The sequence below is a fragment of the Pinus tabuliformis genome, chromosome 1_2 (genome assembly GCF_031772625.1).
Source record: "Pinus tabuliformis cultivar Carrire ecotype Pingquan chromosome 1_2, CPIR1, whole genome shotgun sequence".
NCBI classification, from domain to species: domain Eukaryota; kingdom Viridiplantae; phylum Streptophyta; class Pinopsida; order Pinales; family Pinaceae; genus Pinus; species Pinus tabuliformis.
The window spans coordinates 555,112,503-555,256,681 of record NC_142298.1 but is presented as its reverse complement, the minus strand read 5'-3'; the positions used below and the strand labels follow the sequence as shown (position 1 = coordinate 555,256,681).

At 39.8% G+C, this 144,179-nt stretch overlaps 1 protein-coding gene across 3 annotated transcripts; it reads right to left on the bottom strand.

Annotated features, from left to right (window-relative positions):
- Positions 1-114,948: 114,948 nt before the first annotated feature.
- On the bottom strand, positions 114,949-119,083 carry LOC149206798 (ATP binding/leucine-tRNA ligases/aminoacyl-tRNA ligase). 3 transcript variants are annotated; one of them, XM_089395580.1, is made up of 2 exons: positions 118,696-119,083; positions 114,949-118,489 (listed from the first exon to the last, which is right to left on the bottom strand). In XM_089395580.1, exons 1-2 carry the CDS (start codon positions 118,875-118,877, stop codon positions 115,162-115,164), a joined length of 3,510 nt encoding a protein of 1,169 aa, XP_089251706.1. In that variant the 5' UTR covers positions 118,878-119,083; the 3' UTR covers positions 114,949-115,161. The 3 variants fall into 3 exon arrangements, with proteins under 3 accessions (XP_089251706.1, XP_089251707.1, XP_089251708.1); XM_089395581.1 differs by having other exon boundaries at positions 114,949-118,486; positions 118,696-119,082; XM_089395582.1 differs by lacking the exon at positions 118,696-119,083 and adding an exon at positions 118,653-118,681.
- Positions 119,084-144,179: the final 25,096 nt, after the last annotated feature.

The window sequence follows — 144,179 nt, the reverse complement described above, 5'->3', positions numbered from 1 at the left end:
GCATCATATCCGACCAAATTCATTCCCAATCTGGCAGTTTCTCTCTTCCATTTACCGAGTCTTGGTAGCTATGCTAGCTCTTAAGAAGACCAAGGAGTGCAAGACTCACCATGTCATCATCAACGGTCATGGTCCCTACACTTCGAAGCTCATCCCTGCAGGTGGTGAGCTTGTTCAGATATGTAGAGATCATGTCGCCCTTTTCACACTTGATTTTCTGAAGCTTGTCTTTCAGCGCCAACTTCCTCTGATCATTGTTGTTTTGATATAGATGTTTTAATGTTTTGCACATCGAAAACAGTGTCTCCTTCCCATGGAGACTCGAGATTATGTGGTCTCGAACTCCCTCCAGGAGGATTCTCCTTGCTCTAGCCACACATTTCTTCCATTCCGCCAATTAAGTAGCATCAATCGGCTTGGAGACTTCTTGATCAATGAAGTCCTTTAGACCGTTATCCTCTAATACTACTTCTGTGTGATCCTTCTAGGCTATATAATTTGAGCTGCCATCAAGGGCATACTCGAGTCTTAAACCGTTGAACGCCATTGGTGAAATTGAGACGTCATAAGAACTTGATTTCTATATTTAGGAACCACAAACTTCGAACTTCTCCCTTATTGTATACCATTCACAACTCTGATCACCTTTTCTCTGATACCATGTAGAAATTCCCATTGTAGATCAACAGATTATGCAATAGACTAAAGCAAAATACAAGATCTACTTCTACAACCAACTTTACGGAAGCTTAATCGAATATGAGCAAGATCAATTAGAACACATATAACTGAGAATGAGAAATCAATCACACATAATGCAGAAGAGATAACCTGGGGAAAGCCTCAACCTAAAACCCCAATCTTTGTATTATCATACAAGTGGAAAATATGTTCAGATTACAAAAAGAATCATCTCTCAAGCTATCCTGTTCTCTCTACAATCAAACAATATTGCTCATAGATAGTCAAAGGCTCTCACAACCTTCTCCTCTGCCCTCCAAGCCTCCTATTTCCTTGCGCAGTTTTTCCTGGGGTCCAGTGCTTCCACTTGTGTGAATTCCCACCTCACACTACTCACTTGGCTCAGAAATAACTGCACCAACCTGAAGGAGTTAATTCCTTTTGCATGGATGAGCTTCCTATATGGGAAAATTCCTCCAACTGATAGTACATTTTCCAATCCTCTGATCTCAACTGGGTCTCTGTATGAACTAAAATGCATGAGTTATTTATGAGAGAATATTTAGTTCTCTGGAGAGCAGCAATTACATGCATGCAAGCATTAACTAACTGAACTCACAATTAATTCCACAAATTGTTGGAACTAATCTAACTGGACATAACTCAGCTAACTAAGTTAACTAATTACAACTCATCCTTATCTCTTTAATTGATGGATAAATTCCTCAATTAATGGAGAAACTATTGCATCTCCCCACATGGACTTCATGTTTGATTTTCTACAACTAATTAACTCATGGTGAATTAATTAATTATTTTACAAATAGCTGCTAAGATCAAATTCGAATTTTACTTCACTATTTTAGTTCAGGGACTAACTAAAATAGAAATCTATCCCGAACTTCTATTTTTAGCAATGTTATTTATAGCACTTCCATTTTCATTCCTTGTTGCTATGTCCAACACTAGTTCCGAACTGTTATTTATAGCAGTGCTATTTTTAACACTTCTATTTTTAGCATTTCTTGTTGCCATTTTCAACACTCCCTCTCAACAAGAAAGGCATTCAACTCGAACCCGATCCTGAACCTTTGGAATGTTCTGCATGCAACACTTTTCCCAAGTGTTATTGCTCCAGCAACTCTAGAAACAAAAAAAAACTCCCATCTGACCTCTCTGTTGGTTAGAAACATCCTCTAATGTTGAAGCTTCCTCTATCACTGACAAGTGCTCCCTCTCTGACCTTTGAGCTACTGCAACATTCCATGTATCTCTCACAGTTGCACACCTCTCTGTTCCATCCTGCACTCATGCAACACTCTTGTGCCTCTCGCATTGTTGTAGCCTGCTAGCTCAGCATTGTCTTGGGATTCTTGCACTATAGCTCTCTTTGCCGCTCCATCCGCATCCGTCTCTACCCAATCATCCAGTCCTGCTACTCCTCATCGGGGCTCTCATAGCAAGGTCTAATCAAAGAGGTTGGGTACCTCAATGATCCTACCCCTATTCCAACCTTCTTGGGACTGTCACCCCACATCGCCCCACCACCTACCTGGAGGTATGGATGCATGTGATCCCTCTGCCCACTTGGCTCGAAATTTCCCCCTACTGGAGGTCTCTTCATGAGTGGATGCCTCCACTCAGTCTCCTCTTGGCTTCTCTAGTTGTGGTTGTTCCACAACCTCTTGAAGTTGCTTCACCAATTGTGGCTCCTCCACAATTTTTTGAGACTTCTTCTGGCGCTGCATGTTGAGAGGTAATTTACTCTCAATCTCAACCACCTAGTCTCCATCAGTTGCCTTGCTCCTCAAGGCTTTTCATGCATCTTGAACCTCAAGAGCATACAGGTTCTTGACTCGTTAACCAATCTGCTTCACCTGTCTAGTGGTGATGTGTTGAAGGAAAACATTTCCCTTACTCAAGACTACATCATAGCCTTTGTCTTCCAGCATTGTGATCGACACTAAATTTTTCCTCAGTCCTGGTACATACTTGACATCAGTCAAGGTAACACAAACTCCATGCTCCCTCTGAAAAACAATTGTGCCAACACCTGAGACACTATACTTTTCATCATTACCCATCGGTATGAGTATCTGGAGATCATTCTCCTCCAAGGTACTGAACAAAATCTTGTCACCGGTCATGTGGAAAGAAGCTCCACTGTCAAGAAACCAACCACATCCCACCATGGATGAAACCATGCATGCGAAGAGGGTGAAATCCAACTCGAATTGTGAGGCCAATGCCTCACCTTCAGATCCTTCCTTGGATCCCATCTTGGATTTCTTAAGTGGACAATTTGTAGCAAAATGGCCCACCTCATGACAATGAAAGCATCGCCCTATCGATTTGTCAAACTTCTTCCCACCATGGGAAGAACTCAATTTGGGATGAGAATCCTTCCCCTTTATTTGCCTTACTCGCTAAGGCACAATTTTCTTCATCCTCCTTGGATGAAGAAGATCCATCTCTGGTGCTTCTTTGTATCTCCTCCTGCATCAGATCTGACCAATGTCGTTCCCAATCTGGCAGTTTCTCTCTTCCGTTTACCATGTCTTGGTAGCTATGCCAGCTCTTAGGAAGACCGAGGAGTGCAAGACTCACCATGTCATCATCAACGGTCTTGATCCCTACACTTCCAAGCTCATCCCTGCAGGTGGTGAGCTTGTTCAGATATGTAGAGATCGTGTCGCCCTTTTCACACTTGATTTTCCGAAGATTGTCTTTTAGCGCCAGCTTCCTTTGATCGCTGCTATTCGGATATAGATCTTTCAATTTTTTCCACATCGAAAACGGTGTCTCCTTCCCATGGACACTTGAGACTATATGGTCTTAAACTCCCTCCAGGAGGATTCTCCTTGCTCTAGCCACACATTTCTTCCATTCCACCAATTGAGTAGCATCAATTTGCTTGGGGACTTCTTGATCAATGAAGTCCTTTAGATCGTTATCCTCTAATACTGCTTCCATGCGATCCTTCCAGGCTATATAATTTGAGCTGCCATCAAGGGCATACTCGAGTCTTAAACCGTTGAACACCATTGGTGAAATTGAGATGTGATAAGAACTCGATTTCTATATTCAGGAACCACAAACTTTGAACTTATTCCTTCTTGTATACTGTTCACAGCTCTAATCACCTTTGCTCTGATACCATGTAGAAATTCTCATTGTAGATCAATAGGTTATGCAATAGACTAAAGCAAAATACAAGATCTACTTCTACAACAAACTTTGCGGAAGCTTAATCGAATATGAGCAAGATCAATTAGAAACATATAACTGAGAATGAGAAATCAATCACACATAACACAGAAGAAATAACCCAGGGAAAGCCTCAGCCTAAAACCCTAATCTATGTATTATCATTCAAGTAGAAAATATGTTCAGATTACAAAAAGAATCAACTCTCAAGCTAACCTGCCCTCTCTGCAATCAAAAAATACTACTCATAGATAGTCAAAGGCTCTCACAACCTTCTCCTCTGCCCTCCAAGCCTACTATTTCCTTGTGTAGTTTTTCCTGGGGTCCAGTGCTTCCACTTGTGTGAATTCCCACCTCACACTGCTCACTTGGTTCAGAAATAACTACACAAACCTGAAGGATTTAGTTCCTTCTGCATGGATGAGTTTCCTATATAGGAAAATTCCTCCAACTGATAGTACAATGTGCCATCCTCTGATCTCAACTGGGTCTCTTTCTGAACTAACATGCATGACTTATTTATGAGAGAATATTCAGTTATCTGGAGAGTAGCAGTTACATGCATGAAAGCATTAACAAACTGAACTCACAATTAATTCCACAAACTGTTGGAACTAATCTAACTTGACTTAACTCAGTTAACTGAGCTAACTAAGTACAACTCAATATTACAACTCATCCTTATCTCTTTAACTAATGGATAAATTCCTCAATTAATGGAGAAACTGTTGCATGTCCCCACATAGACTTCATGTTTGATTTTCTACAACTAATTAACTCATGGTGAATTAATTAATTATTTTACAAACAGCTGCTAAGATCAAATTCGAATTTTACTTCACTATTTTAGTTCAGGGACTAACTAAAATAGGAATCTATCCCGAACTGCTATTTTTATCAATGCTATTTATAGCACTTCCATTTTTCATTCCTTGCTGCTATGTCCAACACTGGTACCCAAACTGCTATTTATAGCAGTGCTATTTTTAGCACTTCTATTTTTAGCATTTCTTGTTGCCATTTTCAACAAGTTATGGTACCAACGAGATCAAAATATTACAGATCTAAGGGTCATGTAGTCAATGGAAATGATGCTAGTTCATCCAGTAAACGTTCTAGTTCAATTCCTCCTCCTCCTTCTAAACCATTACAGATTGAGAAATTGAACCCTAACATGATGATTCGACCACCGCCCAAAGGTGTTCTTCGAAAATCAGCTTTCAACCCGCATGCTAGAGTTTCTCAAAACTATAACATTCTTGAAGATCTCGAGATGTCTCCTTCAGCGATGTCATCTCTTGAAGTGCTACAAATATGTCTAGAACAAAAAAAGTTATTATTTTTAGCTATTGGAGAAATTGATCCTCAAGATTCTAATCTTATTATCTTTGATCTTGAAATTCATATACCTAGAATCTCGCATCAACTCGCATTTCAGATACCAGGTTTTGTCAAAACCAAATGAGTGTTTCACATAGTTAATGACAAAGGAGCTTCTATGTGTATCATGTCTATTGGCCATTGGAAAGATTTAGGTTCTCCAACTATCAATCAGTCATCTACCACTTTGAAAGCCTTTGATGGAAGAGGTTTTTATCCTTATGGAATTCTAAATGATTTACCCATAGAGTTAGAGGGTAAGACGGTCGCAATCAAAGTTGAATTTATTGATGCCCAGCTCGATTAGAACCTTTTACTTGGTCGAAGTTGGACCTATGCTATGTCTGAAGTGGTATCATCTATTTTTTGCATGATACATTTTCCCCATCAAGCGAGAATAGTAAAATTAGACCAGTTGTTTACTACACTTTTGACCCTAACTCTACTAGTAGTGTACCTTTCATCGAAAAAACAATTACTCCTTATGAGGATAGTGGTGTTGGTTTGCTTAAGGATTCATCATTGATATGAACTTTTGCACTCCCTCCACCGAATTTTCCTTTTAATTTTTCCCAAGTTAACATGATCACATCAAGCACTATGGAATATTCTAATACGTGGATAGTGCCTTTAGAATCTGAATTGACCTCGTATGGCAATGAGATGCCTTTGAGCTCGCTTGAATTGGCATACCAGGAAGTTCAATCGATTTCTGATCCACCATCTTTTGAAATTAATCGAGTGAATGTGATCAATAATGATTATTCTTGATTACCTTGGTTTGCACCAGTTTCACTTCCTGATCCTTTAGACAATACATTTCCAACTTATGAAAGTATTATGGAGGTTGTTGTCACTCACTGCTTTACAAGTTATCAGTTGCCCAGAATGCTTAAGAGCAGTGAAGTTGAAGCCATTTCCCAAGGCACGTGAGCCATTAGAGCTTAATCATATCATCTTCATTGCATAGTGATCAGAAAGAGCTTTCCAACAGTATATGGAAATCTGAAAACGAACTTCTAGATTATAAGATATGGCCTGTTGAAGTTACCCATGGAAATTTAGAAGACAAGGAGAAAAGACTTAAAGAAAATCACAAATCGGTGGTCTGGGAGCTAATCTCATCACAAATTAGCTATTGGCGGGGTCCCGGGCACAGGCTTATGTTTTATCAACAGTTCACGGTGTTGAACGTCAATATCGCAATCCCGTAATATCGACACATCAGCTAATCGGCGAGACAGAGAGGCCACCACTCCTAAACTTCATGATATCATGAATTTTTGCGATATAAGGTGAAATCGTCGAGGAGGACCTAAAAAGTTTAATAAAGGAAATGCATGCAAAGACAGGGATGAGGGGGCCTTTCTCTCAACTCCATGTTCCGGTATGGTTTGTTGGAGGTCTGGGGGCCCTAGGTGCAGTAAATCCCGCATATCAGCCATGCCAAAGTCCCGCATCCCGCAATATCGCAGTCCCGCGAGACTGGTAGATCGACGATCGACGTGGTGGCGAGGCTCTAACTTAAAAATCCTATGATTCTGCGATAGTGTGATGCAGTGTTAAACCATCGGGGAGGGGCTAATCCTATTTAACAAAGGAATTCACGGAAAAACCAAGGTCGGGCAAGCCATTTTCTCTCTCCCCCAGAGGGCCACGTGACGGAATATGATTGGTCCTTATAGTTGACATGACAGCTGATGTCATCAATGATGTGGTAGTACACGTGACACATATCATACAAATTCGGCGTTTTCAGGGATTTATGGGGGAATTTTCGAGTGACACATGGCAGTGATGATGTAACCCCTGCAAATTGGCAATCGGCAGTTGCACGGGTTAAAGCGCTCCTACACCAAAGTATCCCTGGATGCGATATTTTATACATTGGATTTAAAGGCCGGTCAAGTCCGCCCCTTTTCAAAATCCACACATTCATTTAACACTCTCTCCCGCAGTGCAATTGTGATACCCCAGGGTGGGCCCAATCCTGCAGAACAGTGATCGGCGATCGCACAAAGTAAAGTTCATTCCCCCGCCAATGTTCCTGCCCAGCCTGCAATTGCGATATGTTTAGAGAACCCCCCGGATGTGATATATTATATGGGATGCCTTAAAAATGCCTCGCATCTAGGAATCAGCCAACTCAGTAAAGGGAAGTGTCAAAGGTAAAAGTTAAGAAATCATCGGGAGTGCGGGATGTTGTGTATTAAAAGGAAAAAGGCCCCCAGACACAAGTCTAAAGGCCTTAGCACCTAAGGGCTAAGCACTTGGTCTAAGCTCCTTATCATATGAAGAGAATAACGGAAAGGGACTATACCAAAGGGGGCCTAAGGGGAAATCAGAACGCACTTATTTCATGATATTTCAGTAATAAAGGCCTGCACCCAAAGGAATTCTTGTTACGTCGTAAACATAGATTCCCCAGGTGTATCAGAGCGTCGAAAGGAATGTGCAGAGATTTAAATGGAGTATGGTGCAGCATTAAACCAGTATGGGAAGGCTCAGCAAGACTTAATGGCTCTACATGGAGCCCCACTCCTCTACACAATAGAGGACTACTTGGACACACTCCATTCCTACTCAGCAACAGGAATACACAATGACCCACTCACTATTCCACAGAACCATTCGTTCACACAATAAAGGCAGAAGCGACAGGGAACTGGCTCCACAGCAGAGGAACGCACGACGACTGAGCTTTATCCTGATTAGGAGCCTTCACAGGAATAGCAAAGGACTTCTCCCTCCATCCTTATCCTATTTCTTATTATTGTCTGTAGTTTCTTTATTTCCAAGAAAGGGAGCAAATCCCCATTGTAATCATTTTTTGGGTAGCAGTGCCTTACACAGGCCGAGACAACTAGTCTAACAGGACAGCTGGAGCTTTTTGAGATTGTAATACAAGCTTCCCCTCCTCCTCTTATAAACAGGGGGAAGCAAAACTTTAACAAGGGGTTGGCAGGTTCCATAATTTCTCACTCGTAGGGTCTAAACTCTGAGATGCCAATTTGGTTCTATTTTCTTATTCATGGGGGACTTGACTAATGTTGCACTAAATGTTACGGACTGGTTATTTGGACCCTCTAGGTATTAATGAAACTCTCTTGGTGATTCCAAACATGATCAATGTGCAGCATGTTTCCTCTTGGTAAATATCATTTCATTTGTGTTTTCCCTTCTCTGAAATAGTATAATGAAGCTGTTGGTTTCGCTCTGATTTATGGATTTATCTTGGCTGCTAAATAGAGAATAGTACTTGTGCATATTGCAGACTTACTTGTGTTATTCACTAGCATTACAATACATGTATACATTACATATTTACTTATGTATTTTATTAGCCTGCAATACCTGTGGTAGCTCAGATTTACTTTAGCTGTTGGCAGAGAATGATACCCATGTTATAGTTGGCCTGAAACCTTAATTAGCACCCAATTGTTTCTATCAATCCAACTCTTTCCTATTCCATATTTCTGTTGGAAAATTGTTGCTAATGATTTTTTTTATTACAACCCTATGCATCTATTTCCCTCCTTCCTCTCTTCCTCTCCACCATTACTACAACTTGAGTATTGAGTTGTCTCATTGTTGTGTGTCGGCCACCAGAAGAAGCCATTACTCTTTGAGATTGCCCCAATATACCCCCACATTTGGATCCATGTATTGGCTTGAGTCTACCTTAATTAAGGCCTACTGATCCAAGCCCCTTTTATTATCTTTTTATTACGTGACAATTGGAGTGCTACAAAACCCCTCTCACAGATAATCTTCCATGCACTCCTCTATTTAAGATTTCCTAGGCACTAGTCTACGATAAACCCAGAGGCTATCTCTAGGAGGCTTTATATCTCCCATGCAGCACTTATGCTACTAGTGTAATTTGAAGCGACTACATCTTTCTGGCGTCGTTTTTGGGGAAAGGATTAGAATTTTTTCCCTGGGTACGAAAAAGTTTTACAATTCCTCTGTTAGGTGAGCAAGGGAAGTTTGGGTTGAAGATCTATCACCTTGGCGACTCCACTATTTCCTTTTACGGTGAACATATTGGCAAATCCACTGTTTCATTTTATGGTAAACATCTTGGCGACTCCATTGTTTCATTTTATGGTAAACAACTTGGCGACTCCACTGTCCATTTCTCTATTTAATCATCTAAGATTTCAAGTAGCCTTACACTCACTCTGATGCTACAGTAGCTGAAAACCTTATATACCTTTGAACTTGAGATCACTCATATAGGATGTTTTCGAGATGGCCATTCCTACATTTCTGGCCAGCAAATTTTCCCCACTGATTTTTTCTTCTATCGTTGGTTATCCCAATCATGTCCCTTCATTACATGAATGGAATACCTACTTTCCCAGATTCAATGGGAACACAGATAGAAGGCCTGACCAGCACCTCAAATAATTTCATGAATGCATGAAACAATAGGACATTTTTCTTGAAGATGTACAAATTAAGTTGTTCATGTATTCCTTAGACGAGGATGCTAGAGTCTGGTATAGAAAAATACCTCGTGGCAGCATACCATCCCTTAAAATTTTTCATATAGCATTCAACCACTACTACAAAGGACTATATCCACCGAATGTTTTATTTGAATATTTTTGCGCACATTTCAATGATGAAGACACTCCCAAGGTCGAAGACCCTGCTAGTGATGTTTGTGGAGCTCTACTCCAAGAAAGCATCTACTCGTGTCAAGAGGCATCACCCGATGAGCAAGAAAGAGAGGGAAGAAACATCATTGATCTACCAAAAAACCTTTAGAGATTTGATTCGACCGAACCAGATGTTTCTCCTTCCTATGATGAATACAACTCTGATGAAGATTCAAGTGATGCAGAGCCGCAACGCTTCCATTTATGGGAAGCTATGCAATAATATTAGGCCCATGAGGAAGTCAGTAAAGAGGTTTCAGTCCACGACGCACATCTTTCACCTAGAGAGAAGATCAAGACCCTCCCCCGATTTATGATTCATATTACTCGGGGGAGGATGAGATGGTCGTAGAGGTCAAGAAGGAGATGTTTACTAGCAAGTGGCGAGAAAGCTCCCAACAACAAGTTTTTCAAGAAGAGCCCAAAGCTGAAAGACCACACATAGTCTGCACATGCCTGCTGCAGAAAGATTCCTGCCAAGAATTCTCAACAGATTCTCCAATATATGACTCTTACAGTTCATACAATGAAGAATCTATTGCAGATTTCCAAGAGAGCTGCCCCATTAAAGAATGGGTAGTAAAAGGTCAGCAACAAGTTTTCATGAAGGAGCTAAAGTGGAGGAGTTGGACAATGATTGTGGCTACCCTGGCCAAGAGGATATTAGCCAGCAGGTTGCTCATGAGGTAGAGGCAGCTACAAACTTTCCCTGTCCATTCCATGACCATGTGGCTGAGTACATGAGCCTATTCTTAAGCCAGCAACAGAGGTTGTATCAGTAGCATGTATCAAGTTCTTTATTTGAAGACTTTTCATGGTGCATGCTTGTTTTAATTTTTATTTTTCAACAGCATGAAGGCACTAGGTCTAGCACCAAAATGCTGACCTGGTTCCACTGGAGGGTTGAACTCACTTAGGTGATTGAGCCTTGTGCATATGTAGCAATGTATATAAATAAGCTCACTTACTGAGCATTTAAATTTCTAGTTGTTAGACTCTTTATTTTTGCATTTCAATTTGAAGAGGAAGTGACTCCCTGCAAACAAAGGTTCATGGAGATTTTATGTGAGTTCATATATTTCTGACTCCATGCCCAATGGTGAAGGATACTTTTATGTAGGTTCTCAGCACCTTACCAACAAGGCATTGTCCCCAGTAGGAGCCAATGTTGTCACTCACTTCTTTACAAATTATCAGTTGCCCAGAATGCATTAGAGCACTGAAATTGAATCCATTTCCCAAGTCACAGGAGCTATCAGAGCTTAATTAGATCATCTCCATTGCATATTTCTTAGAAAGAGATTTCCAACTGTATATGGAAATCCAAAAATGGACTTCTGGATTATAAGATATGGCCTATTGAAGTTACCCATGGAAAGTCAAAAGACAAGGAGAAAATACTTGAAGAAAATCGCAAATTGGTGGTGTGGGAACTAATCTCATCACAAATCAGCTATCGGCGGGTCCCGAGCACAGGCTTACGGCAATGGTTCATGGTGTTGAATGCTGATATCGTAGTCTTGCAATATCGGCACATCAGTTAATCATCAAGACAGAGAGGTCACCACTCCTAAACTTTGTGATATCACGACTTTTTTCAATATAAGGTGAAATCATCAGGGAGGGCCGAAAAAGTTTAACGAAGGAAATTCATTCAAATACAGGGACAAGCAGGCCCTTTCTATCTCCTCCATGTGGTGATATGGTTTATCGGAGGTCAGGGGGCCCCAGGCGCAATAAATCCTGCATATCAGCCATGCCAAAGTCCCACATCCTGCAATACCGCAATCCCGCGAGACCGGCAGATCGGCAATCGGAGTGGCGGTGGGATTCTAACTTAAAAAGCCTATGATTCTGCGATAGTGTGATGCACTATTAAGCTATCAGGGAGGGTTTAATCCTATTTAACAAAGGAATTCACGAAAAAACCAAGGTCGAGCAAACCATTTTCTCTCTCCCCCAGAGGACCACGTGGCAGAAAATGATTGGTCCTTATAGTTGGCATGGAAGTACAAGTGACATGTGGCAGTACAGGTGACATGTGGCACACAGATTCAGCGTTTTCAGGGATTTATGGGGGCATTTTTGGATGACACATGTCACCAATCACAAGGTGACACATGGCAGTGACGACGTCACCCCCACAGATCGACGATCAGTGGTCGCACAAGTTAAAGCGCTCCTACACCAAAGTATCCCCAGATGTGATATTTTATACATTTGTATTTAAAGGCCCATCGAGTCCGCCCCTTTTCAAAAGCCACACGCTCATTCAACACTCTCTCCCACAGGGCGATTGAGATACCCTCGGGTGGGCCCAATCCCGCAGATTGGCGATCGAACGAAGTAAATTTCATTCCCCTGCCGATGTTCTTGCCTGGCCTGCGATTGCGATATGTGAAGAGAACCCCCCAGATGCGATATATTATATAGGATGCCTTATAAACACCTCGCTTTCGAGATATCGGCCAGCTCAGTAAAGGGAAGTGTCAAAGGTAAAAGCTAAGAAATCATCGGGAGTGTGGGATGTTGTGTATTAAAAGGAAAAAGGCCCTCAAACACAAGTCTAAAGGCCTTAGCGCCTAAGGGCTAAGAACTCGATCACAGCTCCTGATCATATGAAGAGAACAATAGAAAGGGGTTATACCAAAGGGGGCCTAAGGGGAAATCAGAATGCGCTGGTTTCATGATATTTCAGTAATAAAGGTCAGCACCCGAAGGACTACTTGTTACATCGTAAACACATCCCAGGTGTATCAGAGCACCGAAAGGATTGTGCGGAGCTTTAAATGGAGTGTGGTGCATAATTAAACCAGTATGGGGAGGCTCAGCAAGAATTAATGGCTCGGCATGGAGCCCCACTCCTCTACACAGAAAAGGACCCCCTGGACACACTCCATTCCTACTCAGGGATAGGCATTCACAGTGACCCACTCCCTATTCCACAGAACTAGTCGTTCACACAGTAAAGGAAGAAGCAACAGGGAACGGCTCCGCAGCAAAGGAACGCATGATGACTGAGCTTTAGCCTGATAAGAAGCCTTCACAAGAACAGCAAAGGACCTCTCCCTCCATCCTCCTGTTGTTTCATATTATTGTCTATAGTTTGTTTATTTCCAAGAAAGGGAGAAAATCCCCATTGTAATCATTTTTGCATAGCAGCGCCTTACATAGGCCGAGACAGCTAGTTTAGCAGGACAGCGGGAGCTCTGGCTAATAGATTTTTTTGCAATTGTAATCCAAGCTTCCCCCCCTCCTCTTATAAAGAGGGGGAAGCAACACTTTAACAAGGGGTTGGCAGGTTCCAGAATTTCTCAACCACAGGGTCTGAATTTTGAGATGCCAGTTTTGTTCTATTTGCTAGGGGACTTGACTAATGTTGCGCTAAATGTTACAGACTGGTTATTTGGACCCTCTAAGTATTAATGAAACTCTCTTGGTGATTCCAAACATGATCAATGTGCAACATGTTTCCTCTTGGAAAATATCATTTCACTTGTGTTTTCCCTTCTCTGAAATAGTATAATGAAGTTGTTGGTTTCGCTCTGATTTATGGATTTATATTGGCTACTAAATAGAGAGCAGTACCTATGCATATTGCATAATTACTTGCGTTATTCGCTAGCATTACAATGCCTGTAGAAACTACATATTTACTTATGTATTTGATTAGCCTACAGTACCTATGGTAGCTCAGATTTACTTTAGTTGTTGGTAGAGAATGATACCCATGTTATAGTTGGCCTGAAACCTTAATTAGCACCCAGTTCTTTCTATCATTCCACCTCCTTCCTATTCCATATTTCTGTTGGAACATTGTTGCTGAGGATTCTATTTATTACAACCCTATGCATATATTCCCTCCTTCCTCTCTTCCTCTCTACCATTACTACAACTTCAGTATTGAGTTGTCTCATTTTTGTGTGTCGGCCACTAGAAGAAGCCATTACTCTTTGAGATTGCCCCGATATAACCCCGCATTTGGATCCATGTATTGGCTTGATTCTACCTTAATGAAGGCCTATTGAACCAAGCCCCTTTTATTATCTTTTTATTACATGACAATTGGAGTGCTGCAAAACCCCCCCCACAGATAATCTTCCATGCACTCCTCTATTTAAGATGTCCTAGGCACTGATCTACAATCAACCCAGAGGTTGTCTCTAGGAGGCTTTATATCTCCCCTGCGGCACTTGTGCTGTTGGTGTGATTTGAAGCGACAACAGAGATCAATACTTTGGATGAAACGCTATGGAACGATTATCATCATCATTCATATTTTCTCCCTAACCTTGATAAAATCAAGAATCATTTTTCAACTATATTTTCGATTGAGATTGTAGATAGTCCAGAATGGCCGATGTCAATTCTTCAAGTTGAATCTGAAAAGAATTTGGGAACATATCTACAATTATTTCTATTGATATCTCAATCAAACTAGGAATTATTGCGAACATTCACATAGGTGCTTCATGCTCATTTGAAGAAATTCGGAATTACAAAGCCTTATTTCAAGAATTCTATGACATTTTTGCCTGGTCCTATGAGGAAATTCCAGGAATTGACCCGAGCATTGTTTTTGATGAGATTAAGACTTACTCGGATGCAAAACCTATCAGATAAATATTACATCCATTGCATCCATGTGTTAGAGTCGGTTTGGTCAGTCCTCCATCAGAGATCAAAACTCTTTATGCATTTCATTTTTAGGAGTCTTGCTCCATTCACCCAGCTACATTCCGCTAGGAGCATGCCATAATCTGACAGAAAAGGTCATGCTAGTCATTTCCCCTCATCTCTGGCTCCTGCTGGCTTAGGTCTTTTGCCAATGATCACTAAAGTCCATGACAGTCAAGGTCTGGTCCTTTAATGGACAAAAGTCATTTTCGATAATTAGGTCTAGGGATTAATCAATTTGGTCTTCAACCATGTCCAATAAATCCATGCAGGCCAGAGTCAGGCCTTTACAAAGTTATGATTCAGATATTTCATCGTCATGTTGACAGATTACGACTGTTCTTCAAAACTTCGTTTTGAAGAAAAGTCAAACAGTGTGTCATTTGTGATAATTTTCAAAAAAGTCTTCAGTTGATTTCTTCAAGTGCAGTCATGGTTTCCATGGCCAAATGCCCTGTCATGCAATCCCTGCAAAAAGTGCCAAAAAATTTCATCATTTAGCTAAAAATTCAAAGGGAAAAGTAAAATACAGTGTTGCATTAAATCAGTGAAAAGTGTCAAAGTGAAACATTATTAAAGTGGGTTTTGAAGAAGCAAAAATTAAACCCATGACTCCAAGGTCTTTATATACAATTTTCCACAAGCAACCAAATCATTGTGCACACCAAGGTCATAGAGAAACATAGCAAAGTGATTGAGAGTGCAAAGCACGTGTTTGGAGTGATTTTAGAGTCGGTTTTAGGAGCGTGGCGCACACACAGAGGGGTGCGGCGCACATAGGGAGTGCGGCGCACAGACCGCGACCCCATAGTGTAAAATTATAACGGGCGCGACGCATATACCGAGCGTGGTGCACACCCACAAAGGCCCGAAACCGTGCCAAAGTGCCTCAAGTTGCCTGTGAAATCCCTCAAATCAACAGGTAGGCTCTATATCATGTCTTGCTCATCAAATTTTGTGAATGTTATGGTGGTTCATGGCTATGTTTAATTGCAACAAAACTCATAAAACCAACCACAAGAAAACACCAAAAGCCATTGTTGCTAGGGTTGAATAATTTTGGTGTTGATGCCAAGGTTCTGTTATCACCCCTCATGTTCCCTTTCTTACCATTTTTCCCTATCCCCCCTATCCCATTTTTTCCTATTCTCCCTACCCTAAAATATTACCAAACCCCTATTCCTTATCCCTCCACTCTTTGTTCAATATAAACCCCAAAACCCTACCCTATCAAATCCCCAAACCCTCATATATATCCCTAAACAAAACCTCTCCCCACAACCCCTATTCCCATCATATTATTCCCCTCCTAATACTCCCTTTTTTCTCATTGTTCCCCTTGGTGGCAGATATCACAACAACACCTAGTTTCACACCATCATCAAAGGGCAGCGCAAGTACAGTACACACAGCAGTCATGGCATCTGAGCATTCATCAGAATATGAGATGGAGACACAAAGTGATTCATCCTCGGAAGAACAGGCTCCCAGGAGACATCACAAGAGTGGCAAACATGTTAGGGATGATCCAACCACCCTCACAGAATTGCAGGCATGCCCTCTTGCTATGTCATGTTTCCAGCATCTATCATGTTTTGAATTTTGTCAAAGGGTGGCTAATGTTCGAGTTCATCATGAGTTGGCCCGTCTTCTTGTGCTTCACCTACATGGAGATCACTCTATCTTGGTCGGGGTCACCTTCACACTGACACCCGAAACTGTCTCATTAGCAACCGGTGTACCGAATGTTGGAGAACCATGGCACAAGAAACAAAAAGTTGATCGGCAACATTATGAGCCTTACATTAAGGCCAGTTTCTTGAGGTGGCTCACAAGAGTCTTTCCATTCCGATATTTGAAAGATGAATATGCTCCACTCATGAAGTTGATCATGAAGTACTTCAGCTGTGAGGGGAGGTTCTCTCGTCTATATGCCTATCACATTAGGTTGCTCATGCACTCTACCAGGGTACGGATGATGAACATCCCATTTTTCATTTGCAAGAACATAGAGAGGATGAACACCTTCATGCAGCACAAGACCCCTCGGCAGCAACTTAATAGTGTTTATCACTTTGCTCTTATTAAGATTTTGGTGGTTCATCAGCTTGGATTGCAGGGCATTACTTGGGATGATTTCATCTCCCGTGACCTCTTCAACACTTCATAGGTATTATCAGAGGTTAAGCATGAGGGTGAACCTTCTCGTCGGTATGAGCGCCATGAGACTGCTAGTCTGCCAGTTTTCATCACATATCAGAAAGGCACCAGACGTTTGTTTGCAGCGGCAAAGCGAGTGTTATCTCCACCCGGGGTGGAAGGGGCCTTGCTTCCTCCATCAGCATCACAGGAATAGGACAAAGGCAAGGAGACAATGCAGGATGAGGGGCCTTCAAGTGAGCCATCAGGTGAACGAGAGACAGAATTCATTCTCCTTCATGATGATGAGACAGATACAGAACCGACAAGTGCACAGCTCAAAGAGATCATCAAGGAGCAGCAAGTAGAGATTCAAGCCTTGTCCCTTGATTTGGAAAGAGCCAAATGGAACATGAAATATCTGGAGCAAAGGAACAAACAGCTTGAGGATCAGCAAGCGATCATGGAGCTACAAAGCATTCGTGAGCATCACCAAGCTGCACAAAGGAGAAGAGTTGAGCTCACATCATTGGAGCAAGAGATTAATGAGGATCGGGAGGCCAATCTCGAGAGAGTTAACATGCACTTGGAGAGGCTACTGGACAAGGCTGACAAGGACCATGAATTGCTGAGACACATGGCTTTCCACTACATGGCGCGAAACAAAGTATGCAAGGCCCGAATCAGGAATTTGAAGGCGAAATTGAGGAAGGCAATCAAGAAGCAAAAGAGGCAAAGGTAGCTCGATCAACTTCAAATATTGGCCAAAGCCTCTTTGGCCCAGCATAGCACCTCATAGAGGATCTCTAGCCCAAATTTCAAGAAATTTGGGGCAATTTTGGTCACATGGCAAAATTTTGGTCACAACACAGGTTTTTTCTCCCTGTGCACCGCGCCACTGGCGCGGCGCTTAGGATTGGGAGATCCAAATCACAAATGGTTTGCATTTTTGGATTTAGCATGAAAAATCATGACTTCTGGTGCTTGGACAAGAAGTTTGGGCAAGTTTTGAGTCCCCAGGAGGTCAAAAACACTCAAAAAATGGCCTCTCTGCCCCTATTTGGACACACAGGAAGTAGTCTTGGGAAAATGAAGTTTTGGAGGGGAAAATGAGCACCAAATTTAGAAATTCCACTTGTATTGGAAAGTAGACAGGCCAGGCTTTCGAAAAAGCACACTTGGGCACAATTTGGACTCCTGTAGGTACCTCAAAATCGCTTCCAAAGTGGCGCGGCGCATATGGCTTTTGGCGCAGCGGATATAGAGAAAAAGGCCAAAATCGCGCCCGCTTCGCGAAATTTCGATTCGCGACTTTCTCCAAGTGGAGCCGCTCATTTACACTATATTTTTCTCGTCAACTAAGGCAATGTTTAAAAAGTATTTTCACTAAAGGGGGGCTCCTATCCAAGTGGCAAAGGAACGCGAGCAGTCACCCAAGCCATTTGTCATTTTTGTAACACTGCACCTGTAACTAATGGTTGGCTTTCCACTTCCACTTTGTAATGATTCTAAAATCTCCCCAACTCTTGGTCGTTCTATTTCCTCATGGCATAGTCTATTTATTGTATGCAAACCATTTGCAAAGGGTTGGTTGGCTTGTAATTTCCGGGAGACTGTGAGAGAGAAACTCAGTTCTTCATTGTATATTTTGACAGAGGATTAATGAAAGGCAGCGGCTCTGTTTCATGAGATTCATGTGGTTGTGAGTGTATCAAATGTGTCTCTTATGTTTCATATGTATTTCGTATTGTTTCACAGTTCATTTCATATTCATTTCCAGTGAAATTTTCTAAGTTAGATAAGGTAGAATTCATTTTTATTGCTCTGCCTGTGGGAAAATTTCATGTTCAGTGTTCTTCTTCTGTTGAAAAGGATTCATGTACTTATGCCCTTTTCACCCTCCTAAGCAATTCCTCCATTCCGCATTATTTCAAACTAAATTTCTAGACTTTCCGCCTGTCTTGCCTCACGAAGTAATCTGTGCCTTTGTATTAAATTCTCTGCTCATTGCTGTCTGTTGGTCCCATACCATCCCAGAAGCTCAGTCATTCATAAAAAATTGCTTCTTGTATCCATATTTACTTACTAGCCTAAGATCAATATTTCACTGTTAGTCATCTCAGACCATTCCGTTTACTTATTCGTTGAGCGTGACTAAGAGAGAGCCCTCTCCTGTTCTAGTAGGGCTAGCTACCAGACAAAGCGTGGTTTGTGGTTAGCCTGAATTTTGCCTTCCTTCAGCCTAAGGTAGATTTAGGTGCTAACACCATGAAAGGCTACTTCTATTAAAGTTGAGGTTGAAAAACTACTTAAAGAAGGTTTTATCTACCTGGTTCCCTTGACTGATTTGGTTTCCAATATTATGCATGTTAACAAAAAGCAAGGGACCATCAGAGTATGCGTAGATTATAGGGATATTAATAAGTCTTGTCTCAAGGACAACTATTATACCCCTTATATCGATCAAATCATTGATGATTGTGCCTGTAATGAAATATTTTCATTCATGGATGAATTTTCCGGTTACAACCAAATAAACACACTCCCAGTTGATCAACATAAAAGTGTGTTCATTTGTCCATGGGGGACTTTTTCTTATCAAAAACTCCCATTCGGATTAAAGAATATCGTCGCAACCTTCCAACGGGCTATCTCTTACACATTTCACGATATCAAGCATATTGTACAACCTTATTTGAATTATTTACCTGCTCATTAACTAAAACGGGAAGATCATCCAACGCACTTGAGAGTTATCTTTAATAGGTGTCGACACTGCAATATACGCTTGAACCCTCACAAATGTGTTTTTTTTGTGCAATCCAGTCGATTACGGGGATTTTTCATATCAAAGGAAGGCATTCGTGTTGATCCAATCAAGTTAGAGTCTATTCTGAATTTGCCTCCTCCTTCTAACCTCCACCAACTCCAAAGTTTGAAAAGGAAAGATAATGTTTTATGTCGATTCATCCAGAACTACACTGAGATAACTGAAGGTTTTACTTGATTGTTGAAAAAGAGAATCTCATTTACTTGGGATGAAATTTCTCAAGAAGATTTTGATGCACTTAAACAAGCGTTAACCCATACACCGTTGTTGCAACCTCCTGATTATCATCCAGACTACTTTTTTTATTTAGTTGCATCTGATGTCACCAATGGCATGGTTTTAGTTCAGGAAGATGAGTTGAACGATGAGCATTTCATATATTATCTGAGAAGAAATATTATGAAAACTGAAGTAAAATATGCACATGTGGATAAACTGGCCTTGGTAGCCATTCAAGTTGTCTGAAGATTTTGTCACTACATTCTTTTACGCAAAATAATAATGATTTATGATTGCAACCCTATGGTTTACATTCTTACGAGACAATTTCTAGGGGGCATGTAATCTAAATGGATAGTTATCCTACAAAAATTTGATTTGGAATTCATAAAATCTAAATCTAAGAAATCATTGGTGTTTGTCAAATTGTTATGTGACTTTCCCTATACTGAAACGAAAATTGTGGCAAAGGATTCTCTTCCAAAAATTGCCAAATTTATGATCGCAAAATGTGTGCACCCCCATGTCCTCTTCACCCAATCGTTGATGTCAGTCCTTTTTCCAAATGGGGCATCGATTTCCTTACATGTAACCCTCACTCAGCCAAGGGGAATGGGTACATTATCCTTGTGGTGGATTATTTTACGAAATGGTTCAAGGTGATGCTTGCATATAAGGATGATGACGAAACAACAGATATTTTCATATGCAATCATGTGATTGCTAGGTTCGGAGTTCCACAAGCCATCGTCACGGACCATGGTAACCATTTTCGAAACTTTACAATGACTGAACTTACTACGAAGCTATGCTTGCGTCATGGCAGTTCTACTCCATATTACCCGCAGGAAAATGGACAAGCAGAAGTCGTTAACACTGTTTTGACCAACATGATTAAACGAATTGTCAGAATTCATAAACGAATTTGGCATCTAATGTTTTTTCCATCCTTGTGGGCATATCATACCTCAGCAAAAACTTCGACTGGTTTTACTCCCTTCCAGTTGGTTTATTGTCTCGAAGTAGTTTTACGTATTAAATGTGAAATATTGTCTTTGAAACTGGAAATTGAATTATTACCAGCTACTTTTGCAAAGGAGGAAATTTTTGTGTACTTAGCGCGACTAGATGAGACTCGCCATGATGTTGCATTAGCTAGTGAGGCTCATAAGAAACGAGATACAGCACAATTTGATCAAAAGCATGATAAATTTGGTCTATGATCAAGAGCATGATAAATTATGTGTTGGTAAATTCGAACCCATGTGGCATGGCCCTTATATTTTAAAACATGTACTAGCAAAAAGGGCTTATGAGCTAGTTTATTATGACGACATTTCTTTAGGAAAGCCCAGAAATGGTCTTTACCTGAAGAAATATTATGCTTAAATCACTCAGTGAAGAATTTGTATATTGTTGTATCATATTTTATGTGTGGCAAGTTTTTAGCATCTTTTTACGATTTTCTGTTACTTCTCCTGCTTATCTTGTGTTACACTTGATTTGAAGATATCAACGTTCCCTCAAACTTACATTGCCTTTGCTGATGGTGCTAGTCATAATAATCAGAATTTTTCTTCTGTAGCCTGGGTCATTTATTCACCCACAGATGAGTTAGTTTCTATTCATGGGATATGCCTTGGTCGAACAACGAATAACATCGCAAAGTATAGTGCAGTGATTGAACTATTATCTGACACCATTTCATTTGGTATTTGTCGATTGATCGTTAGGTTAGATTCTCAACTCATAGTATTACATTTAAACAGTGTCTATTCAATAAGAAGTAATGCAATATTAATAATTTTTTTGTGGGTTCGTCTCTTGGAGAGAGAATTTGATTACATTGAATATTAATGCATTCCAATACGTTTAAACACATTAACTGATGCATTGGCTAATTATGTGTTAAATTGGCATTTGTAAAACATTTGTAAGAAATCAAAAGCAATATTCATCCATATATTGTACAAGATAGACTGAAATAGAATTAGTAGTTTTCATTAGTCAAATGTTTGTAAAAAGTGTGGTTTTTACAAAAATGTCATCCAAAGACATGAGGCCCCATGGCCTTTATTATTTGAACATGTCGATACATCATCAAAAAACAAAATCTAGCCCTAAGACTAGTAGCTACGCATGATGATCATGGTAGCAGACAATAGCGTGAGCTACTCATCGTAGCAAGCGACTAATTGGTCTAGGAACCCCCACGGTGTGCCTCTGATAGCGGAGAGGAAATTCATCAATCCCGACATATGGGATGTCTAGAGTCAACCTCTCTAGGTTGTGCTCCAACTCAGTCAATGCCTCTGTTGCGTCGAGGTTTTGTACTATAGGAGCTACTGGCTTCTCACCGCACTTATCAAATATGCATAGTCCTGTTGATCTCACTAGGCCCACATCTGCATGATCATTTCAGACAATTAGTTTTGGATGCCAAAAATAAATAAATAAATCAAAAATTCAAAAACAACCAAAATGTGAAGTTTTTACCTAGGTCACCCCACTGCATTCCAGCTAGTAGTGGTGTATCTGGATCACCTGTGTAAGCTATGCTTGCATATGGAAATTCTTCAATCATGATGATTTTACATTCCAGACATCCAAATAAATCAGGAGCATACCAAATCGTTGGGCCTTCTCTAACTTTGTGGCGTACCATCAGTGTGACTCACTTCAGCATGCAAGGACCTTGTGGTCCTCCTCCATCTATGGCTACCTGTGGGGCGAGAAGGGGGGTCCTCTCTAGGGAGAATGAGATTAAAAAAAAGGCACCATACCCAAAATTCTTGAGTTTTTTGGTTTTCACTCTATTTAGTTTCCCTTTCAGGTTGGAAACTACCCCTTCACACCAGTTGAATATTGTCGTCTGCAAGTACTCTACGGAAATTTGCATCTGAGCCTTGGTGAGCAAGTGAAGTGTTGCACTCCCACATAATCGTGCAACAGTGAACCCAATATCTCTCAAAGGGAGCCTCTCAATGGTTTTGATATCAATTCTCTCGTCTTTGAGTTCAGTTCCTCGAAAGCAATGTTTCATTAGATAGGTGCCAGTTGTTTTACCACCTCCTCTATGTCCATACAAATAAATTACCACTACACGACGTGGAATCCCATACAAGAAATAGATGTCATCGGCATCAATATTGATTCTATGGTCTCCGGTGATAAAACATTCTTCCTGTACATTCCACTTTCTCACCATCCACTCCAACAAATCTAGTTGGGCCTTCATGCCTGGAATTGTGAAAACATTATACAGGTCATAGCTTCTCAGATTTGTATTGTTTCTAGATGGTTCAAAGAAACTATATCTTGTTCTTCATGTTCACGCACTCTCCACTCCATTTTTGTAGCTCAAAAGCCTACAACTAAACATGGAGGATCATTAGAAAACATTGTGGTAATTTTTTGCAAAAAAAATGGCCATTTTTTATTCAATTTTCAAAGCTCTCAGCACTGTGCACGACTTCTTCTGAGGACTAATACATATTTCTGCATTTCTAGCCCTAGAAACTGCCCAATTAGCATTTTCCATGTTAAAAATTCAGTCAGTGCGTGTAGGCCCAACAAAGATGAATTGCACACACCGAGGGAAATTTTCAATTTGATAATCCCCCCAAAAAAACAAAAATACATGATCAAATGCAAAATAAAAGCAATGAAAACAAAGATAACAGAGAGATGGTTTACTTGAAGAAGATGGCTTGTGATTTGGTCCAACGGTTTTCCCAAAATCTGCCTGTGAAGTTCTTGGTGAAAAATGTACTCTATCACTCTTAAATGGTAAAAAGTTCTTACTTTTTTGGATTTTTATAAGTTTTTAGGCCCATTAAAATATGATTTGTTGCCTATTAGCCTTTGAAATCCAAATTTTTAATGTTTTTACTATATTTTTTAGCAGTGGCGATAGTTTTTGAGTTTAAATGTGTAGAACATAGCTTATTTACGAAAATAAATCATTTTGCGGTGAGTACATTTTTATCAATTTTTCAAACTTGTTAAAAACCTACAAAAATATGAAACCAGGAGTTCTCTTTAAGCCATTTTCAGACTCCCTAAACATGAAAATATCGTCAAGTACTTGACTATTCGAACTCGTAAAAGTAAATGAACAGTCGTCTATTCAATATAAGTTTACCCCTTTTATGGACTGAACTAGACTATTTATGAAAAAGGTATACATTGACTAATCATGGTCAATAGAGTTCTCTCCTGCATTATTTTACCCTTTTTCGGGCTTGAGAGACTAAATTTACAAAAAAGGACACTATGGAGTTTACTTATGTTTTTCTCCTGACTCTCTAAAACTGAAAAACATCGAGCTTTAATTTCTCTGGGCTCGTTAAAATTTTACATTGAAACAATTAAACTTAGTTTTCTTTTTGTGACTTGTCAAACTCTTTAAACATGAAAACGACATCGAGTTACCCCTTCATTATACTCGTAAAAAGTAAACAATGCAAGACTCGTCAATCATGACGAGACCAAACCACTCCTTCCTAGGGTTCGTTAGAAATACTTCGAAGGACGCATCCAAAGGATGAGCTTACGGGAAAAGCATATGTTGTCCTCCTCAAGCTTGCCAAAAGTAAAGAGGTACTTTCCAGTAATGGTGGAGGGAATTGAGAAAGAATGTTTGTTTATATTGTAAAAGGAAATATGTCGCTCTTGAACATGACACTCTGTCACTTTTGTATGTCTGGGTTGGCAAATCCATTTGTCTATTAATTGACCATACCTCATTAAAATTCTTTAGTTAGTTTGGGTATTATTTTTAAGTCAAATGCTGCCAAGTCATGATTTCATGTCGTTGATATGCTCAAGAGAAGTCCAACCTCAGTTGAAATTACCTTTCAATTCATAGCCTTCAATCGCATTGAGCATCAGGATTAAGTGAGTCTTGGATTACTCCAAACTGTTTTTCTTCAAAACTTGACATGAGTTTCATGTTGTAGGCCCTCCAACGACGGGTCGCTTCCTTTCAACTTCATCTCACTATATAGGAATTTGATCTAGAAACCTTCAGTACCTTGGAGCCTTCATGCCTTAATGGAAGGTTTCTCGCCTTCGATGACAAGTTCTCATCATTAACCTTCAATTGAATTATTCTACGAGTGTTCGACTTCAGCACATCTATTCGCACTTCATAGATTGTATTGTTAGTACGTGGAGAACCATTGTCATTATTGGCAGTTTATCTCACGTTGCTTAACGATTCACATCATTGACCGGTAATCAAGTGGTTTCTACCATGTTCGACTACGAGACATTCACTCGCATGGCTATATTCGTACTGTTGATTGAGAGATAGAGATCAAGACCCTGGACCTAGTTTCATCCATCTGGGTTGCATGGAGTTATTAAATATTCATGATTGTAAACACAGATCCATTGATGGTTGTGTCCATACTATGTCATTTATTGACACGGATCGCTAGATGTATTTCTGTACTAGTTATTTCAGACATTTATGCTCTGAGTATGGGAATTCCTACCTCAACGATCATTTTATATTGCATTGTAACATTTGATTTATTGTTTCATGTCTCTACCTACGGTCTCTAACCCAAACCTTGGCATGATAAGTGCTTCAATCATCAAACATCTCTTCTGACTTTGCACTTTAGGGGGAAATCTATTACACGTCATTTTGCCCCATTAGGAAAATAACTGTCGGGTTGGATCTTTTGTTATCCATCAAATTGTTTCAAGGCATCTCCCTGCAAGTCTAGAACCCAAACCATCCCAAAGAGAATGAAATTCTTGGATCTCAGGGCTCAAAAACCTATTTTTGGCTTCCTGTGCAGTTTCCTAGTCCATTTTTCTGCATACGCAGAAGAGACCATTAGAAGCTACACAAAAGTGCGCTCGGTCTTACACTATGGCCTGCGCACAAGATTTAACGCAAGTAAAAAATAAAAAGTAAAGTCTAGAAGGTTTGTTAGTTTAATCTTTCCTAATTAATATCTTCGAATGGATGTCTACTCAAACTTGATCCCTCCCATAATGGAGCTACTTCCCTCTCTCTATAGATCCCCTATCCCACCATTTTTGGATCTCATCCCTTAGGAAGAGAATCCCAAACCTCCTCCTCTTGGTATATAAATCAAACACAGGCTAGACAATTGGGGAGGACCATTGAAGGTAGGCTTATGTTGCAGAAATAATGCTAGGAGGATTTTCATCTAAGGAAAGGGTTGGAGATTGTGAGAAGTGATCCGGATTTAAACAGGAATGCAAAAAATTACAGATATAACCATACATATAGAGATGCAGCAGAAATAATACTTCATTTCATTACTGTAAAATACTGAAATATGCTTACAAACAGAAATGGAAATAAACTAGCTAGGGCAATGGTAGCTTATCTCTGAGAAGAGATGTGATGGCTACATGCCTCTGAACTATCTTAAAAGAGGCTCCAAGGCCTATTTATTGTTGAGAAACAATGGAAAACCCTAAACATCCAAAAATCTAACCCTAGGAGATCAAATGCCAAACTATGGGCCCTGTTTTGGGTAAATTGGTACATCAAATTCTCGGAGTTGTAACTTTGGCATACGATCTTCGTTTGACGTGCACAATAGCTCGTTAGAAAGATATATCTGAGGAATACAACTTTGGGAAGAGAAACATAGGTCCATGGACCCATGTTCCTCTCAGAATTCCCAAAAAACGCCATTTAGGGCCTCTAAATGGTTCCGGAAGTTCAAGACCCGAAAAACTGTTAAAAATAGTAAATTGTTCTACAATGAAGGAAACTGAAAAACTGAAAGAGACAGTTGTGGGGGTCCAAGTGGGATAGGTGGGTGGCCACCAACATCCACCTGAATCATTCCTCACCCCTTAGGAAGCAATGCTCCCCATTGCATTCAGTTCCTCCTTGAGACGAGGAAGCTTCTACTAAGTTGGGTCCCTGGTGAGTTGTTCTGCAACCTCTGATGTGTCCAGTAATAGTGGGAAGCATGGTCGAGGGCGGTCCACATTGAACACTCGGTGCAAGCAAAGGAATGGGGGAATGTTGTGCTCCAAAGCATTATTTCCCACAGCCTTGGTAATGGTGTAAGGACCATGTCGAAGTGGTATGAGCTTCCGATGGGCTATTGTAAGGCGTTCTTTCTACAGATGCAACCAGACTTTTTCGCCCACTTGAAACTTGTGTGGTACCCCTGTGGGTGAGGAGAAGTTCTTCTCATGTTCTGTCATGACTATATCCCTTTGCTACTGCTGCTACGTGGATGAACCCTTCACGGGGATCATGGATGTGGCGACGATATTCCCCTTACTTTGGGAACGGACCAAACATAAAATAAATTTCCTAGTCTGTGAGATGATCTTACTGCATTTCTTAGCAGAGATCAAAGAGGTGGCGGTAGGTGGGGCTACCTCCAGTATCTTGTATAATGAATTATCCAAAGAAATAATAACAGTGTGAGGCCTTGACTCATACACAGCATGTCGCCTCCACAAGTATAGCTGGCCTAATAATACATCACAAACATCTAGAGGTGCAACATCACACAGTACCTTGTCTATGAAGGGTTTGATACTGTAGGGAAGGTGGCACTACTGGCGAACTCGGAGATCTCGTCCTTGTTGAATCCACCCGATACCGTACGACTGCAAGTGTGGTGTATTCGGCAGGCCCAACCGCTTCATGACCTCTGCTGAAATGAGGTTCTTTTGCCTCCCACTGTCAACAATGAATTGCAGCAGCGAACACTTCACCCACATTTGTGAGTGGAAAAGTCATTACCCCTCCTCTAGATCTTCGGGATCATTCTTCTGGACTTTCATTGTGGCAACAGTGGCACTGGGCTCCGCATCAACGAATTGCTTCCCTTTGCCATTCACCTCATCGGGTTCTAACTCAAGGTAGGAACATGCATCTGATTTTGAAGCCTTCAACTTGGCCACTAACGACTGCTTGGTCCAACACTCACTTGTGTTATGAGTGGGGCTCTCGTGGAACTCACACCACTTTCCTGTGTCCTTCTTCGACTTCGTAGTGTTGTTTTTTTCTTGCGGTTTCGATGGGTTCTCTTGGGTCACCCCGCCTTGGCTTTGTCCTTTTTTCTTCCGATTCGCAAATCCAAAGTCTCGCTTCTTTTGTTTAAACTTTTGCTCGATTTTGACAGCGTATCAGTATGTCATGGCGAGCAAGGAGATGTTCAAGAACTCCATCACGTCCTGGATGTATTTGTGTAGGAAGTCGTAGTATTTGGGTACCAAATGCAGCTCAGATTCCTTGATACCCAACTGTGTGCGAAGGGTATGAAAAATGTTTGTGAACTCTGGCACATCTTGGTCCCTTCCCTGCTGCAGCGTGGTCCACTTTATGTACTTTTCCTCATAGCTTTTGATAGGGTGGTACTGCTTCTTGATGGCATCCTGGAATGAATTCCAAGTGGGTGTGGCTAAAAATAGTGAGCTTGTACTTTCATCCTTCTGCTCGCAATAGGTTTCCCACCAATCCTTGACGTGGGGGGCTGCTTTGAGAAGAGCGAAAATAATCTTTTCCCTAATAGAAAAATCATGAACAGAAAAATTCCATTCTGGTAGATTTAACCATTCATCTACGGCATCTGCATCTATTTGACCCTCCAATATGGTGATTTCAAAATTAACTTGTACCTTAAAGGGTGTGGTGTTTCCAGAGTAGCTGTTGGAAGCCGATGCATTGCCTCTGGGTAGGCGCTAAAGGATCTGGGCAAAGTTGTCCATCATCGCGTTCCTTTGTCGCTCGAGGGCTTCTTCGAACAAGATTTTGATAGGATCTCCTGCCCCATCATCTTTCTTTTCATCCGCCATGGGAGGCCATCGGGATTTGTGAGGCTGGTCTTGCAAAGGTTCAACTAGTTCAATCCCTAACTCCTTATATCTCGACCTCGTCAGGGACATGCAAAGAAAAATAGACAAAGAGCAGACCGCTTTGATACCACTGATCCGGATTTAAATAGGAACACAACAAAATACAGATATAACCATACATATAGAGATGCAGCAAAAATAATACTTCATTTCATTATTGTAAAATACTAAAATATGCCTACACACAGAAATGGGAATAAACTAGCTACGGCGATGGTAGCTTATCTCTGAGAAGAGATGTGGCGGCTACATGCCTTTGAACTATCTTACAATGAGGCTCAAAGGCCTATTTATTTTTTAGAAACAATGGAAAACGCTAAACATCCAAAAACATAACCCTTGGAGATGAAACGCCAAACTGTGGGCCCCGTTTTGGGTAAATTGGTACATCAACTTCCCGGGGTCGTAACTTTGGCATACAAACTCCGTTTGACGTGCACAATAACTCGTTAGAAAGATCTATCGGAGGACTACAACATTGGGAAGTGAAACATCAATTCTTGTGCCAATGTTGCTCCCATATTTCCAAAAAAATGTCGTTTAGGGCCTCAAAACAGCGCAGTAAGTTCAGGACCCGAAAAACTGCTAAAAATAGTAAATTGTGCTACAATTAAGGAAACTGAAAAACTGAAAGAGATAGTTGTGGGGATCCAAGTGGGATAGGTGGGTGGCCACAAAAATCCATGTGTATCATTCCTCCCCCCATGTGAATGGTCCCCATTGCGTTGAGTTCCTCCCTGAGATGAGGAAGTTTCTGCTGAGCTCGGTCCCTGGTGAGTTGTTCTACAACCTCTGATCTGTCCAGTAATGGTGGGAAGCATGGTCGAGGGCATTCCACATTGAAAACTTGGTTCAAACGAAAGAATGGGGGAATGTTTTTCTCCAAAGCATTGTTTCCCACAGCCTTGGTAATGGTGCAAGGACCATGTCGCAGTGGTCTGAGCTTCTGATGGGCTCTTGTAAGGCATTCTTTTTTCAGATGCAACCAGACTTTTTTGCCCACTTAAAACTTGTGTGGTACCCCTGTGGGTGAGGAGAAGCTATTCTCATGTTCTGTCATGACCGTTTCCCTTTGTTTATGCTGTTGCGTGGAGCAACCCTTCATGGGGGTCATGGATGTGGCGACAATCTTCCCCTTACTTTGGGAGTGGACCAGACAGAAAATAAATTTCCTAGTCTGTGAGATGATCTTATTGCATTTCTTAGCAGATATCAAAGAGGTGGCAGTAGGTGGGGCTACCTCTGGTATCCTGTATAATGAATTATCCAAAGAAATAATAACAGTGCGAGGCATTGACTCAAACACAGCATGTCACCTCCACAAGTATGTCTGGCCTAATAATACATCACAAACATCTGGAGGTGCAACATCACACAATACCTCATCTAGGAAGGGTTTGATGTTGTAGGGAAGGCGGCACTGTCGGCGAAATCGGAGATCTCGTCCTTGGTGAAGCCACCCGATACTGTACGGATGCGGGTGTGGTGTAGTCGGTAGGCCCAACCGCTTCATGACCTCTGCTGAAATGAGGTTCTTTTGGCTCCCACTGTCAACAATGAATTGCAGTGGCAAACCCTTCACCCACATTTGTGAGTGCAAAGTCACTTCCCCTCCTCTAGATCTTCGGGCTCATTCTTCTTGACCTTGGTAGTGGCAACAATGGCACTGGGCACCGCATCAATGGTTTGCTTCCCTTTTCCATTCCCCTTGTCAGGTTCTGACTAAGGGTCGGAACATGCATCTGATTCTGAAGCCTTCAACTCGGCCACCAGCAACTACTTGGTCCAACACTCACTTGTGTTATGAGTGGGGCTCTTGTGGAAATCACACCACTTTCCTTTTTCCTTCAACTTTTAAGTGTTGTTATTTTCTTGCGGCTTCGACGGGTTGTCTTGTGTCACCCTACCTTGGCTTTGTCCTTTGTTCTTTGGATTCCCAGATCCAAAGTCTCGCTTATTTTGTTTAAACTTCTGATCGATTTTGACAGTGTATTGGTATGTCGTGCCAAGCGAGGAGATTTTCAGGAACTCCATCGCATCTTGGATGTATTTGTGTAGGCAACCACAGTATTTGACTAACAAATGCAACTCAGAGTCCTTGCTACCCAAATGTGTGCGAAAGGTATGAAAATTGTTTGTGAACTCCGGCACATCTTGGTCCCTTCCCTGTCGCAGCATGGTCCACTTTATGTAGTTGTCCTCATAGATTTTTACAGGGTAGCGCTGCTCCTTGATGGCATCCTGAAATGAATTCCAAGTGGGTGTGGCTGAAAATAATGAGCCCGTAATTTCATCCTTTTGCTCGCAGTAAGTTTCCAACTAGTCCTTGATGTGGGGGGATGCTTTGAGAAGAGCGAAAATAATCTTTTCCCAATTAGAAAAATCATGAATAGAAAAATACCCTTCTAGTAGATTTAACCATTTATCTACAGCATCTGCATCTATTTGACACTCGAAGACGGGGATTTCAAATTTAATTTGTACATTAAAGGGTGTAGTGTTTCCAGAGTAGCTGTTGGAAGCCGATGCGTCGCCTTTGGGTTGTCGCTGAAGGATCTGGACAAAGTTGTCCATCATCACATTCCTTTGTCGCTCAAGGGCTTCTTTGAGCAAGATTTTGATAGGATCTCATGCCCCCTCGTCTTTCTTTTCATCTGCCATGGGAGGTCGTCGAGATTTGCAAGGCTGGTCTTGAAAAGGTTCGACCAGTTCAAGCCCTAACTCCTTATATCCCGACCTCGTTGGGGACATGCAAAGAAAAACAAAGAAAGAGCAAACCACTCTGATACCTCTAATTTGGATTTAAATAGGAATGCAACAAATTACAAATATAACCATACATATAGAGATGCAGTAGAAATAATACTTCATTTCATTACTGTAAAATACTGAAATATGCCTACAAACAGAAATGGAAATAAACTAGCTAGGGCGATGGTAGTTTATCTCTGAGAAGCAATGTGGCGGCTACATGCCTTTGAACTGTATTACAATGAGGCTTGAAGGCCTATTTATTGTTTAGAAACAATGGAAAACCCTAAAAATCCAAAAACCTAACCCTATGAAATGAAACGCCAAACTGTGGGCCCCGTTTTGGGTAAATTGGTACATCAACTTCCTGGGGTCGTAACTTTGGCATACGAACTCCTTTTGACGTGCACAATAACTCGTTAGAAAGATCTATCTGAGGACTACAACTTTGGAAAGAGCAACTATGGTCAATCGATCTGTGTTAATCACAGATTTACCAAAAAATGTCATTTAGTGCCTCTTGTATAATGAATTATCCAAAGAAATAATAACAACGTGATCCCTTGACTCATACACAGAATGTCGCCTCCACAAGTATGGTTGGCCTAATAATACATCACAAACATCTAGAGTTGAAACATCACACAATACCTTGTCTTTGAAGGGTTTGATGTTGTCGGGAAGGTGGCACTGTTGGCGGACTTGGAGATCTTGTCCTTGGTGAAGCCACCCGATACTGTATGGTTGCGGGTGTGGTGTAGTCAGTAGGCCCAACCGCTTCATGAGCTCTGCTGAAATGAGGTTCTTTTGGCTCCCACTATCAACAATGAATTGCAGCAGGGAACCCTTCACCCATATTTGTGAGTGGAAAAGTCGCTCCCCCTCCTCTGGATCTTCGGGCTCATTCTTCTAGACCTTGGTGGTGACAACAGTGGCACTGGGCTCCACATCAATAATTTTCTTCCCTTTTCCATTCCCTTGTCGGGTTCTGGCTCAGGTTCGGAACATGCATCTAATTCTGAAGCCTTCAACTCGGCCACCAGCGACTGCTTGGTCTGACACTCACTTGTGTTATGAGTGGGGCTCTTATGGAAATCACACCACTTTCTTGTGTCCTTCTTCGACTTCATGGTGTTGTTCTTTTCTTGCAGCTTCGACGGGTTGTCTTGGGTCACCCCACCTTGGCTTTGTCTTTTGTTCTTCGGATTCAGAGATCCAAAGTCTCACTTCTTTAGTTTAAAGTTATACTCGATTTTGACAATGTATCGGTATGCCGCGCTGAGCGAGGAGATGTTTAGGAGCTCCATCTCGTCCTGGATGTATTTGCATAGGCAGCCACGGTAATTGAGTACCAAATGCAGCACAAATTCCTTAATACCCAAATGTGTGTGAAGGGTATAATAAATGTTTGTGAACTCCGACACATCTTGGTCCCTTCCCTGCCGCAGCGTGGTCCACTTTATGTACTTGTCCTCATAGCTTTTGATAGGGTAGTACTGCTCCTTGATGGCATCCTGGAATGAATTCCAAGTGGGTGTGGCTGAAAATAGTGAGCTCGCACTTTCATCCATCTGCTCGCAGTAGGTTTCCCACCATTCCTTGACGTAGGGGGCTGCTTTGAGAAGAGTGAAAATAATCTTTTCCTGACTGGAAAAATCATGAATAGAAAAATACCCTTCTAGCAGATTTAACCATTTATCTACGGTTTTTGCATCTATTTGACCCTCGAAGATGGGGATTTCAAAATTAACTTGTACCTTAAAGGTGTGGTGTTTCCAGAGTAGCTGGTGGAAGCCGATGCGTCACCTCTGGGTAGCCCCTGAAGGATCTGGGCAAAGTTGTCCATCATCACATTCCTTTGTCGTCGAGGGCTTCTTCTAGCAATATTTTGATAGGACCTCCTACCCCCTCGTCTTTCTCTTCATCCGCCATGGGAGGCCGTTGGGATTTGTGAGGCTGGTCTTGCAAAGGTTCGACCAGTTCAAGCCCTAACTCCTTATATCACGACCTCATTGGGGACATGCAAAGAAAACAGAGAAAGAACAGACAGCTGTAGTACAACTGATCCGGATTTAAACAGGAACGCAAAAAATTATAGATATAACCATAGATATAGAGATGCAGTAAAAATAATACTTCATTTAAGTATTATAAAATACTAAAATATGCTTACAAACAGAAATGGAAATAAACTATCTAGGGTGATGGTAGCTTATCTCTGAGAAGAGATATGGCGTCTACATGCCTCTGAACTATCTTACAATGAGGCTCAAAGGCCTATTTATTATTGAAAAACAATGGAAAACCCTAAACATCCAAAACCCTAACCCTAGGAGATGAAACGCCAAATTATGGGCCTCGTTTTGGGTAAATTAGTACATCAAATTCCCGAGGTCGTAACTTTGGCATACAATCTCCATTTCATGTGCACAATAACTTGTTAGGAAGATATATCTGAGGACTACAACTTTGTAAAGAGAAACATTCATCCACTAACCCATGTTGCTCGCAAATTTCCCAAAAAACGTCGTTTAGGGCCTCAAAACTGCTCTGAAAGTTCAGGACACAAAAAACTGCTAAAAATAGTAAATTGTGCTACAATTAAGGAAACTGAAAAACTAAAAGAGACAGTTGTGGGGGTCCAAGTGGGATAGGTGGGTGGCCTCCAACATCCACCTGGATCATTCCTCCCCCCTTACGAATAAATGTTCCCCATTGCGTGTTGAGTTCCTCCCTGAGATGAGGAAGCTTCTACTGAGTTGGGTCCCTTGTGAGTTGTTCTGCAACCTCTAATGTGTCCAGTAATGGTGGGAAGCATGGTCGAGGGTGGTCCACATTGAACACTCAGTGCAAGCGAAGGAATGGGGGAATGTTGTGCTCCAAAGAATTATTTCCCACAACCTTGGTAATGGTGTAAGGTCCATGTCGGAGTGGTCTGAGCTTCTAATGGGCTCTTGTAAGGCGTTCTTTTTTCAGATACAACCAGACTTTGTCGCCCACTTGAAACTTGTGTGGTACCCTTGTGGGTGAGGAGAAGTTGTTCCCGTGTTCTTTCATGACCGTATCCCTTTGTTGCTGCTGCATGGAGGAACCCTTCGCGGGGGTCATGGATGTGGTGACGATCTTCCCCTTACTTTGGGTGTGGACTAGACAAAAAATAAATTTCCTAGTCTGTGAGATGATCTTACTGCATTTCTTAGCAGATATCAAAGAGGTGGCAGTAGGTGGGGCTACCTCCAGTATCTTGTATAATGAATTATCCAAAGAAATAATAACATCGCGAGCCCTTGACTCATACACAGAATGTCGCCTCCACAAGTATGGCTAGCCTAATAATACATCACAAACATCTAGAGGTGAAACATCACACAATACCTTATCTGTGAAGGGTTTGATGTTGTATGGAAGGCGGCACTGCTGGCGAACTCGGAGAACTTGTCCTTAGTGAAGCCACCTGATACTGTACGGCTGCAGGTGTGGTGTAGTTGGTAGGCCCAACCGCTTCACGAGCTCTGTTGAAATGACGTTCTTTTGGCTCCTACTATCAACAATGAATCGCAGCAGTGAACCCCTCACCCACATTTGTGAGTGGAAAAGTCTCTCCCCCTCCTCTAAATCTTCAGGCTCATTCTTCTGGACCTTGGCAATGGCAACAGTGGCACTGAGCTCCACATCAATGATTTTCCTGCCTTTTCCATTCCCCTTGTCGAGTTCTGACTTAGGTTCGGAAAATGCATCTGATTCTGAAGCCTTCAACTCGGCCACCAGCGACTGCTTGGTCTTACACTCACTTGTGTTATGAGTGAGGCTCTTATGGAACTCACACCACTTTCTTGTGTCCTTCTTCGACTTCGTGGTGTTGTTCTTTTCTTGCAGCTTTGACGGGTTGTCTTGGGTCACCCCGCCTTGGATTTGTCTTTTGTTCTTCGGATTCGCAGATCCAAAGTCTCACTTCTTTAGTTTAAAGTTATACTCGATTTTGACAACGTATCGGTACGCCGTGCCAAGCGAGGAGATGTTCAGGAACTCCATCTCGTCCTGGATGTATTTGTGTAGAAATTGCGGTATTTGAGTACCAAATGCAACTCAGATTCCTTGCTACCCAACTGTGTACGAAGGGTATGAAAAATGTTTGTGAACTCCGGCACATCTTGGTCCCTTCCCTGCCGCAGCATGGTCCACTTTATGTACTTGTCCTCATAGCTTTTGACAGGGTAGTGCTGCTCCTTGATGGCATCCCGGAATGAATTCCAAGTGGGTGCGGTTGAAAATAGTGAGCCCGTAATTTCATCCGTCTGCTCGCAGTAGGTTTCCCACCATTCCTTGACGTGGGGAGCTACTTTGAGAATAGCAAAAATAATCTTTTCCCCACTGGAAAAATCATGAACAGAAAAATACCCTTCTAGCAGATTTAACCATTTATCCACGGCATCTACATCTATTTGACCCTTGAAAATGGGGATTTCAAAATTAACTTGTTCATTAAAGGGTATGTTGTTTCCAGAGTAGCTGGTGGAAGCTGATGCGTCACCTCTAGGTAGGCGATGAAGGATCTGGGAAAAGCTATCCATCATCACATTCCTTTGTCATCGAGGGCTTCTTCAATCAATATTTTGATAGGATCTCTTGCCCCCTCGTCTTTCTTTTCATCTGCCATGGGAGGCCGTCGGGATTTACGAGGCTGGTCTTGCAAAGGTTCGACCAGTTCAAGCCCTAACTCCTTATATCACAACCTCATTGGGGACATGCAAAGAAAAACAGAGAAAGAGCATACAGCTCTGGTACCATTGATCCGGATTTAAACAAGAATGCAACAAATTATAGATATAACCATAGATATAGAGATGCATCAGAAATAATACTTCATTTCAATACTGTAAAATACTGAAATATGCTTACAAACAGAAATGGAAATAAACTAGCTAGGGCGATGGTAGTTTATCTCTGAAAAGATATGTGTGTTGGAAATAATACTGAGAGGGAAGGGGTGAATCAGTATTAGTCAAGTCAATAATCTTTTTCTTTTCTTACTCAATTTCATATACGCTACTTCAATGAAGGCAACCCCGTGTGTACGCAACTGTGATTAAGGAAACAAGCGTATATCCAGCAAACTAATGATTCTGTTAATTCATCATATGTGATATTTAATCTGAGTATCAGTACTTTATTAAACATTAAACAGTAACCATGTGCAGTTAATAACAGAAAGAACCATCACACATGAACACCAAGATTTAAGGTGGAAACCCAATGTGGGTAAAAACCACCTGCTGCTGTCGTCTCTGTCTTCTTTTAATAATAAGAAAATATGTTTACAACAATGTACTGGTGCAGACTCATACCAATACACAGGCTTCTACCTACAGAAGGCTACAACCTTCTTTCGTTCTCCAGCTTCTACTGGAAAGGAGCTACAACCCCCTAGCTCTTGTACTAGCCGATATATTTACTAGTACGTAGGTGCCGACCTAAGGAAGGTTACAACCTTCTTTCTTCCTCCAGGTACCACATTTCATAAATTTTTAAACCGGATACTCTTGGAACACAACACCATAATCTGAAGGCCACGTTTCATCCAATTTTCATACTGGACCCATCAACAACATTGAAGCACAAAATCAATCACCACTACAATACAACCATCAACCACATCTGCATCATCAATCTCTGAATCAACCAATCAGAATACTGTCATCATAACACAGTCACCAGAACACAGAGCAAAACCCAGAACTTTGCAACAACATTCAGAGCCAACTGTATCCTCAAAAACCATGCATCAGAGTGCATATGCTACTTGGAAGAGCCGAACCAGCGTGTATACGCAACATCACCAAAGCGAACCAGCATATATGTCATCAAATTCTTACTTATAACTTCGTTGCACTTCTTGACTTCAGACATACCTAGATCATTACATACAAGAAGGATAATACATGTGTTAGCAACCAGATCTAGTCCATCAGATCACATAAAGATAATTCATTATGATTCTTATCCATTATTAGATCTCATCCATCTTCACTGAAGCAAATCAATCAATCTGAACACTGTTACTAGAATGCAGTCACCAAAGAAAAAACCCAGAACTCTATGTCAATAGCAAGAATCAATTGTAACTTCAAACATCATAGTTCACAAGGTATATGCTACTTTCATGTGTAGAAACTGTGTGTACACGCGCTTTTTCAAAATTTAACCAGCATATACTTCTGCAAATATTCATTCATAATTTGAAGCTATTCCAGACTTTAGTTATACGCAGATTATAATATTAAAGAACATTACATCCATTAGTATACAGATCTAGAATAATCATGATCAAACCATATAGAGATGATTCATTCCAAGCCATAAGATCTCAATCCATCATTAGATCTTGTCCTCCATCACCCTTGGCTCAGATCAAGCATAGCATCATAAACCCATAACCTGCATACTGGATCTCACACTTCATCAAATATTCGAGACTTTCTCACTTGTACATTGGCCTAATGATCTTCTTCTCCTTATATAGGTTTAGGCCTCTCTCAATGCCATGGTCCAAAACCATGTAGGACCAATACCTTTGACCCAATACCTGGGGTCAATACCTCGGACCAATTACCAAAATGCCATGGACCAAATACCACGGACCAAAACTTAGTTTTCCCACATGTACGCGCCTTTCCTTCTGTGAAAGTGTGTGTGTACGTTATATGCACCTTTGTATATAGTGAACCTGCGTGTATACACTACTTGTTATATAGTGAACCTGCATATATACGCGACTTGGTATATACTAAACCTGCATGTGTACACGACTTGGTATATAGTGAACCTGCGTATATACGTGACTTGGTATATAGTGAACCTACATATACCTTTCTTTCTTCATTCTGTGAGTCTGAACTATGATCTGTCATCTGAGTGAGTTGCCATCAAGGACAACACTTGAGTCATACATGTATCATAATGCCAACAATCTCCCCCTTTGGACTTGATGGCAACAACCACACCAAGTCACTCTCCCCCTTTGACATCAAGGGCAAAGGGCGGACCAAGATATTTTCTCCCTTGATATACATTCTGTTGTCCATACTCCCCCTGAGTACATGCTGAAATCTCTGATTGAGCTCCCCCTTTGTAGATGCCAAGATGTACCAATCTGTCCATGCTCCCCCTGAGCACATTTTGAATTCTCTGATCGAACTCCCCCTTTTGTACATGCCAAGATGTACCAATCTGTTCATGCTCCCCCTGAGCACATGTAGAGTCTGCAAAGATATTAAAGAATAACATGACTCTACAACTCAACTAAGTGAGTATGACCTTCCTATCACCAATGACTCATACATACATCAATCTCCCAACCAAGTGGGGATACACCATTTTGACTCATCCACCCAACCAAGTGGGGATATACCAAATGTTTATACATGACTGAGATAGACATTATTACATCATCCTTCCCATGCATAGTGGGGGTACAAATTACATCATATGACTCATGGGTCTTTAAAAGAAATGCATGACATTTTTAACAAAGACCAACGACCTAAACAAGACCATGATAGTCATCATCAACTATCATACATCATATGATCTGCACCATAAGAATCTTTCATCAATATCAGCAACCTGTAACCTGCAATACCATTCTCTTGACCAACCAGCAAGATGTATCATTTAGCCACATAAGCATTATCACCAAAGACTTCTAACCATAATGCCAACAATGCATTATTTGAAGCATATGCTCCCCCTGAACCTGTGCCATCTATTCACTGTCAGATCTGATCATGCATATATCAGCAAGAAGTATCAAGGCATCATCATCATCAAGTTAGGATGAAAAGCACTTCTAAACAACATCTTATGAGTACCAACACATTTCCACACATCATCAGCAGATTGTAACCATCATCAAATAGAGAAAATAATTGACTGAACCATATCAGACCCTTTTTCTTGAGTCTGTCCCACTGCTTTTCAACATATACGCGACTGTGCAGCTTCGAACTCGCGTATACACATGACTTGTCTTCATGAAACTTGCCTCTGAGTCTATCTTGTCTGTATACTCTGCTATGCCACATCTTTCTGACTGTACTTCCTTTTTCTTCCATATCTTCGACTGTGATGATGTTTTCTCCTTTTGGTATGGTGCCCGTACTTTGTTCCTGCATTCCTTTGCTATATGTCCAAGCTTGTTACATGCATAACATACTACATGTTTCATATTCCTTCTGTAGCAATCAACAGCTTTGTGACCAAACATATTGCAAGAAAAACAACATCCCTTAAAGTACTGGAACGTGATGATCTTTCTATGTGATGGTCTTGAACCATTCTACTTCAGCATCTGGCTGCAATATGTCCAAAATTACGACATACATAACATTCAACATTATTCATCAGAGAAAATAACCGACTATCACTTCCATAGTTAGGAGTAAAATATTTTCTTTGAAGAATTTCTTTCCTTGGTTGTTGATGGGATTGATCTCTCATCTCCTTGTTGAGCGTTTCAAATTTTGCATTAGAGTTCCTTGTCTTACTTTGTGAAATAGATTCATCTTCAACAAATTCATGAAAACCAAGACCAGTTTTGATAGCAAGAGATCTTTGACTACTAAGAATATCATCCACGATCTTAGTACTATCTTGAAATCGTAAGAGCTTATCCTTTGCTCCTAATTTATCTTTTAGAATATTTACCTCAACCTGATGTTTCTCTTCCTTTTCAAGATACTGCTTCTTCATGATTCCATCAGCTTTTCTTCCTTCTTCCAACTGATGTCTTAATTCAAGAACTTCGTTTTCTTATTTTTCAAGAGCTTGGAGTAGTTCTTTATTCTGCTTATTTGATTCTTCAAGATCTTCTTTTAGCGAGAGGATCTTAGCTTCAAGACTTTCATAGTAACTGGATCTATCTCTGAGTTTCTTGATTGTTGTGCTTCTTTCATTTACTTCATTTCTTAATGATGTCAATTCATCCTGTAGCTTTTGAAATTGATCTTCCTTTTCCTTGAATAGCTTCCTTACCTTGTTTCCTTCCTCTAGTTGAGCTTTTAGTTTGGTAGCTTCTTCTTTAGAGGCACATTCCCTTTTGTCCAATAGATCTTGTTGATCTCTAATTTTGTCCGTAAGCGTTTTAAATTCTACCTCTATTTGATATCTTTCTTCCTCACCCATAAGAGCAAATTCAGTTGTTTCGCTATCACTTTCATCATCTTTATATATCACCAGAAGATAACAAATTCATACCTGATAGTTCTTTTGCTTCTTCATTCTGAGGTGATTCTGAATCTGAAGTGTTGCTTCCACATATTCCCCAATCGATTCTCCCACTGTCATAGTTCCTCTGAGATGTCTTCTTCTTCTGAGGTGCTTTCTTCTTTAGCTTCTTTCCCATTGTTCTACGGATCTCCTTCAAGCGATCAAACTTCTACCAAAGGACCTGCTCTGATACCAATTGTTGGAAATAATACTGAGAGGAGGGTGGGGGCGGTTGAATCAGTATTAGTCAAGTCAATAATCTTTTTCTTTTCTTACTCAATTTCATATACGCTACTTCAATGAAGGCAACCCGTGTGTGTATGCAACTGTGATTAAGGAAACAAGCGTATATCCAGCAAACTAATGATTCTGTTAATTCATCATATGTGATCTTTAATCTGAGTATCAGTACTTTATTAAACATTAAACAGTAACCATGTGCAGTTAATAACAGAAAGAACCATCACACATAAGCATCACACATGAACACCAAGATGTAAGGTGGAAACCCAATGTGGGTAAAAACCACCTGTTGTTGTCGTCTCTGTCTTATTTTAATAATAAGAAAATCTGTTTACAACAATGTACTGGTGCAAACTCATACCAGTACGCAGGCTTCTACCTACAGAAGGCTACAACCTTCTTTCATTCTCCAACTTCTACTGGAAAGGAGCTACAACCCCCTAGCTCTTGTACTAGCCGATATATTTACTAGTACGTAGGTGCCGACCTATAGAAGGCTATGACCTTCTTTCTTCCTACAGGTACCATGTTTCATAAATTTTTAGACTGGATACTCTTGGAACACAACACCATAATCTGAAGGCCACATTTCATCCAATTTTCATACTAGACCCATTAACAACATTGAAGCACATAATCAATCACCACTACAATACAACCATCAACCACATCTACATCTTCAATCTCTAAATCAACCAATCAGAATATTGTCATCATTACATAGTCACCAGAACACAAAGTAAAACCCAGAACTCTGCAATAACATTCATAGCCAATTGTATCCTCAAAAACCATGCATCAAAGTGCATACGCTACTTGGAAGAGCCGAACCAACGTGTATACGCAACATCACTAAATCAAACCAACGTATATGTCATCAAATGCTTACTTATAACTTCGCTGCACTTCTTGACTTCAGACATACCCAGATCATTACATACAAGAAGGATAATACATGTGTTAGCAACCAGATCTAGTCCATCAGATCACATAAAGATAAGTCATTATGATTCTGATCCATTATTAGATCTCATCCATCTTCACTGAAGCAAATCAATCAATTTGAACATTGTTACCAGAATGCAGTCACCAAAGAAAAAACCCATAACTCTGTATCAATAGCAAGAATCAATTGTAACTTCAAACATCATAGTTCACAAGGTATACGCTACTTCGATGTGTAGAAACTGTGTGTACATGCAATTTTTCAAAATTCAACCAGCGTATACATCTGTAAATATTCATTCATAATTTGCAGCTATTCCAGACTTCAGTTATACCCAAATTATAATATCAGAGAACATTACATGCGTCAGTATACAGATCTAGAATAAGCATGATCAAACCATATAGAGATGATTCATTCCAAGCCATAAGATCCCGATCCATCATTAGATCTTGTCCTCCATCAACTGCTGAGATTCCTCCTTAGCTCAGATCAAGCACAACATCATAAACCCATAACCTTCATACTGGATCTCACACTTCATCAGATATTCGATACTTGCTCACTTGTACATTGACCTAATGATCTTCTTCTCCTGTTAGGCCTCTCCCAATACCATGGTCCAAAACCACGTAGGACCAATACCTTGGACCCAATACCTGGGGTCAATACCTCGGACCAAATACCAAAATACCATGGACCAAATACCACAGACCAAAACTTAGTTTTCTGACATGTACGCGACTTTCCTTCTGTGAAAGTGTGTGTTTACATTATACGCACCTTTGTATATAGTGAACTTGCGTGTATACACTACTTGGTATATAGTGAACCTACGTATATACGCGACTTGGTATATAGTGAACCTGTGTGTGTACACGACTTGGTATATAGTGAACCTGCGTATATACGCGACTTGGTATATAGTGAACCTACGTATACCTTTCTTTCTTCATTCTGTGAGTCTGAACTGTGATCTGTCATCTGAGTGAGTTGCCATCAAGGACAACACTTGAGTCATACCTGTATCATAATGCCAACAATGTGGCGTCGACATGCCTCTGAACTATCTTACAATGAGGCTTGAAGGCATATTTATTGTTGAAAAACAATGGAAAACCCTAAACATCCAAAAAACTAACCCCAAGAGATGAAACGCCAAACTGTGGGCCCAATTTTGGATAAATTAGTACATCAAATTCCCGAAGTCATAACTTTAGCATACGATCTTCGTTTCACACGCACAATAGCTCGTTATAAAGATATATCTGAGGAATACAACTTTGGGAAGAGCAACATTAGTCCACAAACTCGTGTTTCTCCCAGATTTCCCAAAAAACGTCATTTAGGGCCTCAAAACGGCTCTGAAAGTTCAAGACACAAAAAACTGTTAAAAATAGTAAATTGTGCTACAATTAAAAAAACCAAAAAACTGAAAGAGACAGTTGTGGGGGTCCAAGTGGGATAGGTGGGTGGACACCAACATCCACCTGGATCATTCCTCCCACCTTAGAAATAAATGGTCCCCATTACGTTGAGTTCCTCCCTGAGATGAAGAAGCTTCTGCTGAGTTGGGTCCCTGGTGAGCTGTTTTGCAACCTCTGATGTGTCCAATAATGGTGGGAAGCATGGTCGAGGGCGGTCCACATAGAATACTCCGTGCAAGCGAAGGAATGGGGGAATGATGTGCTCCAAAGCATTGTTTCCCACAGCCTTGGTATTCGTGTTAGGACCATGTCGGAGTGGTATGAGGTTCTGATGGGCTCTTGTAAGGCGTTCTTTCTGCAGATGCAACTAGACTTTGTCGCCCACTTGAAACTTGTGTGGTACCCCTGTGGGTGAGGAGAAGTTGTTCCCGTGCTCTGTCATGACCATATCCCTTTGTTGTTGCTGCTACATGGAGGAACCCTTCACGGGCGTCATGGATGTGGCAACGATCTTCCCCTTACTTTGGGAGAGGACCAAATAGAAAATAAATCTCCTAGTCTATGAGATGATCTTACTGCATTACTTAGGAGAGATAAAAGAGGTCGTGGTAGGTGGGGCTACCTCTGGTATCCTATATAATGAATTATCCAAAGAAATAATAAAAATGCGAGGCCTTGACTCATACATAGCTTATGGCCTCCACAAGTATGGCTCGCCTAATAATACATCACAAACATCTAGAGGTGCAACATCACACAATACCTCGTCTGTGAAGGGTTTGATGTTGTAGGGAGGGCAGCACTGCTGGCGAACTTGGAGATCTCATCCTTGGTGAAGCCAACCGATACTGTACTGCTGCGGGTGTGGTGTAGTCGGAAGGCCCAACCGCTTCACGGCCTCTTCTGAAATGAGGTTCTTTTGGCTCCCACTGTCAACCATGAATTGCAGCAGCGAACCCTTCACCCACATTTGTGAGTGGAAAATTCGCTCCCCCTCCTCTGGATCTTTGGGCTCATTCTTCCTAATCTTGGCGGTGGCAACAGTGGCACTGGGCTCCGCATCAATGATTTGTTTCCCTTTGTCAATCCCCTTGTCAGGTCCTGACTCAGGGTTGGAACATGCATCTGATTCTGAAGCCTTCAACTCGGCCACCAGCGACTTCTTGGTCCGACACTCACTTTTGTTATGAGTGGGGCTCTTGTGGAACTCACACCACTTTCCTGTATCCTTCTTCAACTTCGTGGTGTTGTTCTTTTCTTGCGGCTTCGACGGGTTGTCTTGGGTCACCCCGCCTTGGCTTTGTCCTTTGTTCTTCAGATTCGCAGATACAAAGTCTCGCTTCTTTTGTTTAAACTTTTGCTCGATTTTGATAGCGTATCGGTATGTCGTACCAAGAAATGACATGTTCAGTAACTCCATCTCGTCCTGGATGTATTTGTGTAGGCAACCACGGTATTTGAGTACCAAATGCAGCTTAGAGTCCTTGATACCCAACTGTGTACGAAGGGTATGAAAAATGTTTGTGAACTCCGGCACATCTTGGTCCCTTCCCTATCACAACGTGGTCCACTTTATGTACTTGTCCTCATAGCTTTTGACAGGGTAATACTGCTCCTTGATGGCATCCCGGAATGAATTCCAAGTGGATGCGGCTGAAAATAGTGAGCCCGTAATTTCATCCTTCTACTCGCAGTAGGTTTCCCACCAGTCCTTTATGTGGGGGGCTACTTTGAGAAGAGCAAAAATAAACTTTTCCCAACTGGAAAAATCATGAACAGAAAAATATCCTTCTAGAAAATTTAACCATTTATCTATGGCATCTGCATCTATTTTACCCTCGAAGATGGGGAATTCAAAATTAACTTGTACCTTAAAGGGTGTGGTGTTTCTAGAGTAGCTGTTGGAAGCCGATGCGTCGCCTCTAGGTAGCCACTGAAGGATCTGGGCAAAAATTTCCATCATCACATTCCTTTGTCGCTCGAGGGCTTCTTCGAGCAATATTTTGATAGGATCTCCTGCCCCCTCGTCTTTCTTTTCATCCGCCATGGGAAGCCGTCGGGATTTGTGAGTCTGGTCTTGCAAAGGTTCGACCAGTTCATGCCCTAACTACTTATATCCTGACCTCGTTGGGGACATGCAAATAAAAACAGAGAAAGATCAGACCACTCTGATACCATTGATCCGGATTTAAATAGGAACGCAACAAATTACATATATAACCATACAAATAGAGATGCAGCAGAAATAATACTTCATTTCATTACCGTAAAATACTGAAATATGCCAACAAACAAAAATGGAAATAAACTAGCTAGGGCGATGGTAGCTTATCTCTCAAAAGAGAAGTGGCGGCTACATGCCTATGAATTGTCTTTTTTTTTTTGGTAGGTAAGCACCCACGGGGGATTTGAACGAGTGACCTATCGCAAGGAGTGCCTTAACAGTGCACCCATTCACCGTCAATCCAAAGCCCTGTGGGCTAACCTCTGAATTGTCTTACAATGAGGCTCGAAGGCCTATTTATTGTTGAGAAACAGTGGAAAACACTAAACATCCAAAAACCTAACCCTAGGAGATGAAATGCCAAATTTTGGGCCCCGTTTTGGGTAAATTGGTACATCAAATTCCCGGGGTATTAACTTTGGCATACGAACTCCTTTTGACGCGCACAATAACTTGTTAGAAAGATCTATCCGAGGACTACAACTTTGGGAAAACTAGCATTCGTCTGTGGCCACATGCTACTCCTAGATTTCCCAAAAAAAATCGTTTAGGGCCTCAAAACGACTCCGGAAGTTCAGGTCCCGAAACACTGCTAAAAATAGTAAATTGTGCAATAATTAAGGAAATTGAAAAACCGAAAGAGACAGTTGTGGGGGTCCAAGTGGGATAGGGGTGGCCACAGACATCCACCTGGATCATTCCTCCCCCCTTAGGAAGCAATGGTCCCAATTGCATTGAGTTCCTCCCTGAGATGAGGAAGCTTCTACTAACCTGGGTCCCTCGTGAGCTGTTCTGCAACATCTGATATGTCCAGTAATGGTGGGAAGCATGGTCGAGGGCGGTCCACATTGAACACTCAGTGCAAGCGAAGGAATGGCATTGTTTCCCACAGCCTTGGTAATTGTGTAAGGAACATGTTGGAGTGGTCTGAGCTTCTGATGGGCTCTTGTAAGGCGTTCTTTTTTCAGATGCAACCAAACTTTGTCGCCCACTTGAAACTTGTGTGGTACCCCTATGGGTGAGGAGAAGTTGTTCCCGTGTTCTATCATGATCGTATCCCTTAGTTGTTGTTGCTGTGTGGAGCAACCCTTCGCGGGAGTCATGGATGTGGTGACAATCTTCCCCTTACTTTGGGAGCAGACCAGACAGAAAATAAATTTCCTAGTCTATGAGATGATTTTATTTCATTTCTTAGCAGAGATCAAAGAGGGGGTGGTAGGTGGGGCTACCTCCGGTATCCTGTATAATGAGTAATCTAAAGAAATAATAACAGCATGAGGCCTTGACTCATACACAACATGTCGCCTCCACAAGTATGGATGGCCTAATAATACATCACAAACATTTAGAGGTGCAACATCACACAATACCTCCTCTGTGAAGGGTTTGATGATGTAGGGAAGGTGACACTGTTGGCGAACTCAGAGATCTCGTCCTTGGTGAAGCCACCCGATATTGTACTGCTGCGGGTGTGGTGCAGTCAGTAGGCCCAACCGCTTCACGACCACTGCTGAAATGAGGTTCTTTTGGCTCCCACTATCAACAATGAATTATAGCGGCGAACCCTTCACCCACATTTGTGAGTGGAAAAGTCACTCCCCCTCCTCTAGATCTTTGGGCTCATTATTCTGGACCTTGGCGATGGCAACAGAGACACTGGGCTCCGCATCAATGATTTGCTTCCCTTTGCCATTCCCCTTGTCGGGTTCTAACTCAGGGTCGAAACATGCGACTTTTTCTGAAGCCTTCAACTCGGCCACCAGCGACTGCTTGGTCCGACATTCACTTGTGTTATGAGTGGGGCTCTTGTGGAACTCAACCACTTTCCTATGTCCTTATTTGACTTTTTGGTGTTGTTATTTTCTTGCGGCTTCAAAGGGTTGTCTTGGGTCACCCCGACTTGGCTTTGTCTTTTGTTCTTCGGATTCGCAGATCCAAAGTCTCGCTTCTTTTGTTTAAACTTCTGCTCGATTTTGAAAGCGTATTGGAACACCGTGGCGAATGAGGAGATGTTTAGGAACTCCATCTTGTCCTGGATCTATTTGTGTAGACAGCTGCGATATCTGAGTACCAAGTGCATATGAGAGTCCTTGATACCCAACTGTGTGCGAAGGGTATGAAAAATGTTTTTGAACTTCGGCACATCTTGGTCCCTTCCCTGCCGCATCGTGGTCCACTTTATGTACTTCTCCTCATAACTTTTGACGGGGTAGTACTGCTCCTTGATGGCATCCTAGAATGAATTCCAAGTGGGTGTGGATGAAAATAGTGAGCATGTACTTTCATCCTTCTGCTAGCAGTAGGTTTCCCACCAGTCCTTCACGTGGGGGGCTGCTTTGAGAAGAGCGAAAATAATCTTTTCCCAACTGGAAAAATCATGAACAGAAAAATACCCTTCTAGCAGATTTAACCATTTATCTATGGCATTTGCATCTATTTGACCCACGAATATGGGGATTTCAAAAATAACTTGTACCATAAAGGGTGTGGTGTTTCTAGAGTAGCTGTTGGAAGCCGATGTGTCGCCTCTGGGTAGCCGCTGAAGGATCTTGGAAAATTTGTCCATCATTGGGTTCCTTTGTCGCTCGAGGGCTTCTTCGAGCAACATTTTGATAGGAACTCCTACCCCCTCATCTTTCTTTTCATCCACAATTGGAGGCCATCGAGATTTGCGAGGTTGGTCTTGCAAAGGTTCGACCAGTTCAAGCCCTAACTCCTTATATCCTGACCTCGTTGGGGACATGTAAAGAAAAACAGAGAAAGAGCAGACCGCTTTGGTACCATTGATCCAGATTTAAATAGGAATGCAACAAATTACAGATATAACAATACATATAGACATGCAGCAGAAATAATACTTCATTTCATTACTGTAAAATACTGAAATATGCTTACAAACAGAAATGAAAATAAACTAGCTAGGGCGATGGTAGCTTATCTCTGAGAAGAGATGTGGCGTCTACATCCCTCTGAACTATCTTACAATGAAGCCCAAAGGCCTATTTATTGTTGAGAAACAAAGGAAAACCCTAAACATCCAAAAACCTAACCCTAGGAGATGAAACACAAAACTATGGGCCCCCTTTTGGGTAAATTGGTACATCAACTTCCCGGGGTCATAACCTTGGCATACCATCTCCGTTTGACATGCACAATAGGTCGTTAGAAAGAACTATCCGAGGACTACAACTTTGGCAAGAGCTACATCGATCCATGATCCCCTATTGCTCCCGGATTTCCCAGAAAACGTCGTTTAGGGCATCAAAACGGCTCCAGAAGTTCAAGACTCGAAAAACTGCTAAAAATAGTAAATTGTGCTATAATGAAGGAAACTGAAAAACTAAAAGAGACAATTGTGGGGGTCCAAGTGGGATAGGTGGGTGGCTACCAACATCCACTTGGATCATTCCTCCCCCCTTAGGAAGAAATGGTCCCCATTGCGTTGAGTTCCTCCCTGAGATGAGGAAGCTTCTGCTGAGCTAGGTACCTCGTGAGCTGTTATGCAACCTCTGATGTGTCCAATAATGGTGGGAAGCATGGTTGAGGGCAGTCCACATTGAACACTCAGTGAAATCAAAGGAATGGGGGAATGTTGTGTTCCAAAGGATTGTTTCCCACGGCCTTGGTAATGGTGTAAGGACCATGTCGGAGTGGTCTGAGCTTTTGATGGGCTCTTGTAAGGCGTTCTTTCTACAGATGCAACCACACTTTGTCGCCCACTTGAAACTTGTGTGGTACACCTGTGGGTGAGGAGAAGTTGTTCCCGTGTCCTATAATGACCGTATCCCTTCGCTGTTGTTGTTGCATGGAGGAACCCTTCGCGGGGGTCATGGATGTGGCAACGATCTTCCCCTTACTTTAGGAGCAGACCAAACAGAAAATAAATTTCCTAGTCTGTGAGATGATCTTACTGCATTTCTTAGTAGATATCAAAGAGGTGGTGGTAGGTGGGGCTATCTCTGGTATCATGTATAATGAATTATCCAAAGAAAAAATAAAACCGCGAGGCCTTGACTCATACACAGCATGTCGCCTCCATAAGTATGGTTCGACTAATAATACATTTCAAACATCTAGAGGTGCAACATCACACAATACCTCGTCTATGAAGGGTTTGATGTTGTAGGGAAGGCGGCACAACTGGCGAACTCGAAGATCTCATCCTTGGTGAAGCCACCCGATACTGTACGACTGCGGGTGTGGTGTAGTCGGTAGTCCCAACCACTTCACAACCTCTGCTAGAATGAGTTTCTTTTGGCTCCCACTGACAACAATGAATTGCAGCGGCGAACCCTTCACCCACATTTGTGAGTGGAAAATTCACTCCCCCTCCTCTGGATATTCTGGCTCATTCTTCTGGAGCTTGGTGGTGGCAACAGTGGCACTAGCTCTGCATCAATGATTTGCTTCCCTTTGCCATTCCCCTTGTCGGGTTCTGATACAGGGTTGGAACATGCATCTGATTCTGAAGCCTTCAACTCGGCCACCAGCGACTGCTTGGTCTGACACTTACTTGTGTTATGAGTGGGACTCTTGTGGAACTCACACCACTTTCCTGTGTCCTTCTTCGACTTCGTGGTGTTGTTCTTTTCTTGCGGCTTTGACGGGTTGTCTTGGGTCACCTTGCCTTGGCTTTGTCCTTTTTCTTCGAATTCACAGATCCAAAGTCTCACTTCTTTTGTTTAAACTTATGCTCGATTTTGACATCATATCGGTATGCCGTGCCGAGCGAGATGTTCGGGAACTCCATCTCGTCCTAGATATATTTGTGTAGGCAGTCGTGGTATTTGAGTACCAAATGCAACTCAGAGTCCTTAATACCCAACTATGTGCGAAGGGTATGAAAAATGTTTGTGAACTCCAGCACATCTTGGTCCCTTCCCTGCCGCAGCACTTGTCCTCATATCTTTTGACAGGGTAGTACTACTCCTTGATGGGTGCGACTGAAAATAGTGAGCCCGTAATTTCATCCTTCTACTCGCAGTAGGTTTCCCACCAATCCTTGACGTGGGGGGCTACTTTGAGAAGAGTGAAAATAATCTTTTCCCGACTGGAAAAAGCATGAACAGAAAAATACCCTTCTAGCATATTTAACCATTTATATATGGCATATGCATCTATTTGACCCTCGAAGATGGGGATTTCAAAATCAACTTGTACCTTAAATGGTGTTGTATTTCTAGAGTAGTTGTTGGAATCTGATGCATCGCCTCTAGGTAGCCGCTGAAGGATCTGGGAAAAGTTGTCCATCATCGTGTTCCTTTGTCACTTTAGGGCTTGTTTGAGCAAGATTTTGATAGGATCTCCTGACCCTCATATTTCTTTTCATCCACCATGGGAGGCCTTCGGGATTTGCGAGGCTGGTCTTGCAAAGGTTCAACCAGTTCAAGCCCTAACTCCTTATATCCCAACCTCGTTGGAGACATGCAAAGAAAAACAGAGAAAGAGTAGACTGCTCTGATACCACTGATCCGGATTTAAACAAGAACGCAACAAATTACAGATATAGCCATACATATCATTAAAATAGCCATTCATTACTTTAAAATACTGAAATATGCTTACAAACAGAAATGGAAATAAACTGGCTAGGGCGATGGTAGCTTATCTATGAGAAAAGATGTGGTGGCTACATGCCCTGAACTGTCTTGCAATAAGGCTAAAAGGCCTATTTATTGTTGAGAAACAATGGAGAACCCTAAACATCCAAAAACCTAACCCTAGGAGATGAAACGCCAAACTGTGGGCCCTGTTTTGGGTAAATTGGTACATCCACTTCCCGGGGTTGTAACTTTGGCATACGATCTCCGTTTGATGGACACAATAGCTTGTTAGAAAGATCTATCCAAGGACTACAACTTTGGGAAGAGGAATGTCAATCGTTAAAACCATGTTGCTCCCATATTTCCAAAAAAATGTTGTTTAACTACTCAAAATGGCTCCGGAAGTTTAGGACCCGAAAAACTGTTAAAAGTAGTAAATTGTGCTACAATTAAGGAAACTAAAAAACTAAAAGAGGTAGTTGTGGGGTCCAAGTGGGATAGGTGGGTGGTCATCAACATCCACCTCGATCATTCCTCCCACCTTAGAAAACAATGGTCCCAATTTTGTTGAGTTCCTCCCTGAGATGAGGAAGCTTCTGCTGAGCTGGGTCCCTGGTGAGCTATTCTGCAACCTCTGATGTGTCCAGTAATGATGGGAAGCATGGTTGAGGGTGGTCCACATTGAACACTCAGTGCAAGCAAAGGAATGGGGGAATGTTGTGCTCCAAAGCATCGATTCCCATAGCCTTGGTAATGGTGTAAGGACCATGTCGGAGTGATCTGAGCTTCTGATGGGCTCTTGTAAGGTGTTCTTTCTGCAGATGCAACCAGACTTTGTCGCCCACTTGAAACTTGTGTGGTACCCCTATGGGTGAGGAGAAGTTTTTCTCGTGTTCTTTCATGACAGTATCCCTTTGTTGTTGCTGCTACGTGGAGGAACCCTTCGCGGGGGTCATGGATGTGGCGATGATCTTCCCCTTACTTTGGGAGCAGACCAGACAGGAAATAAATTTCCTAGTCTGTGAGATAATCTTACTGCATTTCTTAGCAGAGATCAAAGATGTGGTGGTAGGTGGGGATACCTTCGATATCCTCTATAATGAATTATCCAAAGAAATAATAACAGCGTGAGGACTTGACTCATACATAGCATGTTGTCTCCACAAGTATGGTTGGCCTATCAATACATTGCAAACATATAGAGGTGCAACATCACACAATACCTCATCTGTGAAGGGTTTGATGTTGTAGGGAAGGCGGCACTGCTGGCGAACTCAAAGGTCTCATCCTTGGTGAAGCCACCTGATACTGTATGGTTGCGGGTGTGATGTAGTCGGTAGGCCCAACCGCTTCATAACCTCTGCTGAAATGAGGTTCTTTTGGCTCCCACTGTCAATAATGAATTGTAGCAGCGAACCCTTCACCCACATTTGTGAGTGGAAAATTCGCTCCCCCTCCATTGGATCTTCGGGCTCATTCTTCTGGACCTTGGCAGTGGCAACAGTGGCACTCGGCTCCGCATCAATGATTTTCTTCCCTTTTCCATTCCCCTTGTCAGGTTCTGACTCAGGGTTGGAACATGCATCTGATTCTGAAGCCTTCAATTCGGCCACCAGCGACTGCTTGGTCTGACACTCACTTGTGTTATGAGTGGGGCTCTTGTTGAACTCACACAACTTTCCTGTGTCCTTCTTCAACTTCGTGGTGTTGTTCTTTTCTTGCGGCTTCGACAGGTTGTCTTGGGTCACCCCGCCTTGGCTTTGTCCTTTGTTCTTAGGATTCGCAGATCCAAAGTCTCACTTCTTTTGTTTTAATTTCTGCTCGATTTTGACATCATATCAGTACGTCGTGCTGAGCGAGGAGATGTTCAGGAACTCTATCTCGTCCTGTATGTATTTGTGTAGGTAGTTGCGGTATTTGAGTACCAAATGCAACTCAAAGTCCTTGATACCAAACTATGTGCGAAGGGTATGAAAAATGTTTGTGAACTCCGGCACATCTTGGTCCGTTCCCTGCCGCAGTGTTGTCCACTTTATGTACTTGTCCTCATAGCTTTTGACAGGGTAGTACTGCTCCTTGATGGAATCCCACAATGAATTCCAAGTGTGTGCGGCTGAAAATACTGAGCCCGTACTTTCATCCTTCTGCTCGCAGTAGGTTTCCCACCAATCCTTGACGTGGGGGGCTGCTTTGAGAGTAGCGAAAATAATCTTTTCCCGACTGGAAAAGCCATGAACAAGAAAATACCCTTCTAGCATATTTAACCATTTATCTACGACATCTGCATCTATTTGACCCTTGAAGATGGGGATTTCAAAATTAACTTGTACCTTAAAGGGTGTGGTGTTTCCAGAGTAGCTGTTGGAAGCCAATGCGTTGCCTCTGGGTAGCCACTAAAGGATCTGGGCAAATTTGTCCATCATCGCATTCCTTTGTCGCTCAAGGGCTTGTTCGAGCAAGATTTTGATAGGATCTCCTGCCCCCTCGTCTTTCTTTTCATCCGCCATGGGAGGCCGTCAGGATTTGCGAGGTTGGTCTTGCAAAGGTTTGACCAGTTCAAGCCCTAACTCCTTTTATCCCGACTTCGTTGGGGACATGCAAAGAAAAATAGAGAAAAAGCAAACCACTCTGATACCACTGATCCGGATTTAAACAGGAATGCAACAAATGATAGATATAATCATACATATAGAGATGCACCAGAAATAATACTTCATTTCATTACTGTAAAATATTGAAATATGCTTACAAACAGAAATGGAAATAAACTAGCTAGGGCGATGATAGCTTATCTCTAAGAAGAGATGTGGCAGCTACATGCCTCTAAACTATCTTAAAATGAGGCTCGAAGGACTATTTATTGTTGAGAAACAATGCAAAACCCTAAACATCCAAAAACCTAACCCTAGGAGAAACTCCAAACTGTGGGCCCCATTTTGGGTAAATGGGTACATCAACTTCGCGGGGTCGTAACTTTAGCATACGATCTCCATTTGACACGCACAATAGCTCTTTAAAAAGATCTATCCGAGGACTACAACTTTAAGAAGAGAAAAATTAGGCTACATACCCATTTTGCTCCCATATTTCCCAAAAAAAACATCATTTAGGGCCTCAAAATGGCTCCAGAAGTTGAGGACCCGAAAAACTGCTAAAAATAGTAAATTGTGCTACAATTAAGGAAACTGAAAAACTGAAAGAGACAGTTGTTGGGGTCCAAGTGAGATAGGTGGGTGGCCACCAACATCCACTTGGATCATTCCTCCCCCCTTAGGAAGTAATGGTCCCCATTTCGTTGACTTCCTCCCTGAGATGAGGAAGCTTCTGCTGAGCTGGGTCCCTGGTGAGCTGTTCTGCAACCTCTAATGTGTCCAGTAATGGTGGGAAGCATGGTCAAGGGCGGTCCACATTGAACACTCGGTGCAAGCGAATGAATGGGGGAATGCTATGCTCCAAATCATTGTTTCCCACAGCCTTGGTAATGGTGTAAGGACCATGTCGAAGTGGTCTAAGCTTCTGATGGGCTCTTGTAAGGCATTCTTTCTGTAGATGCAACCAGACTTTGTCGCCCACTTGAAACTTGTGTGGTACCCCTGTGGGTGAGGAGAAGTTGTTCTCGTGTTCTGTCATGACCGTATCCCTTTGCTGCTGCTGCTGCGTGGAGGAACCCTTCGCGGGATCATGGATGTGGCGACGATCTTCCCCTTACTTTAGGAGTAGACCAGATAGAAAATTAATTTCCTAGTCTGTGAGATGATATTACTGCATTTCTTTGCAGAGATCAAAGAGGTGGCGGTAGGTGGGGCTACCTCCGGTGTCCTGTATAATGAATTATCCAAAGAAATAATAACAATGCGAGGCATTGAATCATACACAACCTGTCGCCTCCACAAGTATGGCTGGCCTAATAATACATCCCAAACATCTAGAGGTGCAACATCACACAATACCTCGTCTATGAAGGGTTTGATGTTGTAGGGAAGGAGGCACTGCTGGCGAACTTAGAGATATCATCCTTGGTGAAGCCACCCGATACTGTACGGTTGCGGATGTGGTGTAGTCGGTAGGCCCAATTGCTTCACAACCTCTGCTGAAATGAGGTTCTTTTGGCTCCCACTGTCAACAAGGAATTGCAGCAGCGAACCCTTCACCCACATTTGTGAGTGGAAAAGTCACTTCCCCTCCTCTGGATCTTCCGGCTCATTCTTCCTAACCTTGGCGATGGCAATAGTGGCATTGGGCTCCGCATCAATGATTTGCTTCCCTTTGCCATTCCCCTTGTTGGGTTTTGACTCAGGGTCGGAACATGCATCTAATTCTGAAGCCTTCAACTTGACCACCAACGACTGCTTGGTCCGACACTCACTTGTGTTATGAGTGGGGCTCTTGTGGAACTCACACCACTTTCCTATGTCCTTCTTCGACTTCGTGGTGTTGTTATTTTCTTGCGGCTTCGACGGGTTGTCTTGGGTCACCCCACCTTGACTTTGTCCTTTGTTCTTCGGATTCGCAGATCCAAAGTCTCGCTTCTTTTGTTTAAAATTCTGCTCGATTTTGACAACGTATCGGTACGTCGTGGTGAGTGAGGAGATGTTCAGGAGCTCCATCTCATCCTGGATGTATTTGTGTAGGCAGTTGCGGTATTTGAGTACCAAATTCAACTCAGAGTCCTTAATACCCAATTGAGTGTGAAGGGTATGAAAAATTTTTGTGAACTCTGGCACATCTTGGTCCCTTCCCTATCGCAGTGTTGTCCACTTTATGTACTTGTCCTCATAGCTTTTAACAGGGTAGTACTGCTCCTTGATTGCATCCTGGAATGAATTCCAAGCGGGTGCAGCTGAAAATAGTGAGCCCGTACTTTCATCCTTCTACTCGCAGTAGGTTCCGTACCAGTCCTTGACGTGGGGGGCTGCTTTAAGAAGAACGAAAATAATATTTTCCCGACTGGAAAAATCATGAACAGAAAAATACTCTTCTAGCATATTTAACCATTTACCTATGGCATCTGCATCTATTTGACCCTCGAAGATGGTTCAAAATTAACTTGTACCTTAAAGGGTGTGGTGTTTCCAAAGTAGTTGTTGGAATTCGATGTGTCGACTCTGGGTAGCCGCTGAAGGATCTGGGCAAAGGTGTCCATCATCACGTTCCTTTGTCGCTTGAGGGCTTCTTCGAGCAAGATTTTGATAGGATATCCCGCCCCCTCGTCTTTCTTTTCATCCGCCATGGGAGGTCGTCGAGATTTGTGAGGCTGATCTTGCAAAGGTTTGACCAGTTCAAGCCCTAACTCTTTATATCTCGACCTCGTTGGGGACATGTAAAGAAAAACAGAGAAAGAGCAAACCGCTCTGATACCAATGATCCAGATTTAAACAAGAACGCAACAATTACAGATATAACCATACATATAAAGATGCAGCAGAAATAATATTTCATTTCATTACTCTAAAACACTGAAATATGCTTACAAACAGAAATGGAAATAAACTAGCTAGGGCGATGGTAGCTTATCTCTAAGAAGAGATGTGGCGGCGACATGCCACTGAACTGTCTTACAATGAGGCTCAAAGGCCTACTTATTGTTGAGAAACAATGGAAAACCCTAAACATCCAAAACCTAACCCTAGGAAATGAAACGCCAAACTGTGGGCCCCGTTTTGGGTAAATTGGTACATCAACTTCCCGGGGTCGTAACTTTGGCATACGATCTTCGTTTAACGCGTAAAATAGCTCGTTAGAAAGATCTATCCAAGGAATGCAACTTTGAGGGGAGAAACATCATTCCATGGGCCCATGTTGCTCCCAAATTTCAAAAAGAAAATGTCGTTTAGGGCCTCAAAACAGCTCCAGAAGTTTAGGACCCGAAAAACTACTAAAAATAGTAAATTGTGCTACAATTAAGATAACTGAAAGAGACAGTTGGGGGGTCCAAGTGGGATAGGTGGGTGGCCACCAACATCCACCTGGATCAAGAAGAGGCTTGTAACATCAAGGCTTTGAGGTTGTAAGTTTGTTCTCCCTTTTATTTAATAAAAAGCAATTGTTTTTTCCTAATCATATCTTCTTTGATATCATTTGTGGGGTTCCTTGATCACCCACATAGGTTATGATTGGTTATTGATTTAATTTATGATATATGTTGAGTTGAGTATTTCATTTATCTTTCATTATATAAACTAGATGCTTTGATCCTTTGTGTATTTCTGTCTATGCTGATATCTTTCGAGACATCATGGAGAAGTTGTGGAAAGCGCTAGAACGATCTCTAAGGCATCAAGGAGAAGCTAATTTTCAAAGGCACTGAAAGGGACTTCGACAGCCATTTCGATAAACTGGTAAGTGATATCTCACATATTACTTGTTTCAATCAATCATAAACTAAGGAAAGGTAGAAGTTATTTCTTGTTTGTTACTATAATTTGTTTGAGATTTAGGGAGATCCGTCTTGTCCATAAGAGGGATTAGTCCGCCTAACATACACAAATTCCAATTTTCTTGCACATATGAATATAATAACATATCACCTGCTCCTTAAAAAAATTGAATAACCACATTTGTTCTATTCTAAATTGTTCACTGCCCAAAAAAATTATTTACTTTGTACAAAACCTGAGACCTTTCAACTACACTGTTAGGGTTCTTGCAAGTAGTTTGTACTTTCCAATCATGCCAATGGACTTCATCTTGATTAGCCACAAATTATTCTATGTTCATCTAACTTTATTTTATAGTCACACAATTTTTTCATACAAGTATTAGAGTTTAGATTTTCAAAGGATGCATTCAAAATCAACACTAGACCATCCTACTATTTTGAGAAACATGAGAAATATGAGCACTCCCTCAAACAATGGTGAATTGCATAGAGAAAATGTCTGCAACATCACACAGGAAATCATAAAGTTGAATGGCTTGAAAGCTAGAAAACATAAACTTTGTGAGCATCAAATACTACTCTCGCTTTGGATAGCGATTTGATGTGACAACATACCACATATATATTGACTGCCACCCTCGACGTGCATTTTTTTATAGATAAAAGTTTGCTCATTCAACACACTTACTCTGTCGAGGCCACCAATTAGGGCTACACAATAATCATCATCGAGAAGTAGTCCCAGTAAAGCATAATGCATTTTCCCAACTGTGCAAAATCAAGTAGTGGTTTTTTGGAGAAGGAAATCATTTTCATAAGGCTCTGGGCATAGTTTATGAGGATATTTGCAATAATGATGGTGTCACTGAGTTAAGGGAAAAAAATGAACATGAGATTGTTATTCTTTCTGAGGATGAAGTAGAAAAAGAAGAAGGGAGTTGTTCTCTTCGCAGATTAGTTCTTTGTAAGTCCCTTAACAAAATGAACATCATCTTCATACTCAAGAAAAAGGGCACTATTACTCCTAGCATTTCATTAATAATTGCTACATCTCTTGTAAATATTTGGGGAAAGAACCATGGCATTGTGATGGAAATAGATCCTAATGAACAGCCAAATATTGTTCCAATGAGCAATAGTGAGCGAAGGGACAAATTTTGTGGTGATATTTATGAGAGATAGCATATGTGTCCTTTCCATAACTTTTGTTTTTTTAGTGATATTGAGCCATTCTCCTACTTCAGCAATGGTTTTCATGCTTCATTTTACATTTGACATTACAGTATTGTAAGATTCATCGCAATTCATTTTATATGACATGTGATTCATACATATTCATCCACCTCAAGGGTTCAACACAATCCACCTTCCCCATAAGACATCAAGTCTCAAAGAGTTAGCAGTATTAGTAGTGATTTCCATCCATATGCCCCTATTTTTATTTTCCTACCTCTCCAAACATCCAAGTATCAGTGTGATTTCCACCTAGATTCCCCTATTTTCCTTTCTTATCTTCATGCATGGGTTTTTAACTACAACCAAACAGAAAATAAATGAAGCAACTACATGAATTATTTGCACCCAAACATTGCTTCTTTTTCTACTAGCAGTATTACATTCATCCTCAACTCCAAATTGGCTTGTCTTTCAATCCCGAACATTTATTATTTCAAAAATAGGGAAGAAAGACAAGAGAATTGAAGAAATTAAACCATTTGAACCTTTTCAACCAAACGAATTAATGTGCTCTCTTTCTCTATATATGTAGCAAAAGCATTTGAGGTAGTGATGATGTAATTCATATTTCTGAGGGTTAATAGAAATTTTGTGGTGAAATTTATGAGAGATATAATATGTTTCCTTTTCAAAAATTTGTTTTTTTTAGTGATCTTGAGCCATTTCCCTTCCCCCAACAATGGTTGTCATGAATAATGGTATATAGTTATAATAGTACTGAATTGTGTGGTGGTTATTATCTCTATTTTGAAATACATTTTATTTACTTTAAATTGAATTGAGTAAAGATGTTTGAATTAAACTCCGACTTCATCAGTGGCAAGGAATACCTTAGGAAATACTTGGGGTGTGTATCTAAGGTACAACAACTATGGCTTACTAAACTGAAAATTGGGCCCTAAATTCACGCCAACATTAAAGTATTCTTACAGTGCTTGTAATGCCACAAAGACACTAAAGTGGTGGCAACCCTTACATTGGTGACCATATTCCTCAACATGACTAAAATTTAAGAGGACATACTTATACATGGTTGTATGACAATTGTTTACCAAAAATTTTAAGTGAAGCATTTCAATTTTGTATAAATCACTATGCATCAAATTTGTATAAAGCATTATTCCTCGCTACCAACACCAATCTGTTATTGTCAGTCCAAAGTTTGTTATAGTACCGAATTGTGTGTTGGTTATTATCTCTATTTTGAAAATCATTTTCTTTACTTAATTTTGTATAACAACAAAATATATTAACAGTTTTGAGCACATGAACAAGAATGATGACTCCAAAATCGCCACAAGTGTTTCAAAACAAAACATAATACAGTATTCAAACCCTAAACCGGAAGAAAAATTGACTTTGCAACATTCAAATTGAGTGAGAAAAAATATGTATAATGCGTACAAAGTAAGGGAAAACAGAGTTATTTTATGGCGCAGCAAAGCCTATAACTAAAGACTTCCTTACAGCTCATTCAACGATAAACAATATAGAATTATATTCCATCTGAAACATTATCAACATGGAACTGAAGGTTCTCTAAAAGTATCCAATGTGATATACACAGGATGAGGTATATATAAATGTAGTTGAAAGTGGGGAACTAATCATATCCAAAATGAGGCATGTCATCGGCAGCACCAATTAATATTTATTGTGGTGTCAAGATGTGAATGATGTTCTTGCCAGTCAGACCGTATTTTTCTGATTGTGTCTCTTAAATGGATGTGGATATCTTTTTGCAAGAGTTTTTTTATCTTGTGAAGCAAGATAATAGTTGGCCGCATACGATAAAGAGGCAAATATTGTGGTGGCATGATCTTGGTTTATATATAATGTAAAGCAAGTTCTTGGGGTTGAATTTCTCATCAGTATTCATATAGCATGGACAGGTAGTACATATCTATATATGTTGGTCATAAGCAAAGAGAGAAATAATAATTGTTAGTGGAAATGTCTGTTAAAAGAAATAATTTTATTTTTTTTAATAAAGTAAGTAAATATGAATCATTTTTTTCTAAAAAGAAATAGAACAATATGTGGTTAAACGAAATAGTAAGCAATTGTATGTAAAAGTTGGTTAAGTAGCAAGTGTTGTTTACCATGGGTAAATTTAGAGAATAGATTGTGCCACGTGACCTCAATCCGAGAACAAGAGCTAAGTCGGCACCAAATAATTTTGAGTCTTTTGCTCTGGCGGCTGGGAATTATTTTACTTGCAGTGTCTCAGCTTGTGGGTTGCAGACAGGTTGTTATTGTGAAGATTTGATTTGTTTTCAAGTTGTTTTTCTGATGCTTACAAGGTTGAAGTTTAAGAACAAGGAGAAGGAGAAGACAGTTGCACCTACTCAACATGATTTAGGTTCAGACTCTGGAGATGAAACAAAGATCACATCGATGGGTTTGAAAGGTAAGGACATAGAAAGTACTAGTTCTTCAAGTTGTCTCAATGATACTCAAGATTATGAAACAAGAATTGAGCTTTTCCATATTAGAGTTATTCCAAAGCATACCAAAATTGACACACTATTTTATAGTGATTCACAAGCAATTGTTATTTCTGAAGACTTAATTATATGAATTTTCTTGAGGTTTATTACAAATTTCAAGTGATTAAATTAGATCCTTTTAAGTGTCTTATGTTAAATTCTTAAACACGTAAGAATGCAATAAAACTTCAATTTTTCCATAAAATGGCAGAAAACATCACCATAATAGCAAACACAACACAGAAAAATGATGAAGGAGTTCACCCCTCCTAGGCTACATCTCCTGGTCTAGATTCCAATGGTTGGGCCTCTTTTATTATGCTCATAAAATGTTGTTTACATCAAGTTCTAGTGTTTGATGAGCACCAGTATTGTAGCAAGAATGTTGCACTCCTAGGGTTACCAACTTTACTTCATCAACCCGAGGTTCGTGCAAACTTGGAGGTGACAGTGTTGTATACACAATATATACAATGGTCTACTCTTGTCACTTTTCAATTGGGGTGATAGACCACTAGGGTTTTTCAAACCAGTCTTCTATTAACTAGAAGGAGTCTAACTACCAAATGGAAAAGGGAAAATTATTCTTAATGCAAAAAGGGAATGTTGCCTACTCTAGGAAATGAAAGTGTTGAATTGGAAGGTGCTATAAAGTGACATGAAATCATCTAGCTAAGCATCTACACATTTTGCTTGCAAAAGAGACTGAATCTTAATCTTGTATATTACATTTATGGATTTGGACTAACTGAGCATGGAATTTTATCTAAGAACTATTGTGACTGCTGCATGCATGTGCTAACTTAGAAATTGCAGAAAAATCCTTTTTGATGTTTAGTTTTATGAAAGAAAATGCTAATTTAAACAATTTGTTCTTTGGCCGGGGAGACAGGTATGGGGGAAAAGGTCTGGAGTCATTTCAAGGGTATGGAAGCTAAGTGGAGACTTAACCTATGCTCAGATGACCATTTCTACTCAATTCGAGCTTAAAACAAGCTGCTACAAGTTTTCCTGTAGTACTATAGGATGTCCTAGTTCTACTACGAGATGCCTTTTTTTAGTACAGGAAACTGGCCGAAAGCTTATAAGGAGGTAGGAAAGGTAGAATGAAGTGTGGGAAAGGTGTCTAATGGGGAAATAAGGCATAGAGGAGGTGCACACTATCCAAGGCTCAATCAAATGCTTCAAGATGGTCGGATTTGCTCAAGAAAAATGTCCACTTTGCTTACAAAACAAGGATTCGAATTAGGGTTTGGTGGACTTTGGCAATGTAGCTGGAGAATACTTGGATGAGGTGAATGAGGTGAGATCTCCCTGCAGATTAGAAGCTCCTGCAACAACATACACTCTTTTCTTCATTTATGCACAATTTCATTTATACATGGAAAAGATGAGTTGAATGGAGGAAAAACAAAGTTATTAATAGCTAATGGCTAAGTTTATGAATGGAAGTGCTTCTAAACCATAGAAAACTCAAGAGATCAAAATGACAATTGCAGATACTTCTAAGAAATTTAGATACGGTGATCTATTCAACAAGAAACCCTAGGTTATGCAGTAATCAAACAATAAATTTGTTTTTTTGGGTTGCATGAATGGAACCCTCAAATCATGATCCCATAAGGGAGATGAGGTAAAGACCACTATCACAAGATCTTCTGAAGTGTTTATTATCACTATGATACCACTGATCTATCTATCCACAAATTGAAGCAAACTAAATAATCATCCAAAATTGCAGATTAAACAAAACCAAAATCACTTCAGCAGGGAACTATGAATGTAATTTAAGCATACATGTACATAAAGAGGAACCTCTGTTGCTAGGGTTGGAACATAACCCAAGAGCTTCAGCCCTCTGAGTCAACTCAGTGTTGGATCAAGGGAATGCTTTTCATTTTCATTAAAATATCAAAAATACATAAGAGTTATCAGTCACAATGTCTTAGCTCTAAAATGCCTCTTGGCTACCACAAAAAAAAAAAAAAAAAAAAAAAAAAAAAAAAAAAAATTGAATCCTAATGAGGCTCTAGGCCTTCTTATTTATATAACTAAATCTACCAACAAATTCCTTAAATTTAAGGAGTCTTAGCTCCCAACTCGAGATCAACTTATCTTCAACTATCACTGGGTTGGCTGCTTGTAACTCCGAGTTGATGAGATCTGGTGGAGGAATCTTCAAGTGAGTGTGGAGTTAGGGAGGGAGGTCCAATCTCTTAAAATCCCTCTTGCTTGTCTACTTCGAGTTCATGTACTTTAATTAGCCAAAAAATTTCCAAATCCTGCAATTAATGCACATTAGGCCACATGACATAACATCTCATCTTTACCCTTCTCACTAAGCAAACTATAACAAAACATGTACAGAAATGTGAGAAAAGTTGATTTTAATAAGCTGGAGAGTGGCATTAAGGTCCATATATTTACCTATTTATGAGCCTCATCATCACCCCCTACTGAAAGTGTTGCTCATCCTCTGAGAAACTTAATCATGTCCATGTCTTTCATTGCTTTTGTGGCCTCTCTGACATTCCAGGATTTTGTTGATGTATTCTCCTCTTGTGGATAAAATCCTACATGCTTCTTTATTTCCTCCCACTTCTTTTTTTCTTCTTCTTCCTTTATTCCTTCTAACATACCCAAGAGCAATGATGGACTGATTTTCAAGCCAACCCAATTGATTTTGAGTCTCTGTAGTGCCTTCTTATACAACAGGGTCCTCTCTAGTGCATCCCTCATTCTTTCAGCGGAATGATACTCCTGATATTTAGGTTGTATGGTAAGGTGCCCCATTTCCTTTGGCATGCTTGTTGGTCATCATCCCCTAGCAATCTCAAAGTGTCCTCAAAATGAGTCACTGTTTGCTCTTGTGTAGCTAGGTATCTTGGTGCAAGCTGGGGATCATTGGCAATGAGGTTGTGGGTGCTAATGACAGCCATGGAATTGATTTGTTGTTCTCTAATGTAAAGGGGATCTTTTTCTTATTTTTCGAACACTCTCTTTACTTCCTTAGCCCTAGCGTCCTCATGACTCATCCATGATTCCAAGGCCATCAGTTGTAAGTCCCCCATCTTTGGATTGGGGTCCCACACATTCAAGTCTGTTAAGGCCAAGTTGTGTAAGTAGAATTCAGATATCTTGGCCCTGTCCTCCAGGGTGCTTTGGTCACAGAGTTCAATGAACTGCCTATAGTCTTGGAAAAGCATAGTCCCTCATTGTGTTAGGGTCTTTATCTGAAATTGTAGTCATTGTTCTTTTAGGTAGAAGGCATATGATTTTTCTGGCATCCTACACTAGAGTGCCTCCATAGAGAGGCTTTCCATAGTGGCCAATTGGCTCTCTTTTTCATGTACATGCCTCCTCAGCCATGTGTTCTCAACCTCTAGTTGATATTTCATCACTCTTTCCCTATCTCTTATCTCACTCAACTCTCTGCCCATCTCTAGCAGTTTCTCTTCCATATGGCTCACATCCTCAACATTCTTTGATTTAGCAATTTGCATACAGTGATGTGTCCTTGCTCTCACCTTTTCAAGCTCAAAGAATAGAGGGATGGAAACTTTATGTGGTATTACTATGCCTCCCTCTATGAATCTGTAATAGGAGTTGAGATTCGGTTTTGGGCTAGGTTCCTGCAAGTCTTGGAATTCTCTCTTTACTGCCTTTGGAGTATCTGTCTCCCATTGTACTTGTGTTTTTGCTTCCTTTCCTTTCCTTTGTCCCCGTTGTCCTTCCTGCTTCTTTTTTTTTGTTTCCTGTAGTGCTAACAGAGTTTCATGTAGGCTTGTCTATGTTTCTTGTAGGAGGATTTTCCCTCTTTGAAAGGGGGTAAAAGGTTCTTCGATTTGCTTTGTTGAGGTTGACCTGGTGACAAACCTCCTAACATAGGTGATTGGTGACTTTGGGGAAGCTTGTTTTGATGTGCCCTCTTCACCTTTCATTTCTGGGGAGACTAGTTCTTGTCCTTTTGGTGAGTCTTCAATGATGATAAGAGTCTTAGTGGGTGTTTGTGGTCTCCCATGTTTTATCCTATTGCTCCTCCTTGTTTTAAAATATAGGGGAGTCTGCCTCTACCTTTTCCTATTGACTTTATGGGTGTGCTTAGGGAAGTCAAGGCAGCAACTGCCTCCTTCTCTATGGGTTCAAGAGACAGTCTTGGGGATTCCTCCCCTTCCTTGATATGTGTTTCAAGGCTTGTCTCATCCTTTTTTGCTTATTCCCCAATGTTCTTATCTCCCTCTATTTTATTTGTCTCTGCCTCTTCTTCTTCCTTTGGCTCTTCCTCTTCTTCTTCAGGTTCTTCTTCCTCTTCTTTAGGTTCTTCTTCTAGTTCTTCTTCCTCTTCTTCTTCATATTCTTCTTCACTAGAGGTTGGGTCTCTTTCATACTCAATTACTTAAATTACATCTTCCCTGTCCATGTCTGTAAATATGGACCACATAATAGGAACTCTTAATTGGCTTAGGGAATCCTCTAGTATGAGCTTGATTAGTCCATGATGTGCCAAATTCTAATTCTTTCCTTCCTGTACCTTAATTCTCATGTCTATTATTGATTGCAACAAGAATTATGGCACACTAAGTATTCTATTAGGAGGTAACTCTTCTCCAAATCTCAGCTCATGGAGGAGTCTAAACTAGTAACCATAGACTATATTGAGCCTTCCCTCACAAGAAATATACTTGAGAATGTGATAGCTTACTTCATCCCAAGGATATGGAATGCTCTCCATTCTAATCCCATTTTTGTCCTCAATTGGTTCCTCATCTTCCAATAAAAATTTATTCTTGGCATAAGTGTTTTTAGCTTTATCATCTTTTCTCCATTGTAAACCTAGAGGAAGTGTAGTGATTCTGCTAATGCTTTCAGGGGTAATTGTTACTGACAATCCTCTCACCACAGAAGTGGCACTGACTCTAGCTTGAGGTGTGAGTGACATTGCAAATTCCCAAGCTACATCATCATCATATCCTCTAAGTAGCTCGAAGAATCCCAACCATTGATGCCTTCTAAATATCTCTACCACAGGGGGATGGAGATGTATTCTATATTTTCTTGTTGGCTCCCTTCTGTTGAAACCTCTTGTCATCTTCTCTCTCTATCAATCTGATTGTATGTAGTTTGGTGTATTTAGCTTAAGAGATTTCCCAGGTGACTGAGGGTTTAGAGTTTAGGAGGGTTATGACTACAATTCTCCCTTTATCTCTACATAATTCCTCCACACAATTTTGTGTATCTCTATGCACACTATAATTACTAGAAAGAAAGAAAAATGACAATTTCTTTTCCTTTCCCCTTTTCAAAATAAAGCACAAAGGATATGGGCCACCTACCTTTCACTGTAATGCCTTGTTTTAGGAGAATTCTTGAATAGTTGGGCCCTAGGCACCCCCTCGTAGACTTTTTGACAATTCCCACTGTTTCCTGTAGTTTTTTTGCGTTTCTTGTAGGTGCTCACTGTAGGATGGTTGAGACTAGCTTTCTTCTTCGATGGCTCATCCAGGTGGTCCCAGTTCTCTAAATCTCGAAATGAACGATGTATTGCATGAAATTTAGGTAATTTTCTATTTATGGCCGAATCCTTGGAGCGATGTGTTGGTTGGTTGGGTACGTAATTTCTCCTTTTGGACCATTGGCCAACTCTTAGTTATCATGCAGCCATTTCTCGTAATTATCACCCACTCCTGTACAAATTAACTCGACCACCTTTCCGACTTATTTCCTTTGATGTGACCTTTCACGTGTCCTACTGACTAGAACTTAACTTTTTGTTTTTGGGCTGAGGGTGGCCAAGTTAACCGGCCACCTTCAGCTTATAAAACCAACTTTTTCATATTCTTACAGTTTTATCATATTCGTACTTAGGAGAGAGTGTGGATGAGGTGCCATACCTGTGGCTTCCTTTGCTTGGTTGATGCATGCTGGAGGGTGGCTCTGTTGTGCTTCTTCTAGTTCAGGTACATCTTCCATTTTTCTCTTGTTTTGTTGATTTCATTCAGCTAATAGGTTGTCTTCTTTGTTGTGATGTGCAGGTGTTGGCCTCTTCTGTTGTTGTTGAGCTTTGGATAGGTGCCATAGTTCTTGCAAGGGTGTTGATACTCTTCCTCTGCATGGATGCTGAAGGAGGAGCCTGGAGACTATTGTTGTTACAATATAGGCTGCTACAAGGTTTCCTGTAGTACTACAGGAAATCCTGTAGCTGCCTCTTTCTGAATTTTTCCTTTTTTCTTTTTTCTTGGAGGAGGAATAGGTGTTGAAGTAGGAGTGGAAGGGGTGGAAATGGGGAGATGGAGTGGTAGGTGAGGTAGGCTATTGATGGTATGGCCCTTGGACTTTTCTTTGTTTTCCTCTCTTTTTTCTTTTTTTCCTTTTTATATATTTTTTTATTTTTCCCTTTTTCTAAGTGGATTTCTTGATGGACACAGAGGGTGACATGGTCATGAAATGGTGTTGGTTGAGATGTGGTGAGGTCAATGGCCTCCTCTTTCAACCCAAAATAGGCCTTCATTATGATTTCTCAACCAGGATTTCATTCCTGTAGATTTTCAGGACTTCCTGTAGTACTACAGGAAACTCTTGTAGTAACTACAGGAAATCCTGTAGAAATCAGAAAATTAACTGAAAATTTTATTTTTGATGGTTGTAGATAAGTATGGATGCATGAGACATGGTGGTCATGGGAGATATGAAATGAATGAATGAAGAATGGGGTTTTATTAGATTTCTTCCCTCTGAACTTGGTGTCCATTATTTCCTTGAAAACCTACAAAAACCAGGAATTGTTATGAGTGGGCAAGTTTGAGGTCCCTACCATAACATTTTTGTGTTTTTTTTTCTCTTCTGTTTTTTTGAAAGAAAACTAGGTCGCCTCAAAGGAGTTTTTCAACCTGTTTTCCTATCCTAGCCGCCTCAAGGGAGGTTTTCACCCAAGGATCTTTTTTTTTTTTTTTTTTTTTTTTCACTCTTGGGTTGCCTCAAGGAGGTTTTCAACCCAAAAGTGGGCCTTAGGTGCCTCATGGAGGTTTTCACCTAGGTCTCTTATTGTCTTTTTCAATCTTTTTTTCATTTTTTCAAAATTTCAACAGTCTTCGAGAATTCGGTGAGGAGGAAGCCGAGACTCTTTTAATCACCATCACTGCCTTAATGATACCACTGATGAACTTTTCCTTTGGCAGAGTTTTTTTGTAGGCTTTCAATCTATACCACTGACAAGCAAGGGGATACCTTCTTCATAAATGGTTCTTATCTGAACGGCCTCGTTGTGATGGTACTTCTCTATCACATATGGGCCCAGCCATCTAGTCATCAACTTGCCTTTGAAATCCTTGAACCTGGAGGCATACAGCAGAGCCCAATCACCTTCTTGAAACAATTTGTCTTTCATATTTTTTCCATGCCAAACCTTTCTTTGCACTTGAGTCACCTTTGTGTATAGGAGGGCCTACATCCTGAATTCATCTAACCCATTGATCTGGAGCATCCTCTCTTGTTGTGCCCTTGTAACATCCAAATCCAACTATTTTTTCATTCTTAAAGTGTTGTACTCAAACTCAATGGAGAGCAGAGCCTTCTTCCCATAGACCAAATCATAAGGGGTGAAGCCAATGGTTGTCTTCCAAGTTGTATTGTAGGCCCGAGTGGCCTCAACTAGTTTTTCAGCTCAATCCTTCCTCTTGTTGCTCACCACCTTTGTGAGAATGTTTTCCAATGCTTTGTTGGTAACTTCTACTTGGCCATTGGCCTGAGGGTGGTAAGGAGTTGATTTCATGTGCTTGATCTTATGCTGGCTTAACATATTCTCAATCATGTGTGAGGTGAATTGAGTGCCCTAATTAGTAACTAGCTCTCTAGGGTATCCAAACTTGTAAAACACATTCTCCCTCAAGAACTCAACCACTTTCTCTTCTATGGCTACCTTGACAGCCTTGGTTTCAACCCACTTTGTAAAGTAATCAATGGACACAATTATGTATTTTTTGTGTCTTGATGGTGGATCAATGGGCCTAATGAAATCCATGCCCCACTTGTCAAATGGCTCAAAATTCACTTGAGGTTGCAAAGCAATTTCATCCATGGGAGTAGGTTTCTCCATTCTTTGGCACCGGTCACATTGGTTGTATATCTTCTGGCATCTTTGTGGAGAGTGGGCCAATAGTAGTCAGCTTGTAGTACCTTGAAGGTTGTCCTCTTGAGTGCAAAGTGACCTCCACAAGGCCCATCATGATAGGCTAGAAGGATGTCAAAAAATTCCTCCTCCCTAACACATCTTCTCAAAATTTGACATGGGCCTAGCTTGAAGAGATTACCCCCAATCCAAGTGAATGGGGCATTTTTCCTTATAATTCTGCTCCTTTCCTTGGAGGACAGATTTGGAGGGAAATGTGCAGCTACTAAGTAGTTGGCTATGTCAGCAAACCACGGAGAGAGAAATGAAATAGCGAATAAATTCTCATCTAGCAGTTGGTCATCAACCATTCATTCCTCACCTACAGGCAAAGCCAATCTGGACAAAAAATTTGCAACTACATTTTCTCTACTAGGCTTATCACTGATAGTTAGATCAAACTGTTAAAACAAAAGAAACCACCTAATAATTCGAGCATTCACATCAGGCTTGTTCATCAAATATTTAATAGCAACATGGTCAGTATGTACAAAAACATGGTAACCATTGATGTAATGTCTAAATTTATTCAAAGAATGGACAACAGCTAGGATCTCTTTTCCAGTCACCATATAGTTCAATTTAGCCGACGGATTTTTGTTGATGAAGTAAATGGCATAAGGTAACTTGTCATCTATCTGGCCCAGAGTTTCTCCTATAGCTTTGTCAGAGGCATCGGCATGGATGTGGAAAGGAAGAACCCAATTTGGACCTCGAAGTATAGGTGCAGTAGTCAACTTGTCCTTTAGGGTTTCTAGGGCCTCTTAGCAGCTTTCTGACCATAAAAATTTAGAGTCCTTGGCCTATAATCCAAACAAAGGTGAGGCTACCTTGTTTAAGTCTTTTATGAATCTCCTATAGTATTCAACTAAACCTAAGAAACTTCTAACATCCCTCTGCTTCTGAGGAGTAGGGACCCTCTTGGTGATAACAAACTTATTTGGGTCCACTTGCAGTCCTTCTTGGGATATTGAGTGACCTAGAACAGTCTCTGCAGTCATCAAGAACTCACACTTCTCAGGACTAAGGGATAAATTCATTCCAATGCATTTGTTTAATATTTTTCCCATGTTAGAGAGAGCCTCTAGGAAATCACACCCATAGGGGGTGAAATCATCCACATAAATTTCCACTGAGTCATGAACTAGCACTGCAAAGAAATCCAAAAGGAAGGACCCTATAAGCAAAGGTACCCCAAGGACAGGTGAAGGTGGTTTTACCTTGGTCCTTTGGGTTGATCTGGATTTGATTGTAACCACTGAATCCATTTAGGAAAGAGAAGAACTTATTTCCTGCCATCCCATCTAATATTTGGTCAATTAAAGGTAGAGGGAAATGGTCATTTTTTGTGGCTTTTTTTAGCTCTCTTTAGTCCACACATATCCTCCACTTCCCATTTTTCTTTGGAAACAGAACCAGAGGAGATACCCACTCACTATCTGAGATGGGGTAAATGAACCATGCATCCAAGAACTTTTGCAATTCTTCTTTGACTATATCCTTGAGGGCTAGGTTCATTCTCCTGTGAGGTTGGTGCACTGGCTTGCAGCCTTCCTTGATATAAATTTGGTGAGTACACACCGAAGGGTGCACTCCCTTCATCTCCTTGTAACTCTAAGAAAAGGCATCCATATGCTTTCTTAGCATGTCACATAACTCCTCTCCCTGATGTGCAGAGAGAGAGAGGCTGATTTTCGATGTTCTTTCTGGACCAAATTCTATCATCTTGACATGAGTAGGACTTGATTCATCTAGGCACAAATCATTCCGAGTGTTATCTTCAGCTTTCTTCACTAACTCCTTAAGAGACATGGTATTAGGGGTTGATTCTAGAGGATTTTCTCAATCAAATCGTCTTCATCAAGTTTCGCCCCTCCTATAATAGCATCTAGGGTACATATTGGGGAAGAGTATACTTCATCTTCCTTCTCCTCTTCTAACCATAAAGGTAAGTCATGCTCCAGAGATGGTTGGGCAGGAGGGTACAAGACCAATTGTTTGGACAAATGTCAATTTTTTTCATATTCCCAGCCCTGCAACTTATGTAAGCATCGGCAGTGGCTAACCATGGCCTTCCAAGGATGAGAGGATAACCATTGAACTTGGTCTTAGGTTGGAGAACTAAGAAGTCAGCAGGGTATTCCCAGGAATCAATGCAGACCATCACATCCTCAACAACTCCATCAGGAGCTACTGTGGACCTGTCTGCAAGCTGCAAGACTGTTGTGGTCTTTCTTAATGATCCTTGGAGATTCAGTTTAAGAATAGTCTCCTTAGTCATCACATTGATGGCAGCCCCAAGATCGATCAATGCATGGGGGGAAATGATACCATCGATGTGCACATCTACCACATGACTTCCACGATCTAGATACTTTGGGAAAATCACCCACTCCAACATTAATTCGGACAGTTGTCCATGAAATTAATGGTAGGGGTGTCTTCCTTTCGCCTCCTGGGATGTTTGAAACATTTATCCTTGATTAACTTGTTGTAGATGGTGACATCCTTGATAACTTGGAGGAGTGGGATTTTAAAAAAGGTTTTTCAATTCACCCAGAAGTTCAATATCTTCTAGGGTGTGTTGGATAGGATGGATTAATCTCTTAGGAAAATGAAGTGGATTTGTTTGAGGGACACTCTCCTCCTTTTCCTCGTCAAACTCCTTAGGTGGAGATGAAGGTTGATTATCTGAAATCACTCTTCCAGACATGAGGTTTATTTCTTAAATTTCCACAACATAGGCAGGGTAAGATGTTTCCCCACTGTAGACCTGTTGTGCCTATCTATTGTTCGGATTCGAATTTGGTTGAGCAGGCATCTAAGATTTCTTAGGTGGAGCAAGGTGAAGGATTTGTGGTTGAGATGGAGGTGGAGGCAGTAACTCTGGAGATTGGCTTTATGGGGGCCTCCACCCCTAGGATGGTGTGTTCCACTGAGGTTCTGGAGGAGTATATGGCTGAAATGGTTGGTTGGCAGGTTGGGAATGGTATTGAGGTGCAAAAGACCAAGGAGAAGGTGTGGAAAATAAAGGATGAGTAGGAGGGCACCAAGGTGGAATGGTTGCATTCTGGTTAGGGTTATAATATGAATAGGATGCCCCTTGAATGCCTTGCTCATATGGTCGAGGTCCTTGAGGCCTCCTTTGGTTGATATAACAGAGTTTTTCAGTCACCCTTCGGTTCCTTGATACACAAATTTAAACCCAAGCAGAGAAGGGAACTTTTCTATGGAGTGGTTCTCCTCACAGATTGAGCAGATCTCTATAAGATTCAATGGACATTAGTTCCTAGGGTGCCTTCTAGTGCATCTATGGAAAATACATCTAAGGCTCTTTCCGCTTCCTCCTGATTCCTCTTGATATGCATGGTGTCCATTTGCAGAGCAAGGGTATGCATCATTTCACTCTTGAAGTCTTCCAACATGTTCCCAATTTCACTTTTTATGGATGTGTTTGAGGAGGATGAATTGGAAAAAGTTTGACTAGCCCTACCCTCCTTTCTGGGTTGCCTAGAATGATTTTTGAAAATTGTCTTGATATCATCATAAGATAATTGATAGATGTCCCCCCCTGACAGCAGGGTTAGGGTTTCTAGGAGATATTCTATGATCCCTCTAAGTAGGGCAAGCTTAAGTGATTCAGGATCGAGGGTGCACCTGGCCCTTTTGTAGCTGAGTTGGAACCTTTCCTCATAATCTTCCAAAGATTCATCATGTCCCAAGGTCATTCTAAAAATTTCCTCTTTGGTATCTTTGGACCTACAATAGTCCCTATACTTATTGTTGAAGGCTTGTTGCATCTGAGCCCAGGTGGTGATGTTGTCCCCAAGTAAACCCATGAACCAGCGCAAATTTGCATCTTTGAGGGTGGATGGGAACAATTTCAACTTCTGATCATCAGAGGTGTAATCATAAGTTATGTATATGACAGCAAACTCGAACAAAAAGGTATCTGGGTCCTCTGAGGTCAGGCCATGGAAGTGAGGAAGGGAAGAGGGGCTTATGTTTTTCATCCTAGCATCTCCATTAGTTTCTCTAATGGGAAAATCACCCTCAGCTCTATTCTCAGCTCCTTCTTTGTCTCCAATCCCATTTCTATTTTCAGCCATGGGGTAGGTCGATGGAATGGTCTCTTGTTCTTACCCAATAGGCTCTTCAAAGACCTCTAATTGTTTACCTAATGGGACCTCTAGCTCACAGCCACCGAAGAAGAGGGAAGGTTGGTTGTTAGATGCGGTGGGGGTATTTGGCAAAAATTTCTCTAAGTTGTCTCTACTCCTACGAAGCATGAAAGGAATTTGTTCTGTTTTCATGGTTTTTTTCAAAATTACGTGCAAAACGGAAAGAAAGCAAATATTTGCAACTATTTATTGAATGGAACTACTTTCCGAATTGGAAAGAAAGCAAAGATTGCAGCTATTTACTGAATGGAACTACTTGTAGAATTGGAAAGAAAGAAATAAAGTAGAAATCACATATACTTAGACACCTCCCTGGCAATAGCGCCAAAAAGTGATGAGCACCAGTATTGCAGAAAGAATGTTACAACTCCTAGGGCTACCAACTTTAGTTCATCAACCCAGGCTTCGTACAAACTTGGAGGTGACAGTGTTGTATACACAATAGATGCAATGGTCTACTCTTGTCACTTTTCAACTCGGGCGATAGACCACTAGGGTTTTTCAAACCAGTCTTCTATTGACTAGAAGGACTCTGACTACCAAATGGAAAAGGGAAAATTATTAAGAAAAGGGAATGTTGCCTACTCTAGGAAATGAAAGTGTTGAATTGGAAGGTGCTATAAAGTGACATGAAATCATCTAGCTAAGCATCTACACATTTTACTTGCAAAAGAGACTTAACTTAACCTTGTATATAACATTTAGTGATCTGGACTAACTGAGCATGGAATTTTATCTAAGAACTATTGTTACTGTTGCATGCATGTACTAACTTAGAAATTGCAGACAAAAAAAAAATGATGTTTAGTTTTATGAAAGAAAATGCTAATTTAACCAATTTGTCCTTTGGCAGGGGAGACAGTTATGGGGGAAAAGGCTTGGAGTCATTTCAAGGGTATGGAAGCCAAGTGGAGGCCTGACCTAAACTCAGATGACCATTTCTGCTCAATTCGGGCTTAAAACAGACTGCTACAGGATTTCCTATAATACTACAGGATCTCCTAGTTCTACTACAAGATGCCATGTTTTACTACAAGAAACAAGCCGAAAGATTTTAAAGAGGTAAGAAAGGTAGAATGAAGTGTGGGAAAGGTGTCTGATAGGGAAATAATGCATAGAGGAGGTGCACACTATCCAAGGCTTAGGCAAATGCTTCAAGATGGTTGGATTTGCTCAAGGAAAATCCTGACTTTTCTTACAAAACAAGGATCTAAATTAGGGTTTGGTGGAATTTGGCAGTGTATGTGAGAAGACTTGGATGAGGTGAATGAGATGAGGTCTCCCTGCAAATCAGAAGCTCCTGCAACAACATACACTATTTTCTTCATTTATGCATAATTTCATTTATACATGGAAAAGATGAGTTGAATGGAGGAAAAGTAGAGTTATTAATAGCTAATGGCTAAGTTTATGAATGGAAGTGCTTCTAAACCATAGAAAACTCAAGAGATCAAAATGGCAATTGTAGATACTTCTAAGAAATTTAGAGACAATGATCTATTCAACAAGAAACCCTAGATTGTGCAATAATCAAACAATAAATCTGTTTATTTTGTTGTTGTGTGAATGGAACCCTCAAATCATGATCCCATAAGGGAGATGAGGTAAAGGCCACTACCACAAGATTTTCTGAAGTGTTCACTTTCACTATGATACCATTGATCTATCTATCCATAAAACGGATGCAAACTAAGTAATCATACAAACACTTGCATATTAAACAAAACCAAAATCACTTCAGCAGCTAACTATGAATGTAATTTAAGCATACATGTACAGAAAGAGGAACCTATGTTGCTAGGGTTGGGCGCTAACCCAAGAGCTTCAACCTTCTGAGTCAACTCAGTACTGGATCAAGGGAATGCTTTTCATTTTCATTAAAATATCAAAAATACATAAGAGTTATAAGTCACGGTGTCTTAGCTCTAAAATGCCTCTTGGCTACCACAAAAAAAAAATTCAAAGCCTAATGAGGCTCTAGGCCTTCTTATTTATACAACTGAAGCTACCAACATCTTCCTTAAATTTAGGGAGGCTTGGCTCCCAACTCGAGATCAACTTGTCTTCAACTATCACTGGCTTGGTTGCTTGTAACTCCAAGATGATGAGATCTGGTGGAGGAATCTTCGAGTGAGTGAGGAGTTAAGGAGGGAGATCCAATCTCCTAAAATCCCTCTTGCTTGTCTACTTCGAGTTCCTACACTTTAATTAGCCAAAATTGCTCCAAATCCTGCAATTAATGCACATTATGCCACATGACATAACATCTCATATTTACCCTTCTCACTAAGAAAAATATAACAAAACATGTAAAGAAACGTGAGAAAAGTTGATTTTAATAAGATGGAGAGTGGCACTAAGGTCCATATAATTTACCTATTGAAGAGCCTCATTCGTGCTCAAATGGCTTTAGAAATAGCTCCAGTGGCTTCAAAACTATCAAAAACCCTTGTCTAGCCTCTCTCTGCTCCCAAAAAGACCAAAAACTGAAAAAGTTATCATCTCCCCAAGTATTTTTACTACTCGTTGTACAAAACGCACCTGTCTGCAAATCGTCCTACAAATTTGCCCCAAAAATCGCTAACGGAGCGACATCTTGGCCAATCGCGGCGTAATTTGTGGCCTCATTAAATTTGCCTTTAGCCCCTTATTCCAAAAATCTCGGTCACGTGGCGCCCATGCGACAATGTTAGGGGTCGAGTTTTGGGGGGCTCTGTTTGGCCCTTGTCTCCTCCGCGCCCTCGATCACATTAGGGTCATATGACCCTTGGCTGGCCCCTGCGACTTGGCCTTATGGAGGCCGCATGGGACCTTTGGCTAGCCCCCTCCCAAATGAGCCACTTTTAAAAACTTAAATATGTTTTTTTCCAAAATTCTTTAAACAAGAAATATGTGTGGTTCAATGACATGGGTCATGGTTGATTTGAAAGAGGTCACGGTATCTAACCCTACGGGGTGATGTTCGCCCTTAACAAATTTTTGGCCATTACCGAGATGCCACATGGCAACCTCCCATTGGGCCATGTGGCACCCATTCATTGGGCCACTTCAAACACCATTCAACCAATAAAAATCATCCATTTAGCAGCCAATGAAATTGTGTCAAATGTCAAGCGTGGATTAGCCGACCAAGCACAGCCAGCATTCCATGTCAGCAGGTCCAGTCAAATGTACGAACTGCTCACTGGGCAACCCTGAAAACGGTATTTTTGAAATTTTAGTTGTAACTTTCCCAAAACGATCAGAACGTGTTTCTGGGAGCATACAGCGTTTGTTTTGAATGAAACAAATTGCACCAGATTTAGAATGACGAGATCTACGCGATTGTTCTAGTTTCAATCCATTCCGACAACTTTGAATTTTGAGCATAAAATTCATCCACCATATTGTCCCTTAGGAAACCAATTTCCTAGCTGTGTACAAATTGTGCCTAAGACATTAGTAATTTATTATGCTTGTCACTTATATCTATGTTCAATTCCTTATTTGAAGAGTCTGAAGGACTTGACCTTAAATTCTCAATATTTAGATGACTTGGAAAGTTTCAAAATGCCATGTGATGTTGAATATGAATGTGATGAGAAGAATATGTAAGGAAATTAAAGACTTTATGTTGTGTTTAACAAGAACTATTCTCTGTCATCAAGAGGAAACATATGAAAAGAGGTTTTAAATATGGGAGCGCCTTTAAGGATTTTAATTTCATTTACATCAGTAAATAAACACCAGCTGCTTCATTACCATATTTAAAGAGATGAATAAACAGAAGTGACACACAATTGAGAAATAACAAAATCATACCCAGCCTGTATGGAAACTCTTGATTCTTTTATTAATCATCAATTCATTAAGTACAAAATAGTGTTGTCTCCAGGTTCTCCAAAATTCGGCCCCCTTTTCGGGATTTTTCTCTCCCTCTTTGATTAACTATCGAATTAGTTTTAAAAACTGATTTCTCACGACAGTTAATAAACTACTTTCATAACAGTTATAAAACTATTTCTTCTTTTGAAATTATTTGAAACTATTATATATATATATATAGACCTTATTCTCTAAAATAAACTCTTGGCCTCAACATATACATTTTGGGTCTTTAGATACACGCATTTAATATGCGGGCCCAAGTATCTGTGCCTAACGGTGAATATCGTCGTGTGTCCCAACTTTTTTCACGCATATGTCACTTATCAAAACCAGAAACTACTTGCAGGAGCACCTCTGGTGGTTTTGGGAAATAAGGATGATTAATGTCGTAGTAAATATTGACCTTTGATCTTTTGATAAGTGGTTTGGGAAAAACCAACCCGGAGCCACTTTTTCACATAAATCCATGTGGTTTGTGCTACCGGGCTTCCATTGATTTAGAAAATTGTTATGACAAGCCATTGATTTGAAAACTCGAACGCTGCTTAGATTGCCTAGAATTTGCACAGATACTCAGTTATCCCTTCTTTAAAGGTCTACCAAATTTCAGAATAGGTAAAACAGGGACCAGGCTCATTTGCCTAGATGACACTTCTGAAGAAATTCCTTTGACATTAACATCAAACCCTGAAGACAATGCAAATGGCGGTGCTCTGGTATCATTTATAATAATTTCCAACACGAATTAAAGTTTTGCCCCTACAATCCACCCAATTAGAAGATCAGTCTAAATTTCCTAAATGGCTCTTACTCGATTCCCCTGGATAAGAGTCTTACAGTGCCAAACATCTCACCCAAAAGTAGGTTTGTCGCTGAGTTTATCTGTGAGGTTAGAGACATGCCAAAATCAGCGTTTTCAATGACTTAGGTTCCTTTCACAATATCAGTGCCAAATCAAATCTTTTCCCATGTAAAATTTGTTTAGCTTGTTTGTAAACAATTTCGCTTGTTGACTTTCCACTTTTCTCTTTGCTCAAAATCGAAAAGACAAATCGAATTCCAGTGATCATACATAGTTTGCAGGGCGTTTTTATGAAAACTAGTGTTTGAAAGAACTCAGAAAATATCTGAAACAGCTTTGAATTTATGGAAATTTCCAGCATGGAAGTCAATTGGGGCCTTTTTGCACAAAACCCAGATTGTGGATTTTTAAAATTTGGCTTCGTTTGCCAATAATAAGCAATCGAAATTCACATAGTGAGCCACCTACAAAAATTGGTTTACCTAGTGGTTGCTTTCTTATGTTCGATGGCTTCATATGATCTTTCATATTAACTTTTCCATTAATGCAATTATCTATAATAGATGCTTCCACGGATTTCTTGCTTGACTACTTGATTTCAGTGGCATTGTTCGAGAAGGAAATTGGCTTCACAAAACAGTGCAAGTCCAAAGCATGCGTATTGGGCAAACATGTTTTCGCTAGACATGTCATCCAAAGATCTTGTATGAGATCCAATATTGTTATCTATAGAAGCATTAGCACTTCCTAAAGAATCTGAACTTCCACTCCCATCATAGTCTTGTGCCGGACAAGAATGAGCCCAATGATTCCACTCTTCAGCTAGTGGTGACTGTGTAAATAAGGACCTCCCGTAGACTGCGATTATGTTAACTGGATCACCTTCAAATCGAGTATATCCTACTGTTGGCTCTATCATATCGTCTATAAAGCTATCTAATCCTGATTCTCCTTCAATGTTATTATCACATTCATCATTATCATCTGTAATTAAGTCATCATCTGAAGAAATCTCTGCTTTCTCACCAATGAATAGTCAGGCGGAGATCTTTGAATAGCTTTTTCTGTTTCAGCGGTGCTTAAATGCCAATATTCACTACAACTACTACTTATTTGAGTGACCAATTCTTTGTAGTTAAACTTTTCATTTTAAGGTTGTTTGACTTCACTATTTATGGTGAAACATCAGAAGAAATAACAAAATGATTCTCTCTTGTCTTTGACATTTTAGCTGTGCCAAAATGAGCTACAACATCTGGCTCCCACTGGGGACAGTGCCTTGATAACAAAGTGCTGAGAATCGTAGATCAATAGCCTTAGTTGGGCATGGAGTCCAAAATTCTGAAAACCCTGAAATTTGGAAGACTAAAACCTGACATTCTTGAAATCTAAAACCTCTACAAACCGGTTTCCAGCTGGGACAGTCACCCTTATTTATCAGCTAAAATTAAACTGAACAACTGCAACTGGAAACCAAATGCTCAACATCTGAGCTTATTTATGTACAGGTTCCTACCTATGTACATGATTGATCTCGATCAGGTGAAGTCAATCTTCCAATGGTACCAGGTTAGAATTTGAGTGCTAGAACCATTCTGCTAGTGAATTTTGAAAATACAATTCATCCTGAACGGAAATAAACTATGCATAAGGGCAGCGCACAACAAAAATTAGGAATATATCCACAAAATGGTATGTGTAGGCTGCTAATAAATTTCTCCATGTAATCTACCACAGGATCTTCAAAAGTATAAGAAAAAATATGGTCCTGATCAACTCCAAAAAAAATCTCTATGTATGAAGGTTCTTGCTCGAATAAACCTTCTATTGGGATAATATGCTCAACAGAACAATCAGCAACATCTTTAAGAAAATGATCTATGTCACTTTTATGTCTCCACTTTTCATCTTTGAGCTTTGATTGAAAATAATTTGTAATTATGACCTCAGGAAATAAAAGAAAATTTTTCACATCACTATATGACATATGGCCAACTTCAAATAGATTGTTTACCTCTGATCCATTCGCATCATTGTGTTCTTCAATGCAATGATAAACAATCTCTTTATTAGCTTTATTTTTACATAAAATAGCCTCTTTTGCTATGATAAATGGCTCAACATATTGTTGTCCAACATTTCCCACTCACCGGTTTTCTTCTCTATGTCCAACACCCAACTGATGAACTTGAAGACCATCATCTTGTTCCTCATCTGAACCATTTTTGTTATAAATAGGACCATCAAATTTAACAAAATAAGATCTCTGGGGACTTATATGCAACTTAATTATTTCTCCCTCTTCTCGACTACTGGGCAGAAATTCTTGATGCATGTTCTAACTTTTCTCCATTTTAATGCTTTCTTGATTTGCTTGGAACAGGGGCAACAAATTCTTTGCTTGTGAGATTATTGAAGAAGAGTTCTTTTTTAACTTTTCCGCATCATTTTGAGAAAATGATAGTTCTTTTCTTTCAGATACTTGCTCATAATTAATTTGGCTATAACCTATCTGAATACTTGATATATTATCAACATGATCATTAGTTTCTTCAGAAGGATTATCATAAAGTTTCTTTAGAATCATAATATTCATAACAACCTTCAAAAAGAAACTTGTGTGCATAAGAAGTTCTACAAAAAGAATTGAACACTGAATGGAAATCTTTCAAAGATGAAATGCTTGAACGAGGCAGAGACCTGTACCAAACCCTAGCTTCTTGGTCCAAAGAAAACATAAACAACTTTATCTTCACATCTTCATGAATGATACTCTGCTGCTCCATGCATTCATGAAACTCTTGGAGGTGTTGAACCGGATCTTCATATTCATTTCCACTGAATCTTGGAAGATACTCATTCCACTCATGAAATGTAGGCATATGATGAGGATAATCGGTGATCCCAGTGAAATCTAGTGGGTCAAATTTATTGGCTAAGAATGCAGGGATAGCTATTAAATCCCAGAAAAGAAAACTCCAAAGTGAAGATCACAGGTGTGAATGTACAACCAACTGCTAAAACTTGTCACCCTCAAGAATCGGCTTCAAACTTAATAAACCCAAGGAAAAAAACAGCTTCATGTCTCTGTTCCCCGGCAACATCACTAATTAATGTTGTCCCTTAGGAAACCAATTCCCTTGCTATGTAGAAATTGTGCCTAAGACATCAATAATTTATTATGCTTGTCACGTATATCTCTGTTCAATTCCTTATTTGAAGACTCTGAAGGACTTAACCTTAAATTCTCAATATTTAGATGACTTGGAAAGTTTCAAAATGCCATGTGACGCTAAATATGAATGTGATGAGAAGAATATGTAAGGAAATTAAAGACAATATGTTGTGTTTAACAGGAACTATTCTCTGTAATCTAGAGGAAACATATGAAAAGAGGTTTTAAATATGGGAGCGCCTTTAAGGATTTTAACTTCATTTACATCAGTAAATAAGCACCAGCTGCTTCATTACCATATTTAAAGAGATGAATAAACAGAAATGACACACAATTGAGAAATAACAAAATTGTACCCAGCGTGTATGGAAACTCTTGATTCTTTTATTAATCATCAATTCATTAAGTACAAAATAGTGTTGTCTCCAGGTTCTCCAAAATTAAGCCCCATTTTCGGGATTTTTCTCTCCCTCTTTGATTAACTATCGAATCAGTTTTAGAAACTGATTTCTCAAAACAGTTAATAAACTGCTTTCATAACAGTTATAAAACTATTTCTTGTTTGAAATTATTTGAAACTATTACATATATAAAAATTATATATATATATATATATATATAGACCTTATTCTCTAAAATAAACTCCTGGCCTCAACATATACATTTTGGGTCTTTAGATATATGCATTTAATATGCAAGCCCAAGTCTCTGTGCCTCAGGGTGAATATCGTCGTGCATCCCAACTGTTTTCATGCATATGTCACTTATCAAAACCGGAAACTACTTGCGAGAGCACCTCTGGTGGTTTTGGGAAATAAGGATGAGTAATGCCATAGTAAATATTGACCTTTGATCTTTTGATAAGTGTTTTGAAAAAAACCAACCTCGGAGGCACTTCTTCACATAAATCCCATGTGGTTTGTGCTGTCGGGCTTCCGTAGATTTAGAACATTATTATCACGAGCCATTGATTTGGAAACTCGAACGCTATTTAGATTGCCCAGAATTTGCACGCATGCTCAGTTATCCCTTCGTTAAAGGTCTACCAAATTTCAAAATAGGTAAAACAGGGACCAGGCTCATTTGCCTAGATGACACTTCTAAAGAAATTCCTCTGACATTAACATCGAACCCTAAAGACAATGCAAATGATGGTGCTCTGGTATCATTTACAATAATTTCCGACACGAATTAAAGCTTTGCCCCTACAATCCACCCGATTAGAAGATCAATCTAAATTTCCTAAATGGCTCTTACTCGATTCCCTTGGATAAGAGTCTTACAGCGCCAAACATCTCACCCAAAAATAGGTTTGTCGTTGAGTTTATCTGTGAGGTTAGAGACATGCCAAAATCAGCATTTTCAATGACTTAGGTTCCTTTCACAATATCAGTGCCAAATCAAATCTTTTCCCATGTAAAATTTGTTCAGCTTGTCTGTAAACAATTTCGCTTGTTGACTTTCCACTTTTCCCTTTGCTCAAAATCGAAAAGACAAATCGAATTCCAGTGATCATACATAGTTTGCAGGGCGTTTTTATGAAAACTAGTGTTTGAAAGAACTCAGAAAATATGTGAAACCGCTTTGAATTTACGGAAATTTCTCAAATGGAAGTCAATTAGGGCCTTTTTGCACAAAACCCAGATCATGGATTTTTAAAATTTGGCTTCGTTTGCCAATAATAAGCAATCGAAATTCACCTACTGAGCCACCTGCGAAAATTGGTTTACCCAGTGGTTGCTTTCTTCTGTTCGTTGGCTTCATATGATATTTCATATTAACTTTTCCATTAATGCAATTATCTATAATAGATTCTTCCACGAATGTCCTACTTGACTGCTTGATGTCAGTGGCATTGTTCGAGAAGGAAATTGGCTTCACAAAATACTGCAAGTCCAGAGCATGTGTATTGGGCAAACATGGTTTCGCTAGACATGTCATCCAAAGATCTTGTATGAGATCCAATATTGTTATCTACAGAAGCATTAGCACTTCCTTAAGGATCTGAACTTCCACTTCCATCATAGTCCTATGCCGGACAAGAATGAGCCCAATGATTCCACTCTTCGGCTAATGGTGACTGTGTAAATAAGGACCTCCTGTAGACCACCATTATGTCAACTGAATCACCTTCAGATCGAGTAGATCCTACTGTTGGCTCTATCCTATCGTTTATAAAGCTATTTGATTATGATTCTCCTTCAATGTTATTATCACATTCATCATTATCACCTGTAAACAAGTCATCATCTGAAAAAACCTCTGCTTCCTCATCAATGAATAGTCGGGCAGAGATCTTTGAATAGCTTTTTATGTTTCAGCAGTGCTTAAATGCCAATATTCACTACAACTACTTCTTATTTGAGTGACCAGTTCTGTGTAGTTAAACTTTTCATTTTAAAGTTGTTCGACTTCACTATTTCTGGTGAAACATCAAAAGAAATAACAAAATGATTCTCTCGTCTTTAACATTTTCGTTGTGCCAAAATGAGCTACAACACACCATATCAGTTGATTAGTGTATATTCTCTTGTGAAGATTTTGATGCGAGAAGTGATTTTTTTTCCCACACCTGAAATATGGATTATTTTTCATGTGTGAGAAGTGTGAGAATGGAAATGTTGGTTTGATCCAGAGGTCCAACAATATCTTACTCTTAATATGGCAGTGAATGTTAATCAATGTCGTCCTTTGGTGCCAATGTATATAGTTTCTTCGTTTAATGTCATACCCTGTGATTTATGTATTGTTCAATCCCATGCCATTCGAAGCGAAATTGCCGACGTGAACCTCTTGTGATGGGTGAAATGGTACATATGTTGGATGTAAAAGGTCCCATGGTGTTCCTCTATATTGGTGGAAGTCAACCACCACTAAAGATGGCAACTCCGAAGGATTTGATTCAAGTGCATATAAGATTGAAATGACTTTGCCAAGTGCACCATTAACAAGGCATTCATCGACTCACAAGTTGTTGGTGAGTATAATTTTTTGTTCATTGCATAAGAGGACTCGTTATCTAAATGTTCATCATTTGTTGCAATAGAAGTTTGTTGTCTTTGTTGCTCTCTGTAGCATATTGCGACTCGTGTATTCAATTTTTTAGCATTATTTTATTATGCAAAGCAACTAAATGGTTCGTTGCATATAGGTGCATGGAATCTTCGAATATTTGATGCTTTTCATGCGTGACATGGGAGTTTGTCCTTGACACTAGGAGATTCCATTATTCTAGCCTTAGGTGTTCCATTTCTAAGGTTTGCATGGAGTTGGCGGAAAGCAACTTGGAAATGCTCTCACCTTGTTGACGAAAAATAGTTGAAAGTGTTATGAATGTGTTGAATTTGCGTCAAATCACATTGCCACGTGATGTGCCAACATACAAAGGAATGTCTTTCACAGGTGGTAGCTAGCCTAAATCTCCAACAAGGATAATGGAGTGATTGTCGAATGGTGTATTTCCTTCATAAGGGAATGCTTCTCTCGAGGAATCATCAATACAAGAAAGCATTTTTTAACCAATGAAGCTCAACTCATCATTTAGAATGTACTTTATATGGCGAAGTTTCTCTTGGAAATTTAAAATTGATTGTCCTTCAAAAGTATGCAAAGCGTAGAATGGATTGTAAGGGAAATTATGTTGAAAGTTGAAACTCCAACAGGTGCAAGTAGGAGGAATGGGTTTTTGTTTGTTGGAGAGTTTGTTAACAGTGTGATTTGTAGACAACTAATTAAATCAGATTTGCATGTCCCAGTTGTTCCCTGGATGATCATTCTGAGTGAAGGGATTGTTGGCATTATGTTTCTGGTATGGCTATATGTTACAGAGGTTGTACTTGATGGCAACTCCCGTGGCAAGGCTCTCATTTTATTGAAAATTAAGAAGGACGCAGGAAATCAGTTCATAAGGTGCGTACCCGCAGGTACACCATGCAGGGACCGCGTCCAGAGATGCAGGCCAGCCGTTCAGGAGGTGCGTCCCCCCAGTGCACACATTTCAAGGCAGAGAAAAGCCACGTGGGGGTTTCTTGTGTTTTACTCTTGGTATCTAGCCGACGGTATTGGGTTATTATGGTGTCGGCTCGTGGTATTGTTCCATGATTTTAGGAGGAGCTTGCCTATATAAAGCAAAGGAGATCATTTGGCTTGAGCATGGTTTTGGTTGAATATCTTATGAGGGCTAGATCTGGTCTAGATCTAAATAAGGCGAATCTACTGATGGACCGAGATCTCTTCGGCGCATGTTCAGATCTGTAGATCTGACTGTCTGGGTTACTTCTGAAGTCTTGAAATCATCTATGCCCGGAGGGACGCAGGCGCAGAAGGGTTCAGGTGCGCCGGGACGCAGGCGCAGAAGGGTTCAGGTGCGCCGGGACGCAGGCGTAGAAGGGTTCAGGTGCGCCGGGACGCAGGCAGTCCAATAAACTCAGAGCGAGGGACGCAGGCTAGCAGTTGAGCAGAGTGCGTCCGGGACGCAGGCTAGCAGTTGAGCAGGGTGAGTCCGGGACGCAGGCTAGCAGTTGAGCAGGGTGAGTCCGGGAAGCAGGCAAGCAGTGAAGCAGGGTGCTTCCTTCTCTTAAAATCTTTGTTTATCATTGTTGTGTTCTGGGTTTGGTCCTATTACTGTTGATCTGGTTACTACAGTTGATTGGGTGATTCTCTCATACTTGATGATCAATTGATGCTTATGGATCCAGTTTGAAAATTTATGAAAAGTGGTCCTTGTAAGAAAAGAAGTAGGGGGTTGTAACTCCCTTCCAGGAGAGACTGGAAAACGAGAGAGAGTTGTAGCTCTCTGCAGGTTGTAGCCTGCGTACTGGTAAAGGACTACACCAGTACAAAACCATTGTAAAAGAAGTTTCTAATTTGAAAAAAGATAGAGACATATTGCAGCAGGTGGTTTTCAACCACATCGGGTTTCCACCTTACATCTTGTGTTTTTTGGTGTGACTATCTGTTTTCTTTTTTCATGCACATTATTTTATGGTACTGACATGCAAAAATAATTCAAAGATCAAATAAGGAAGGTTCATTAAAAGAATTAGATAATACTGATTCACCCCCCCCCCTCTCAGTATTATTTCCAACAATTGGTATCAGAGCAGGTCCTTCTGAGGAAGCTTGATCGCTTGAAGGAAAAGATCCATCAGAATGGCTAATCCAGAAAGAGAAGCACACATCAGGCCACCAGTCTTTGACGGGAACAATTTTACTCACTGGAAGATAAGAACCACTGCATATCTACAATCACTTGGAGCAGAAGTTTGGGGAATCGTAGAAGGAGGATACAAATTCCCATCAGCAACTCCTACAGATCCAGCAGAGAAAAAGCAATATGAGCTCAATGCCAAAGCTGTTACTGTCCTATTGAGTAGTTTGACTCAATCAGAATTTATGAAGATCATGCATTTCAAATCAGCTAAGGAAATATGGGACAAAATCGTCACAAGCTACGAAGGAGATGATCAGGTAAAAAGAGCAAAGCTTCAAACTCTCAGAATCCGGTATGAAACTCTTAAGATGCGTAATAATGAAAGCATAGCTAATTATTTCCTGCGTATGGATGAGATTGTGAATTGTATGAGGGATCTGGGTGAAGAATTTGAAGAAGTTGTCTTAGTTGAAAAAGTTTTGAGATCTTTGTCTGCTAAATTTGATTCTAAAGTATCTGCCATAGAAGAAAAGGAAAATGTGCAGAAAATCACCATGTCACAACTTCATGGGATCTTAACTGCTTTTGAAATACGACAAGAGGTACCACCAGAGGCCGCATTCGAAGTGTCAGAGGAAGGAGATGAGGTAAATTTTGTCAAGAATCTTGAACGGGGAACTGGACGGTTCAAAGGTAAGCTACCTTTCAAATGTTTTCTATGTGGTAGAGTTGGTCACTATGCTGCTAGATGTCCTCATAACAAAGGAAAGATATCTGAAGAAGATGGTAGAAGCTATTATACCCATATTAAAAGTTCATTCAATGATAGTGAAGATATTAGAAGTCTCATGGCACATAAGAAGAAGAATGCTTCATCCAATAATAGCGAAGATATTAAAAGTCTCATGGCACATGAAGAGAAGAATGCAGAAACTGAAGAAGTTGCCAAATTAAAAGAACAATTGGAGACAGAAATCAGTGTAAGGGAGCAATTGCAGGATATAGTAAAGGATCAGAGTACAACTATTCAGAAACTTGAATCAAAGATCCTCTCTCTAAAAGAAGATCTTAAAAAATCAAGAGAACAGAACAGAGAAGATCTTGAAGATCAAGAACATGAAGTGACCAAACTAAAGCGACAAGTGGAAGAAGGAAGAAAAGCTGAAGAAAACCTAAGGAATCAATATCTGAAAAAGGAAGAACAACATCAAGTTGAGGTAAATATCTTGAAAGGTAAAATAGAAGAAAAAGATAAGCTTTTACGATTTCAAGATAGTACTAAAGTCTTGGATGATATTCTTAATAGTCAAAGGTCTCCTGCTATCAAGACTGGTCTTGGTTTTCACGAATATGTTGAAGGTGAATCTAGTTCACAAGGTGAGACAAGAAACTCTAATGAGAAATCTGAAATGCTCAACAAGGAACAACCAAGGAAAGAAATTCCTCAAGGAAGATCCTTTACTCCTAACTATGGACGTGATAGACGATTATTTCCTCCACTGAAAAATGTTGAATGTTATGTATGTCATAATCTTGGACATATTGCAGCCAGATGTAGAAGTAGAATGGTTCAAGAAAGATCATCGCATCCCAGGTATTTCAAAGGATATTGTTTTGCCTGCAATGCATATGGACACAAAGCAATTGATTGTGATAGAAGGAACATAAAAAATGTAAGATGTTATACATGCAACAACTATGGGCATAAAGCAAGGGAATGCAGGAGCAGATTTCAAAATTCAAAACAAAAGGACCATACATCATCACAGTGGCAGGAATTGAAGAAGACAGAGACAGAAAGGTGTGGCATAATTCAGACAGCGGACATAACAGACACAGGGGAATCTGAAAGTGATGAAATTCAGTATTCCATCTTGCATACGCTGATATAATGAAGACAAGTCGCGTATATACGCGAGTTACAGGCTGCAAAGTCGCGTATATGAAGAAAGGGCAGCAGAACAGACTCAGGTTCAGTCATGGTTGGCTCAGACTCAGGGGGAGCAGAACAGACTCAGGAAATGGTTCAGTCATGGTTGGCTCACAGGTTCAGGGGGAGCATATAATGCATTGTTGGCATTATGGAGGATGGTCAGAAGGAGATCTTGGAAATAGCTGCAATATGTCTCTATCTCTTTCATGGTGGATTATGGTTCTTTGTTGCAGATCTGGTTCTTTTTCAGGGAGAGCATGATCTTAGGGGGAGTATACCCCTTTGCCCTTGATGTCAAAGGGGGAGAATGAAGCTGAAGTTTGTGAGGTTGCCATCAAGTCCAAAGGGGGAGATTGTTGGCATTATGTTTCTGGTATGGCTATATGTTACAGATGTTGTACTTGATGGCAACTCCCGTGGCAAGGCTCTCATTTTATTGAAAATTAAGAAGGATGCAGGAAATCAGTTCATAAGGTGCGTACCCGCAGGTACACCATGCAGGGACCGCGTCCAGAGACGCAGGCCAGCCGTTCAGGAGGTGCGTCCCCCCAGTGCACACATTTCAAGGCAGAGAAAAGCCACGTGGGGGTTTCTTATGTTTTACTCTTGGTATCTAGCCGACGGTATTGGGTTATTATGGTGTCGGCTCGTGGTATTGTTCCATGATTTTAGGAGGAGCTTGCCTATATAAATCAAAGGAGATCATTTGGTTTGAGCATGGTTTTGGTTGAATATCTTATGAGGGCTAGATCTGGTCTAGATCTAAATAAGGCGAATCTACTGATGGACCGAGATCTCTTCGGCGCATGTTCAGATCTGTAGATCTGACTGTCTGGGTTACTTCTGAAGTCTTGAAATCATCTATGCCCGGAGGGACGCAGGTGCAGTAAGGGTTCAGGTGCGCCGGGACGCAGGCGCAGAAGGGTTCAGGTGCGCCGGGACGCAGGCGCAGAAGGGTTCAGGTGCGCCGGGACGCAGGCAGTTCAATAGACTCAGAGCGAGGGACGCAGGCTAGCAGTTGAGCAGAGTGCGTCCGGGACGCAGGCTAGCAGTTGAGCAGGGTGAGTCCGGGACGCAGGCTAGCAGTTGAGCAGGGTGAGTCCGGGAAGCAGGCAAGCAGTGGAGCAGGGTGCTTCCTTCTCTTAAAATCTTTGTTTATCATTGTTGTGTTCTGGGTTTGGTCCTATTACTGTTGATCTGGTTACTACAGTTGATTGGGTGATTCTCTCATACTTGATGATCAATTGATGCTTATGGATCCAGTTTGAAAATTTATGAAAAGTGGTCCTTGTAAGAAAAGAAGTAGGGGTTTGTAACTCCCTTCCAGGAGAGACTGGAAAACGAGAGAGAGTTGTAGCTCTCTGCAAGTTGTAGCCTGCGTACTGGTAAAGGACTGCACCAGTACAAAACCATTGTAAAAGAAGTTTCTAATTTGAAAGAAGATAGAGACATATTGCAGCAGGTGGTTTTCACCCACATTGGGATTCCACCTTACATCTTGTGTTCTTTGGTGTGACTATCTGTTTTCTTTGTTCATGCACATTATTTTATGGTACTGACATGTTCAAAGATCAAATAAGGAAGGTTCATTAAAAGAATTAGATAACACTGATTCACCCCCCCCTCTCAGTATTATTTCCAACAAGGATTGGTGCAGTGTTTTTGAAGTGAGAAAGAACAATGTCAAAAGTTGTTCTTTGGGTGGGAGAGGAGTGATTTTGGTGTGGGATTGAAAAGGGATGGTGTTGGATTTGGGTAGTTGAGTGGTTGAATTCAGTGAAATGTATGGCAGTTTCTTGTAAGTGGAGAGGTACAGTGGTATGTGACCAATTATGTTTAGCATCAAAGTTGCAACGGCCAAGCATTGCAAGGTCATCAACTTCAATGTTGTGTCCTAGGTGGAGTTGAGCAAGGATTTCTATTCATTGATGTTAATGGAGTCAGGAGGGGCAACCACAAGAGTGAATGGATCTTCGGGATGCGGGGATTGTGGGGTTCAGGTTCTCGATGAACATGCCATGGTGTATATGTCCCTTTTTTGTTCCTGGTATGTAATTATTTCCTCATCAGTGGAACCAATGTCAATATGTTATTTGCGGAAAGGAAAATATAGTAGTGGTTCACTCCAATAGAAAGCGGCATAACAAGGATCACTATGGGAAGGGATGGTAGTGTATCGTGGCAAGACATGAACAATCAGTGGAGGGAATACGTGTTTCCATTGGTTTTGCTTTCGGCGAGTAGAAAATGACCAAGAATGTGCAGCTTCAAGGAGAGTCAATGGTTCCAATGAAATAGGCCTATTCATGTATGTGAGAATGAAATTTGGTGTTGAAAGGGGGTTTTCAAAATCATGGGAAACACGTCTGAAAACAGTTTGGTTAACATTCAAAGAAACAAATGTGCAACTGCAAAGTGAAAGTGGTAGTTTCTGTAACATGTGGCATATTTCTTGTGCCCCAATATTTTCGTCTGCAGTAGTTTCCTAAACGAGTTTTCAGATGACATTAACAAGTGCTTCTAGAGGCATAGTTTGTCAGAGGCATGATAACATTTGACGATAGATTTCTGATCTTGTTTTTGCTTTTGCTGCATACTTTGAAATGTAGCTTAACACAGCATGGCGCGATAGAACAGGTTGGCAATCAACATTTTCTCTCCAAATGGAAAGTAGATCAGCATTGTGGATGTTCAATCTATCATCATTGCGAGCGAGGATGTATATTTTCCAACCTTTATCATCAATGAAAATTGAAGATGTGGAGTGCAATTTCCATGGTACTCCATATCGATAGCTAAGGACATTGAACTTTTTATGAACGCGGGAAGATTCATGACACTTTGTGTGTCATTGAACACAATTGACAAGTTCTTCGTAGTCTTTAGACTGAGTTGATGTGAAGATCAATGTTGTGTCAAGAAGACATGGGTCATGGATTGTTGATTGATGAAGCGTAGGATTGTGATGTTGGAGATGACGTGGATTCCAAGCGGTTACGTACCGATCGAAATAATTCTTAGCATCAGCGACTTCTGTTTCATTGTTCCAATCGAGAGTGTCCATATTTGGTGCATCTTGCAGCCAAAGGATGTCATGCATGTGTGTGGATCCTCTATGTTGACATTCATATCTGGAGAACATAAGAAAGTCAAAAATTGTAGAATAAGTATATTCACAATGTAAAAAATAATGGAAAAAAGAATGGTTAGATGGAAACCTGCAACAATAATCAAGTGTGTGGAAGCCCTTTTGTAAGACTTATTCGAGAAAAATTGTAAATCTACAATGCATATATTGGGTTGTAAGATGTGGGTTTTTTATTACATTTTGAATTCTCCATTGGTAGAGATTACTCGAATTTGAGGGAACATTGTTAGGCATGACCATGTGCAAGTCATGCCACTTGGTATCAACTGCACTGAGGGTGGAGAAGAATGTCGGGCTTCCAATTCATGTGAATAGATCAATCACTTCACATCATCGTTGCTCCAAAAAGAGTGTGTTCCCTGAAGACATGAACCAAAGCACATAACTTTCTCTAGGAATTTGGAATCTGGAAAGTCACAAAGACATTGTCGAAAATTGAAACAGTTGTTGGTAAGTTGTTCTCAATGCATTTTTTCACAAATATGGTAGCAGTTGCTTGGCTACGATGGCGCATTAGAATGTTGTATAAGTAGTAGCAGAAGCTTAGATGTTGGCCGAATTGGTTATCATGGTAGTGCATTAAGTGCAAAGCATATTCATGCATATTAACTTTTGTAACTTTTGGTTGCACAATCATGGCAATGCCTGTAGGAAAAAATGTGGGGAATGACATAGCGAAAAGGCCTTCAGTTTTTTATTCATTTCCAGGGGGTAGGGGTATTGCAAGCCAATCAAGTGAGTTTGTTGAATTTGAATGAGTCAAGTGCAAATAAGCACATATGTGCTCAAGCTCAGTGCATGAATTTGGTAGAATTGGAACAAAAGAGGAAGGTTGGAGATCTAATGGAGTGAGGATGACATCAGGGTCATAATTAGAATCAACTACAGTTTCATGGGGTTCAACTAAAGAGGTGGTTACACTACGAAGAAGAGAGGAGATGTTTGTAGGTTGATATGGAAAAGCATTAATTGCAGATGAGTTGAGTTGGACATCCTTGTAGTAGGGATTATTTATTAGTTTGTATTCAAGTGTCGCCATTACACGTGATTTACAAACAAAGAATTTGTAATCCTTTTCAGAAGTATTGTGTCTTTTGACAATAAGGATGTCCAATTTAGAAACCATGTGAGGTAAATAGTTGGCAATAATAGTGATGTCGTGGGGGGAGTTGATTGTATGGCCATTGTATTTGTATTGCCCACCACGAGCATGAGTAACTTGTAGAATGGGGTTGACATGTGCAATGAGAATTTCTTCGACTTGTGTTAAATTACAAAGGACAAGTGGTTGTGCACTAGGGTTGATGTTGTTAGAATGAGAAAAATGATACAGAGGCCTAGATGTGGCACAACAAAAGCAAGAAAGATTACCTTGTAAAAGCCTTGTTTTCATGCCTGGGTATGATTCTTTTCATATTGTGCAAACATGCATGGGAGAAAGTTTATCTATCATTTGTCAAAAGCAACGATGCTCATCATTAAGAGGGGGGGTTGTATTGGGTTTGAAGAAGGCGAGGTGAGTTGATTTGCCTGTTTAGGGGAGCACAAGAGGTGGGAGGGGAAGTAGGTGAGGCAACAAGGTTTTTGTGTCTTTTATAAAGTAGTCACTAACGTGCATTTATTGTCTTTGTTTTGTCCATAATGGAGACACCTTTGTGCGTTTTTATCTACATTTTCACTGTTGGATGGCGTATCTAAGCAAGTACAAATAATTTATTGTTAGAATGGAGGTATAAGCAAGTCATAGGGAAGTATAATTGAGTTCTATATGCATGGAAAATAAATTATGAATCTTTACATTTTAAAAATAGTTTATATAATAAAGAAGGTAGCATTGCTAGGAAAGGAGTGTGTCCATGACATGCTTGAAAATTTACAAAGATACATGATAGATTTGTGAGAAAATTCATTATTGTAGCCTCAAATGTTGGAATAAATACAACGAGATATTCAAATTTTGTTTTTCTTTATTTGAACATGCTTGAGAGATAGCATGAATAGTTAAAAAGACAAATATTCAATGTATAGACATATAGACATTGTACAAAAAAAAAACGAATTTGAGTTGTTACAGATGTTGGTATGTATTTTCTATAAAAATTTGAAAGGGGAAAACATACATATTTTAGATTTTTTGAACGAGTCTTCTCTAGAAATGGCGTATTACAATAGCATGGAGCTATTTTACAGAACTATGGGACAGTGATTTCTACAGATATGATACTCCATGTGCAAAATGGCAGTGGTCCTTGGTGGCATGAAGAGATCTCAAAGGTGATAGACAACATATCATTGTGTAGTAGACATTGCTTGGATGTATTTGAGGACCTATTTGCTCCTTGTTGGCATGAAGAGATCTCAAAGGTGATAGACAACACATCATTGTGAAGTAGACATTGCTTGGATGAATTTGAGGACCTATTTGCATGCAAATTCGTAATGAAGTTCTTTTGAGTTAACCAGAATTGCTTGTAAGCACTCAACACCATTGAAGAAGTTTGATTTGATGGAAAGTGCTAGGAGGAAAAGCCGACCTGAAATTCTTCCACAAATTTCTTGGACATAAAATGGTTCGATAGTAAGAAGAAAAAGATCTTTTGTTGTAACACCCATGAGCTCATTTACAGCATCATTGAAAGTTATGACATTGTCTAAGTGCCCGGTGTGGTCATGTAATTCAATTCTGAGTTTGTAACGATAGTCACAATCTCGGAAGTCGTCGTTACATTTTGTGCAGTGCCACATATTGTTAGAATGGTGCATCACTTTTTTCATGCATTGCTTGCCATTGAAACTCAATGGGCATGCGAGAAAGTAGAAATCACCCTTGTCAAGAGTAGTTATAGTTGCATGAACAAAAACACATATTGCTTTCTCGAAGACTTCCACACAAGTAATGTCATGAAACATCTTTCGATCTTGGGCTCACTTAGTATAGTAGTGTTTTAGTTTCTGCTCAAAGATGGAGAGGAAGAATTGAAGCTTGTTTCACGGAACAATGTCTGAAGTTCTCGAGTTTCTTCAGTGTTTGAATTTATGATGAAATCGTTGGTGGACACAGTCCCTATGGTGATTCCGTTGAATTTAGATACACTACCTCCTTTGATTGCAAGGACTAATGGGTTGTTGAAAGAGCACAATTCAGCAAGCTTCTTTCCTTCAGAGTCAATGATCTCCCCATAATGTTACAACAATGCTAAATCCCAACATGTCCTTTAATGTGAGGGTTTTCCTAAGTGTTTCAATTCCATCCCTTCATTGAATTGTCGAGGTAGGTGAGGTGGAACTAACAATACCAATAACATCAACATTGATATTTGAGTTTGCAAACTTGATTTCATTGATAGTTTTGAAATGGAAGCATTGATAAAGAAAGGTTGGATCATCTTACAAACATGGCTCGATAGTGAACGCAGCAAACAAAAAAATATCCCATTTGTTCTTTAGGTGGTTGTAGTTTGGGTTTGCTTCTTTTATTGTGTCGTTCGAAAAAATGTATAGTTTCCCAACTTGGATTAGATTATAAAAGGATTCATCCAATTTAGTGAATGCAGAAAGGTGGATCTCATCTCTATCCCAATCAATAAAGTCAAAGCCAAAGACTTTTCCTGAGCCATGCACATTGTTGTAAGTTCTCAATGTTGTCTTTGCAGTTTCTCTACCTTGTATCGACCAATATCTCCAGTAGGGATTGAGCGCCTTAAATGAGATAATTGTAAGTGTGGACGTATTCGTTGGAGTTACTATAGAGGGAAAACCTTCTTGTGATGATGAAGAACTATCGTGGGATGTGCATGCCTTTGCATGTAGTAATGTTGACAAGTCTTTAGTCAATGTTGCTCTACATTTCACAACCTCAAGTTCAAGAACTCTTATGGACCTTGTGCAAATGGAACAAGTTAATGTAGAATTCATTATATTTTTTGGGTAATGCAGGGAGAGCAAAAAGAGAGGAAAAAAATAAAAGAGAGTGCAGACAAATTTTGGGCCTTACAAAGAGTGTTGAAATACCACGCAAGCTATTTTTTAAAGCAGAACGATCGAGCCAACTTGGATGTCTTCAGACACAACTTGTCTAGCATACGCAGATGGTAGCAGAGTCTGGTGTTGATGCATTCCATCGAAGAGAGTAATGTGTAAGTGTGAGGATATAGTTCTCAATGAGGTAACAGAGTCGATGTCAATTCTTTGTAGTAGTGGTTGATTCTTCATAGAGTCATTCAGTAACATAGAATTGGAATTCTTAGTCAAGGCTAGCTCCATGATATTAGCACGGTACAATCTTTGTTTGCGATGATAACCCTGTAACTCTATTTAATGCGTAGGAAAATATATTAAAACATAGAACTATAATTTATACAACGGAAACATGAATTAGAATTGCAAATTAAAATTTCTAGAATTGCAAATTAGAATTCCTTCAGCAAAGACATGATTCCACTAGACACTGCTATGACATGGCCCTTCAAGTACAAGCCCTGTGAGGTCTTGCTCATCTAATTCATAACTAATATGTGGGTCTTAAGAATACCCTTCCGCAGCAACTTCTATTGTCGAAGGCTCACCTATATCACAAATTGTTATCTTTACTGATCTTGGAAGCAATTCTAGAGTCTCTAGATCATCTTCCCAAACAGAAGCCTAGATTGGGAAAAGGGCTTAGTTTACTATGAAAAATTGAAACTGGTTGCCATGACATTTGATCAATGCAAAACAATTTTGAAAACCACATCTCTTAACACACATTTATGCAAGCATTGTTATCCATTTTGAAAATTGTATGATTTCCCTCTTTCCTTGACTTGCTTACAATCATGCATAACGAAAAATCATAATATAACAAAAAAGTCTCTGCAAAATAATTGTATGGTTTCATCACAAAATATATATATTTTTTGGAAATAGAGCGAGTTACTATTTGATTTCCAATCAGAAATATTTGTGCATCATATTAATTACAAAGCACAATACTTTTGAACCAAAACACAAATAAAGGTGGTTGTCTAAGAACCCACTCAAGCGTGTCTCAAATGAGAACCAAACTAATTGGTCATACAAAGAACCATTATTGGAACTTTACATAGCTCTACAATGCTTATTGGAATGATTGTAGAATCATGCATACCAAACTCTATATAACTTAATGGGAGGTTGCCAAGAGCGTTGTTTCTTATGTACCAAAGCTTTGTGTCTTTTGCATCCTTGTGCAAGAGGAAGATAATGTGTTCTCTGCCTAACATGCCTTCCATTGACATTAGACCCATAAACTATTTGCACCCAGCCATTGATTCTTTTTCTGCTAGCAGTCTCACATTCATCCTCAACTCCAGGAACGGTTCCTAAAAGCTCAGTGACGAGGGAGACAGATGGGAAAAGGTTGATTCTATAGTGTTGTGGCAAACTTTAGTCAAACATATTTTAGGCATAGGGTTTCAAGCATGAAGATATTGGATTTGAGTTCTAGTCAGTTTTCTATTGGAGAGCCTTCTCAAGGCACACTTGATTGAAGATATTAATTAATCAATTATTGCACGTTGTAATTGGTCAAACAATTTGTAACAACTCATCTCTCATTATCCATAACTATTAAACAGCATTTCCTTTTACACTGGCCATTACAGTATTGTAAGATTCATCGCAATTCATTTTATATGACGTGATTTATATGCTCTCCCAATGCCTAACTGCTTCTCCAGTTTGGGGCAGCCAAAGCCTTCAACTTTCTCCAACTGCCTCAAGTGTTCAGCACATTCCATCTTAAAGGTTATCCCTTCAACCACCTCAAGGGTTCAACACAATCCAACCTAGCGCATCCCTGGATCACCATAAGACATCATGTCTCAAAGAGTTAGCAGCATCAGTAGTGATTTCCATCCATATGCCCCTGTTTTTATTTCCTATGACTCCAAACATCCAAGCATCAGTGTGATTTCCACCCACATGCCCCTATTTTCCTTTCTCGTCTTCATGCATGGGTTTTTAACTACAACCAAACGTCAAATACACCAAGCAACTACATGAACATATAACTATGTACGAAAGCTCTAACTTTTGCATCATTGCGCAAGAGGTAGATAATGTGTTCTTTGCTTAACATGCCTTCCATTGACATCAGAACCATCAACTATTTGCACCCAGCCATTGCTTCTTTTGTTGCTAGCAGTCTTACATTCATCCTCAACTCCAACATCAGTTCCTAAAAGCTCAGTGACAAGAGGGAGACATATGGGCATTGATTGTCTGGTGCTATAACATGGAAATTGAAATTTAATTTACTTGGAAATAAAAGATATTAGTCTAGTTGTTTTCTGTTTTAGTCTAAGAATCTGGTGATTTTATTTTTCGACGAGTTAATGGGTGTTCAGGGTTTTTAACTACAACCAAACATCAAATACATCAAACAACTACACAAACATATAACTATGTATGAAAGCCCTGGGTCTTTTGTGTCATTGTGCAAGAGGAAGATAATGTGTTATCTGCTTAACATGCCCTCCATTGACATCAGACCCATCAACTATTTGCACCCAGCCATTGCTTTTTTTTCTGCTAGCAGCCTTACATTCATCCTCAACTCCAGCAGCGATTCCTAAAAGCTCAGTGACAATAGGGAGGCTTAACATGCCCTCCATTGACATCAGACCCATCAACTATTTGCACCCAGCCATTGCTTTTTTTCCCGCTAGCAGCCTTACATTCATCCTCAACTCCAGCAACGATTCCTAAAAGCTCAGTGACAATAGGGAGACAGATGGGCATTGATTGCCTGGTGCTATAACATGGAAATTAAAATTTAATTTACTTAGAAATAAAAGATATTAGTCTAGTTGTTTTGTGTTTTAGTCTAAGAATCTGGTGATTTAATTTTTCAATGAGTTAATGGGTGTTCGGGGTTTTTAACTGCAACCAAACATCAAATACGTCAAGCAACAACATAAACATATAACTCTGTATGAAAGCCCTGGGTCTTTTGTGTCATTGTGCAAGTGGAAGATAATGTGTTATATGCTTCACATGCCCTCCATTGACATCAGACCCATCAACTATTTGCACCCAGCCTTTGCTTTTTTTTTCTGCTAGCAGCCTTACATTCATCCTCAACTCCAGCAACGATTCCTAAAAGCTCAGTTACAAGAGGGAGACACACTTGAATGAAGATATTAATCAAGTCACATGAATTCCAATAAACCCTCAAGCCACACTTGAGTGAAGATATTAATCAAGTCCCCTAAATTCCAATAAATTGTTCTCTTAGGGACCTCATTGCTAAGTAGAGATCTCCATGGCCTTTGCATCTCAAAAAATATTTTTTCTTCCAATGTTTTAGTTCCATTTTTCTTCAAAAAATTGTGCTCTAACACAATAACTTGTGAAAATTTCCATGGATGAATATTTAACATAATCACGTTCAAAATTTCCATGGATGCTTTTCTTTTATGTAGAGTACAGAATTCGGTTAAAGTTAAGAAAACACATTCTCAAATGGGTAGGCAAGCACATTCTCGTCTTGAACATTCCATAATAATACTCAACTAGCAAATGCTCCCAATAGTGCAAAATAACACCGTATAAACTGTGTTAGAATTTTCTGTATCATATGGATTTGAGTATAATCATTAGTGTCCTGATATCCAAGATTAGCGGGCCGATGTTGGATGCTGATAGGTGATCCGTATTTGACTGAAGTACTTGAAATGGAAAGTAAACAGTAAAATGTTGAAAGACTGGAGTACTTGGTCTTCCCCATAGCGAATACTTAGTTGATTGTGCCGCTATTACATGAATAATATAAGCTCTTTGTCATTTGTTTCACCTCTGCATTCAAATCCTTGCATATCACCAAAGGGCTTAGCTCTTTGGCTAGGTAGTACGCCTATTGTGTGATTTGTTAAGCATTACCACCTCACATCAAGTAACCAATCCATTAAATATTGAGTCTGACGGAACATGAAGAACCAAAGTCAAAGATAGCTCCTTAGCTCCCCTGGAAGAGCCCTCAGTGGATGCTATGATCAAGACAAATGAAATGCCCAGGAAACTCAGCTCCAAAATTTTCAGTACTTCGTTGAGAGTGATTTCAAGTCCACATGTGACATGGTGGCTTGTGGCAGTGGAGCTTGCTCTGTTTAAGGGACATCGCTCTGTTTTTAAAGATATTGACATTACCACCAAGCCCTATAAATGGTTCAATCATTAAAAGGTGCCTACCAGAACCTAAACAAATGAATGCATGAGTATTGATTTAACACTTGGCTCCAGTGGAGACAAATTTCTGAATTCTAATGACGGGCATTTGATGTTTTCAATGGAATACATGTCAATGAAGAAGAATCACAGAGTGGCCAAGTAGTTGGAAGAGGTCAAGTTCTACAAACTGCATAAATTATCATCAGGAGACTGGACATAACTATGCCCGGTACTTGGGTGGATGAACAGAGACAACAGGTGTTAAATACTATGAAACGAGGAGAGGCACTTATTTCAACCCTGCAAGATGCATTGCCTGAGGAATTCTGTGGAAAACTGACTGCTGCTGTTTCTGACGCAGTCCAGACTCAAAGCATAAATCTGAAATTGAAGGGCTTAGCAACAGTTTTCCAATTCCAAGTTCGCCGCTGGATATGAAGACAAATAGCCAGGGAAAGTCTATGGAATATAACGCAAAAGTAGAAAGCACCAGCATGAAGATAAATAGCCAGGGAAAGTCTATGGAATATAATGCAAAAGGAGAAGCACATGGCATGGAAAATTTTCCTGCTCTTGAAGGTAAAGTTTCTGGGGTAGAAAATGCAGCAGTGATAGCTGCAATCTTCAATCTCTGGAAGCTGAAGCAGATAATATTAAATTCAACAGAGGATTCCCTGCAGACACTGGAAATGACTGGATTATGCTTGTACTTGTAGAAGCAATGGACCTGATTGCAGCATACAGGTGAGGAACCAATGATAGACACATCAGGGTACACTACGGGAATTTAAAGAAAGAGAAGAACAAAGGTTGCCTATAAGATGCTCCATCCTCAACGATATCAAACATTTTGGCACATAATTCCTTTAGAAGATCTTACAGAGGAAGAAATACATGTTCAAGTGACTTAAAGGGTGCCAGAAATGTCTAGGAAATCAAGATTGTCAGAGCAGAGTTTCAGCATGACGATCTTAAAAGCAATCAGCAACTATGATAAACACCTTTTAACTTCCTAAGTGCTGGTGCTAGCTCAGCTATTTACAGGAAATATAACCAGCAGGAAAAGACTTATTCATGAGCTGATCCAGCTGCAGTAACTAGGTGAATCAACAGCCAGGAGTCACCAATCTATAGGTGAAAACAACTTCAGTAAAACAGCAAGAAGTGGCTACAGCATTTCCAGATTTGCAGTGACATCTCCAATACTCACAGCAGAGCAAAGAAAGCATGATCAAAGATATGGCATCTATTCACTATCTTAGAAAGCCTAAGCATTAAAATGTCCATCAAAGAAAAATGTCCTAGCTGGCACAAGCTTTGAGAAGATCTTAAATAGAGGATGCCCTCAATCAAAGAGGCATCAAACATGTTTTAAAAGGCCATTGAAGATCCCAAAAATGAGGAACACCCTCCTCGAGGAAATCATTTGATTAGTTCATGCATTTTGATTATTATCTCTTGAAAGGAACAGTGCATCTGGAATCCACTTATTGTTATTTTATTAAAAAGTTGTTGAGGAGGTTGATAATATACTATTTTAATTGTTTTTCCATTAGAAAGCAGTGGATCTAGAAACCACTAAATTACATTTTATTGCAGAAGAGATTGAGCTAAATTCTGTATAAAGAGCAACTCACTCATTATTCTCATGGTTGGATTTGCAAGGAGATCCCCTCCAAGCCTAGTTGAAATTTTTTTCGGAGGAAGAAGTGAAGGGGCAAGAGTATATGTGAGGATTCCATCCTTCCTCTCCTTTGTCTTAGATGATTAGAGTTTTAGCCTAGTTGAAAGTCCGTAGGAGAAAGAAATGAAGGGCAAGAGCCTATGTGAGGATTCCATCCTTCCTCTCCTTTATCTTTGATGATTAGAGTTTTCTGCTGAAGTAGCCATTGTTATTTGCTGCTGGAAATAACATCTAGAGGGCAGTTCTGCACAATGAGAAGAGATTAGGGTAGAGGTTATCAACCCTTCCTGGCCACTGATGTACTTTGAATCTTGAGAACTTTAAGCCATAATTTTGGATTGGGTGTTTGCACATGTTAATGGCTCATTTAATCTTAATGGGTTGTGATCAATGTTACATTTATTGCTATCAGCGATTTATCACTGGGGGTCTAAAATTTAAATTATCAGCAATATCAGAGAAAATATCGGAAATTACCGGGAAACTTTAAAAAATAGAAAATTAATCATCTTTTCTCAATGTTTTAACTTCTAAAACAACATCAACATCAAACAAACACATTGCTACATAAATATGAAAATAAAATCAATATATAAGATATATAAGATGTCGATATATAAGAGATATACGATGTCAAGTGATACATCAGACATCAATACTGCAATACGATATTTGCCCTGAGTCATAGGATCTAATAAAATGATACAAAATCATATCAAAACAAAAATAAATGTTTCTCATCTAATGAATCATGGTAATGAAAACAACAGATTTCCCCATTGTTTGTTTGATGGAAAATGGTCACAACATCCTCAACTGGACCAAAAGATTGGTCAACCAAAAAATACATAAAATATTCAAATTTTGATAAAAACATACAATTCATGTGCATCCATATGAATCCAAATTATCACACAAAATATGCAAAAAAATTCATATATATAGCAAAGGTGCATATAACAAAAATATTGTTGGGTGCAAGCTATCTCTGAATCAAAAAAGGTCAATAGAGAGGCTCTAAATGGCCTCTGAAATCCAAAGAAAATAATTCTACAACAAATAACTACATAACATCAAAATCATTGCCTATATTAGATCCTCCTCATCAAGATCACCCTTTGAGCATTCAAATAAGATAGAAAAAAAATTAAAATCAATCAATGATTTTGCTTGAGTGAAGTGTACATTTTTACTAGGGTCATGAAAGAAGAGCTCAACAGTCAATTCCACCAATGTCGAGGTATATTGAAGGCTCATGATCTTGATGAAATGTTAGTTCCAAATCCATACCCTCATACATCACAGAATGTAATAGAAACGTTGCAACCCCGCTAATCCGGAAATCCTAAGAACTGTTAAGTCTTTTAGATTTTGAGTGGGATCTAAAATTCTACTTTCTCCATATGAAATCCAATGAGGTAGGAACCACTCAAACAACATGAGCCAATTAATGGTAATGTTAAAAATTTAAGTAAAAGGATGAAAATAAAGGACAAGGGAAAATGTATCTCGTGAGATGAATCATGGGAAATAAAAACAATAGATTTCCCCTTGTTTGATTGATGGAAATAGTTGAAGTATTCTCAGAACTCAATCCCCTAACTCACTTTTAAAAAACTGGGATCAAAAGATATTAAAAAAAAAATGTTAATAAGTTAAAATTGATAGAGACAGGACGAAAATTTCAAAAGGGAAAATTATCGCAATAATTACTGCTGATATTATTGCCGAGGTTGGTTTTGGCAATATTATTGCAATAATCTGATAATATTGCAATAAGTGCAACACTGGTTGTGATTGAAGATGTGATGTGTTGTTTGGCTGTCCATTCTTTAGAAGACTTCCGTACCATCACCCATGTCATCCTTTCTTGTGATCTCATGTCACAGTTGTTCCTTCACAGTTTAAGGCTGCACATTATTTATTGGCTTTAAATTCATGGCTGTGATAATGCATCTTCTAATCACGATAATTCTGATAATATCGTAATAAGTGCAACACTGGTTGTGATTGAAGATGTGATGTGTTGTTTGGCTGTCCATGCTTTAGAAGGCTGTCGTACCATGTCATCCTTTCTTCTGATCTCATGTCACAGTTGTTCCTTCACAGTTTAAGGCTGCACATTATTTATTGGCTGTAAATTCATGGCTGTGATAATGCATCTTCTATTAGGGATCTCACTTTCTCTCACATAACATGAAAATCTATTTGGATTAATTATGGCATATCTTCGTATGGCTTAATTACATCTTCTCCATACACTTAAACACTCTTTATTCTATACCTTGACTCCATCATCCTTTGGAGAGGCACCAGTCTAGATCTACCATCCAAGACTGATCTTATTACGAATCAGCAGGGGATTGATGAGACGCGAAGAGACAATATTGGCATTATGGATTCTCCGAAAATCGAGAAGAGAAGATACCCTTATAATGCAACCATCGGAGATTGTTGAAGTGATTAATCCCCGGAGAATACAGGGCGTTAAGATTTTTAAAGTCTCGCACCTTTTCTAGGCATACCTCCCTTGTGCCAGCGGAGATATGGCATAAAGTAAGGGGAAGAGCTGCTGTGGCAACAGTCAAAAGCCTTCCTAAGTTCCCTTCAGTTTACACTTGTGTTTTGGGGCTTTATCATGGATGTCGATCTGGGAAGTAACAGGCATCAGGTTGAAGACCCACAAAATGTAACAAAGATGTGAAGAGGAGTGAACAATATAGTCATGGGATGTGTTATGAGATGAGCTGAGGAGGGAAACCTTGAAGTGTAAACTTTCCATAAAATGGGAGCCTCCTCTTCATATGGGAAACTAGAACTATCAAGATAAATATTCCATCCATGTTGAGTGGTATTCAATAAAAGAATCGTGAATAAAATATTTACCAAAAATAAATAAATTATTTTGGTTGACTCACCTTCATTCATCTATCAAAAAACAAAGTCTCTACAAGACTCTGGCTTACATCTACAGGAATATTATCTCTATGATTTTGCAGAAAACATCAAATGATGCATGAAAGTAGTTTGAAAAGAACTCTACAACCATTTAATTTCTCCCACATCATTATATTTACTAGCTTGTACAGAAAGAGATGAATCATGTTGATAGAAGGTGAAACATTGAAAATGGAGTTGTCCATGCTTCATTAAAGATACAACCACCACATAATTAAATTTTGTAATATATTCTACTCAGCAAAGGTTTTCTACAAGCTTTATCGATAAAAGAATAATGAAAAATCTATTGCTAAAAAATAAATAAAATATTTTGGTTGACTCACCTTGTTAAAATTGGCAACTAGGGCCAAACTCCATGTGGGTCATCTTATTTACGGCCGCTGATATTTTTCTTGGATCCCTCTCATCGAGAGGTATAGGATTGATCTAAAGATCATCTGATTCCAATAAATATTCATGGAGATATGAATTTATTTGTGTTATGGAACAATTTGTCAAGGTCGGCCAGCAACCAAATAACCCCTATGTGTGCTCAACGTTTTAATATAAAAGGAGGTGACTTGATAGTCATTTGTGCACACACTTCACTCTTGATTTCTCTCCACTTGTTTTGGGTTATAGTGGAAGAGAAGTCTAAGAGAAGGAAGCCCTAAACGCAGGTCTAGAAGGAGACCCTATTCGCAGTAAAAAAAGGATGCCCTAGCCGTAGGTATTGTGAAGGTTTGGCCACAGTTCAAAGGGAGATCTAGCACGGTGAAGGAGGCCTAACAGCTGTCCCTAAACGCAGTCTTATCATACCCTAGATGCCCTAATCTATACATTGTTTGAGACAGCCCTTAGACGCTGGAAAAGAGATACCCTAACCACAGTAAAGAGGCTCCCTAACTCTCTGTCTAAAAGATGACCTAACCAGCAAAGAAGGTAGGGACAACGTGGGTGTCTTAGGGCTGTTGGAGCCTCTTGGTGACAGCGTGGAGGGTTGTTCTATGCTACAGCCAAGCCGAGTTTGAAGAAGGGAGTACGCAGGTCTGTGAGGGCAGAAAGAGGTAAGGTATGACTGTTTTGGAGGGCTGTTATGGTGCGACAGAGATCTGTGGTAGGCCGCAGGCCTAGCCACTACAAAAAAGGGCTGCGTGTAGGCTTGAGAGGCTGCCATATGCCCAGATCAGCAGCATATGGAGGCAACACTTTACCTTGACTAGGCCGCAGTTATTTGGAGGCTGTTTGTGTGGGTTGATAAGGATTGTTGCAGCGTCCACATGACCTAACCAGGAACAGCAGTACAGCAGTATTGCAGTAACGAATGTGTAGTGTGTTGGGTCAAAGTTTTGACGCACTCAGCCCTCATCCTATACAGACTTGGAGCAACAATGAGTACATGTTGTACAGTGCAGCATAATGCACATAGGAGCAGCAATGCATAGCATGATGTACAGTGCAGCATGGTGTAGATCAGTGTTGCTGGACATTGGAGCAGCAATGGGCCAGCATGGTAATGATGGGCATATAGCAGGAGCGAGAATGCATACAGCAGCAGGATGCTGAGGTATTGCAGCATGCATTTGGGTGCAGCATAGTGCAATGAAGAGCTTAGCATAGTGCAGCAGTACAGTTATGGGTACAGTCATGATTGGTTAAGCATGATGAAATGCAGCATAGTGATGACGGGTGCAGCATGATGATGAGGTGCAGCACAATGATAGGTGCAGCATGGTGATGGAGTCACCTTGGAGAATCAATTGAAGCAGCATGTCTTCAACTGAGTTCAGCTACCTCATGTATCATCTTCTTAGAGATGACCTATGCTCTTATTTAGATAAGTCAAAGTGTTGATTTCGGTTGTATATGTACTATCTCTCTCTCTCTCTCTGCTGAACTATTGAAGAACATATAAAAAGAATTGATCAAGGGTTTCCCCACATTGAGGTTTGTCCCTGACTAGCACCACATCTTGTGTCCTCTTGTCTTGGCTTGCCTTCTACTATTTATGTTTATGTTCTATCTGCAATTTACTATTATGCTAATGTGATTGCTAATCTGGAAAAGATATTGAGCTAATTGTGAAAATTGAAATAAATTGCTCTACGCATAGAACATACCTAAAATTAACATGGTATCAGAGCTGAGGTGAAGACAAAGCCAAGCAAGAGTGAAAGAGCAATCATCAAAGACATTTGGGAAAGGACAATAGGCTCAATGGGTTCCTCATCCCTTTTCAAATTCACCAAGGGTGAGGTCGAAACAGAGAATATTATCCGAGTGGCGCAGCGGAAGCATCTGATGGCCTACCTAAAGATCACTTCAATGAGAAGTCCGGATCTAAGGGTGGAAGGAAAGGTAGATGCCTTGCTTGCAATAAGTTCGACCATTATGCGAATGAGTGTCTGAATGGTAGGGACACATCACTTGATGATAATAACAATCATTCCAAGGACATCTTCAATGATCAAAGGCATGACAAGTAATGCAAGTCATCAAGAAAATAGCCGACTCTTCAAAGAAAGCAAGGAACCCCAGGTATGAAGAATCAAATGTTGTCTCTGATGAGATAAAGAATCATTATCTTATATTGGCCCTCTCCTCCAAACTCTTTGGGAATCTGGCTTATTGATTGTAGTGCCTCAAGGCACTTCATCAAATAAAAGGGTGAACTCTCTAATTTGGTAGAGATGGAAACAATCATGGGATTATACTTGGAGTCAATGCCACCTATCCCGAAAAGGGTGTAGGGAATGTTACCTCTCAATTGAATGAGGGTAACTCGATTCATTTAAAAGATGCTTTTATTCAGGGTTGGAAATTTGTATCAAGTTACAAGAAGTCCATTGGGGACCATGTCAATTGACACACCTCATTTATAGCACCATAGGTCTGCTTATTATGGGGCCCTACCCGATGTGAGTCAAATGGTGACAGGGATGCCTGGATTCAAGAAGAGCATGAAGGTACATGTCCGAGATGTACCGAAGGAAAATCTTACAAGGGGACCATTCCCCTCATGTAGCAAGTCCACGGGATTGGAAAAACCTAAGGGGTTTGAGTTTCATGATCGGGAATCTCATGTATGCAGGTGGAAGAAAGCCCTCTATGGCTTGAAACAAAACATCTCAGGCTTGATATGAGAGGATTGATAGTTGTCTGATGAAACTGAGATTCACGAGGAATGAAGCCGATCCAAACCATAGGTTGCAGATGATAGACCTCTCATACTGGCACCTTATGAGGACGACCTCTTTCTGACAGGTGCAGACCCTCTCATTTGCAAACATAAGAGGGAGTTGGATTCCGAATTTGGAATGGAGAACTGCAAGCTCGTCACTACCTCAATGGATCTTAACTTTCAGAAGTTATGTGGTAAGGATGCCGGCCCTGATTTGGGAAATGCCTCTAAGTTTCATAAACTCATTCTAGCATTAATGTTCTTGGTGAACTCCCGTCCGAATATATGTTTTGCAGTTAGCATGTTGAGCTCATATATGGTTGAGCCTCACTGGATTGGTGCCAAGAATCTTCTGAGATATCTTCGGGGCACAATCTCTCATGGATTGAGATACACTGCCGGAAATATGAAGCTGCATGACTATTCGAATGTTGACTAGGCAGGCAATGTGGAGGATCGCAAGAGCACTTCTGAGTGTTGGTTCTCTTTGGGTTCTGCTTCGATATTCTAGATGAGCAGGAAGCAGAAGTCGGCTACTATAAGCACCACTGAGACCGAATACATAGCTACGAGTATGACCTCGTGTGAAGCTGCCTGGTTGAGGAAGCTCTTCAATGAGTTGTTTGACACATGATGGATACCACCGTGATCTTCTGTGACAACCAGAGGGGGATTCAACTATTGAGGAATCTTGTGTGTTATGATCGCTCCAAGCATATAGACATCAGGTACCACTTTATCTAGGATATGGTACATCTATGAGCAAGAAGGCTCCATCACATTGGGATTGATGTGCAAGTCGCATACATTCTGTCGAAGCCCCGGGGAAAGGTCAAATTTGTGACTTTCCAGAACAACATGGAGTCGTTGAGAGACCCTCTTACGAGGATCCTGTATGATGCATGCATTGAGCTCTGGGAGCTCCGAGGGGCTTGGGGTACTTCTTGGAGCAATAAGCAACCATAGGGCGACTCACCCTCCCCTAGTGGTGCGTTGTGTACAGGGTGAATGGTTTAGCCTTCCCCTGTGATACCCCATGGCGACTTGTGGGCAGGATGAGCGGTGCTCCCGCGGAGGCATCCTACTCATGCAGTCTGGGACTCATGGGAAGTACCTCTAATTTGGCTAATGAGCAGGGAAATGAGGATAGGGACCATAGTAGTACCGATAGACGCATCGTGTATCTACTGTACTCCCTATGCTAGGATGACCGACATTGATCTGGGATCAATTAGAACTGACTTCGAGTCAATAAGAGTGATATATGTCAGTCTCTATTAGAACTAATCTGGGATCAGTATGAGTGGTTTGAGACACTCTCTTTTGATATTGATCTGGGATCAATGAAACTGAGTTCGGGTCAGTATAAGTGGTTTGAGACACTCTCTTTTGATATTGGTCTGGGATCAATGAAACTGACTTCGGGTCAGTAAGAGTGACATAACTCACTCTCTTTTGGAACTGATCTGGGATCAATAAGAGTGATATGACACACTCTCTTCATATGGGACTGACATCGAGTCAGTAGAGAATAGTATGAGACATTCTCGATCAATTCTTCTTCTTCATGGTTCAACAGAGCAGAGCAATGCAGGGCACTGATGGCAGAGATAGTACAATCTGGCAGATGGAACAGCAGATGGACTTCTCCCTAGTTGAGAGGGAGTGTTAAAATTGGAAACTAGGGCCAAACTCCATGTGGGTCATCTTATTTATGGCAGCTGATATTTTTCTTGGATCCCTCTCATCGAGAGGTATAGGGCTGATCTAAAGATCATTTGATTCCGATAAGTATTCACGGAGATATGAATTTATTTGTGTTATGGGACAATTCGTCAAGGTTGGCCAGCAACCAAATAACCCCATGTGTGCTCAACGTTTTAGTATAAAATGAGGTGACTTGATAATCATTTGTGCACACACTTCACTCTTGATTTCTTCCCACTTGTTTTGGGTTTTAGTGGAAGAGAAGTCTAAGAGGAGGAAGCCCTAAACGCAGGTCTAGAAGGAGACCCTATTCGCAGTAAAAGAAGGATGCCCTAGCCGCAGATCTTGTGAAGGTTTGGCCGCAGTTCAAAGGGAGATCTAACACGATGAAGGAGGCCTAACAGTTGTCCCTAAACGTAGTCTTACCATATACCCTAGATGTCCTAATCTATACATTGTTTGAGACAACCCTTATACGCTGGAAAAGAGATACCCTAACCGCAGTAAAGAGGCTCCCTAACTCGTTGTCTAAAGGATGCCCTAACCAGCAAAGAAGATAGGGACAACGTGGGTGTCTTAGGGCTGTTGGAGCCTCTTGGTGACTGCGTGGAGGGTTGTTCTATGCTACAGCCAAGCTGAGTTTGAAGAAGGGAGTGCGCAGGTCTGTGAGGGCAGAAAGAGGTAAGGCATCACTGTTTTGGACGGTTGTTGGGGTTCCACAGAGATCTGTGGTAGGCTGCAGGCCTAGCCACTACAAAACAGGGCTGCGTGTAGGATTGAGAGGCTGCCATATGCCCAGATCAGCAGCATATGGAGGCAACACTTTAACTTAGGTCGCAATTATTTGGAGGTTGTTTGTGTGGGTTGATAAGGATTGTTGCAGCATGCACATGCTCTAACCAAGAACAGCGGTACAGCAGTATTGCAGTAGCGATTGTGTAGTGTGTTGGGTCAAAGTTTTGACGGAGTCAGCCCTCATCCTATACAGTCTTGGAGCAACAATGAGTACATGTTGTACAGTGCAGCATAGTGCACATAGGAGCAGCAATGTATAGCATGATGTACAGTGCAGCGTATTATGGTGCAGCATGGTGTAGATAAGTGTTGTTGGACACTGGAGCAACAATGGGCCAGCATGGTAATGATGGGCATATAGCAGCAGCAAGAATGCATACAGCAGCAGAATGATGAGGTATTGCAACAGCAGGATGATGAGGTATTACAGCATGCATTTGGGTGCAGCATAGTGCAACAGTACAGTGATGGGTACAGTCATGATTGGTTAAGCATGATGAGATGCAACATAGTGATGATGGGTGCAGCGTGGTGCAGCACTGTGAGGTGCAGCATGATGATGAGGTGTAGCACAATGATAGGTGCAGCATGGTGATGGAGTCACCTTGGAGAATTAGTTGAAGCAGCATGTCTTCAACTGAGTTCATTGACCTCATGTATCATCTTCTTAGAGATGATCTATGCTCTTATTTAGATAAGTCAAAGTGTTAGCTTCTTTTGTATATGTACTATCTCTCTCTCTCTCTCTCTCTCTCTCTGTTGAACTATTGAAGAACATATAAGAAGAATTGATCAAGGGTTTCCCCACATTGGGGTTTGTCCCTGGCTAGCACCACATCTTGTGTCCTCTTGTCTTGGCTTGTCTTCTGCGATTTATGTTTATGTTCTATCTGCAATTAACTATTATGCTGATGTGATTGCTAATCTGGAAAAGATATTGAGCTAATTGTGAAAATTGAAATAAATTGCTCATAGAACATACCTAAAATTAACACACCTTCATTCATCTATCAAAATAAATATTATCTCTACAACATTGTGGTGTGTACTTCCACAAGATTTGATGAGGATTGCGGAGACTTGGTGAATCTGTCTATGTTGCAATTTCACATTTGTTGTTTGAAACTTTTGTTGTGAAATTTAAATTTTGTAATAACCATGTGTGACATGCGACCCAACATTTTATAGGTCTCCAAGCCCTACTACCCTAAACAAATCAATGTGAAATTTCCCTGTACATATTGTAAGGTGCCATTCTTACAGGGCTTATATTGAACGGTTCTAAAGGATTCTATTTAAGAACATAAGTAGACAAATCATTCTTATTATTCATTGGACAAGATTTACATCTTATTATCATAAAGCATGAACATCAAATAGGAATGAGCATCTTGCAGGACAAACATACAGACTTTGTAAATCCAGTATGTTCGACGTGTTATGATTCAAACAATGTCACATGGTTCGGGTTTGAGTTCGGGTTCGACAATGATTAGGCTCGGTTTGAGTTCACATTTTTTGATGAGGTTCGCCATTAGGTTCGTGTGTGTGTGTATACAAATTTAAAATGAATTATGGGATAAAATATTAAGAAATCAACATCAGTAAACATAAAAAATGTTATCACGAACATGGAAACTGCAAGGATAAATTACAAGCTTGAGTTGTGACATGAAGTTATGATCTATTGACTTGGTCAATGGCTATGAGGTTCGCAGAACCTCAAAAAAAAATTTAAGGTTCTCCAAAATTCGAACCTCAAGGTTAAAGTTCATCGAACCTTGTGACATAAGGTTAAAGTTCATGGATATGTTCCCGTGATCAAATCTTTTCTTGGATCAACATATCTTCCACTCTTTTTTCTTTTTTCTTTTTTATCCTTTTTTCAATCTAGAGGAATAGGTAACTGGCCAGGATTACCTGGGCATGGCCCAGGTTCAAATCTAGCTCGCTGCCAGTATAACCACTAGGTTAGTTCCAACAGCCTGTAAGCCAAGGCCTAGCAGGTAACTTATGACTTATGAAAGGCCAAGACATCCAGAGACACACCGGCAAGGAGTCCCAACTCCTGGGGTCATCGACCCTTCTAGCCTTATCAGAACAGGACAAAGTCTCATCAAGGATTTGAAGCCAGATGGGGAGAGTGTGAAACCTACCTCCCAACCATTCAAGTAAACCACCTCAACCAGTTCAACGTATCTCTTTTTAATTGCAGCTACAGTGATATTTCAGTATATATTACGTTTATGTTTGAATATTTTGTAGCCTAATTTTTACTTGCTCCCAAGCACGGTCTCTATGTAGACCCAAATGGTAGAAATAAAAAACTTGGGCAAATATAACCCTATTACTATAGAGCCAAAATGATAAAATATAACAGAGCCATTAAAATCTAAGAGTACTCAGAATGAAAACTTGGTGTAGACATTTTGGCATCTTCAGAGTAATTGCTAAAAAAATAACATTTATAACCCAACTGTATTAGATGGGCTAAACTTTAAAATATATCTTAATATAGCCAAGTTGGCCCTCTTACTTTCTCGACTCCTCAAATTTAAACCAATGGTGAAATTTCGCCCTTCAAATTTTCATTGTCCTCATGTAACACTAGTACTTCCATTAATATGGGAACTACACACTTAATTTCAATTCATTCAACTTCTACTTAAAGAAACTACCAATCAGAGCATTCATTCCATGTAATGCTTCTTAAAAAAAATGGAGCTAGAGCTGGAGGAATGGAGGTTTAGGGGGGTTTAGCATGACCTAAGTCTGGTGACAAACTCGTTGATGACTTAGCATATCCTAACTGTAGGCACAAAATTTTCCCAAATGGCATTAAGTTGGTTCCGAGTTTAGGTATAAACCTAAGGAAAGCCAGCTAGGAAGTAATGGGGGTTCAGGAAATCATGGGTTTCACAATTTGAAAGGGAAGGAATATGGTGGATGTGACAAACCTGTCAGAAGCACAAGCTTGTCATCAAAGGCCAGCCCATTTTGTGGCTATTGGCAACAAGACAAAAAATAAGGGATCCTCTTTTAAAGATGCAATTTCAACCAACCAGGAACCTTTAGGGAACATTATCAAAGTGGAAGCTAGGGGGTAAAAGATCTACCATTGGTTATGTTTCAGTACAAAATTGTGCAGGAGAAATACTTGGAGGACAAGCCCATGAAGTTAATGGCTATGATGGCAAGAAGGTGGTTCATCCAAGCATTCAGTCCATTTATGGAACCATTTATGGGGGTAACATGTTCAGCTAAAACCAAGCATCCTCCAACCAGAGAAAGGGGTCATTCTGGTGAATCGGGTATACTGGAACTCACTGAAAAAGCAAGTGAGGGAACATAGATGATGTGTAAAGCTTCTCAAAGATAGAACCCAGCGACTTCTAGGAGAAGATATAACAATGGTTCAAGTAGTTGGAATGGCCAGTAAAACCCTAACAAGGAGGTTTTACGCAATGTTGCGAACATCGTCATCAAGGTAAAATCGGCAAGGGTTCAGAAAACCAAAAAATTGTAAAAATCAAGAAAAAATCAGTAAAAATTGGCAAACATCGGTAAAATTAAGATACCATAAAAACATCTTTAAAAATCAACAAACATCGGCTATGCCAAAAAATCGTGATTTCGAGATAAAATCAAGATGTTATCGAGATGTCCGCAACAATGGTTTTACGGTCATTCTATTTTGGCAAAGGATTTATCTATTCCAATACAAAATTTCTAGAAGCCATTGGTTGGATGAAGCCAATTTTCATATTCTGGTGAACGATTGGTTAACATTCCACCTCAAAACAGAGAAGGATGTTATTAAGGTCCCCATCCTGCATTTGAAAGACACATGGAGTTCAGAGTCCCTATATCTGAAGAAATGATCTCCAAGTTTCGTCCCTCAGATTGGTTACTAAGCATGTTGTCTGAGTCAAAATTCTAGGGTTAGCCCTTGACCTATGTTTGGTGGAAATCTTCAAGGCAATAGGTGACAGCCTAGTAGCCTTTCCGGCAGTGGCCACACAGGTCAAGCTTGATTCCTTACATGTTGTGGCTTGAATCCTGGTTAAATTGGTGTTGAAGGAGGGCTTGGTGGATGAACTGGAAATTGAGGTAGGAAGCAGGCATTACATGCAAGTGTTGGATTATGTATGAATCCCAATTTTATATACTAGATACCATGCTTATGGGAATTTATTCAATGACCGTAAATAAAGTTTCCATGGAAAAAATGGCAAAGAAAGTTTGATATGGTAACAGAAAAGAAGCTGAGAAGGGTGTACCACCTTTCCATCCAAAGGAGGGATGGACTGTCTATGGTTAGCAACATGCAGAATCCATTAGTGGAGTAATTGTATAAATCAACTATGGATGTTAGGAAAAGAGTGAATGGATTTGACAGTGAAAAGGTCATAGAGGCAGTCAAAAGGATATTTGTCTATCGGACTTCAAGACGAGCCAGTCCAGAACTCCATCAGAATGGAAACTACTTCAGCCCTGATGTCTACATATCCAGGTAATAAATTACTTGGAACTAAACTTCTTGCTTTTAACTTAAAATCTTCAAAGGTCAAGCTTAATTTAGATTGCAGGCCAGGGTGGAAGGGAATAAAGAAACCACAGCCAAAAAGACCCAAAAAATGAATTTAGACTGGGAGGGAAAGGATAATCCTGCTGGCAAATAGTGATGTTATGGTCTTGGAAAACCCTACAGATTCATTTTATGGCAGAATAAAAATCCTCTAATTTGGAAATGCAAAGGAAAGTTGAGAATAAAAACAATAAAGCAGAGTTTTATGGTAATAAATGGCAGAACAAGATTACCTAAAGTGGAAAGAAATAATGGACACGACCCACATTTGAAAGAAATTTTGTATTTCTAAAATGAACAAGGATTACAACAATCAAACCTTTGACTCAAACACCTGATTTAGGAACTCAAGAAATCATTTCATATATTCAATGATTCAATCTGCTAAAGAGAGAAAATGACAACAATCAAAAACATGGTGTAGATAGTAATTTGTCTTCTATACCTAACCTTGGAAAAAGGCTTATGCCAAAGGACACTACGCCCCTGTCCTGGCAGAATTCTGCTGGAAATCTAAAGCAGCCATAAAAATTGCAACTGGATTTCCTGGTGACGGAGGAGTCTGTTGCAATACTGAAACATATGAACCAGCTTTATCTTGAGCACTATCATCTGTTATAAAAAAAATCTCCAACTTTTCAAGTCCTATCTGCCTTTTGATTAAGTCAACATTTTCTTGCAGCACTTGCATCTCATCAAACGGTAGCCTTACATCGAGGGCTTCAGGCCCCACAAGACGTGTTTCATCCTTTTTGAACTTCAAGAATGGCATGCATTTTTTAAGAATTATCTTAAAATCAGCAAGCTGTCCAATAGGACTTTCCTTTAAAGCAGCCAATATGTCTTGGTCGTGAGCAAAAGAGCGGCTGCCCCTATCATAGTTTGCTTGTAGAATATTCAAGCATTCTTCTTTCCAACCTTCATACTTTTCTGCAACATAGAGTAAACCTATAGTTGGCTTTGACTCTTCAACTGCTGTTGCAGTGTTTGTTAGACCTTTCTTGGACTTCTTTGGAGCTGATGTCTGCTTCTGAAGGATCTTCCTCATGGAAACAATTGTATCTTGCAAATACTTATTGGCTCGCTGAAGGGTAAGATCAGGCAAATCTGCAGTTGGCCACCCTGCCCTGACTGCAAATCCATCCTTCTTCAAAACCTCTTTCCAAACATGTTCTGCATAATGGGGGCATATGGGAGTGATTAATCTTGTTTGAACATCCATGAATCTCCATAGTAACTCTCTATTCATGCCCCCTAAAGCACAGGACAATCTGTACTCATCCCGAGCTGCCTGAAGATCATAGAAACCTGTCTTCAAGGCCTCCCTGAACATCATTGCACTGTAGTTGCCTTCAGTCAATTTGACTGCAATGTTTATTTCATTAGCAAATACCCGATCTGCAAAAGTTGGAGGGCCTTGCCTTAAGGACGACTCTGCAGCCAAAATCTCCTCCATCCATGTAATCTCTTTTGTCAAACGGAGAATCGCAGCATTGGCGGTCTCATAAACAAAATTGGCGTCATCCATGCCATCTCCTGCATCAGCTAAAGAAAACCGGGTTGCATCTGAAGAGAAGTCTTCTATTGCCTCATGTAATGTTTTGAAATTTCCTGTAGACTTTGACATTTTTTCTGAATTGAGCATTAGGTGCCCATTGCATCTAAATGAACGGGGCCACTTTTCCTTGGGGAATATGGCTGTGTGATTGTATATACAAAATGTGAGATGGTTCTGAATCAAATCTTTGCCAGATACCCGCAAATCGAAAGGATACCAGTACTCAAACTCCTCCTTCATGTGTTTCAAGAGATCTGAGGGAATTTCAGATTGTGGAAAAGGTCCCCCAAGGAATATATAATCCCAAACATCAGCTGTCATCTGCTCTGGCTTGACTAGAGCAGCATTCCTGCCATAAATGTCCCCATTTTGCAAAACGTGGGCAATTGTGTAATAGGCCATGTATATTGTGGAGTCTGACAATGACTCAACGAGAAACTGTTCATCCCAGGGAATTCTTGTTCCAAGGCCGAATGATCTAGAACAGGCCCACTGATTAAGCCAACTTAATGTATGCTCAAATCCATGTCTAGCCTCGTCATAATACAGCTCCATCTTGGACAAACACTCCTCTGCTTTTTCTTTCCACTCGGGTTCACCATAAATTATGTACCATTGGTCAGTAAGGGCCACAACGCATTCATCACCTGACCTAGAAACTACCTTTTTCTCGGGTTCACTATACATGACTGCCTCCCCTGTCTCCAAAAGCTTTTTCCTGATTAGAGGTTTTGCTTCTTGAACTTTTTTGCCCTTGAACTCTCCCACTATCATTGTTCCATCTGTGAAACCTTTCAAATAAGTTAATCTCTTTGCCTCTGCAAGTTTGTCTTTGTCATTTTGACTCTTGATCTTCAAATCCACACACACCTTTTCAGCTGACTTGTCCCCAAACTCTGGAATGTTGATTATGGGGATTACATTAAAGGGTAAAACCCATTCATCCTTGACACCGAACTTGGCCCTGAGGGCGGGTTTTAACTTCAAATCCAACAAGGCCATATAATCATCCGGTGAATCACTAGGGACACTGGTCACTATTCCAGTGCCTTTGTCTGTTAGAATTGTGAGCATGGGAAGGGCATACACAACCTCATTGCCTGCCAAAGGAGACTTCAGCGGTAGACCAATCAAATCATGGCCAGACAATTCTAACAAGCATGTGGGCTTTTCAGGGATTTTGGACATATGTTGATATGCAAGATTAAGGGCAGCCCTTTCAGTAACAACAAACACATCAATGTCATTGATTTCAAACGCACCATACTTCCCCTCTGGCAAAACCCAAGCATTTGTCTGTCCATACATTGTTTCCGGCCTCAAAGTTGCTGCAGCAAGGAACACGCTCCTCCCCTCCAAAGCCTTCAATTTTCCAGCAAAAGGCGCAATAACTTCCATTTTGATAAGTGTGTATTCCTGCGGCTGGACACCTTCACCCGAGGCCCGATCATGATCTGCACAAGGCTGCCCATCCAATGGTGAATAGATTGTATAACGCATATCCTTCACAATTTTACCCATATTTTTCAAAACCTTCATTTGCCATCGGACAAATGAATCATAAAACGGATTCATGTCCGTTGTGATAAAAGATCGCCGCCAATCAACCCCAAGCCCAAACATCTTCAGATGCTCAATTGCCATGGGAGGAAAATACATCAGCCAATGATAAGGGTCTCGGAATGCAGCAATCTCGTCGTCTCCCAATCCCAAACTCTGCATGATTTGCCACTGGTACTTTGCAGCGCCTTTCTTCGCGGCGGCTTTGGACCTCTTGCTCTTAAATTTATCAGGCAAAGTCTGCCCCCCACTACCATCTTGCTCGGAGGATGGTTGGGTCTCTTCGCCTTCAGCCTCTTCGTCAATATTCGGAAACACAGGGGGATTCCCAAACTGCTGAATCTCCCTATTGAGCTTATCGGCGCAGGCCTTGATGGGCATTCCAGTGCAGTGAAAGCCAAAGGGGAATAGAACATTGCGACCCCTTAATCTGTAGTAAGCTGAAGCAAACTCCAACTTTGAAAGAGAAAACGCATGACCCAAATGAAGGATTCCATTCATGTATGGGTATGGAAAGTTTCCAAAGAACTTTTCACCTTCAGCTGGGGTTTCGGCCCCAGCTTCAGCTTTAAAGACATCGGCTTCTTCCCATCTCTTCTGTGCCTCCCTCTGTATTTTCAACAGCTGATCTCTTCTTGCAAAGCTCCTGGCGCCCTCTAGGGCTGCTGCCGTACTCATCCTTCTGCTGCTAGTAAATCAAAAACACCACACAAAACCCAGCATTATCACATGAGTCCTGCTCAAAAGCCAATATAATCAACCAAAATCTCTCACGGAAATGAATCGATCTTTAACAGGCAAAGAAAAGATAATAAACAATATATGGAAAGCCTTCTAAAAGGCAAACTTACATCAGAAAAATCATAGAGCAGCTTGGAGAGGATAAAAACCCACCTGAGAATGGAAGTCAGGAAGCCGAATTCGAGATGCCCAATCGGAAATGAAGAGAAATGCAAAGTGATGGAGTGAATAAATATTACACAGTTTTCGTTCCACCGATAACCCTGTGATGAAGTCGAAAGTAACTGGGAGTGGATTCTTCTTACTCTTGCTATCATAAACCATTCAACTACCATGAAAATAGACCGAGAAATCTGCGCTGTGTTTTTCCATCAATCCATGGTATCTATGTCCGGTCGGAGATGGTATTCTTTCTAATAAAACCCTAGACCAACTATTCCATTGATCCATGGGATCTATGTGCGGTCGGAGATGTATTCTTGTTAATAAACCCTAGACCAGTGGAATTAGTCATCTAACGTTGATATTTAATCATATGTAGCTTCTAAATAACTTCGTAGAATGAAATAAACTAGCATTTGCACCACATGTTGCAAAGGAAACGCCGTAAGGCAATGGCATAAGAAAAAATAACATAAAAAAAAGAAGTCAAAATTTTATGCAATTTTGTTTCTTTACTGGTGTTTCATTTTTATCATAAATAAGAATTTACATTGATTTGTGTGTCATGAAATTTCTCATATTATATTCTTCCATAATTATTTCACTTTTGTGTGTCATGAAATTTCTCATATTATATCCTTCCATAATTATTGCACATGCAAGAACTCCTTTGATCACCAATATGCAAAATCAAGTGACCTCAAATTCTGTATAAACCCAAAATGGATCCATATCAAAACTAGGTACGCTTTCATTATTGCATCTCTAAGCAAAGGATAAACCCAGTTGCATATACAAACATGTAAACCTTGTGGTCTCACATCCTATATAACTCAATGATGGAAACATACCAAGTCCCGCTAAACTTTTCTTGTTGTATACTTATGTTGAGCATATAAACATGCAAATATGTGTGTGAAAATTCCTCGCAAGATGAATTACAGGGGAAAAAATGCCTTTAGATCAAGACCATATATATAACATGAAATGAAGACAAATATTGTCTTCGAAATGTAAGGACGATCATATCAGGTGTAAAGACAAACCAACACCTTGATAATTCTCTCTCGCTACCTCATCCCACTTCAACGTTCACTGAGGACATGTTAAGTTGATCAAATAAAAAGGAAATTATGCTTAAGAAACAAAAAAATCGTCTAATGATCAATAAGTGTAGCCTTTTAATGTTAGAATAACATGTTGAGAGAACAACGTGTGATTAAAATAATTCTTATAAGCCATGCAAAAATAGGGAAACCAAACACTTCAGTTAAATCGTTGCATGAAACTGTTATGGCACAAGGGTTGAAGAAACCTTGTCTACCTATGCCAAAATTTTCATGAAGATACATATAAGCAAAAACTTGCCAAAATCTAATAATGCTCAACCTACAAGAAACGCAGTGGCTGCAACCATTGGATTTAGAAAAACACGGCATTCTAATGTCAACACTGTCATTTTTTTGGCTACCTTATAGAGGCTTGTCCAAAGTAGACAAACCAATTGTTGAATCTCAAGAAATGCCCCACAACTCCCTCAGCAGAGGAGGATGAGGATTTTCAGCCACTTAGTATTGAACAACAAAGACATCTAGGAAGAAAATCTTAAAAATGGGGATGCCAAAAGTTAAAACAATCGAGGCTAGAGAGGCATCGATGGAAATAGGACAACAATCTAGACCAGGAATTATGGGCTCCTTGGCGCATTATGCTACAAACAACCACCGTTACTCAAAGGAGCCCAAAGAATTCAGAAGCCTAAAGATTACATAGTTCCTCATTTCTCTCCAAGTTACCACCCCTTTTCAAATGTCTTTTTTAAAGACTTCTTGTTGTTAAAAATGCCAAAATCAATTGCTCTAATGTTTACTCATGTGTCTTTTATAACACATGAAAAGAGAAATTGGACCCAAGACAATATGTCGTGGTTGTCTGCAAATGCAGTTCTATTATAAAACAATGGTTTCCAAAATGAATGTAAGTCTATCATAAAACAATGTTTCCAAAATGCATGTGGTTCTAACATAAAATAGTGTTTCCATAATGAATGCAGTTCTAACATAAAACAATGTTTCCATAATGAATGTGGTTCTAACATAAAACAATTTTCCGAGAATGAATGTGGTTCTAACATAAACTAGTGGTTTACAGAATTTAATTTGGCCACAGTTCTAATCTCATCCAATTTAGTGTGGGTAAAGATCATCAAAACCCTCATTCATTTCTATGTGGAAGCGTTTAGAAAGAACATGAAATTGTTATGGCACAAGGGTGAAGAAGCCTTGTCTACCTATGCCAAAATTTTCATGAAGATACATATAAGCAAAAACTCGCCAAAATCTAATAATGCTCAACCTACAAGCAACATAGTGGCTGCAACCATTGGATTTAGAAAAACACGACATTCTAATGTCAACACTGTCATTTTTTTGGCTACCTTATAGAGGGTTGTCCAAAGTAGACAAACCAAGTGGTGAATCTCAAACCAAGTGGTGAATCTTAAGAAACCCCCCAAAACTGCCTCAATTAAGAAGGATGAGGATTTTCGGCCACTTTAGTATTAAAGAAAAAAGACATCTAGGAAGAAAATCTCAGAAATGGGGATGCCAAAAGTTAATATGGGAATGAAATCTTAGAAATGGAGATGCCAAAAGTTAAAACAATCGAGGCTAGAAAGGCACTGCTAGAAATAGGACAATAGTCTAGACTAGGATTATGCGCTCCTTGGCCCATTATGCTACAAACAACCACCCTAACTCAAAGGAGCCCAACGAATTCAAAAGCCTAAATCTTACATATTTCTTCATTTCTCTCCAGTTACCACCCCTTTTCCGATGTCTTTTTTGAAGACTTCTTGTAGTTAATATTGCCAAAATCGATTGCTCTGAAGTTTACTTGCTTGGTACAGGACATATTTGGGGTACCTTGTAGCTTGCTGATTTGAACCCAAATTGAATGGTACAACAAAGCTTTGTTAGCTATTTGTTCCTCTACTTCTTCATGAACGGAGTGTTCAAGGCTACTTCTTGAGATTTTTGAAAGGATTTGCTCAGGAGTTTTTCATCTTAAGACAAGTATCTTCTTTGATGATAAATGATATGCCCCTCAATCATAGTATTTCCTCTTAATAATATTGATATGCAGTGAATTCCGATAGAGACAGTTAAATGTCATCATTCCATCACTCGATTAACTCTTTTTGAAAACAATCTAGTAGAAATAAATGTACAATAACTTACCAAGGCAACAAAAAAATGGACCACAACATTCGATGATCTAACAAGTTTAGACTGCATCCATATTTTTCTGACAGCCATCCAGTCTCTAAAGTGGTTGCCTGCAGAGATTATCCCAATGAAAAGATCCACGGGGCCTTCTGGAAAAGGTGGAGCTCTCAATTTTTCTGACATGTTTAGAAGTCTTTGAGGTGAAAAGCTTGGATGTGAGAAAAGAAAGGAAGCAACAACAACTGTATGCACATCAATGTCACCATTTACAGAGAAGTCAGTGGCATCTTCAAGCACAAATCCCTGGTCCAACCATGTATAAATTTAGTGCATACATTAATTTATACTAATGCCATAAAGTTTCTAGAATTAGAGAAAAACTTACTGTGCAGGGTTAACATGGATGTCATATACAATTGTCACATTAGTAAGCTTGTGAAGCAAGTGGAATCTTTAAGCAAAAATCCCTCATCCAACCATGTATAAATTTAGTGCATACATTAATTTATACTAATGCCATAAATTTTCTTGAATCTAAAAGAATTACATTTAGTGCATACACTAATTTATACTAATGCCATAAAGTTTCTTGAATCTAAAAAAATTATTGTGCAACGCTGGCTTAACATGGATGTCATATACAATTGTCACATTAGTAACCTTGTGATTTTGAATTTTCTTTAGTGTTCATTCAAGCCTCTAGAAAAGCATGAGCTTAAGTCTATTTCACAATTTTCGAAATACGCTCTAGAATTGTAATATTATGCACTGATTAGTTTGGCATAGAATCAAAATTTACAAATGGGAGTGTATAAAAATGGGGCTACAAGAACTCTGTAGAATCAAAATTTACAGATGGTAGTGTATAAAAATGGGGCTACAAGAACTCTGTAGAATGCACTAGCTTTTGTGAATGCAAATATTATGCATAATATTCATATATTTGAGTACTCAAACAATTGACACATGGGGTTCACAAAGTTAAAAAATGTTTAAAGATAAAGAAATCAAAGGCGGGAAAGTAGTGGAGAACCCTCTTTGGCAACTAGTCAGAGTTTCTCCATAGGTTCAAAGAAAAGACAAAGCCTGAGTTGTAGGTAAACCTCTTTATTGCATTTTTTCTAACCCATCTTAACAACTGCATCAATGGCGGCTTCTAGGGTTTCGACATAATTATCGTGAACATAGTCCACCAAAACCGCTTTGAAGACCATGGGAGTAGAGTACTTGGGTCTACCCAACATAATTTCTGTCAAGTAACATGAATCAACCTTGCTCCTAATGATGGACATGCCACTCGGAGGAATGAAAAAACCCATGTCTACCTCTCTCATATACAGAAACCCTCTGTCCTTTCTCATGAATCTGTAGTCATGGGCTAACGCAGAAATAAATCCCCCTGTAGAAGCATGCCCATAGATGGCGACAATTGACGGTAACTTCAATTCCATGAGGGTTGTGACGAGCTACATGAATTTGAGGTAGAGGATCTCAAATTGACCCTCTCTATTGCAAGCTTCGATCCTCTCTGCTCCGAGCTTTTGGTGTTGTGCTGTAAGCTTTTGGTGTTGTGCGATGCAAATGTGTTGCAGGAAGCTCGTTATAATTGTTCAATAATTGTTTCAATCTAATGGCAGAGGATTCTTTAATCGTTTAACATAATATCGAGCATAATATTAGGCGCTACAAACAGATACACCATGGAAGCTATGAGAGTTGTTTTCAAAGGGAAGTGCCTTTTAATACTTTTGTAGCTGTTCTCAAAAAAATTACATAAACACTTTTTTTTAAATTCCCTTTTTTCACAACATAACATAAGATTCTTTTTAAACAAAAATGAATCACCTTTATTTTAGAAATCCTTTGAGACAAGTTTGTTAAAACAAAGGTGTTTGCGGTACTAATAAACTGCACCTAAATCACAATTATTTTAAGAAAGCCTTTGAAACAAATTTGTTAAAAAACGGTGTTTGCCTTACTAATAAATTGTGCCTTTACCTTTTTATGCAAACTGACTTTGTGCCGACTTCATGCTCCAAATGAGTTTTCAATACGCTGACCTCAGCAATGTTTCAGCGATGTTTCAATGGGTGCATTGAGCACAATGATTATATTGGAGACATAAACAATAAATGAATGATTGTACTGATTGAATTAAATTGGACAAAGTGAAAATTGAATTAAGATGCCTGGGATGATACTTGGATGGACGGTTAATAGGTTGTTGAAATTAAATTCTCCAATAATATTTAGTTATGCACTCTAAGATATCTAACAAAACCATTTGAACCAAATTCCTTACCAATTTTATATGACGCATGAAAGCTGTTTTCTTGTTCCAATCCCACTTCTTCTTCCACATAAGCATGATTGTTTTAAACTCTAGGGTGTTTTACAAGCAATAAACCAAGCAAAAACTAATATAATACAAATTATTGCTAAACTCAATATTAAGCAGTCACAACAAATTTTGTTCCAAGATTAATTTGAACAATTGGAAACAAAATGCAATGTTTTTTTCAGAAGAAAAAATATGTTGTTTTTTATATATAAAAAGAGAATTCATATATATAGTTTTTCATCTAATGAAGTTTTGTTTTTCTCATGTAATATTTATTACTTACAATCTGTCAAATAGACTTTTTAAGAAAATTATAGTATTTTAGAGGCATGAATAGTCCTTTCAAAAAACATATTAAGTATTCAAAACCAAAATTAGTAAGATTAGAAGATATTAAAATTGTCGAAGTCAATCTTGTTGTCATGAATGCATGAAGTATATGAGATGACCCGTGAAGTTCTTGTCACACCTCTTTTAAATACCACATCTGCAACATGGTTTTGCTCCAGAAAAATGTGTAAAAAAAAAGTGTCAAAAGTAACCCACCATATATCAAATCTTTAAATACCACATCTGAAACATGGTTTTGCTCCAGAAAAATGTGTAAAAAAAATGTGTCAAAAGTAACCCACCATATATCAAATGGGCTTTCATCGAGTATGACATCCTTGGAGGTTGAAAGCAATTTATCCTTTATAGTGTGCTCTTTCATTGGTTACGATAGATCCATCGAGATTTTAAGTGTATCTTCTGCGCACTCCATGTTCAATCTACGACACCCACCAAGTTATTATAAGAATTATTAAATTCGAACAGAAACCCAAACAAAATTTAGAACGCTTTGCGGGATTGTCGATGTGTTTCAGGATGATGCAGTGCCAAGAATATATGTAGCGCACTCCTTTTGTCATAACTAGAATGATCCGTGCGGTGAAACGGTTTGGTGGGCATAACTCTCACCAAATTTTCTGTTTTGTGGAGTATACATGGACGGTGGATATATAACTCGCTAGGTTTGAACCATTCCAGGATTACAAATTATTGCATAATTTGACCATGATGCATTAACTTGTGTTCCCATATTTGCGACTTAACTTACATAAAATCTAACGATCGTATTTCACCTCACACGTGCATTAATAGAACAAATCATATTAAGCCACTCATTTAATTCGTCCAAATATTCATCAATAAATTTAATGAAACAACTAAATCATAACCTCGTGATATTAAAAGCCAGTTATGGTCATATTTATAATTTGAATAAACTTTTTCATAAAGCGTGTTTAACAGAAACCTAATAGCCTGCGAAGAAGAAACGACCTAAAATTTACTTAATTAAAATCTAGATTATTCTAGATTTATTAAAAACTTGCATAAAAGCAAAAAAATAGTTTCAGGCGCAGTCAATTCTATAAATCTGCAGATGCAATAGAAAATTACTTTTCCTGATCCAGGAAAGCAAATTCATGAACTTACGGTGATCCATAAAAGCAAATTCATGGGTTGATTGGTGAAACAATTACACTGTGGAAAGAAAATGAACTTACATGTGGACAACGAAGAACAATTCCTTCTTGCACAAATATGGAGGATTTTGCACAGATCGCGTGGATTACTTCTCTATTGAACTCTAATCTAGGTGAATACATTCGTTATCTCCATGTAAATATACTCCAACCTAACAAATGACTAATCGTTGGTCCCAATCTGTTAAGCAAGGTTTCACTCTTGTAAGCCCAGGGAGAGGCCGAGGATTGGTATCACCACTCCAGGCCTCAGGGAATGGCTCCCAAGGTGCCGTGGCTCTTCCTCTGCTTCAGAAGGTGCCACATTATCTTAACTTTTCCCTGCTTCCGGGGTGGAACGTGGGCGAGGAAGCAGAAAACCAAACCCCCATCTGCAGAAGAGAATGAATCAAGACCGCTGTAAGAGAGCCTTTTCCGGGCTCCCATGAAGGCTATTTTTGTCAAACGGTTGGAGCACCCGTAACGCCTAGCTCAAAAGAACCTGCAGAATTGATGCCATAAGAAAATCTCCGTAACTGAATCATACCAGATTTTAATCGGATGGTACACGTGATTTCTATCGTCTAACATTTAAATCAAAGGCATACAAAAAGACAGGTGGCATTGGAGGGAGTTCTTTTCATAAGGAAACGCCTTACCGCGTAAATATAGTTTGAGTTGGTATGAGAAAAAGTTGATTCTTCATGCCTTTATTCTCTTTCGAACTTGTGGGTACAGATGGTTGTATTAACGAAAGAAGTAAGTTTGCCCATTGTAATTTTTTGGTTGGAATTTTTTTAAATAGTAAAAATGAATATTGTTGCTTTCATATTTGCCATTGTAATTTTTTGGTTGGAATTTTTTTGAATAGTAAAAATGAATATTGTTGCTTTCATATTTGTGTTAACATTAACATCTTAGTGTGTTCATTTATTTATTTAGATTATGCATAGAGGTAACATGTATTGTATTGTTTTGTATTGTTTTACAGTGGATAAATTAGTATAGATTTTTTATGAGGTTAATGAGTTTGTTGTTTAATTTTTTTTTATTGTTTTATGGTGGATAAATTGGTATAGATTTTTCATGAGGTTAATGAGTTTGTTGTTTAACTTTTATTTATGTAAAATTTATAGTGTTTATTTTGGTATTTTATTTGTACTTTTGTAGGTGCGAAGTAGAGTTTATGATAGTGTGTTGTTTTTGCTCGTCATGTAGAGTTGGGTTTTTTTTTTTTTTGGTTCAAGAAGTTTTGCTTTATTGTTTATTTTTTTTTTCTAGTTAAAACTATTCTATTATATACATGAACAGAAAACAGTTACATCATTTCAAGACAGAAAGAACCAGATGCCTGTCATGGCAGCTTGGAACAGTTGAGACTGCAATGTCCGAGGACTAACCAGACCAAAAATAAACCAGCCCTCGCAGGGGCGCCAACAGAACATCAGAATAATCTCGCGCAGGGGAAAACAGACACTTCCCAACCATAGAAAAATATCCTGGTACCCAAGACCCAAACATAGACAGTATGCCATCATAACATAAACATAAAGACCAAAACATAACCAAAACAGCGAGAGAGGCCGAAAGTCCTAACAGATGTGCCGCAGAGACCTGGAACGAAGGCGCCGCTATTCGTCCGGTTCCTCCTCAACCACCCGGCACCACCCGTATTCCTCCACCTCCGCTGCAGTGGGAGCGGTTTCCATGTTGACGTCTTCGCCTTTGCTGATCATCGCCTCCTGAGCCAGAGGGTGATTTGAGACATTCTCTGGTTCTGCCGCAGGCGTCTTCATGACTTTCTCTAAGCCGTCAGCTGGCTGCTTCCCCCGACTGCCTTGAGAATCGCTGCCATCCAGGGAGTCTTCGATGAAGAGAACCGACACATGGGCACTGATCCGGGGGCAGTTCAAAGAACTGCTGAAATTGAAAATGGCAGAGCCGAAGGCGGGCGAGGAAGCAGAATCAGGAGCGCTTGAGTCCAGGAATTGACTTGACTGAAGGGGGTTGGCTTCAAGGGTTTGATGGCAATTGCAATGGCAGCAATGGGGATAGGTAACATCTACAGGAGGGCGCGAAGACCCTCCACGGGAGGTGCCTCGACGGCTGAGCATTCGCTGTCGAGGCCTAACCATAATTGCAGGGTCCCAATGGATAATGCGCAACGCGAAATTGAGTATCAAACCAGGCCCGGGGATACCACAAACAGACGGCGAATTGGCCCAGACGGAAAGACAGCCGCTTGGAGCTGCTCGCAGCTCTAGAGGTTGCATAAACATACCCTGAGGAAAAACCATGAACAGACCATGAACCGGCGCATTGAGATCCAACCCACCATTGCTTTTAACATAACCGCCTCCACCTCGAAACCTGTCCGCCATTACTGCAACCTCCATGCGAGCCGAAGAGCCGGACAGAGCATTTAAGCACTTCTGGAAAATATCAAACAGTTCATTCCCGCGCGTCCGAAGACAGACCTGTGCCCATGTGTTTCCCTTGCGACGGCGCATGGCTGGCATGTGACCGCATTTAAATGCACATCCCATCCGAGCTATCACCCGCATCTGAGGTTTGCTTTATTGTTTATTAGGAGAATATGTGTTAGCCATTAAGTTGGTAGAGTATGTTTTTGTCTTAATTTATGTGTAGAAATTATCAATTTTTGCAAAGAATGTGGGATTGCAAAATTAGGAAAAAAACAAAAAATGATATTATGGAAAGGGAATGTTGGAATGGAAAAAGGGGTATTATTGTAGATTTTCCCTAAATGGCAGGGATATAAAAGTAATTAGGTCCATTGTAAATTCACTTCGTAGATATGGTCAATGAGGTAGTTTGAAGTCTTGTAACACTCGTAATGGAGACTCGATATTTTCTTATCAATGCAAGGGGGAGCCTTTTAATGGAAATGCTCATGGGAATCATCACCTAAATTGACACCTTAAAACAATGATTCCGAGAAGATATTGTTTCAAGGACACCTTTTCAAATGAACAACTAAGGGTAATGTCATTACCACCAACCAAAACCCTCTTACTCTAGGATTGATGTTTTTCCAACACATTGACAATGTCCTTAAAAATACTCAAATTTGTCATGAAGCTCACACATTCTCGATCTCGTGATAGAGTTCAAGAGGATAATAATAATAAATATTTAATATAAAAAATTATTGGTTTTGAACAATAAATATTTCATAAAAAAAATTGATTGGCTTGGATAACTCTAATAAGAGATTATTCATTGTCATGCAAAACCATAAATCCAAAGTTCAAAAAATAATGTAAAATAAAAAACATTTTTTGAGTCATCATAATTTTCAACACCCATTTTGTCATCTGCCAATATTGATTAATCAGTTTTGCAAAACTAATGGAAATAAATTCGTAAATAAAGAACATAAAATATTGTACCTTTTATTGCAAAACATGTATATTTCTTAGAAATATAAGGAAAATGGCTTTCATAAGTCCCACAATTCTAGGGTTTCTATATGTTTATTATCATTTCAATTTATAGGTATGATGAAGATTTGGGCTATTCCAAAGACCCCTTAGAGGGGTATTCTATATACATCTAGTCCTCTACTAGATTGTATTTCTTCATTAAATAGTTTTGTCGATTTCAAAAGGATTAAAGGAAGAAGGGTATTGGATATACTTGCCTCTAACCACTTAGATAGGGATGGGATGTTAGAGATTCAATCTAAAACTAATGACGATAGTTATAAGCAAGATGAATTAGACTTCGAGCCATTGAAAGCTAAGTGTAGATAGACACAAAACTCTCACACTAAGAGGGATGGACTTAATGTAGTTCCAAGTGTGTATTAAAAGCAATTGGTTTCATCCTACAAGGTTGAGGAAGTCTATGATATTAGAGGAATCTTGTTTCATGAAGATATGGCATACGTCGACTTAATTAATCATTTTGATTGCTCTCTAGAAAGTAGCTCTCAATCAATCCATATTTATTGGGTGAACTGGGAGGTAAGGAAATATTTGGAATAGACCACCATATTCCTAAAATTTTGGAAGTTATGGCAAAGAGAAAGGATCCTTCTTCATCTTCCGGGGGTGCTTGACATGAGAAGTGTGTCAAGAAAAAATTCAAAATCAATGTGGTCCTTGGTGAAAGCATCAAAGTGAACTAGGGAGCCAATATGGAAAATAAATTGATTACATGCCACTTTTTGGGTCAATACATCTTAGAACCTAGCCTCAGGACTAGATGAAGGTGGCGTAAGCTACAACTCGAGTATATTTCATGATTTCACTTATTAGCAAGAGGATAGATGGCATTCATTTGTTGGATGAATGAAGATGTGGTTAGGTTTTTATGTAGGCATTGGTGGTGAAACAATGCACTTCCATCCCTACACAAGTAGAGTTCTTGTTTTGATCCTAGATTAGGCAAGTCTTTTATCAAACTAGTATAGATCAAATTCCTTATATAATTGCTTGAGATCTAGTTCAAGGATGTCTTCAAGGTCATAGGAAATTATTTATTTACTTTCCTAGAAGAAAATGATAGGTATAAATATTCCACATAGTGCACAATTGCTAACATTCTTATGGAAGTCGACCTTAAAGACAAATTAGCAAAAGAGACTTCACTAGAAGTTTTAGGGAAAATATATTGCCATTTAATAGATCGTGTAAGTGTTCCCTTTCAGTGTGCATGGTGTCATTCTAACCGTCATATAGTTGATGAGTTTAAGCTCAAATTCACTAAAGTTTCAAAGAGGAAGGCATCAAGCTTGAAACCTCCCATTTAAGAGGAGTGTATACCTCTTGTAGGATATCACTCCAAATCCGTCAATTCATTAGTATATGAGAGAGAGAAACTAGTATCAGAGGCCTGTGAGGTTTAAAATGCATGGTCAAAATCTAGGCTTAGCTCCAACAACATATGATGTGCTAGGGGAAGCCCCAATAAAACCTTAGTCTTCCTCCATTATAAATAAGATCATTGTTCCTCCCCACCCCCCAACTATGTTTTTTGTTTGGAAAGGATCATAAGAAAATAGAAACAAGGAAAGGTATGGATTTGGGTATTTGATCTGATTTTTTGAAGGGAATGAAATGATATCCATATTTGTAAGCGAAACATAGAGATACAATCAAGCATGACTTCTATTAATAAATAAAAAATGTTGAAATTGTATACATGCAGAAAGAAAACAAACTAGCTCCAATGGTGGTAGCTTATCTCTAAGAAGAGAAGTGACGACTATGCGCCTTCACCCAATTGTGTTATAATGAGGCTCAAAAGCCTTTTTATCATAAAGAAGTAATGAGAAACCTTAAACATCCAAAAACATAACCCTAGGAGGTGTAGTGCCCAAAGGCTTTTGGCCCGAGTAGGATAAGTGGGAACATCAACTTCCCGAGGTCATAACTTTGGCATACGATCTTTGTTTCACGTGCACAATAGCCTGTTGGAAAGTTCTATCTAAGAAGTACACTTTCCAATTGTTAATGTCAATCATATACTATTGTTGACATGTTTCCCCAAACAAACACCATTTATGGCCTCAAAATGGTTCCAAAAGCTCAGGGCCTAAAAATTGTCAAAAATAAGAAACTACCAAAATAGAAAAATTGCGTTGTGAGCCAATGGAATGGGTGGGTGGCCACTAATATCCACCTAGATCAATATTTTTTCAACCTCTCTATCTAGAGAGTTTAAACCCTTGGTTCCTAATTTGGAAAGGGTTTCCTTCTAGACCCCTCCCATCATATTCTTACGGGAGTAAAAGGGAAGCCTTGGAGAACTATTTATGCCAAGAAGATGAGGAGAAAAAGGGATATGTCTTATATATACCACGTCCAAGAAAATAGGTACATTATGTTTGATCAAACTATGCATCTTATTTGATTCAAATTGCCTCAGTAACTCCCTTGGAAGAAGTTGTAAAGGGAGGCTTGAAGCATAATGACCATAAAGCTTCCCATCCCTCATTTAAAGGTAGGAATTTTTAAATATTAATTGTCAAAATCCATGCTAGGAATGAAGTTCAACGAAGAAATAGAAAACTATGGAAGAGACCCTTGGAACAAGCCAAACCTATGAAAAGGTTAGGTCATTTTTATTATGATGGATAATATTAGAGGCCTAGGTAAATCATTTAAAGGATCATCCATAAAAAGGCTCTTAGACCTTCACAATCCAGGGATATCTCTTATCTAGGAAACTATGGGAGGGATCAAAAATTTAAGATGAATTAAAAATAAAATCATGAAATATTTGGAACCCCTTTAAGTCAATTCAAAAGGTGAATTAGCAAGGATATTAACTAAATGGAGGATGAGGTCATTTATATTGTTTGATTCAACCATTTTTTATTTAGTTATCCAAGCAAAAATTTTCTATTTGTAGATAGAAAATCTTATTATATTATCAACACCATGGACCCTAAGGGGATAGGGTAGAATATTTGAAAAGGATCTTCTCTCAAAATCAATTTAAAGGGAAAAGCACAATTATCGAAGTGGGTGAGGGAGGATCTCAATTCACTATAACAAAAAAAAAAAAAAGAGTGAGATCCTAGGCATATCTTTTTATGGATGAATTGGAGTAAGTTAAATGGATAGATGTGAAACTCCCTAAGCTATATCACACATGGAGGAACTAAAGGATATGGGAAGCAAGGGTCACTAGGAGTTTAGATAGATTTATGATTTCTCACTCTCTCATTTTAGCTCAAGTTGGAATAATACTCTGGGTGGATATAGGTGTAAAATTTAATCATCACATAATTGTCTTCCAAGTAGAAAAGGAATCGAGGCAACCCCCAAGCTCGTTCAAATTTAATACCAATTGGTTGTTGTAAAAAGAATTCATTAACTTGGTAAAAACGCAAGTTGAAGCATTATGATGCTGACGTAAGATAGTTAACTAGCATTTAATATGTGTCTAACCTTGGAGAAGTAAAAAAAGTTGTCCCTTTGAGCTTAAACTAAAATAAAGGCAAATATAGTGGATGTTCATAATGATGCTTATGTAGGGCTCATGGGTGAAGGAACTAAAGCAACCTTGAAAGATTCAGAGAAAAGAAGGAAACTTCTTGCATAATAAAAAACCATTCAAAGACAAATAAGCCAAGTAGTATGGTTGGCCCAAGGAGATGAAAGTGCAATTTTTTTCTATAAATTTTCCAATCATGGAAAAAATATGATCACCATTTGGAAGATCACAAGAGAGGATGGTTCTAAAGTTACTTCATGTGCTTGTTGCATTACATCATGTTGATCATGGTTGCAATAAGGTCATCATGAGGAGCTTGATGTTGATTTTGTGGAATGTATCATCAAGAGTATATGACTGGTTAGATGGTTATATGCATCTTGATTACATCCTTGTATGTTAGGTTGCATTCTTGTATGTTTGATTACATGTATTAGTCTTGTAGGTTAGTTACAAGTATTGATCATTTATGTTTGACTACATGTGTTAATGTGTATGTGTAGTTTATTAGGCATTGCTTATGCATGTTGATGGTTGCAAGTGGCAATGTGTACAACAGAGTAATGGTTGTTTTCATGCATGAGGTCATGGTTTGTGAAGTTGATATGGTCATGCATTGATGACTGGACTCTAGCTAGAATGATGTGTATATGGTTTGATGCTCATGTGTTATATGTCTATATGCAGTTGTCATGTATGAATGGTCTTGGTTATAGTTATGCATGAGTAGTAGGTCAAACATGCCTTGTGAAGTCATGGTATGCAATTTAGGTCATCAGGGTGATATTGGTAGGTTATGATGCTAATGTGTTGGTTGAGATAGAGTAGGAGATGCATATCATCATAATGAGGTTGCAGCATTAGAGTTTGGGGTAAGAGCATATTGTCATACATGTATTGTATGTTTGGAATGCAGGTATGTAATTCAAGGATTGTTATATGCATTAGGTTTATATACATTAGGTTTATGTACATGTCTTTTGATGTTATGGTTACATTCATGATAGATGCTAGTTGATTAGTGTAGTCATATGCACATGTGTCGTGTGAAAATTCCTGAATCTAACACATCAGGAAACCCTACTGCAATTACTGGTTTATAATCTCCTACTTGTTCTTTACATTAACAAGTTATTTAATTGCATAAACATTAAAGCAAACACTATTGCAGCCTTCACAAATATATAGATCATGCATTAAAATAAACAAAGACAATAACATAAGGGACGCCTTTTTTTGGACAATCGTCCCCCGAAAAACCCAATTCGGGAAAACTGACGCAGCATATAGAGGGTTTGCATTATTAAGTAGATTTCGTGAATACAGCTAGGGTGCCAGAAATGGCTCACCTAAGAGAGAATATCCTTAGCAGTAGTACCTCTATCCAGAGACAGATATTCCAGCAAATCAGCAAACGGATGATCAAACCCCACAGTGACTCCAGTTGTTCCCTATGTTGGATATCTAAAGCTGCTCCAAGCATTGCTATGGAACTGCGTCACTCCTTTAGGGGCTGCATCACCCTCTCCCGGCTCAGGATCTGCTGATCTACTCCCAGTCTACCCCACAAAATCTCCCCAGCATTGCTTATGAGGCCCAGCGTCAGCCTCTACGGCTTCCTTGTCAGCCTTCTATGTCCTCTGCGTCAACCCTTCTAGGGCTTACACTGTCTCTCTCGGCATTGTGCTGCCTCTCTGCTATGTATTCTTCAGCCTCAGATGAAAATCCCTTGTTGAACTGCCCCTCACTACAACTCTGATCACTAACTCGATTTCCTCAGCAAACCTCGCCCCATAAAATCGAATTCTTTGATCACTTGGTGTATCTTCAACTGACCCTCAAGCCTCCTCTTATACTTTTCTTGTTGATGAATCAACGACCGAGATTAAGTCTCTAATCAACGGCTACTAAAAATATTAATTATTTTAGCAACTCCTCATCCGGGTGGAATTTATCCAAACGATTTCTGGGTCTTGGAGATCTCATGTGTCTTAGCCTCTCCACCAAATTTCATGGCTAGAGTGCATCCGATGCTACCCAAAATCAACATGTTAGATAGTCATAAATGATGGTACCTTGTGGTTGTATGCATTGATATTATTGTTTTATGTTAGGTAACTTGATGATTATGTTACATGTTGTTGATGAGTATGTTACAAATTAACTTCTTGTTGCTATATGATAGTTAACTTGAGGATTAGGGTTATTTCATTGAGATCTTGATGTTGTAATTTGAATTGGTCATATGTGTGATGGTTATGTTCATTGCATTGAAGATCTAGATGTTATATGTATTGTGTTAACTTAGTTTGACCTATGCAGGGTTATGGTTGCGATATTCAGGTATGAGTCGACATATTTGTGATATGGTGTTGTACTAATATAGACAGATCATATATATGTGATTGTTATGCATGAACGACAAATGCTTATGAGCTTATGATGTGAACATGTTAGTTAGTTATTGTTATGGATATCATGATTTATGTTTGAGTTTATATGTTGTGAAGTTGTATCGTGCTAACCTGGATTGATTGTACCAACAAGATGGCCTCCTCTGAAATATATTAAGGTATGAGTTTGCTTACGTCGTATACTTAGTGCTTGATCGTTTGACTATGTCGTCTATTGGGTGTTTGAGTGTTTGGTGTCTATTACGTCATCTAGTTGATTTATTTAACATGGTATGGTTGCAAGTTGGTGGAATGTTTGGTGAATTGCATAATATGAGTATGCGTTCCAATGATCTTGTTTTAAGATGATTGTACTAACACATGTGTTGAAACCATTGATATGTACTTGAATGTAGTTGACAGTTGTAGCAGTATGTCTAATGACTATGAGTTGACCATGGATTATGACATGATTGTTTGTAAAGGTTGATTTCAAATTGATAGATATGATGGTCTTGATATTTGGAACACGTGGTTGACATCTGTGAGCAGTTGCAGGAAACATGCTTGGTATTAGCTTGACAAGATAATAGTTGATACGTTTATATAACTAACAGTTGGGTGATGTGACAGTACATAGTAAACCTCAATTGTAACAAGGTAAAAAGGTAAAAGGAAGGAATTGGACAACAATTCCTTTGGCTATGTTTGGAAACGCTAATTCCAAATGAATGAGTGGTTTGCCTACAGGAAGTCTTCTTAACCTTAATCTTGTATGACATTATGTGGATACATGTTATATTCATGAACATGTACTTGACATATATATTAGCTAGTCTTTAATTATAGGTGGATTTGTCAAAGGATTGGAGTCCCTTGAGAGATGGCGTGGATGTGTTCAGTTGCAAGAAATGTGCTTGGCCCAACAAGATGAGGAAACTAGTGTAGTGTTATGTTTATTTATGCATTAACAATTATGTGTTAATGAATGCATGATGCGGGAGTTGTATGGCAAGAGAGTTTGTCATGAAATATCAAAGAATGCTCAGGTTGAGCTTTCCTTGGGAACCATGGGGATTGAGTCATGGTGTCTGTGGTTATGTCTAGTGCAGGATCATGCCACTTTGTTGTGGTGTCACATTTTTATTGATTTTCATGGTCTTCTTCTTGTTTGTTTCTTGTCTTGCCTTTTAAGCTTTAAGTCTTGGAAATTGGTTGGGAAAGAGGAAAGTTAATGGAGCTCAGGGAGAGTTGTGTGGTACTTGACAAGTAATGTAAGACACGGATGAAGCTTGAGTAAGCGCAACAGAAGGTAAAACTATGGCAGTTTGTTGGACTGGTTGGTCCATAGTGGTAAATGGACGGTGGCACTATAGACATGTGAAAGGTAACTAGAAAAGATAAAGTAAATGGACCTGAGGTGTCAGATGCCTTGGCTATGTTGGGAACAATTGTTCTCAATGTTGTGCATGTTGTGCATGAATAAAGGAAGTTATCTTAACCTATACCTTATGTTATCTGGTAATTATGTTATGATCGTGATTATACTAATGTTTATATATGTATACATGTATCTATGTATGTCGTTGTCTGACAGAATTATGATTGTTTTATGCTAATGATGATATATGTATGTATCTATTTGATTGTCTGATGGGGTCATCAGGAATCATCCTTTTGGAGGAATGATTGTTTATGCAGGCGAATGGCATGAAGAGGTCCCTGGTCTTACGAGGAATCAAGTGGAAGAATAGTCATGACAAATATACGAGGTCAATATCATATGGTTATGAGTTGATATTATGTGATTATATTATCTCTATGTTATAGACAGGTTATACCGAGGAATACAGTAGTGAAATGAAAGAAGTCTATTCTGCGACATGTTGGGACAAGCATGGATAAGACACTGGAAGCAAGGTTGCTTAGTAGAGACAATGTGGTTTTGGGAAGGTGTGGTACTATTGTTGTGCACATGATGTTATGTGCATGTAGATGTTTGATATGTGGTACTATGTACATATTGTATTGTGTGCATGATGTATACGCGTTGTTGTGTGCATATGGTGCTCTGTGCATGTTGGATATGCAGTGAAGTGTACAAATGATGTTATGTACATGTTGGATATACAGTGCTATGTACATGTGGCATTGCGTGCATGTTATACATGTGGCGTTATGTATATATGGTGTTATGTGCATGGTTGTACAAGTGGTGTTGTGTGCATGTGGTGTTATGTACATGTTGTACAATTGGTGTTGTGTGTAGGTGGTGTTGTGTACATGTCATTCATGTAGCGTTGTGTACATGTGGTGTCGCGTACATGTTGTGCGTGTGGTACTACGTACATGTGGTATTGTGTACACGTTGTACAGTGGTGTAGTGTACATATGGTGTTATGTACACATTGTATAGGTAGTATTGTGTACATGTGATGTTGTGCACGCGTTGTGCAAGTGGTGCTTTGTATATATGGTACTGGTGTATGTGTGGTATTGTGCGCATGTCATACATGTTGTGTTGAAGGCACATGGTACTAGGAGCATGTATTGCATGGTGTTGTATGTTGTGTGTGGTTGTATGTGTGCGAAGCATACTATGTGTATGTGCACGTGGTTAAGGAGAAGGCACTGGGTGTTTTTTGGTTGTGGCAACCAATCCAGAGTGTGTATGGAATAAAGACAAAAGTAGAAGCTAAGGATTGATGAAATGATAAGTAACAACATTTTATTGCAGTTTTATTATGCATGTGATTTATGGCTATGGTATATGATGATTATATATGATTTATGATTCTGGTTTATGATGGTTACATGTGATTTATGATGTTGATATATGATGGTTGTGTTTGAGGTAACCTGATGTGATATGTTTATACATGATGATTTGGTCAAAGATGTTAGTTTGACTTGTTGTGACAAGAAGCGAACAAGATTGCAAGTGTACCTTATTGACGAACTACCAATGAGGTATGATTTGAGGTTATTTCAATTTATTTGAATCTAATGGAAATTATGTGCTTGGAACAGGAATGCATGAAAATGCCTGGTTGAGTGGTTGAAATCGACTGCAAGAATTGGCAACAGTAGCAAAAGAAATTGGAACATGCAGTAGTATGCTGGTAGAGTACTTTAGGAGCAGGGCCATTGTGGGACACTGGTACCCAATAGTGTCCATTGATTTCCATGAGCATGTTATGATCAGTATGATGGTTGAGGTAGGTATATACCTTGGTTGTTTGATCTTCTGATGCGAGGAAGCCTTGCCAAGGGATGGATCGCCTGGGATAAGGGATGTCGGGGAACTTGGAAGGTGAGTGACTACACGGAAGGGGGTGACCGATTTCCCGAGGGACTGTGTAGCAGAAAAGAGAAGGTCGCAAAGATATTGGTTTGGTCATTAGCATTGTCAGATGGAATCAGATACACATTGGGAGTGCGCCCTAGAACAATGAGTCGGTAACTGTTCACTGAGGGGACAAGTGGCGCAGGATTATAGCGTTGGACATTGGATGCAACTTTTACTGTGGCAGTGGATTCTGGACTTCCTTGGAAGGAGGTGAATCCTGGTATTACTTTTGAGGTAGAGGTGTGATCCCCTAGATTCCCTTATTGATTGATACGGGCATCGTATCCTTTTATTTTCTAGTTTAGCAAATGTGCATATGTGTATATGTGGTTATTGTAAATATCATAATGAGCTATGTTATAAAGCTTTAGTTTAGTGTGTTGTCATGTTGGCATGATGTTTTGCTTTTGAGCAGGTCATTCATTGTAAATACTGCAACGTGTTGTGTTATAAAGCTCCATGGGTAGTATGTTTTGTTTTCAGTAGTCTTGTGGTTATAGGTGTTGTTAAACACCGAGGACGATGTTCCCCTAAGGGGGAGGGTTCTGTAACAGCCATGGTGAAAGTTCCATGTAAAAATATATAAGACCACGGTTGATGGGACACGTATTCCAAGATGAATGGTGGGCAAGACATCCTAGGGGTGTTGATTTGGTTGTTTATGGCTAAGGAAATGGCTAAGGCTTTGGAAAGGCAAAATGGCATTTTTGGCACATTTATTTATAAAAATAATGGAAATTAGGAGAAAAGGGAGGTGAAAGGTCACAGGTTGCATGTGAGGAGGAAATTGAAGGAAAATAATTGAAAATGAAGAAAATAGAGGCCTCGTTCATAAAAAGGCTTTTGAGGATCAATTGGTAAACTTTTTTTCAATTCAATTTTGGAGCTCTCTCATTATTCTCTCTCTCTCTCTCTTGGACACTTAGAGTTTTCTTGGAGCATTTTGGCATTGGAGCAAGAAAGGCAAAGAAGGCAAGAGGAAGCAAAGATCAAGTAGGGAAAGGCAGGATCAAGTAGCTACAACAGGATTCATTGCAGGTATCGATTTGCATGTGTATTTTCCTTGCTAGATTTGGCATGCATGGTATTGCATGTGGTTATTTTCTATCATGGCATGGGTTTTTCCAGGTGTAACAATGTTTTCAGCCTAGCCTTGCCATTTCCGGATAACCATGGTGTGATGGGGTTCTCATGTTTTGGTTGAGCTGGATTGTTGGATGGATTCGAAGCTGAGTGGGGTGGATCTCCGAATGATAGAGCACATGGCCTAGTGGTCCTTGAACTAGACTGTGGATCACGGTAAAGCCACTGGCCTAGTGACCCCTGAGCCAGACTGTGGGTTGCGGTAAAGCCAGGATTGTGTTGCCTCAGTGGGCCTAGGAATCCTTGTCGGTGAATGGCAGGATATACGGTAAAGCCAAGAGGTGGTTTGCTCTCCGTTGGGCCTAGTAATCCCGGGTTTGGATATGTGGTAAAGCCTGGAGAGTGGGTCTCGGTTTAGGGCCTAGTGATCTGGGTTTGGATTGCAGTAAAGCCTGAGACACTAGGAGACAGGAAAATTCCTCACGGTGTAGGTGGAGAAATCCGGTGGCATCCATGCTTGTTTGTGTAACAACCCTCGTGAAAATTCCATGTAATAAAAGTTAATAAAGGCAAAAATAATAACCATGGCTGATGAGACACTTATTCCAAGCTGAAGGTTGGGCAATACATCCTAGTGTGGGTGTTCATTTGGTTGTTTATGGCTCAGATATTGACAAAGGCAATGGCTAAGGTTTTGGAAAGGAAAAATGATATTTTTGACACATTTGTTTATGAAAATAATGGAAATTAGGAGAAAAAGGAGGTGAAAGGTCACATGTTGTGAGGAGGAAAATGAAGGAAAATAATGGAAAATGAAGAAAATAGAGGCCTCATTCATAAAAGGGCATCTGAGGATTAGTTGGTGACCTTTTGTCATTTGAGTTTTGACGCTCTCTCATTATTATCTCTCTCTCTCTCTCTCTCTCTCTCTCACTCACTCTTGGACACTTAGAGCTTTCTTGGAGCATTTTGGCATTGGAGCAAGAAAGACAAAGAAGGCAAGAAGAAGCAAAGATCAAGCAGGGAAAGGCAGGATCAAGTAGATACAACAGGCTTCATTGTAGGTATCGACTTTCATGTGTATTTTCCTTGCTAGATTTGGCATGCATGGTATTGCATGTGGTTCTTTTGCTGTTGTGGCATGGGTTTTGCCAGGTGTAACAATGTTTTCAGCCTAGCCTTGCCATATCTCGATAGCCATGGTGTTATGGGGTTCTCATGTTTTGGTTGAGATGGATTTTCGAATGGATTCGAAGCCGAGTGAGGTGGATCTCTAAATGATAGAGCACATGGCCTAGTGGTCCTTGAACCAGACTGTGGATCATGATAAAGCCACTGGCCTAGTAACCCATGAGCCAGATTATGGGCTGCGGTAAGTCCATGATTGTGTTGCCTCGATGGGCCTATAAATCCTTGTCGGTGAATTGCAGGATATACAACAAAGCCAAGAGGTGATTTTCTCTTCGTTGGGCCTTTTAATCCTGGGTTTGGGATATGCGGTAAAGCCCAGAGAGTGGGTCTCAGTTTAGGGCCTAGTGATCCAGTTTGGATTGCGGTAAAGCTTGAGAGACTAGGAGACAGGAAAATTCCTCACGGTGTAGGTGGAGAAGTCTAGTGGCATGCATGCATGTTTGGCCTAATGATCGGGTGGAGATCACGGTAAAGCTTGTTATGATGTGTTCATTGTATTGGCCTAGTGATCCGGGATGGATCACGGTAAAGCCTGACTTATATTAATGAGGGTGAGGTGGCTTATCCTCAGTATGCCCTTGTTGGTTCTTTTGGTTTGAGTCCCACATTCATGCTTGGAATATGGCTTGGGGGTTAATGGCTGAAGAGAGATTTGGCTCAACCATTATATGGTCAGGTGGAATGTGGTAATCCCATCTCCAGTTGGTTTATTGCATTCATAAATTCATTCCCTTGATCTTCATGTGTAAATGTACTGATGTATATGTGGATTTTATGGATGATATGTTTATGATATTTCTGTCCCTATTATGCTGCTTATATGTATGTTTTATGACAATAGCCATCTATGGCTCTCAGCATGCTTTTACTTGTAAATGAATGTATAATGTATCTATGTCCTAATAGATGATAATGCAGTATATGACATGAGGGAACAATGGTTCATAGCGATTCTCAGATAAGTATGAGATCCTACACTTAATTATGTTGTTTACACCTGTAGGTTACATGTTGATGATATGTTTGACAAAATGCCTAGCATGGCTAGTAGGGGTTTGATTAAGGTCTTGTTCAACTTATTGCTTTTGCATCATTGTTTCCCTGTACTTTTACTAATTTTAAGCTATCACTCCATTCTAGGCAGTGACCTGGGCTCTAGGCCTGAAAAAGTGGCTTAAATTTCGGGGTCGCTGGCATGGAACTAGCAATTTTGGTCTCTGGTCGCTGATAGGAAAGCGTGTGAGAGCGACTTCGGGTTTCTAGTCGCTCCCTTGCCTATAACATGAGAGTGACTCAAGGACATAAGAACGCCTAAGATGTCCAGAACATCAGTGGGACCTAGGGACAGGTTGTCTGAGTGGTTGACATGTCTCATGAGGATTCTGAAGCTAATGTTGGATGATTGTATGTGATGTTTCCATTGATTCCACTTCCTTAAGGTCACATAGGAGGTCAAATCCAATCATAGTGGCCTCTCGTCTCATGTTTTACCCGGTTGGCTAGTTACTTGGGTAGATGTGGGAGGAGGGTGTTACAGTTTGGCCTAGTGATCAGGTGGAGATCACGGTAAAGCCTGTTATGATGTGTTCGTTGTGTTGGCCTAGTGATCTGGGGTGGATTACGACAAAGCCTAGTTTCTAATGATGAGAGTGAGGTGGTTTAGTCTCAGTATGCCCTGGTTGGTTCTTTTGTTTTGAGTCCCACATTCATGCTTGGAATATGGCATGAGGGTGAATAACTGAAGAGAGATTTGGCTCAGCCATTCTATGGTTGGGTGGAACGTGGAAGTCCCATCCTAGGTTTAGTTTTTTCATCACTAATGAAACGTTATTTCTCCTTGTATTTCCATGAGCACTTTGATGGATTATATGTGGTTTATACGGTTGTACTTTCATGAGTATTTCTGTTGTTATTATGTTGGTTATATATGTGTTTTATGACAGCAGCTATGTATGGCTCTCAGCATGTTTTTGCTTGTAAATTAATGGACAATGAATCTATGCCTAATAGATGGTAATGCAACAAATGACATGAGGGAACAATGGTTCATATCGATTCGATTCCCCGATTTGAGATGAGGTTCATATACTCTATCTCTCAATTCATAAACCGTCTACATTATAGAGTTAAATAAGGAAGCATAACTCTTGTCAAAGGAGGGGTTTACAAATGGATGAAGGTATAGGGAGTTGGATATAAATCAAGGATGATTTCACTTTTCAAGAATTCTATTTCAACCATTTTATCTAATAAATGCATAGTTAGGGAGTGATCTCATGATATCTTTGTTTGAACACATTGATCATGCTTGAGACTATTTTACTTTAGTTCAAGCATACTATCTTTATCATTTGATTGATGTACCTACAAGGAGAAATGAATGCCAAAAATTATTTGCACCATACAATACACTATTATGCTATTATTATTGATATACCAATCTAGTGTGACAATATGCAAGAAATATCATTATTAAATGCTTAGTTTTGAGTCTTCTGTAAAAATGTTATATGAAAAATTTGTTCAGGAGACAATATAAAAGACAATATTTTGGTATGTAAGTGATATATGATAGTCCATCATATAAGACTACTTCTTTGTAACCAAGATAAGGATAAAAACCTCTCCCTAGTTGCTTAAGGCAATTTCAAAATGTATCTTTATTTTTTTTTTCCATAGGAAAAAAAACTATAATTTTCAGTGTTTCAAAAAAGTTCGAAAAAGATTCAAAATTACATTTTGTAGATGCACCCTTGGTGTATTCCAAAAAAAATGATAGTTTTTTAAACTTGTATCTCTAATTTGTCTCAAAACTAACTGATTCATGTTCCAGATATATCCATGACCTACTTAAAAATTACGTTGTTCATAATACATCATAAAATAGGTGAAAAAAGTTGTTTCACCCTTTTTCCAAGGAAAAAAGCCAAGATTGCGATAATATCTGAAGGATTAGGCATGTTATAACTAGAGACGCATTCAACAAAAAAAAGATTTAAACCTTTTCATTTCAATCTGCTTGCTCTAAGAATGGTTGGTGATAAAACTCATATGAAGAACCTTCCTACTGTATTTGTATTTGCCAAAGTCCTCATTCCATGGTCATTTTAGATTTGGAGATCATGACAACCTCCCCATTTCAGTCCCTGTACATATGAGAACATTTAAAATAATCGAATGAGCCCTTGATCATCCATAACTCTTCCAGAATAGGGGTTAAGAGTACGTTTCTACATGTTTGAGATCCATTTAACTAAATTATAACAAGGATAGAGTCACTGTAAACCTGAAGTTTGTACATCCTTTTTCTTTTGCATAAGCCAATAAGTTTTTACATGACAATAATTCAGCCCGATTATTAGTTCTAAGTCCAAATCCCATTTTTGGATGAAAAGAGTGTGTGACTAATAAAAA

Coding starts and splice junctions, on each gene's coding strand:
- LOC149206798 (XM_089395580.1), bottom strand. CDS start 118,877: ATGGTAGTTGAATGGTTTATGATAGCAAGAGTAAGAAGAATCCACTCC. Junction 118,490..118,695: donor TTCCTGACTTCCATTCTCAG/GTGGGTTTTTAT, acceptor TTGATTTACTAG/CAGCAGAAGGATGAGTACGG.